Source organism: Cryptomeria japonica, chromosome 3 (assembly GCF_030272615.1).
Source record: "Cryptomeria japonica chromosome 3, Sugi_1.0, whole genome shotgun sequence".
Lineage (NCBI taxonomy): Eukaryota > Viridiplantae > Streptophyta > Pinopsida > Cupressales > Cupressaceae > Cryptomeria > Cryptomeria japonica.
Window position 1 is genome coordinate 986145537 of NC_081407.1, and position 144179 is coordinate 986289715.

A 144179-nucleotide genomic window follows, 5' to 3' on the forward strand; every position below is an offset into this window, starting at 1 on the left:
TTTTTCCTCTGAAATACTTCTAAAAAAATTTACACGACATTTTATAGTAAAGGCCCAATCTAAAAGACAGATGTACAATCTTGCAATAGATCATCGCGATTACATTAGGGATATTGATAGCCGCTAATGATCACCAGTAAACTATATCCTTGATAATAATTTAGGGCGGCGGTGAAACACTGTTATTTACAACATGACTAAAATAAACATTGATTGCATTAAAAATATTGAAACATTGTTAGAGAAATCGGCTTAATGAATGAAGGCGGCAGGGTAGTTTCAGATACAAGACATTAACTTTACAAATATTGAGCCATTAAAGCTAGGAACTAAAAATTTATGTGCTTATCCCAACAGACTGGCCCTTGAAAAAAGCAGATTGTATTGTTCCTTTATCTGATTTGGAGAAACCCTAAACAACTGGGCAGTAATAAGAAAGGTTTACATTGGAAAAAACCCTAAACAATGTTCAGATTCTTGCAAGCTTTAAAGAAAGTATTAGCAGAAAGTTAAAAAAAAAATGAAAATGCTAATGTAATGCTTACATTTTGTATTTCCTGTAGAGGTTGATGTATGAAGCTTTCTGAATCGAATTCCATTCCAATAAGAAGTTTAAATAGGAAAATAAAACTCTGATTGTGAGGGGAAAAGATCATGCATGGCAGACAACAAAGCTTGGCGAGGAGGAGTGGCATCCACAAAACAGAACTGCTTCGGAAAATAACAGAGGTAACCTGAAAACCCGTGTATAACAAAGAAAACTTGTGATAAAAAACAAACATAAAAATCAATAGTCTATACCGAGTCATGTTTCTGAAAATCCGAAAAACCTGGCTATAAGTGCCAAAAGAATATTAGCCAATCATTTACAAGTAAAATAATTTTTGTAAATTATAAAGTTAAAAAACATGCATCTATATTATACAAAAAAGTTGAAAAATATAAAACAAAAGAAAATATTTTGTTTTCATTGGTCTAAATAATTTTATTTAATAATCATTTAAACATGACAAATAAATTTTCATTACAATAGTATTGCCTAACGGCAAGTACTAATAATAAACAAAATATAATAAATATAAACTTAGATATTAAAATTATTTTTTATTGATAAAACTTACATTTAAAAATCTTCATATATTATTCAAAGGAACGTGCTTTTTAAATTTTTTTCGCATAAAGCCACAACAAAATTTGAAGAATATGTTAGAAATTTTTATGGGTAATGGTTTTTTTCTTTTTTTCTGAGTTTTAGGGTTGAGATTTATTGTAATTATACTGCTGCAACCGAATAGCTGAAAGGCGGTGAGGGAAAAGGAAAAATCGTCGACAGCAGAAAATCATGGGAAATCGGCACCGGCAGAAAATCCCAGTGTGAATTCCCGGCATGTGGTTCCTACAAACATTTTAATATTTATAGAAGCTCAATATTGGACTGCAAGGGTCTCCTCCACTTGATTGATTGCTTCATGCAAGGCGGTGTTGCCTTCTCCTGCGAGTGAACGCCTGGAATGGAAAACTCTTAGACGGTGACCGGATGAGCGCGAGACAATTCCGGTAGACAAAAGCCCACCTTATAATAGCATATCGGTTAATAAACTGACAAAATTCAAATTTTTTTACAAAGTTAATTTAGAATTATATTTTCTTTCGGTTCACCCTCCTTTCTTTGATTTGTTGTTTTGATTCATAGCTGACTCTTGGATCGGTTCTGAACAAAGAATTTTTGAAATTACAAATTTGTGGGAATTGAAATGAAGGTATGTTTACAATGTGTGCAGGCACGGATAATGGGACATCGTGGAGTTCGGTCATGCTAGAACTCCGTATCTGGTTTTGCTGGATGACCAATGGAAAGCAGACGAAAGCTATGCTCTATACAAGGTGCTTCAGAATGTTTGATGGCTTCTCCTTCTGAAATTGGAAGCAACAAGAAAAGTGCAGAGTGGATTTTAGAGTACATTATCAGACACTGCAATGAGGATTGGATTATTTCCGGACTCATTAGAGCCCTTCCTATTTCAAATGAAAATTTTAAGCTCAAGAAAATGATGCTGCTGAAGAGTATTTCTTCAGACCTTTCGAAGGGCATCATTTCTGAGAAAACCCTAGAAACTCTTCAGTCGTTCAAGGATCTTAACAGACAAATATATAGAGATTCCAACAGCGAAAAATTAATACAGGAATTGTGTTGTAAAGTAGCTGTGGAGTGTACTGTGAAATTTTTGAGGGGGACCTGCAAAATCAACTGGGATGGTTATAATGATGCTTTATGTAAGCTATGGACTTATCGCGCCGAGGACACCGAAGATGTAGAAATGGACGGTGCATTTATTGACGTAAAGAAGGAGCTTCTTGCCGTTGCTTCTAATCCTAAGCTTCGGGAAAGGCTTCTCGAAAAATATAAGCAAGACGATGTTTTCAAGTGTTTGGATGCATTTTTAAAGGATTCGTGGGAAGAAATGGGTCCATCGTTCTTAGAAATTGTAGCTGAAGATGTGGTGCAGGGAAGGTATAATCCCATAGCTGGACAAGATTCAAATCGCGGTGTCATTACTGCAAGAATGGCAGTTCCTTCATGTGAAGCGGGGGGTCTTGCTTGTAGAGTGCCTGACAACAATGAGGAAATCACTTCAACGTTTCCTCCTCCTTGGGCTGGTATGCGATTTGATCCATTCACTATATTTTTGTGCTTTTGTTTCATGTAATTACTCTTGTGACAGAAGTGGTAGAGGTGGAAAGTATACTTGGAAATTGAATAGATATAATGATTTTTGTTTGACACTCGGGAGATCACTTATCGATAGATTGTACATTTTGGGGAATGTCTAGGTTCTTAATGACTATTCTATGCACGTTAAAAAGAATTCCATCCCTTAATTATTACGCATAACAGACTTTCTTTGAAGCAGATGTTAGGTTTGAGGGATTTGTATTTGGCCAATCTATGACCAAGATTGACCCAGAGCATTTAGTTTTAGAAATTTGCTTTTAACCTTCTTCTCTGAACAGGAAAAGTGCATTGACAGTGTTTGTGAGACATATGTTCTCTTTGCTTTCAGGTTCTGGACTTGTTAAGCTTCCAAAACCTCAATTATTTTCTGAAATTTTTCCTGATATTACACGCCTCTTATATTTGCCATTTCAAATTGTGATTTACAGGTTCCTTATATCTATACCTTTCGTGCTTTCATTGATTGAAAAATTCCATACAAAGGTTTGATTTTGTTGATTGCCAATGTTTCTGTATAGCTTTTATCTTTTTTGATTTCTCAATATTTCTTGAGGGTGTGGGTTGCATTCAAATAGTGTGGAATAAGCTTGGACTGTATTCTTGTGTGGGTCAGCTTTAGCCCATTCATAACATTTTTAAACATATGTTACACTCCGCTGTTCTTCATAAAAATAATGCTCTTGTATAGTATTCATTATGTGACCATCTTGTTAGATCTCCCTTGGGAGCTATGAGGGTCGTCTATGTCGCTGGTTTCGGTTTGGCAATTAGTTGATTTTTCACCCTGTTTGGAATTCATGCCGTATGATATATATTATTTAGTATAAAAAATATATGAAATAACCATAATTTGCACAAAAGGTACAGAATGAAATCTATAATGCAGTAATCTCATAATTCATTTGTCATATGTGAAAGAAAAATCTGAAGGGTTTATACTAGTGCAACTGCAAATAGAAAATCAATACTAATCATCATATTGCTTTTCATCGAGAGTGTCAATGTCATCACCTAGTTCTTTAGAACCACCGGCAGTGCCAGTGCCAGTGCCAGTGACATTCCCACTGGCTGCACCATGCGAGCCTTGTGTAGCATCTTTGTACTTCTCATCCTCAATTGAGACCACAGAAATCTTTTAGTTAATTTTTTTTATAAATTTTTGGCATTTCAAATTTTTTTTTTGTGGGGTGTTTGAGGTGGGTTCTTGTTGGATTTGACCTGGGTTTGCCCAGGGCTAGGCCAGTGGATCTAACCACTTGATTTTGGATTTAGGTTGCCATAGGAAAGGTTAGCTCAATTCCTTGACCTAGGCTTGACATTGTTTTAATTTGTCTCTTGCAAGACAGCACAAATAGAATAGCGTGTATGATAATATCGTTCTTCAAATTGTGAGGGGAAGCTCTTTGAGATCTAACTAGGCCTAAAACTAACCCTAGACTAAAACTATAGACAAAATCTACAAGTATGCACACTGTACAAGATTTCATGCGGGGTGCATAAATGAAAATTACTAAATCTCCATGTTTTTGACTTGGATGCATGCCTTGGACTGTTAATAGCGGAGATTTGTAGATACTAAGGAAATCAAACTATTTAAGCACAAATAAATAGAACTACTTCTTACTAGCTAAATCAGAAACCAATATTCTGCTGCAACAAGATTTTAAGGAATAACACCACATGATTTCAAGAAGTACATGGCTAAACGACATTCAAAGCTACAAATTAGGATGGATAGCTATTGACATAAAGCTCGATATAAGTATAATCTACTTTCAATCTACTTCATGAAATTACAATCATAGTAACACATTAAGTTACTGAATTGGGTTTGGGTACAATACAACAATACGGCAAAATCTTGAGGATGGGTTGGATACGTTTGGGTATGTTCATACAAAAACTATACACACACACACCTATTTATTTATATTTATATTTATACATCTGCAGTCTAAAAATAAAAGTCAAATTCAAAATATTCGCTAAACAAAATTAGTAATTACAATAATATAATACAGACTAATGTATTTAAAAAATGCATAAAATTAAAATGTAAGCTTAGCTTCAACTAAGTGATGATCTTTGCAGCGTAAGCTTAGCTTTACTTATCATTAAGACTTAATATGTTTAAAGCAAGGTTATGCTGGGTTTCTGAGATAGGGGAATGCATTTTTGTGTCCTCGATTTTTCGAGCCAATTTTGGGGACGGCTAGGGGATGGCTAGGGGAAATATAGGGAAAATTTAAAATATATAGGGAAATGTTAAATATTGATATGAAAACATGGATAAAACATGCACGTATACATTATATTCATATGAAAACATGGATAAAGCATGCATATACACATTTTCCTTAACATATAACATTTGTGTTCAATTGAGACGTCAATTCCAAATTTCAAACATTACTACTTAATTCAATGTATTAATGTATATATTTGCTTTGATATGCTGCAGAGTTCATGTAATTACTTCAAATTGTCTTGAATGGAGTCCCTAAAACCTTTATGCTAATGCCTTTACTGAAACTATACCAAATCACAGATTTTGGAGTTCGTGTTCATGTAAAACAACATAATAATTAAAATAGAGCTAGTGACAGCTGAGGACTGCTATTCTGGAAGTGCTATACCTGTGAACTATATATGACACTTTTGGTACAATTGCAGAAAAACTTATGTGGAGGCTTCAGCAAATGTTTTAGTAGTGCCAGTTAACTCTTTGATCTGTTGAAATTTGTTGCCAATTGTGAGGTTCACATTGATGTGGTTGCCTAGAAATTTATTGATATTTTTCATAACAGAAAATATTTTCATCCCTAGCATTCAAAATATTTTTTTTTTGGCAATATAAATTTTATAAAGTTCATGAATGTTGCAGCAACTGTGGATGTTTTAGCAGCTGAACTTCAAAAACTATGCATGCTCAGAAAATCTGTAGTGCTGAAAAAATTGCTTCGTATGTGGTGGTTTCCAGAATATAAAGCTGTCAATGGAAATGGTTAGCCATTTTATACAGGTTAATGGCAGTAATTATAGTACTTCCCAGAGTTTGACATTTCTGGTTTCAACTTTACTTTTGGAAGAAGTGACCCCATCCCAAAATTTTGTTCTTTCTTTTAATTTTTTAATTTTAATTTTAAATATTGATAAATTCTAAGAAATATGTGAGGACTGCTGCCGGGGATGCCTGACCATCCCCAGGACGGTCGGGGGATGTCCCAGACGTCTCTTGCCATCCTTGAGATGGCCGAACATTCCCAATGGCAGACCTTGACGTCCCCTAGTTTCGGGGATGTTTCCCCTGAGTTTTTGCAAATTGGGGACGACCCGAGGACATCCCCAATGTGTCCCCAGGACAGGGATGGGTTTTAAGAATAATGTGAGGACTGTGACCGGGGACATTTGACTGCCCCTGGGATAGTCAGGGGGTGTCCTAGATGTCTCTTGCCGTGCTTGGGATGGCCAGACGTCCCTAGTGGTAGTCCTCAGCGTCCCCTGGTTCTAGGGACGTCCTCAAGGCATCCCCATGTCCCCAGGGTAGGGATGGGGTTTTTAGGCCCAGGAACGCATCCTTGGGTAATACTAGTTCAAAGCAATTGTTTATAGGTTACAATGAAGATCCTTTAGGGATTTAAGAAATAATAAAATATTCCAAAAATACCACTTTAAAGCGAACCTATTTACAACTACAGGAAAAATGGAAGATAACAATTTTAAGGCAATCTTATCCAAAGACAAGTAATAAAATACAAATGGCTTAGAATAGGCTCTCATCTATTGCCTAAAAAATAAAACACCCAAAAATAGCTATCGTTGGATGTTGCTGCTGCTAAAAATATATATTTGGATATAAGTGACCTCATGGGAGTTTGAAGCAACTTGCACATTGAAACTTGATGAATCCCTCTGATAAGCATTGAAATCCTCACCACCATGAACTTAATGACTACCTCATGAATATCAATTGGGTGCCTTGAACTAAAATCTTGTCATAGTTCAGTTACTCCATTTCATCAAGTTCGGCGCAACTTCTTAGTGGCATAACCTTCTTAAATCTGCACCTAGAACATAAGACTGTCGCAAAAATTTAATCAAATCTGCTCAATATTTAAAATTTAAATCAAAAGTTAGGCACATTTTGGAGAGGACAAAACCATTTGATGGTGGTTGAATGTTGTGAATGGGGCAAAGTTTATTGACACTAATCTATTTATCCATCATAATAACAAGGGAAGGTTTCAGCATTAGGCTTTAGTGGCAATGGAGTGGATTAGAACCTGCAATGATATATAAGCTGCAATGAATGGTTATTTACTTCACCACAAGGCAATCTAAGCCATTCGTGTCTTTCATACTGGACAATCTAGTAGTTGATAGTCCATTGTGGCTGATGAAACTGAAACATAACTCATCGAGTCCGAGTCTTCTCCATCAGGACAAATTTGTGTATGAGCAATTTTTTTAAATTTTGTATTGATTAAGATTTAAGTTTTAAAAATAATGTTAGTATCACATCCCTTGCTAGTCACATCAATGTTGGACGCTGCATGTGGGAGAAGCAATAAAAAAGAGGAAAAGGGGTTGTGAGAATGATCATTTTGACCCAGGGACACCTAAGAAACATTTATGAGACAAAATTTATCTATAATACAAAATAGGAGACAAAACATTAATCAAAGGAATGGTGGCTAGGAGGGAAGTGGTGCCATGCCATTAATAAGGCATGAACACCATGCGAAGAGTATGGTTGTCAATGAAAGGATATGGAGAGAAATTTTGTCAAAAAGGGTTTAGAAACTTGAAGCAAACACAATTGGCAGGTGTAAAAATCAAACTTCACAACCTTTGTTAGCATCCTCCTTGCTTGTGCTAAATGAGGCTTTCAAATAGGCTATGGACGGCCTTCAAGCTTAAAGGATGGAGAAACTTTGTGATGCAAGGGAGGATTGTTTCTATCATGCGCAACAACCATGCCAAGTGTGGTGAAAAAGAGCCAAAGAAGATAACCCATAACTTGGAGTGCCCATGAAAGGAAATTTATATCAATGGCATTATTATCTACTAGATCTTTCAGGCATTCAAACAGTCATTCAAAGAAGAATATATTCTAGTATTTGTATTTCTATTGGAGATTTAAGATGGCTAAGCCATATATCGGTTTTGTGAGTGTGCTATTGTTTTACGAGGCTTGTGGGGATTTAGAGAGCAATGAACAAGATTGTGATCTGGGGCCTTATATTGGATTCGTGGAAGGAATTGAGAAATAACCTACAAATGGTTGTTTTACCAACATTAAGTAAGTTTGTGAATTCAAGATGTTTGTGTCCTTTAATCCTTTTGGAGGGCTTTCTCTTAACCTGATTAGGCTTATTTAGATGCCCACTCTGTGTAAAGTAATAGGAAAACTTTGACTACATAGGTATGGACGTCCATCAAAGTGTAGGGGATAGAGGAATTTATAGTGACTCTTGGGATATGACCGTGTGTATGGGATAGGGCTTCTCTGAAATGATTGAATATTTTGAAGCATGGAAATTGGAGGTGGTCATTTGTTTCTAGAGGCCCAAATGTTGTGTGTACAATAAGTATTAATATGTACACGCTGATGGATGGAGGCAGAGAAGAAACAAAGAGAATAAACAGAGATAAAACAAAGCTACTTGATAATGTTATATTTTCATATATGGAATCATATAAATTTCTGATTTCTTATAACTCAAAATACAAGACTGCAGAAAATGTTTGATTTCAAATATTTTTGAGAACATAGAGCTGCTGCTTTTTACAATTTTATATACTGAAAAAGAACAAATGTTCCCCTGTCCTTGGCTGCGTTTTTCCTGCTGTTGCTACAGCAATACTTTTTCCTGTCCTCTGTTTTTCTCTCCACATTAACCCAGAAAACTACCCCTGTTCGTATGCCCAACAAAAGATAATAAAAAACACAAAATATTTAATTACATTTAATTCTGATTCTTCTTCCAACGAGGGAAAATCTCAAAATGAAAATTTGACAATTAATTTTTAATTGTTAAACTGTCCTAATATAGTGAATGAGGGAATAAGAAAAATGGTGCAGAGCTGGAGAAGTGAAGTCTTGTACGTGTGAGAGATTGGAATGAGTTGTCAACAGCAGGAGAGGAAGATGAGTATACGGAGAGTGGTAATGAGAGGTAGTTGGGATTAATCCCAACACACACATGATGTTGAAAATGGACAACAACTCATAGTGAGACTAAACGTCCATGTTAGACATGCTACGCTTTGAAATGACGTTGTTCTGGTCAATTGCTTTTCACTAGAGGGGAATGCTTTATGTTCCCTTCAAGTTCATAGATGAAATTATAGTCATAGCTAGAGGGAGGTAGATTTGTGCTGGTGTTACAAGATGTTTTCATTGTGGAAGTAGGATACCTTGATTTTGGCGGAACTATTTGAGGCATACCTTGTAGGGCCTTGTTTCACATTTTAGGTATGGATTTTTTTTTCTTTAAACATGTAGTTTTAAATGTTGTATTTAGAATTATAAAAGTCTCACCCTGCTCTCTTTGGTCTCTTATATGGGCTTGGCTTTGATTTATAAAAAAGAGCCAAGGCTCATAACAAATCAATAGATGTTATTGACTAGATTCTAAGTTGATGCTTTTGTGTGTGAGACATATTGGATATCCTTGCCCTAAAATGAACATGAGTGAATATCATTTTCATGTGTATGGATATAGGTCTATTGTCATGCTTGGAAACATACAAATTGCTCAAACTCTAGAACACAAAATTAATCTAATCCTATTATTATGGAACTTTGATTTGTTTCTAATGACATTGAGGTAGTAAGTGACATGATGCCATGACATTGATTTGTAAGATCAATGTTGCTCCAATGCTAAATGGAATAATATGCTGACAATAGTATGATGTGTCTACTTTTGACAAAACAACAATGTTAAATGAGTGCAAATAGGACATTAGTTGGAACATATATTCAAGCTATATCTTTGCTAGGACTATTAGAAGATTGCCTAGAATACCCTTGGGAAACTGAACCTTGTGCATTCTGTTCATATGAGCAACACGTTAAGTTTAAGTGGAATATAAAGTATTTTGATACTGTAGTTATTCATGGAAACATAGTAAGAGTTATCTTGATTAGCACAATTGTCGAGACACCATATTATCACACCTATTATAGTAGATAGTCATAATGACATCGAGGCTATATTCTCATGTAATATTGTTAGTTATGATGAGTCGAGAGTAGTAACAGTAAATATGGTGGAGTGAGTCTCATTATTGGACTATTATAGGATTTTTTCATGATATTACATTGCATGTGAATGATAAATGCAAATGGATGTGTATGTCAAACATAAATTTTATTAGATCGAGCAACATAATTGTACATGTCATTGCTCCTTGAAAATGTTGCAAGCACATGTGACTCTAGTATTAGTAATCCAATTACCTTTCCTTATAATAAGTTACACGAGAACAATGCATTGGCTAGGCCATTTGATTACATAGCCCTCTTCTAGTGGGATTCATGAGGTCTTCTTCATTTGGGTGCAAGTGATAAATGTGTATGGTGTTATGACCAAGGAATCTAAATAATGATATCCTTGTATATAGGATGATGTTATTATTAGTATTGGTCAAGTATGTTGATCATGGTGTTTTTGTAATTTATGGCTAACTGTTTAGGATACGGTTAATTATAGATAGCATTATTGAGCTAACACCCGTTGACCTTAGTTGTATGAATGACACATTAAGAATTCCATTGGAATCATGAGTAGACACATGTTATGATGGCATTGGACTAATAGTTATTATAAAATGGCAAGACATTGATATGTCATTATTGATCTAGATGATTAATATCCATTGGAGAGATGTAGTATAATGTTCATAGTGTACAATGGTGGTAAACTAGAAGTATGGATATGTATGTTAAATACACATTTAGGATTGTGTGAATGTTTAAATTGAGAGAAATGACTATGTATCCTTTGAGAACCCTAAATCAAAATTTGAGCATTGAATTCTTGATATTGGTAGACCAACAAATATAACTTATAAAATCATATGCCATATCAAGATCACGATGTTATAAACTTAATAATTTTCCCTTTGTCCTTGTTACATATATAACAACATCTATGTTGTTGTTTGGTATTTGATTTACATAAAGATAAGGGGGATAAATAAAGATTGGTAGGCAGTTTTTGTTGTCTCATTGTTAGAATCAAAGTATTAGTGCCAAAAGCCAATAATAATGTTTCAGGATGATATTCTTTGTGTGGTTTTGGTTACTCTATTTTCATGCAATGCTACTATGTGAGGATACTTATTCTTGGGCTAAGTTACAGAGAAATGAAATTGTACTTGGTAATGGAAACTATGTATGGTCGTGCCACTACACTTGTTGAGTATATGATGTTGGACAAGTTATAATTATTAGTGGCCTAGGTTAATTGTGAGATACTGACTTAATAATTGAAGTTTTTGTTAGCTATCTTGGGTATGACTAGAATACTATTCATTGCTAAGGAAAAGATATGCCTATGTGTAAGACCTAAAAGGTTACATGTACTTCCTCGATGGCTTGTTGATGTCAATGATTGAGCTATATGATAATTGTCAAAGTGTGTCCTTGCAAACAAAGAACCTCTAGTTGGTAAGTAATCACCCTAGCCTCTGTGTCATTGAGATAAACCTATAAGAGATTTTTGGGATGTTCATGTTGAATTATGAATAATAGAGGTGGCGAGGTCTAATTTGAGCTCTTGATGTCCTTAGATGGAAGTGTTATAGTACGAGGTGCTGAATTGGGAACTTGGTTGGATTTTCCTACTTAGTGTTAGGCGTTATTATTGTTGGGAATCATTTAAAGGAACTTTGTCGGGATATGAAATAGTAATAAATAAAACTCTATGATCTATGTCCTTGGAATGGGTATTGGTAAATATTGGTTTTATTGTTGTTTGGTCTTAAACCTTTTTTTGGTTTTCTTGCTGTAGTGTTCATTCTAGTTGATTTGCTTGAGTATTAGTACTTGGGTGGTTATGAAAATTTGGGTATGGGAAGCAATAAGAATTTTTCTTGAGATATCATTGTGAGAAGTGCATGATACTTCAATTTTATTTGGTATGTAGGCAATCGTTGGGCGAAGGATGCCCTTGTGACTCAAGTTCGTAGGGGAGGGTTTAGGGGATAACTCCAAGGTTTGGGACTGTTCCTAAACGTAATTATCTCCCCCTCTTTAGTATGCTTAAAAATTGAGGCTGAAATTCACATTAGATGGTGGTGAACTCATTCTTTCAATTAATATACCCCAACTATATAGGCTTGAGCTAATAAAAAGGCAGTCCATCATCATCGAACTTATCTACTTGAAGGTTTTGTGGTATTTGGCTTTCAAAATTATACCCCAACCTTGGATGAATTTTTAGAGTCATTGTCGTTGTAGTTTGTATTGAGGTGAATGTAGGAATTTGCCTCTAATCTTATTTGAATGAAAACAATTATTGTTAGTGTATTGAATCCTATGGCCTCGTGTCTTGGATCAGTGAGGAATGTGGGAAGGTATAGGTTAGCCTCTAGACCTAGTGAGGTCTATTCCTTCAAGAAATAAGGACAAGATAAACTTGGCCATGATTTGGCTATGAATGAGTTATGGAAACCTGCTAACTTGCATTTGATGATTATGTTAATTTAAGCCATTATGATTTGATGGTCTGGCCAACTCTTAATGTGTATGGATGGTTTGCTTGCTCTAGGTATGTACCTAGATTTCTGTTGAATTTAGTATTGACTCCTTAGGATGGCCTTTGTTGACTATGCACATTCAATGGCAAGTATTGCCAATATGGTATGGTGTTTTGCCTTAATGTCTGTTAGGTGGATAATTTGGTGCTAAGCCTTATGCTTGTAATATAATAAAAATGCCTATACTCAAAAGTAGACTTATGTATAATATTACATTTCTGGATTTATTTATTTTTCTATTAAAGAATGATAGTAAATAACGTGTTTCCAAAAATAATTCAATGCTGTAAATAGCCTTTGAGACTACTTTATGAGTTTGTTATTTTGCATGTGTCTAGATAGAGGGCACTCGTGGGGGTTCAACATGTTATTTTTAGGTTGGATTTTGATCCATTATCTATACGACCATTACATAGTTTAATGGATTCCTTTGGGGTAATGTAATCAGATTAACTAACCTACAATTGTAAACTCTTAAGATAACACATTTTAGATCAATGATTTGTTCCCACTAACGTCACAATGCTTAATTGAGATCAATATAGGGTCTAACTTTTTGGCATCACAACTAGAGTTTAGCAAAGGACTCCACGAGGGCACTGGTAGAGGATAATTGTCCTTTAAACGTAGCTTGTCCTTCTCATCCTAAGATGATCCCCAAAATTGTAAAACCTATAATCTACTTATAGATAAACTTATTATTGCTCTAGCATGATAGGAATTAGGGAGCATGCTTTGCCAAAAGAAGTATTTGGCTTTATCATAGGGTTAGCTAGCCCGCATTAGTAGCATGTAGGTGATAGATGCCAAGAGCTACTTGATTTCATAGGGTTTGCCAATGGCATGCAGGTAGTGGATGCCAAGATCTACCCATCTTAGGACTTGAATATTGACATCGATCTATTAAAATAAATGTGCACACCTCTTATTTTGTTTTTGCTTAAGGTATGGTTATCACGGTTTTGATTGCTAATTAAGTCTAGGTGATTGTTAGTATAGGCACTAGTCTTGTGTTTATAGTAGGACTAGAAGACACCTTGACAATGTAACTTGTACAGTTGTATGATGATATAGATGATTAGTGGGCAATGGAAATCTTATTAATGGTCTTATGCGAGGTTTGTTGTTGCAGTTACTCCTTATTTTAATATTTGGTGATGATCACAAATAGTATGGAATGCTTGCACATCATCACAATCGATGCAAAGAGTTAGGGAAAATGGATGGGGGCCATGATGCAATATGGGATGCATTTACATTTCTTTTTTGGATGGAATGTACTTACAAGCTTATGTGTTAGTGAGTTAGGAGAAGGAAATGATGTTTGCTGTAAAGTGCAACTACTTCCTTTTGCTAGCTGGTCACTATGTGTACTTGTGAGGTTGCTAAGTTATTTACATTGCGTATATGCATTGGGTTTTGGAGCTAGTCACCTTGTGTATAAGTGATATATGCTTGAGCTAGCCACGTTGTGTATAGAGGATGTATGCTTGAGCCAGCCACATTGTGTATAGATTATGTATTCTTGAGCCACTCATTGTGAGAACAGGTGATGTTGGAATGGTATGGCCCGTACGTGGTTTTGTATTTGTTTGCACACAAATGATTGGCATGGAACTAGCACTTGATTTGAATGTGTATTTAATCATTCTATGGTGATTGGATTAAATTGAAAGCAAAAGATTAATGAATAGTTGTGTTTTAAAAGTGAGATAAGGGATTTCAAATTGGAGTAGAGGATGAATTCTCCCTATCATTGGCGTACAAACTTTAGAGCCTCTGATTTCCAAAAAGGGATATGTAGGCATGGTCATCACCAATGAATCCTCAAGAGTTAAGTCTGGATCTTGGTGTGACCTTACATTGGGGGAGCTTACCACTTTCTAGTTTGAGTACTTGAGGGGTGGTGTAGAGTTGTTGCCACAAGGATGGTTGGAAGAGCTATGAAGTTGCCACTTCTAATTTAGATGGAAGATGCATGGTAATTTAAGTTAGTACTTGTAAAAACTATAAAATAAAAAAGTGGTAGTAACCAAGGGTGGTTATTACAATTAGATTTATTATTTACAAATTATTATTAAGATTAACATTTTTAATAGTTTATAATGTTTTTTTTTAAACTGTGCTTGGTAAACTTTTTAATGTGACCGGTGATGTTGGCACGAAACGCCCTCCAGCTCCACATGAAATGCTTTTGACCCGGAGCTATGAATCGGTGAGGCCACAAATAGGGGAGCTCATCCCCACACTTGATCAAACTCGTGAGCACAATGGCCTAGCGAAAGCACAAGGCATGCGAGCTCAATGGCCCAACGGGAATTTGAACCTTGGTGGCCGCTTCACCAATGAAGTGTTTAAACCGCCGACACTACATTTCTGAAGACAGTTTATAATGTGTTATTAATTTTTATGATAAATTTAATTTTATGAGATTTTATAGTAAATTTTGTAATTAATCTAAAATTATTTATATTTAATTTTAATCAGAATTTTAGTTTTTATTAGATTTTAGTAAAGTTATTAAGAAAATAAAAAATAAATATTTATAATATTCAACTTTAATCACAATTTTTTTTCCTGAATTCAATCAGTCAACGAATTTGTTCTAAATTATTTCTTTACCAAATACAAACCTTGTCACATAGGCTATACCTGGAATCGTTGCTAAAGAGATTACTTAGAAGTAACTCAGTGTTAGTAAGTAGTCCTTACAATTAGTTCTCAGTTTGTAAGTAATCCCTCGTTTACATTTTTGATATTTAGTGATGGAAATACTGGTGGATGTTTAGTATATTATATTCTTTGTCATATGATTCTATATTTAAAATTATTGTTGGTTACTGTTCTATGATACTTAATCCTCTTGCAAACTCCTTTGGTGGGATAAAGCATGTGTAATTGGACAGATTCATCTAAAAATTATTTCGACTATTAAAATTTGAAATAATAATGTTTTATGTAACATCCAAACAAGTATTTTGTTGTCTATGTGTTCTTCATGCAGATTTCCATCCCTGTGCAGGGCCTGATATGAGCAAGGACAAGAAGAATACGGCATGCAACTTAAAAGAGAACCAAGCAATCTCGTCAAAAACAAGAGAAGCAAGCAATTCCAGTGGTCAACCTTTATCTGATAGAACGTTTTCTGATCACGAACCCATTAGCATTAATTTAGAAAAAACTCAAATACCCAGACAAGATGATCCAGTGAGAAAGGAAGCAACAGCCGCTCAAGAGAGGGGGAAAGAAAGTGTGCCTGATCTTGATGATGTAAATGCCCATAAGAGGCCTAGATTGGGGACGGATAATATTTCTAACAGCAAACAGTTACTTACTCCTGATGGAAAGTTTCCTGATTGCCAACCCATTATTAATAATTTAGAAAAAACTCAAATACTCAGTCAAGATGATCCAGTGAGAAAGGAAGCAACAGCTGCTCAAGAGAGGGGGAAAGAAAGTGTGCCTGATCTTGATGATGTAAATGCCTGTAAGAGGCCTAGATTGGGGACAGTTAATATTTCTAACTATAAACAGTTACTTACTCCTGAATATGTCCGAGTAAAAGAGGATCTAAGAAGAAGTACTTCAGAATTGCATGCACTGGTGGAAGATCCATTGCCCAATGCAGTGCAAGTTGCTGAAAGTTGTGCAGCAAGGGAAGAAGGTTTTCGTAGTGCTGTCCATTTAGATGGGAAAAGGCAATTAGAAAAGCAAATCAACGAAGTTGAAAAAACCATATTGCCAGAAAACAATACGGGTTTGGATAATGAGGCTCAACATCTGGAGGAAAAAGAGAATAGAAATCAAAGTGGAAAGTCTGGTGGTGGACCAGTAAAAGTCAACATAATGGATCGAAACCCAACAGCTCGCACCTTTGAGGTAACTTTCAAAACTTTTGTCATTTTTGGACATCTTTACAGTTTCTTAGCAAGTGGTTTTTGGTTAACAAAACTACTATATAAGAGTTCTTTTTATTGCAGTTTGTATTGCATATGATGGGACTGAATTTTGGGATAATGGATCATTTTGAGTTGTAGAGTGTTAATTTCCTCTTAATAAAATTTAAAAGAGGATATTGTTGTTATGACATCACTACTGTTGTATTGAAGAAGAAGGTACATAAGAAGAACAAAAGGTGGCTGTGCACTGGAAAACTGGAAATAATCTTGGGAATCTATAGTTGGTAGCTTGTGTGTCAATTCCATAGCATGTTTTCATAATAAATTAATGGAAGCCTGTAAAATCCTGTCTAATTTTTTTTCTGAAGTTAAGTATTCTTTCCCATGTTCATTTTTGTCAAACAGTTGGTAAATATCTGAGAATGTGAGAGTTTGTCCTTGCAGGCTATTTTTATATTAAGTTGATAGAACATAAAATGCAATGGATTGCAATATTCTATGCCAATTGTTTTTACCAAACTTCTTATTATGAACTGATAGTAAACAGAAATATATTCCTTTGATTATCTAGATCAGAAATACAGTTTTGCAAGCTACAGATCTGCAACTAATGGCAGATTATAAGGAACAGATGATAAATCTCTCACCTGAAGTTTATATCAGAAATGACCACTCAGGATGAACAGAAGCTCCAATGATAGATGCTCAGATACATAATCTTTCGCCAAGCACTATGGTGTACACTTCTGCCTTTGGGTGGAAATGATGAAGATCGTCCAGGTACTCTTCACTTTTGTCTGCAAATGAGCATCCCAACCTGGTCACTTACGTAATCGGATATCTACGCTCGGTACTGGGGCCTCAAACTTCAATTAAAACCCTCTGCACAAACTGCTCAACCCTCTCACTAATTCCCATGCCATGCCAGGAAGCCACGGTTAGCATAAAGAAATATAGTTTAATACCAACCAGCAACCAGGTATATTATTAATCACCCAAGCGTCAAGACAAATCATAATTCCCAATGCTCAGCAAGGTTGAGTTTGATCACCTTCATTTAGGATTCCTGCATTTCTTGCTTTAGACAATAGCTAGTACCTCCATTTAGCATAATATTATTATCGATTCTCACCCAAATAGTAAATTGTTACCTTTGTTTTTCATTTTTATTTTTGATGTGGCCAAGCGGGATAGTTTTAATTCAGCATTTGATTGAAGGAAGATCTCCCACAATAACACTAGGAAAAGTCGATCATGCATATCCTTTAGAATCCACAACACAATAAGAGTTAAGGATTGCCACAATAAGACTTTATTGCCCCAAACTTTAGTCACAATCGCTATTTACTTCTCACGCCAATGTGTATGGTGTGGTCCTCAGATTTGAATATAATTATTTACCAAAATATTAAATTATTTGCCCAGAACCATAGCTTTATTCCCTAGCATTAAAATAATTATTTTCCAGCCATAATAACTTTATTCTGAACATTACCAAATGCATCTGAAATTTGTCATCAAATAAGATTTCACAAATTTTGCAAATGAAGCCCAAGCGTGATTCCTGAAGTGAATCCACCCACGGATGGAGTGGGTTTTTGTCCTAGGACACGTTGAACCTGCAGATACAAGCTTTCCAATAAATCTGAAAACATAACAAGTCAAGACACCATGATGCAGATACAAGCTCTCCAATAAAGGCTTAGCTAAGTCTTCTAGAAGAATCTGAATTAACCTCCTCAAGGCTTTTAGAAGAACACTTTATGTAATAAAGTGACTTTTTAATATTTATTTATTTTTTATTTGAGTCAATTTAATTAAATTAATTAAATAAAGTTAATCCTTATGATTTAATTAATTGGGGAAACTTGAAAATTATTAATTTAATTAATTTATTCCCTTATTTCTCATCATAATCCAATGGGAATAAAAATATGCCAAGCGTCTTTGCTGAAGAATCACTCGGAAAAAGGGGACATGACAAAGTCTTACATTTCATATCCGCCTTCTTGCTTTGTTTTACTTTTAACTTATCATTTAGTATCAAAGCCAATCCTTCCAAGCTTGTGGTTAAAGCTTGGACACCATGGGGTGAGTGCTGAAGTGATAAGCTGAACCTCTGTATGGTTTGTTTTCTCTCTGTGCAGCTGTAGTGTTTTGTTTATAGATTTCAGATTTAGTTTATGATACATAAAAGGTTTAAGGTCATAACCAGTGTTCCACGGAAACACGTTTCCCCCATCCAGGCCCAAGTTCCCCCGTCCCCGAAACCCGTCCCCAAAACTTTTTCCCTTTGTCCCCCCGTCCCCAAAGCCCGTCCCCGCGTCCCCCTTTCTCCGTCCCCAACGGCCGTGGAACACTGGTCATAACATGAATACGTACAATTTAATGGAAATCTTAAGAAGGTGTTCTTGATGCTGAGGCAGTCATTGGAGTTGTATGTTCTACAAAACATTTTGTTTACTTCAAGTAACTTTGTTACAGAAAACAGAAAACAGAAATGTATTCATGCAGAAGGTTTTTATTGTGTACCAATGCAAATGTTCTTTGGTCTGTGTATGAATTTTGCACATTGTCCCAAGGTGTGTGGCAGACATTGGATGCAGTGCTAGTAATCAGGCCTTCTTGATATGCAGTCCTTAGGATTTTTTCAAAGTTGCATGGACATGGATACAGATACAGTCATTTTTTGAAGATCCCTAATATGGATATGGCTGGATATGACATTCATAGAAAAAGACATACACGTGTATTTAACACAATTTTTTAAGTTACTAGAGGGGATTTATATTACTTTAAAAGCAACATAGACACGTAATTGGCACATAAATAATTATAAGTTGATTTAATGATTTACAATATTTAAAAAATAATACAAACCAAGACCTATAATTAAATTAACAATGATGTCATTTAAATCTAAATTTATATTAATTAAAAAAAGAAAATATCGAAACATATTGAAAAATTGAAAATTGAAATATAAAGAACTAGATAAACAATAATAATCTAAACTTTAAATGCAAAATTTCACAAAAAAAAAGAAAAAAAAAAAAAAAATTGCACGAATGAAGTTTTTTAAATTAAGTTTAGGAAGGTTCATGTCAAACTTTTTAAAATCAAATCACACAGTATCTGACACGGCTGGCAAATTAGTGATTTTTGGGCATGTGTGGATATGGTATCTGATGCATATCCGAGCTGTATCTGTATTGGATACGGCAGTACGTGACCCTGGGGAGGGGCATGGGTGTATCCGGCTAATTTGGATTTTTTAATTATGTAGATGCTTTATCTGAATATTGCATACATTGAAGATATCCGTTAAATTAATGAGAAATCGTCTAGTAATGTTTGGCATATTTATCCTCCTTCCTAGGCATCTCTCCATTTGGTGCAAAAAAGATTGTGTATCATAGAGTGGATAACTCATCTTGGTGGGTACCATTAAGTTCACAATACTAGTGCTATACACTCGGTGAATATTTTCACTACACTTGAATTTTAATTAAAGTTCCATTTATTAAAATTCTGCGGATCACATAGTTTGTTGAGTGGGAGTAATTTGTGGTGGCCTCTTTAAACAAATGTAATACTCTAGTCCCCCAATTGAGGAGTGTGGGTCAAGTCATCTGATAAGAGCCTTCCCTTCCTAAATGTATGCAAAAGCGGGCAATGGTTATATATAGCATGCTTTTCAAATCTCAACCACTTTGATTGCCCATTTTTTTTAGGACGAGCTACAAATAAGGAGGCCTGTTTATTTTTTAAGTGGGGCTGGGTGGAAGTGGTGTTGCAGGGAAGTTCGTTGAAGGAAAATGGTGGCATTTATGAATTTCTCTGCAGATTTTTGTCCCAAACTGATTGCTGGCAATGAGTGAACCTTGTGGGCATTTGATGCTACTATTAGAGTCCTTGCATCTCCTCCTTACTCTTAGCTGTAAGAGTTTCCCTCCCATCCATGAGTTTCATGCTGCGATTAAGTGGATTCTGTGGTGTGTAATGTTTACATCAGAGGGTTTGGAACTCCTAAGTCTTTGCAATATGACACGAGTGTATATTTTTTGCGTAATCTGCTGGTTGTGTTCTTCTGTGTTTGGGATTTCTTTGTAGGGTATAGAGGGTTGCAGCCTAACTACATTCACAACTGGGATGAGTTGGGAGAGAAGTTATGTGAACAATTTGAAGACAAAAGTGAATTTATGAGAGGCTTCAACTTTAGGTTCCAAAAGACATGGGATAGAATCTGTGCTCTAGTAAAGCCATCTCCCATTCATGCCTTCTATTATCTAAGAGCTCTCAACAGTGATGTAGCTGTCTTGATACAATCAATGGGCAAAATTTCTCTACAAGGTGCATATGACATAGCCATAAGGGCAAAAAATTGTTTGAACTTCAGATTCCAAAAGACATGGGATAGAATCCCTTCTCTACTAAAGCCATCTCCCAATCATGTTTTCTTGTATTATTTAAGAGCTCTCAATAGTGATGTAGCTGTCATGATACAATCGATAGGCGGAATTTCTCTACTAGATGCGTATGACATAGCCATAAGGGCAGAAATTATTTGATACAAGCTGGGAAGATAGCTCCAAGGCAGTCAATTCCTCTATTCCTAGCAGCTCCTACCCAACAACCCGCTTTGGCTCCTATTCCCATGGCACCTACAAGTCAGCCATTTACATCCACTTCATCCTCAAACGAGCTCCATGAGGTCAAGACTTTATTGCAGAACTTTGGTAACAAGTTGGTGACACTAAAGAGGCAACAGGCTCAGCATAGTAGGCCTTATCAAGCACAAAATCAGAATTACCAGCAGAATAGGCCACCTTTTCAAGAGCAAAACCAATGGAGTCATGCTAAGCCTTTGAATAGTGCGAACCCTACAACTGCAAGTAACTCCAAGGCAATAGTTCCAATGCGTAACAATCTTGCCCAAGAGTAAGATTCGTGTCAACAATGCAATAAGCCACATAGTCAAAGTGCATGCCAAAACAAAGAGTCTGTCCAAGCTCTAGTAGTGCAGAATGAGCCAACCACCTCCGGCCAACATTATGATCCAAATCAGCCAAATGTCGGCAATCAAGCTCATATACTAGGAGATTCTACTTTTGTCAATTGGCAGGAAGTAGAACTCTGTGGTATAAACCAGATAAGTGGTGATGCTATGGTAGAATACACAAGGTCAAAAAGGAGAGCGGTAGAAGGTGCCACACCTTCAATATCAGCCCAAGCTCCAATGGCCAAAGTAGCTGTCCTGGATACAAGTCAAAATACTATTCAAGGGAGTAGGAGGCAGGAGCCTCAAGTCGCCCCAAGAACAAGGATAGACCTCGTTCCAAAGCGGCCTTCAAAGTCAGTTCGTGTTCTGTTCAACATAGTTGACCAAATGAAGAAGGTTAACCTCAATTTCACTATGTGCGAAGCCTTTTCTATCCCATCTCAGAGGGATTTGCCTAAGGAGGCATTGAAGGACATCAACCAATCAAATGACGAGGCAACGGTCAACAAGAAGACAATTCCAACTAGTTTGGTACAACCCAAGAAGGTAGCTGATCTTCTTGGCATAAATAATGAACTTGTGACTAAGGGGGTTGTCCTATTGGATGGTACCTCTATTAGGATGGTAGGAGTTGTTAAAAATTTGAAGTTAACCTTTGTATGCATGCCTTGGTTGCATTGTCTTGTAAGACATACTAGTCAATTGACCTTGTTGCCTTCTTTGCCATTTGTTTGTCTAGAGACTTCACTGCAAAGGCAGATGGATCTTTGTCTTCTGATTGGTCCCCCATGCTATTACGAACAAGGTATGGTACCAAGGTTACCATAAAAGCAGAACCCATTGCACAAAACCACATTGAGCCCTACACCCTCAACCCCATAAACAAGAGTTGCACTTTGCATGAAGAAGGGGAGGATTGTATTGTTTGTGAATCTGCTACTCTTCTAGAGGAGATCCTTGATTGCTTACTAGATGAATGGGCCAATGCTTTTTGGTTTGATTCATTAGTTGAGACCGAGGAGACTGGGCTTGGCACCTATTGCATTTACAAGGTGGATACTCATATTCCTAACCTCATCAAGACACAAGAAGATCCAAAGGGGTTATGGAGCATGTTTTTTTTATGTTTCAAGAAACAAGAATGCTACGGGTGCTGTTATTACGCTTGTTTCTCTTGAGCAGGAGAAATACTACTCTTTTAGGCTTCATTTTGGCTGCACCAACTACGTGGCTGAGTATGAAGCTTTGATCCAAGGTCTCCAACTTGCACAAAAAAGAAAGATCAAATCTTTGCAAGTATTTGAGGATAGCGAGTTAGTTGTTAGTCATATCAGATCTCAGAGCATAACAAAGAACAACTTACTCAAATCATACAAACACAGGGTTTGCAACTTGATTGAAGGATTTGAGGCCTTCAACATCCAAAGCATTCCTAGGAGTCAAAATAGACATGTTGATAGGCTTGCAATAGTTGGTGCTCAGTTTGACTATCCAATGCATGTTGCAAGCAAGAAGGAACAACACATCAGGCTTGTTGTGAAGCCTGTCGTCCCAAACAATCAAGCAAATTGGCAAGTGTTCGAAAGTGATAAACAAATAGTCAATTTCTTGCAAAATAAAGCAGAATTTTCTGCTAAAAATCAGTCTATGCTGCAAGACCAATATGGAGATCAAATCATGTAGCTCAACTCTAACAAGTTGCCTAAAGGTCTAGTTACCTTGGAGAGCATTTTTAACTCAGATGATCAACTGAAGAAGAAGATGAACCTGGCTGCAAAGAAAGGTGATTATAAGTCGATTGCCATTACCGAGGGTAGGTCACTAAATTAGGGAATGGTATGTTCTTTAACCGAGCAAGAAGCCTTTGTTAGGCTTTGTCAAAGATATGATGACATAGTTGCTTGGACCTATGAAAATTTGAAGGGTTTTGACCCTATCTTAGCCCAACATACTATAGAACTAGACCCAAATTCTAAAACAGTTTGATAAAAGAGAAGGCTGATAAACCCCAAAATCGAGCCACTAATGAGGAAGGAGCTAACCAAACTCATAGAAGCCAATATCATCTTCCCTATGAAACACTCCTCTTGGGTGGCTAACCTTGTCCTTGTAAGAAAGAATAATTGAGAAATCAGATTATGTTTAGACTTTAGAGACCTCAATAGATCCTCCCTTAAGGATCATTATCCCCTTCCCTCCATGGAACAAATTCTATAGAAAGTCAGTGGCTCATAAATACTTTCATTCTTGGATGGGTACTTAGGCTACAATCAGATTTTGGTCCAAGAGTCAGACCAATATAAGACTGCATTTACTACTAAGTGGGGGTGCCTACGTTTATTGTAAGATGCCTTTTGGGCTAACCAATGTAGGTGCCACCTTTCAAAGAGTAATGGACATGGCTTTCGAGGGTGTATTAGCAGAATTTGTGCTTATTTACTTTGATGATATAATTGTCTATTCAAAGTATGCAGTTTATCATTTTGATCATCTTGAGAAGGTGTTCATGAAATGTAGGGAATATGGTGTTGCATTGAACCCATGCAAATGTTTATTTACCATTGATCAAGGGAGATTGTTAGGACACATTTTATCTAAAGAAGGATTAGCCATTGATCCAGAGCAGGTGGAGGCCATTCTTTCTGTTTCACTCCCCAGTCACAAGAAAGGATTACAGAGTTTTCTTTGTAGGATCAACTTTGTGAGGAGGTTCATTCCCAACCTTGCCACAATGGTAAAACCTATCACCTACATGCTAAAGAAAAATTTAGCTTTCAGTTGGACCAAGGGAGGGAAGGCTAGTTTTGAAGAAATTAGGCAAGCAATTGCTCAGGCTCCCACCCTTGTCAATCCTAACTATGAAAAGGATTTTATCCTCTATACCTTTGGAGGAGAATCCAACATCTTAGCTATCCTAAGACAACTGAACAACAATAATTTGGTGCAACCCATTGCCTTCTTCAATCAGGGGTTAAAGGATTATGATCTTAGGTATAGCTCTATAGAGAAGGAGGTTCTCATTATTGTAAGAGCATTGAAGAAGTTTAGACACATGCTGTCTAACAACAAGATCTAGCTCTTAGTTCAACATGCAAGTGTCAAGGATTTCCTTCTAAACAAGGACATCAGTGAGAAGAGGGTTGGGTGGATAACCAAAGTCATGGAATATGACATCCAGATTAAGATCACCAAGTTTGTAAGAGGCAAGGGCCTATGTGAATAGCGTGTATAATCTTTTGAGACTCCTTTAGAGGTTGCCCTTGTATTACAAGAAGATCAACTAGCTAACAATGACACTCAGATCAGTTGGGTGAGCGACATGACCACCTTCTTAATAGAAGGAAGATATCCCCAAGGCCTAGATAGGACCAAAAGAAGACATTTCAGGTTGGAGTCATGTTAAGATGTGTTGAGCACAATCAGGTCTGCTCGCACTTTCAAGTCAACCTCTTCCTGTAGGGTCTTTGCTGAAGAAGCATCAACAAGTCGTTTTGAACATAGTATTAACATAGCCGTATACCAAGATATGCTCTTCAGCGTGAGAGGACAAGCCTAATTTCATGATGGCTCCTCAGGAGGTCATTTCTCTGCAAGGACTACAACTATCAAAATAATGAGGACTAGTTGTTACTAGCCAACCTTATTAAGTGACTCACACAAATTGGTGAAGAAGTGTAAGAAATGCGCCTTCTTTTTAGGAAGGCAAAGGCTAGCTACCCTTCCCATTCAACCTGTTCAAGCAGACCAGCCATTTACACATTGGGGTTTAGACTTCATTGGCATGATAAATCTACCTTCTAGTGTTGGTCACAAGTGGATCTTGATCACTACAGACTACTTCACTAGGTGGACAGATTCAGTCATGATTTGATTGGTGGATGAAGGTGAATTGTCGCCACCTCAGCATGCATCTCTTTTGAACTTTCATCCTTAGCAATATCTCTTGATACTCAACATTACTGAATTGCTTGATGTGTTTGTGATGGTTCATATTCCCAAATTGCATCATTTTGATGATCAAGTTTCTAACTTTGATTAACTCTTTTGAAACTATCTTTCATTCTTGATCATGTTTAACTTTTCCATCTTCACTTTCGAGAATTCTTCTTCTTGTGATGCATTTCCACTTTCAACCTTTGAATCCTGAAACATTTCTTCGCTTTGGAATGTATACCTTATCTAGAAATTTCCTTGATGTAGAGTTCCGTCCGTTGAATTGTTGAGTTCCGTGGTGTAATTCTTGACTTGTGGAACATTTCCTTGATATGATTGATCTCCTTGTAGTAGTATCATCATAATGATATTTTGAATTTGTTTGACATTGATCTTGGGATCTTGGATTTCCAAAGGAAATACAAGATTGTTGTAGTTATTGATGAGTCTTCTTCCATGATAGAGCAAGCTTGCATTGTTGAATCATCCATGTTGTGATTTCATCTCTTGTTCATCCTTTTGCATATGTGGATGTTTGTCTTTCTTTATGTTGTAATACTCATTCATAGTGCAAAGCAATGCCTGACTTCTTCTTTGCATCATTCCTTTATGTTGACCTTGAAACTCCTTTCCTTCAGAATGTTGGAGGCCGACCTAGCTTCTTAGAAGGGCGCATTTGGGACACTAAGAGGAAATTTCCTCCAAGAAAGTGCAATTGCATCATATAGGTGGATTAGCGCCCTTGCAAAGTGAGATGGACAGAATTGCAAAGGGGAGAGCAAATTGCACCTTGTCTCATGACTTAGCTATTTCACCACCATCCTTGCATGACTTGATTCTCTTGAATGTCTTGATCTTGGATTCCTTTCTTGAAGTGTGGATATTGATATGTAAGTCCTCCATGATGTTGAGTTCTCCTTGTTGTTGAATCTTCCATCTGCATGGTTGAGCCCTCTTCATCCTTTTGTTCGCTTCCTTGCAATCATTCCTACAAAACAAAGAGGATTCCTTGAATTAAAGTTATGAATAAAACCCTAGGATAAGTGCAATGCAAGAAATTAGGATAATAAAGTGAAAACTTAAGCCCTTGCATCATCAATTCATGTTTGAGTGGAAATTCACAATGGTCATGCATAAAATGTTGAAAGTGGACTTTTCATGTGCAATTCTCTCATGCATTGAATGCCAAGGTCAAAATTTGCAAGTGGTTGTGCATTGCAATGTGGATATGCAATTTGTAAGGTGAATAGGAATTTTGCTAGATGGACATGCAATTTGCAAGGTGAATAGGAAATTTGTAAGGTGGATAGGAAATCGCAAGGTGTGAATGCAATTTGCAAGGTGGATAAGATATTGCAAGGTGAAAACCAACTTGACATTACTTGTTTTCAATGTTTTCAACACACCCCTTGAGCACGATTTAGAAAGGAGGAAGAAATCATTTTAGAGTGCAATTGCTATATGGAGATGCAATACCGGCCTCCACACTTGACTTCTAATGTTTCTCCTTCTTACCTTAGGTGCATTTGCTATAGTATCAAGGAACTTCACAATTTGGAGATGAGCGTATTTGAGACAAGGAGAGTAAATTTCCGAGTTGGAGTGCATTGGAGACCTTATAATGCAATTTCTTCTTGGAGCGCATTTGAGAGGTTGATTTACAATTTCTACTACATGGGTGCAAATTAGAGGGGCCCTTGCATTCCTTGAGTGCACTTTGAAGATGCAACTATGTCTTTCAATTTTGGGCACCATTTCATTATCTCTTTGCAATTTTGGGAATGATTTTCAATATTGCCTCACAACATTTTGTGGTGGAGTTGCAAAGGTAATCAACATTTTGAATGAAAAGTGCAGAGTCAACTTCAACATTTTGTCACCAAAGTGCAACATTTGCAACTTTGTAGAGTGAAATTTTGTCTGAGTGAGTTCAATACCAACTTGCAACTCCAAGAAAATTTTGAACAATTTTTGTCAAGGTTGCATGTATTACTTGCAATTCCTAACAGAATCGATTTTTTTTTTCGTTTCAATGTAAAACCTGACCCTGCATTTGCAGTTTAGAAAATTGTTTACACTATTGAATAGACTTTGAAGTTCAATGCAAACATAAAATATTCATTCTCCTTACCTTACATCACCTTCACACCTTCATACAAGTCAAGATTTCACGCTTTCATCACTCAATCACCTTGAAGACTTGACACAATGAACCTTCATTCTAAAGCCAGAGACTACGAAATATTGCCAAACTAAACTAAGAAAGCAAAGCACCAAATGCTAACTAGCAAAAAGTGGGGATCCCCATTTGCAATGGGGTGATGTGTGAAAATGTCACTTCAGTTTGCAAACTATGGCTAAAGCTATTAAGTTTTTATAGTTATGCACACTCTACAAGATTATCAATTGGACCTATCTTTTTGATTTGGAGTTTAGGCACAAAACTTGAAATGTATTTATCTCATGAATGAGATTTTTTATGTATAAAGGCTTGCAACTAATTTTTTTTTGAAATACTAATGTTTACTAACTGGCTAAAGAAAACACTAGTAGATCCTTGTTCACAAGCAAGGATTAAACAAAACTAATTCTACTATATGAATTGTCAATGTAAGGTTCAAGGAAAGTAAACCCTAAGAAATACACAAAGTTACTTGTCAAGTCAAAAGATAGGTGCTAACACAACCCTTTTCTATAATCCACTTATTCAAACCTTACACAAGAGCACTATAACCCAAATCGGATGCATGAACGACAATTTTGTAGTATAAGCTTTACTTCAACTATCATTAAGAGTTATGTGCTGAAGAGGTTACAAATAATAGGTTTTAGGGATTTACTAACAATAATAAATTATCCCAAAAGTAATTGGTTGAATTGAACCTGTCCATAATCAGCAAAAAAATAGAAATATAGGAACTTTAAAGCAAATCTTATTTTAAAACTTTTAAAATACAAATGACCTAAACTAGATTCTTATCCCTAGCTTTGAGTAGAACATTGAAAACAACTACTACTGAATATGATCACTATTAAAAGTAGCAAGTTACACAAGAATATCCTTTTGAGAGGTTGAAGTTATTTCCACAAAGTAGTGAATCGTCCAATGAATACTAAAACCCCAACATGATGGTATGCCAAACACATGAATTTGAAATCAGCAACTTCAGAAGCTTTGAAAAACATGCTTAGACCTTATTTGTAATGCTACTTTTCTCGAGTGTAGAAAGTTGGATAGGTTTAATCTTAAAAATTTGTATGAGAGCCATAGTTCCATGGAGTTTCTTGATGGGGGGGCGTGGGGATGTGGAGACGGGTTTCAGGGATGGGGGGACCAAGGTCCTTAGTTTGGGGACGGCTAGGGGATGGCAGGGGTACGACAACAAAGCAGCGGTGGGGTTGGGGTGCTAATATACAAATTGAGTTGACTTGAAGTCTTCAAGGCAAAATCTGCAATGTAACATTTGTATGTGTGCCCCATGAAAGGCAATATAGTTATCAAGAAGTTAAAGGTTACAGTTAGTATGTAATGGCTTTTTCCATATAGAAAGAGACCTGGCGGCATCCTTGGGGAGGTGGCAGAGGTGGTGGTGCTGTTGGGGGACGTGTCCCCCAAGTCTCAGAGTTGTCCCTACTAGGGACACAATTTTTTTTTGGGGGGACACGTTTCCGTGGAACACTGAATTATTAATAGCAGATTTATTAGTGGTGTTATCTAGGTTTAAAGATTATAAAGTATATCCCTAATTTAGATTAAATGCATAAAATGCTTTCTTATCAATATTAACTACCTTAAGATGTAAGTAGATTATGATCACCATCATTAGTATATAAATTGACATCCAACAATTGTTGGAATTGTTTGCCATTGCGCCAAAAGCTCGAACTAGCAACGCTCGATACAAATGCCAGATTTAACCCTATCCACGGGAGGCGGTTAAGCCATGTCACGAGTCCCCAAGGAGGTGCTGATCACCAAGTCAACAATCTCCCCTCTAACACCAACTGAGCCTTCAGCACCCACTGAAGGGAGACTTGAACCTGTGACCCAAGGCTTTGATATCAATTGCTGGAATCGTTTGCCGTTGCGCCAAAAGATCGAACTATCAATGCCCGATACAAACACCAGATTTAACTCGATCCACGGGAGGCGGTTAAGCCACGTCACGAGTCACCAAGGAGGTGCTGACGACCAAGTCAACAACGGTATGATCATTATCGAAAGGGAACAAATAATATCTTTAGAGAATTTATGTAAATTAACTCCGTCCCATTTATATATAATTTTGAATATCTTTGAATAATGATAAGTTCAATACTTATCTGAATTAGATTACTTGGAAATGTCACTTTCACTCTAGGATGATTTTAGTGGTTTTGTTCCTGATAACTGTGGTACACTATAGGAGGAAACATTTCTTATTCAAAATATAACATGCTCTAGAGAAATTACTCAACATGCACAACACAATATGCTCTAGAGTAATCACTCACATGAACAACAAAGCAATCGCTTAACAAGCCTTGGTCGGGACAATCCTTAGTGTACTCTCTACCCTGAGTTGGGTACTTGCTGTGTGCCTCTTTTCCAATGACCATGGCCCACCAAAACTACCTTGTTCTTTGAGTGATCTCCATGTCCCCTTTCAAATCACACATAACTACTCTATATAAATTTTATGAGGTGGTTTCCAAATCATCAGACACTTTAATGTTTAGTCGCAAACTACATAGTGCACTCTTATACAATTGATCTAATGCATGATGAACACTTGTAGTGATAATCATGTCATCAAGTCGGAAGAGACCTGTTTAAAGCCTGTTTATCATACAATTCCTCCCTAGGATGTCAATAAAAGTTGTTACAAACATTTCTAATAGAACTATAGCATGGGAGTGTCAAGCCTCCAGTGAATTCGTTCTAATTGTTGCTTTAAAACTGCTGCTTCTGTTCCATTTCCAATAGAACTGTAGCATGGGAGTGTCAAGCCTCCAGTGAATTCCTTCCAATTGTTGCTTTAAAACTGCTGCTTCTGTTACTTGAATGACAATGTTGAAAAGCCTTCTTAACTGTACAAATAACTCTTCATTTTAATAACTGCACTAGTTCTCTTTAATAAAAATCCTTTCCTCCATTGCCTAATTATGGTGAGTGAGCATTCACCCATGTTTAAAACACATTGTCCCCTTGTCAGAGAAGATTTTGCGACCTTATTCAGACTGCTAGAGATAAGATTAACTCGCCTTGGAGTAGCCATGATTACAGGAAACTCCAAAATTAAATTGCTAGACTTGGACCAACATAATGATCCAGATCAAGAATATTTTAAAAATCTGGCCACTTGTTGCATTGATTTGTCACAACTATCCCTTTCCGTATTCAATAGCATGGTTGGCTAATAAATCTGATACCATGTTCGATTGTTGGATCAAAAAATTCATCCTTTATATCAGAGGGCTGATCACATCAATCCACTTCCAAAGATTCCAGTAGTGCGCTTTACATGACTTGATTGTATTGATACAAATCATCGAATTTCCTTTGATATACACACTCCATAGGTTCTATTTGTCACTAAGCTTTAAACCTTGAAGCAGACTTCCAAACTTAGCTTCATTGTTGGTTCCATATGATAGATTCTTCAAAACTGCCTTATTAGAGCTTCAACCCAATTTTTGATGATGCAATTGGCACCTGAAGCTCCAGGATTACCAGTTGACTTAGAAAATCATTCTAAAATTTGGTGTTGGACAATTGCTTGAGCTACATTTTATAACCCTTAAACGTTGTGATAAAGATCATAAATTGTATTATCAATGACTCTATGAACTGAGACAATTGTCAATTGAAGCTCCTTGTTTTAGACATTATCTGATTTTTTGCACAGTTCGTCTGATATATCCACAACATAAATTTCTGTACTACTTGTTGATGTGTGTTTTGTACACGACCAAACACAGGATAAAATACCTAAAGGTACCTTATCCTCTCTTGAACAAAGTTTCCCGACTGCTGAAGATCTCGCCGAAGGATCAGTCAGAGTAACTCCAAGATTCTGATATGTAGGTTCTCTACTTGTGGATAAGCTCTTTGTGGTACGATGTGATTTTGCTGGAATCACAAGGGGACTTACATTCGATGACTTGAACATCTGATTTGCTGGAATCACAAGTCCTATTTTACTAATTGGAAGATAAAGAAATGGCAAAAGATACAGGGTTCAGGAAGTCTACTCTAAGACCTAGAATGCGAGAAGATGGATGAATGACTAGGTGGAGTCCTTGATGATGCTGGACTGGAAGAGGTCGTCCTTGCCCTAGCCTGATTTTCTCCATCTGCAAAATAAACCAAAAGGTGATTAAGTACATATGACATGTTCATTTCAACAAAGCATTTTCCACCTTAAATCATCAACAAGAAGACTTCAAAATAAAGTTCGCTCAAAATCCTTCCTAAGGACAGGCCTTATAAGAATTTCGCCCTGGACCCTTTGGAAGGGTCAGGAGCGAAATTTGGTATTTTGCCCAATTTAGACCTCTTTTCAACATTATCTCACAATTAGCTCTTCGCTTGGCCCAAACAAGGTGAAAAATAGGAGTTTCAAAAGATTTCGCCCTGGACCCTCTGGAAGGGTCAGGAGCGAATTTTGCATTCCAAGATAATTCTATCACTTGTTTACTCCAAAATTCCTCCCAAGGCAAACATATGATAACTTTCCTTCCTCCAAAGCCTAGGGATCCATGCTTTGACCTTTATCATGAGCAAGTTAGGTGAAATTGAAGATTTTGCCCTGGACCCTTTGGAAGGGTCAGGAGCGAATTTCTTGATCATGGACAAAACACTCACTTCTTTCACTCACAACCCCTCTTAAGACATGCTTGTGGCAATCTTTAAGCCCAATCTACCTTGATCACTGTCTTGGTCTAGCACAAATTTGGAAGAAAAAGGACATTTGGTGAATTTCGCCCTGGACCCTTTGGAAGGGTCAGGAGCGAAATTCATGATTTGCTTGTTTTCCTTCACCAAGCTCTATCTTTTTCACTTTCTATACTTGGACTCTTATCCTTGGATCCTTCTCCCATGTTTGCAACATTTTGTTTGACTTCAAAATGACCAGAAAAGAGAATTTCGCCCTGGACCCTTTGGAAGGGTCAAGAGCGAATTTCTTCCTCTAGCCCAAAATCATCATTTTTGGAGACAACAATCCATTCAAGGGCAACCTCAAGGGCTTCTATCACCTTGGTCTAGGCTTGGCTTGGCACAAACATGAAAGGAATAGGTGGTTTTTAGGAATTTCACTCTGGACCCTTTGGAAGGGTCAGGAGCGAAATTCATGATTTGAGCTTATTTTCTCATTCTCTCAACTCAAATCCACCTCCAAGACCAAGGATACATCGCCTCACTCCTATCTAGGCCATAAAATCCAAAAACTTAACTTGATTTGCAAGGAAAATAGGTAATCCTAGGAATTTTACTCTGGACCCTTTGGAAGGGTCAGGAGCGAAATTCTTGATTTGGCTCAATTCCTTCATGTTCACGGATCACTAGCAACTCAAAGTTTTGCTCAAGGACTTCTCCAATCTCACCCCATCCTGACCCACACTTGACTTAGCATAAAATTGAGAAAAAAGGGTGGTTTTGGTGAATTTCGCTCTGGACCCTCTGGAAGGGTCAGGAGTGAAATTCAAGATTAGGACACAATTCCATCTCCTTCCCTTGCTATGCCATGATTCTCACCTTTGGACTCCTTCCTCATGAAGACAACACTTGTTTGACCCCCAAGAAGGCTTGAAAGGAGAAATTCGCTCAAGACCATGGCCAAGGACAAAACCCATTTGGATTTCGCTCTGGACCCTTTGGAAGGGTCAGGAGCGAAATTCATATCCTAGCTCAAAATCATCATTGTTGATGGCAAAAAATCAACTCCAAGGCATGCCTAGGGATCCTTCTAAGCTCTATTCATCTTTATCCATGCTTAGCTTGACACAAAATGAAAGGAAAAGGTGGATTTTAGGAATTTCGCTCTGGACCCTCTGGAAGGGTCAGGAGCGAAATTCTTGTTTTTAGCATATTCCTTCATTCTTTCAACTCCAATTCACCTCCAAGACTAAGGAACAAGGTTTTAAGCCCAAACAAGGTAAAAAATAAGGCTAATAAAGAATTTCGCTCTGGACCCTTTGGAAGGGTCAGGAGCGAAATTTCATTCTTGGACAAAAACCCTCACATTTCAATGCTTTCAATCACTTCCTTAGGCAAGAACATGTCCAAACTTTCACAACATGCCTTAGAAACTAAGATCCTGGTCTAAACAAGGAAGAAATGGGTGCCATCTAGGAATTTCGCTTTGGACCCTTTGGAAGGGTTAGGAGTGAAATTTCCAATTTAGGTTGATTTCACATTCCATTGTCTCAATTCTCCTTCAAAATTGATTTATCCAACCTTGTTTCACCATAATCAAGGCAATCCACAACCAAATAAGCTCAAAACAAGGTCCTTCTAGTGCTCAAGGCAAACTAGAGGGTCAAAATAAGGATTTTGCTCTGGACCCTTTGGAAGGGTCAAGAGCGAAATTCATGATTTAGGCAAAAAATCTTCATTTTTTCATGTGTCCAACCACCTTTCAAGGGAAGAACACCAAAAGTTAACCAAACCAAGGAAGAAAATGAGGTTTACAAGGATTTTCGCTCTGGACCCTTTGGTAGGGTCAGGAGCAAAAATCATGTTCTAGGCCAAAATCCTTCACATTTTCACATTCCATCACTTCAAAACTAGAATGTTGGTCTAAACAAGGGAGAAAATGAGGTTTATAAGGATTTTCGCTCTGGACCCTTGGGAAGGGTCAGGAGCGAAAATCATGTTCTTGGACAAAATCCTCACCTCTCAGTGCCTTCATTCACTTCTCTTGGCAAGAGTACATCAATCTATCCCCACTATGTCCAAGGAACAAGGTTCGTAGTGCAAAAAAGGAAGAAAAAAGGTGTTTATTAAGGATTTCGCTCTGGACCCTTTGGAAGGGTCAGGAGCGAAAATCATCCTTGGGCTCAAATCCTGACTTCATTTTCACATTTCTTCACTCGAAATAAGTGTTTTGCCTTCACAAATGCCTGGAAATGAGCTAGTTCATGACTTTGGGCAATGTAGAATGTTAGGAGCGAAATTCGCTTTGGACTCTTTGGAAGGGCCAGGAGCGAAATTTGACATTTTGGTCTCTCCGTCAGGATTCATGTATGGAATTTAACATTTAAGTATAAGTGTTATACTTCAAGTTATATTCCATATATACTGTCAGGATGTTTGAGAGTGGTTTTGGACCTCCAGGAGTTATAATGCAAAATCTAGTTTTTGGAGGATTCTTCAATTTTCCAGACTTAGTCAAATTTCAGGATCAGGATGACATTCCAGACTTAGCCAAATTTCAGGACATTTGAAGATCAGGATGACATTCCAGACTTCATCACTCACCAATTTGACTTAACTCAGACCTTCAAGGATGATATTCACTCACCAAGCTTCATTGACCTCCTCAAACTCAAACAAGACACAATTAGCAACAAGAGAAAACCTTGTCCTAAGGAAGACTTTCAAAGAAACCCTAACCTGGAGCACCTGCTGACTCTTCCTGGCTCAAGCAGAGCCTGCCATCCTAGTGATCCCTTTGGCAACACTCAGCATGCAAAGGCTAACAAACAAACCCTAAAAACCTAGAAAGCAAACCCCAGAAAGCAAAAAAGTAGGGGTCCCCATTTGCAATGGGGCGATGTGTGAATACGTCACAACACTACTATAAGAACTCTTATTGTTTTTTTCCTCAAAAATAAAATTTTGCACAAACAATTGGCATAAAAGATAGTGACCAAGTTTTCAATAATTCTTGCAGATAGAAATAATAAAGATCTCCAATTGGTGCCACAACTAAAAGTAAATTGATATTTAAGAATAACAACAAAACTACAGAGAATAGATTTGATTTGAATTTACTAGTTTAACATTCAGCTAAACTCATCTTCGAACTGCGCCTTCTGTCACATATCCATCTTTCAATGATGGATATGGGCCTACTATGCAATGAAGGTATCCAACTTTTCTTATTCCATATTATGTCAAAAGGATTCCAGGGAAGTGTGGGCGACATATAGGAAATTTTATGATGGCAAAAATTTCCCAAAGACAATTGACAACAATGTAAGATGGCAATGAAGGATGTCTAGTTGATGCAGTTTGAATGTGCATCCTTGAAGGAAGGTTGTTGGTGAATTACTACTTCTATGTCAATGATCAAGATATCAACCTATGGGTAGGAATGGAACAAACAGAGATGGAGACTTATTTCAGCGTAATAGAACTCAAAAGTTATAAGTTTTAAGTTGTCTTTTTGTAAAAGTGACTTGTGTCACTTATTGTGACTAAAGGGAGGAAAGGAACCTAATTTCTAGAAAAGTGATGTTAGTCCTAACTAGTTAAGACTTGTGCTTCAAAAGATAGTTATTGGGTAGTTGCTGGGTAGTTAGGAAGTAGTTATTGAGGTGGTTACAGGTTAGTTATCAGAGAGAGCCTTTCGACAAAGTTGAAACTCCGGATAAATTTCTAGAGAGACTTTTATGTTCACACTTGGTACCTGTTGTGAGGTATTCACACATCGGCCCATTGCAAATGGGGACCCCCACTTTTCGCTTTCTAGGATTAGTCCTTTCTGCTCAGTCCTAAGTTGTCTTAGAGTCCTTGCTATTAATCTTTGTGTTGAAGGGATATAATTTCTTGAGTAGCCAGAGAATTCATCAATTCAGGTGGAAAGGGATCGAATGAGGAGTCTTCCCTAGGGTCACTTTTGAAGATTAATTTGACATGGACATTGAAGTGACTTAAGAATTGGAAGTTTGGATGAATAAAGTATAGGCAAGGGGAGAGATTGAACGAAGTGTCTACATAGGGTCATGTCCCTTGTTGGAGCCAACTTGCCTTAGACCCGTCCTTTGCCTCAAGATTAGAGCGGATTCCTTCCTTGAGCGTTTTTGAAGGGTAAAAGTTAACAACACGTTTCATGAAGATTTGGGATATGATCTAGTAGAGTGAAGGAAAGTGAAGGATTGAGTTTAAGGTTGTTTGAGATCATGTACCTCTCTAAGGACTTAGGGCGAAATTTTACATTTAGCTCCAGTACCTTGCCAAGGGTCAAGAGCGAATTTCTTACTTGACCTTTTCCTTCCAAAGGACGGTGAGCAAATTCCATTTTAAGTCTTGTCCTTAGAAGGGTCTTAGAGCGAAATTCTTATCAAGGACATTGAGCGAAATACCTATGTTGACCTTGTCCTTCCAAAGGACATTGAGCGAACTTTTTCACTTAACCATGTACCTTGCCTCAACTTGGAACTAATCTTTTAGACCTTGTCCTTGGAGACAACATGAAGTGAGTTTTGTTATACGGCCTGTCCTTCCAAGCGACATAGAGCGAATTCCATTTTAAGTCTTGTCCTTAGAAGGGTCTTGGAGCGAAAATTGCCATATAGGTCCTGTCCTTCCAAAGGACGTGGATCGAAATTATCACCATGCCTTGTCCTTGCTGAGGGTCCAGAGCGAACCTGAATATGTCTTAAAACACCTGAAAGAACATTTCTAACTTAAAGTGAGAATCGTCATACATTTATAAATATAATTTCATTAATCTGGGAAGACATTTTACTATAATATTTATTTCATAATGCTAAGAATAGCTTTTGGAAGAAAGAACTTATCTTGATAAGTTCCCAAAATCCCCTCTAAACCATGTGTTGACTTTTGTTGTTGACAATGTTTTACTGCAGCCTTTATCTGGTTGATATCTCATAATTAGTAGAGAATGAGTAAAAAACACAAATAATTTTCCCAAACAAAAATCTTCAATCTTCAACATGTTGTTGACTCCTCTTAGACCATCATTGACCTTTTGGTAATGCTGATTATTCAAATCACAATCAATAATCTGCAAGGCTTAGGTGAAGCTGAAAATAAAAAAAACCACAACCAATATTCTCAAGCCTTCCAAATGAGTCCCATTCCTTTTAGTGGAGCTGCTGCTAAAAACACAACAATAATATTGAAATCTCCAAAACCTTTTCTAACTGCTGCAAACACTGTTTTAGGATTCTTTTATTATAGGAATCTGAATCATTATTGAGTGGGGCAAATACTAATAAATCTGAATTTTCTATTGGACTCCCGTTACAATAATTCTGATATCTATGCCAGATCAGATGGTGTTCTCCCCACGTGGTATAGGCCATTCTTTTGCTCCATTGCAATCAATAGTGTTATCTCTAATTTTAACTAATGTGCTGGCAGTTGGTAAGCCAAGTGGATCATTGTTCACCACAGCAGATCCAATTAAAGAATTAAAAGTAAAGAAGTTTCTAAGTTCCATATTCACGTATCCTTGCAACCTATAAATGCCAAATGGCAAAGGCTTGATTTGAGCAGATCCAGAAATGAATATAAGAAAATAAACAATACTGTATTCCCCACCTTTTCCAAATAGATGGGTTGTCTTTATATATGGTGGGAAAGAATGCTCCAAGAGACATGTCTTTTGTCTCTTGGTAATTGTTTATTATTAGCCCCTTAAATTGTTGCCTTGTCACACCTTTTCATAACTTATTGTTAATTTCCTCCAAATCGCTCCTTTATGATAATCACTTATTATCATTGGCTATGGGATTTAAGATAAATATAATTCCTTTGACCTCTGGCTTATTTATTTGCTGGCAGTAGTAATTTATTCCAAATCGGGTCTATACACATGTTATGATTGCTGTCTTCGTTTTCATTAACATGTTTCAACAAATCCCTTGTTCATCGATTATTATCAAAGTCATTAATCTCTTCACATGTATATGTCTTAGTCTGTCTGTTTAACACTCACTGATCTGCCTACCATATCCTCAAAGTTTAATAATCTCTATCCATTGTCGATTCTAATGATGATATATTCATTCTGATCGGATGCTTATCAGCCTGGAGTATTTGGCACATAGATAAATTATTACTTACTTTATTTCATCTTTGCTGATCTTCCTCATGCATTGATATGATAACTCGATCTGGTCAAAAGATATTGGATTGATATGCTGATAAGGATATCGTTCTGATTATCATCATGCTGATTGTTGTTATATTCATTCAGATTGAATGTTGAGTATTGCATAGTTTTGAGTCACGCTCTGATCTTCTTGGATACTTCATCTGCTGGCAGAGGTTACGAGGAATGGATATATATATATATATATATATAAAATCTTTTAGATGAAGAGCGATTGATCTCAACTGTATAGTCACTGCTTCAATATGTATTGTCTCCATGTTGACTCGGTGATTATGCATCCATATTGGTTATATATATATATATATATATATAGTTTTATATTTCAATTGTATTAGTATTTATTTTTACATTCTATTTTAGAGTGACATTATCATGTTTTGATTGTTTAGATGGGGACATCACAAAGAGCAAACTTTATCATTTGAAGCTGTCCTTCCAACGGACATTGAGCGAACAGCATTATAGGTCCTGTCCTTGTCAAGGACATAGAGCGAATTTTCGATTTAGGGCCTGTCCTTCCAAAGGACAGAGGGCGAGGTTTGTCTTAGGACTTGTCCACCCAAAGGATAGAGAGCGAACCTCATTTTGAGTCTTGTCCTTTTCAAGGTCATAGAGCGAAATTGTCATATAGGGCATGTCCTTGGAAAGGACATAGAGCGAAACGCCTACCTTGAACTTGTCCGTACAAAGGACATAAAGCGAATTGATGTGAAGATGGCGTACCTCTGAAAGGTCATCAAGCGAATTTTTGATATAGGTCCTGTCCTTACAAAGGACATAGAGCGAAATTATCACCTCGGTCTTGTCCTCCTTAAGGTCCTTGAGCGAATTGTATGTACCTTGCAAGGGACCTAAAGCGAAATTCAATAAGACAAGCAATTTTTTGACGCCTAAACTCATTCAAAATTTGAATTGCAAAGAAGATGAAGAGAGTTTGTGTTGAGTCGGCCAGCACGAGGAAGGCGATTTATTGTTTTAGCAAGTCGGTCTTATACCCAAAAGACATGATCTTTACCTTAAGCGCCTATAAAGGAGAAGTTAAAACATTCATTTCAACCATTAATTCAAGTATATTCTTCTCTCCAAGTGCGAATTTGAGAGTAAACCTACTGAATCTGACCAACAAGACAACGAATTTCTCCATCTAGACATCAAATTTTGTCAGGGCATAAGCGAATTTTATCAGAATATAGGTGAGTTGCTGCGGCACAAGGGTGCAATTAGACATTGAAGGTGTGGACTTGATGATCAAGGAAGACAAATTCGAGCATTGAAGATTTGGATCTGATGTTTAGGGGGAGCGAATTTATCAAAATGGAAGTGATTTTCACTATTGAGCAACCCAAATTCATCTAAAGAGCAACAAATTCATCTTCCACAAGGCGAAATCCCTTTAGCTACAACGAGTTCCTTGATTATTATCAATACTCTTTTGATCATATAAAGAGAATATCACATAAGGTCAGAATGAGGAATTAAGTCAAAATGATAGTATGTAAAGGTTATATACCATGTATGTTTGATGCCCGATTGTTTATTTTGCAGAGGTAAGGAAAGAGATCAAAAGGATCAGGTTGGAAGAAGATTGGAGTGAGGATCTTAAGGAAAAGTCATACAATCACTCCAAGGCAAGCAAGCAAGGATGTAAGGACCCAGCTACATCAATAATTCTCATGACCACTACTTTGAGCGAGCTAGAGAATGTTGAGTATCAAGAGATATCTCTTGATATCCCTTCATGATGATGAATCAAATCAAGTCTACAAAGTGCAAGATTGAGGTGGCATCCCAGTCGCTGCTCCATCAATTAGAGAGGTCCACATCGGCACGCTTTGATTCAATGACCCAAGCTCACCCATGAATGTACAAACTCCGATGTACCTACTACCCTTGTTATCCATTGGTCCAAGCTCACTAAATGTAATTTTCTGATTAGCTAAGGAGAGTTTCAAACCCTAATTAAGATTTCATTGTAAAATCTTAGCCGTTGATAGAGATTTGATCTTGGCCGTTCATTGTAAATGAGCTCTCTATATAAGGCTCAAACTCTTTATTTGTAAAGTTTAATAGTGAATAGTGGAATAAATAGTTAATGAATAGAATAGCAATTAGAATAGAAGTTTGAGTAGGCGAAGGCAAAGATTGTTGCCAAAACTTGTTGTAAAGAACAATTGATTTCATTGAAGTTATGGTGAATTTGATTTGTTACTTCAACAACTCGCATGGTCTTTGCTTTTCAGTTTTGCTTTTATGTTGATTAGATTGAGTGGAAGAGTATGTTGAATGTATTTGTGTGGAATCCGTTTAGTCCATACCACTAGCCTCTTACTGATTGCAAGTGTGCCTTGTGTGGTCCATTGGAATGATATGAGCTTAACTTCGAATCATTATCTATCCATTGCTTATGCATTAACTTGAATGGTGATCAATGTTTGATGGTATGGGGTTGAACAACTTTGAAATGTCCTTAGAAGATTGCACTAAGCTTTTGTCAAATTGTTCAAGTTGATGGTGAGACCTCACCCAGTAGGATTCCATCTAATCTTTCACTCATCTTCTTACATTCTAGGCCTTAGAATAGACCTTCTCAACCCTTTACCTTTTGCCATTTTTTCAAAATCAAGCTAGTTTAGGACAAAGAGCATCACCATACATCAGATGATTGAGTTCCAGCAAATCAAGCATTTAGGCATTCAAATGTAAGTCCCCTTGTGATTCCAGCATAATCACATCAACCAACAAAGCTTATCCACACGTAGTGACCCTACATTCATGAACCTTGGAGTCGTCTCGAATGATCCTTAAGCTAATCTTCAGCCTTAGAGAGATTTTGTTCAAGAGAGGATAAGATACTTAAGGTATTTTATTTTGTGTTTGCATGTGCCTAAAAACACATCAACAATACCTAAGCGTTTTTTAACTTGTGTTATTTCAAAATGATAATGAAGAATGCATTTGGTTTATATGTTTGAATGTGTTATTGAATTATTATTATTGATTTCTTGATGTTAAGTTGGTAATCCCTTTGTGTATTTATGGAACCCATTAGTTTCTAATTTAAATGATATATGTAATCAATGAAACACAATCATACCCTCATATGTTGAGATTCGTTATCCTTATTTCGTTCTTGCGTATCAAAACTTATCCTGTGCTAAAACCCCTTGTAATCTGTTATCAATTGTGAAGTCCTATTTGGTATTTGTATGAATTCCAATAGGCTTTCTGTTATTCCTTTTCCTTTAGTTTTGTCCTTTCTCCTTTTTGCACTTTCAAGTTAAAAGTAGACAAAAACTACAAAAACCCCCATCATATAAGGGAGCTCCCCCTCTCAAACGTAGAGGAAGGTTCTCCAATTGCTGGGACATTTCTCACTTCTTGTTGGGCGAGTCACTTCAAAATCTGCAGTGACAAATCTATTTACCAATAGAACCCAATGTACTCTAAGCCATTATTAAAACTCCTTGATTGCTTGTACCTTTTTCAGTCGATAGCCATTATATGTGGGCATTCATGCCCCAAATTAAGTAGTCTCATGTTGGATTATTTGATTTTGGCAAAATTTGCCTCACAACTTGTCAAAGAGGAATTAAGTGGTCGCATGGAATCAAGCGAAACATTCCTTGATAGTTTCACTTCCTTGTACCTTGCACCAACAAAGAAGAATAACCACAAAACCTGCATTCGCAATTGCTTGTGCACTGTGTTTGCTTTCAATTCGACTTTAGGGACCTTGCAAATTTTGCTCTAAAGAGACGCTTAACATGCACAATTCTCCACAAAAAACAAAATTGAAAAATCTTTGTTTGCATAAATGAAAAACATGCGGACCACCTGTATGTTTTTTTTTGTTCAACTCAAATTCTTCCAATGGGACACAATAGGAGACCATTATGAAATATCCTAGACTCAGATATTGCTTCAAATCTGATATGGGTTTTCGTTTTTGCTCATATTTTGTTTCATCATAATGTAATATTGTGACATGCAAACATGCAAGATGAACAATATAGATTTTCAAGGAAATCAATCAATGAAATATAGAGAATCTAAATAAGCCAATGGAATTCTTTTTGGTATAGAAATGTATTACTGTTTACAAACACATGTTGCTGTTACAAATCAAAAGATGCCTAATGCCATCAAGTAACACATACTCGAAATGCCTCCATACATAAAATAACAAACCCTTTGAAATCGGCAAGATAGATCATCGAATCTCCATGAAAACTGATCAATGATGTGCTACTGTGAATCTTGAGATGAATTCACCAAGTGGGCTGATCTGGGTTTCCATCCAAATAGCCAAAACTGATCAATGATGTGCAACTGTGAATCCTGAGATGAATTCACCAAGTGGGCTGATCTGGGTATCTGTCCAAATAGCCAAAATCTCTAGGGTTTCTGTCCTAGGGTTTACCGAACCTGCAAGCTAAAGCTCTCAAGCTCTCAAGGAAAAGTTTCTTTGAATATAACAACTCAAGAATGAATCTTCATTGCACTTTTTCCTCCTTTTATAATACTTTTCTTTTTCGAAAGTAATACTTCATTTTATTTCTCTTTTAATTTACTTTTCTCCTCAAAAGTGACTCTACTTTATAATTTGTAATTGACATCATTATAAAGTCACTTTATAAAATAAAGTATGTTCAGCTGCTAATTAATTAAATTTAAATAATCCCATAGGACTTAGGACTATTTAACATTTAATTAATTAATTATCACTTGAAGAAAAGGGGACATTACAGTCCTCTCACCCCAAGATTGCTTGTCCTCAAACAATCACATGTATCAAATCTGCGTTAAGCTCAAATGTTCCAGCCAATACCTGGATCCCAAATTAATCTAGGACCTTGGTATGTCTTCCCATGTGTATCTCCTTCAAGCTTCCGCTGCTCAACTCTAATATAAACATCATTATGGCCAAAGTTGTGCTGCAACTCATCATGATCCCAATGAAGTAGTGCACCAAACATGCCAATGCCAGGATCCCAATTCAGCACGCTCTCACACCAACGAAAAGTGGAGGAATAGATGTCTCTTATCATGCCACCAATGCCAAATGTCCATCTTAATCTGAATGAGTTCCCATGGATGTGAGAAATTATCATTACAAGTGCACAATCAATCATTTCAATCCACCATATGCCGCTGGAAATTCCACTCAAAATGACGCCGCAAGTACCTCTAATGAGAAACGATGATGGAATCTCATCACTATACCAACCTCCAACAAAGGAAGAATGATCCCAATCATTCCAAATCCTCCAACCACCTTCTGTCCTAAAGAACCAATTTGAAGTCTTTGTGATCAATAGTGTGAAACAACCATCTATCACCATTGTGAGAATTCTAACCCATTGAACTATGGCTGAAAATTCCCTGCTCAGAAATGTAGAACAACCCTCTATCCTTGTGATGCAACTCAAAACCCAAAGGTTCGAACATGAAGTGCTACTGTCCTCTACATGCTCCATGATGTCTTCATTTACCACATATACTCTCCAAGTGTGATCAAGGAATGATATTGTTACGTAACAAAGGTATAATGTAAAACCTTGTATGCAATGTGGTTCTTCAATTCTTATCGCATGTTCTTGCATAACAACAAGATGAATGTAACCATGTAAAGATGGGAGATGGCTGATCATCAACGTGAGACTCACCTTTATTTTGTATCTTCCAAGTTTGCCATCATATATGCTATCATAGGCTGCTGTCCCAGGTGTGTGACAAACTGAGAACTCCTCTCAAGAGCTGTCAGACTTTCCACCTCAAGGCTGCTGTTATAAATCAAACCAGCAACTAAAGTGAAGGCAATGATGTCTGCATAACCATGCATGAGAAAGAAACCCATCTCATACACCTTATCTATCAAGTGAACGTGTCTCCATAAACTCCAATCCAACCCGAAAACTGATGTAGACCTAGATAAATCTAAAAATGCAATGTACAACCATGTAGGACAGCCACATGTCAACCATGAATCCATGAAAATTATGTCACAACCCAACCAATAAACAACTGCATAAGCATATGAAATAGATGACAATTCCATAGTTGTATTGTAGTTGTCTCCATTAATACCCAAAGTCAAAGCATGAATGGTTGATCCACTAAACATATAACCCATAAAATCATGATACACCTCAATGAAATTGTCAACATCATGAATTTGTTCATGCCCTTCTTCAACCGCTAGTAAAAAAACAGATTGTTAGCAAATTGAGGTTTCAACCTTTACCTCATACTTATCTATCCACTCATGAATGTCTACCATGCTACACTTCTTGTCACCACTATCCTTCTTGGATTTGTGCACATGTGGCATCACAAGATTGCTGTCCCAACTCAAAAAACCAGAACCTTTCCAAGGTGTCTTCATTGCTCTTTCTTGTATCTTTTCTGAGGGAAGATTGTTCCTCCATGAGTGCTGGTCTATGAGGTGTCTCCTGCTGCAATAACATAAATTCCTAGCTGCTAAAGCTGATCTGTTTTTCATTACTAACCAACTCCATGGTGTAGTATGTAAAACAAATCAAACATTATCTAATTGTAAGATCTTCCTATTAGGTAATCTCTTAGTCTCTATAATTAGCTCTCTAAGACAATATGCCTCATGTGATCTTAACAAGTGTTCCTCCAATGTAATCATGTGTACAAAACAAGGAATATCAAACTTACTAAGGACAGTCATACCTTTCAAGCAACTTACTTCTACGAGCTCCTTCTTATGCACCTCATTGTTGATTGATCCCAAAGTTGTAGCACCTATCTCATGACTGAAATTTGCATCTTCATGTGAAAGTTGCCCCACAAGTGTGGCTGCCTTAGAGAATTGTTTTCCTGATTTGCACATGCCTCTCAAAATCAGATACCTCCTTGACTCATCTTCACCAAATTCCTCTTTTGAAGCTGCAGTGTCATAAAATTGCGACCCTTGCAATTTTCGACCACATTAGGGTCTTCACGTTGGCGAATTGAACCCCCCAAGCCTGATCAGAGACCCAAGACTTGCTTAATCCCCAAAACTGCACTTTTTCTGCCCCTCACACTACTTGAACCTGCTTCCTGTCCTGAGATAAGGGCAGGACAGGGGTGTGGTGCCCCTGTCCCTACCCTATTTCAGGGCTTCTTCATTCAAACTATGCATTGGTCTTTGCATTTTCAGTGGGAAAACTTTCCCTCTGTCGGCCTTTGACGAAAAATCAATCCAATAACTCTGATTGACGAATATATAAGTTGCATTTACCTTCCCATTTGCATAAGTGAGGAGGTTGGAAGTTTCATCGATCACAAGTTCAGACAATCAAGCATTCAAGAGCATTCAAGCATTCAAGCATCCCTTTCAAGCATTGAGCATTCTCAAGTCTCCCTTCAAGGCTAGGTGTTGCATTCAAGTCAAGGATTCAACCATTGAAGAGGAGATCCCTTTCAACATTCAATTTCACACAAGCAATTCTATCTACAACCTCCCTTGAGGTGAATTACATTTTAGTCTTTCATTTACATTTACTTGCAAGTACTTTCTGTCATCATTTGGTTAATTCTAAAACTGGGGTTTGACCTGAAGGGAAACCCCCAATCCCAACCCCTTTTCCTCGCTTTTCTGTGTGTAGGTTGCAGGTGTGCAGTTGTATTTGCAGATTTAGACTCCATTCACAGAGGCAGAAAAACCCTTTTCGTTTCGTGCATTTTTTCGGAGGACCGTGTGCACTTTCAACACGGTCTTGACAACTTTTCCTCAAATTCGCAGGGCGGCTTCGTCTCGACATATTATAGCCAGATCTAGGTGCACAGTTTCATCCCACGCATCTATTTAAAGTTATAATCAGTTCTTTGCTACTTTTACACTTAGTCTCAAAACACATAATTCAATCATTTTCCATTCTAAAAGAGGGATTAGCTTGTCATTTCCACACCATTATCAATTCATTTAGTATTCAATTTCTTTCCTAAGAGATTGGATCTAGTGAATTTCCCCCCCTCTTTTAAATATAATGTGGATAAAGTGTTTGAAGGGAAATCCGCAGTGAAACTTTCATCTCTCCTCGGAGGGAAGAAAAGCTTTCCTCTTGATCTCTCCATCATTCTCTGTCCACCCCATTACAAAAGTGTTATGCCCCACCCAAGAGTCACGATGGCGTGATGCTGAAACATAGGTGGATTCCTTGAGTTCTTCATGATGGGTTAGGTCTTTCCAATCTGAAATAATGTTCTTTTCCACACACTTTTCCACATATTCTTCCTCAACCATAGATTGATCATTTAAATCATGCTGTGCTAGAAGTCTTTGATCCACAAAACCTTCATATGTATGAACAATGTCTCTTTCAAAATTGCTTAAATCTGAATTTGTACCCGTGGCTACTATTTTGTCATCCTTATTAGTCACAACATCCACATTTGTAGATGCATGTTCAAGTAACTGTTCTTGGAAAATTAATGTAGCGGTATTATTATGCATAACCGAATCAGAATTAGCTTCCTCCCTTTTAGCAAAATTACCATAGCTGCCACAAGTTTCATGTGCCTCTTCTTCAAGTGAATTCCCAGCATTGGAATGATCTATATGCTCATCTTTAGTGACTTCAATGTGTTCATCGTTGTTATGCCTCTTATTCATCTTCTTAGCTTCTTCCTCCAAAAGCAATTTCTTAAACAATAATAACATATCTGATTGATATTTTTGAAATGCTTGAAAGAAGTCATTCATATCATTCATAAGCTTGTCCATATGTCGATCACTTCTTTATGGATTTATACTATTCCTTCTATCCATCCTTGATGGACTTGATCCGCCTTTATCCATTATTGCAACTTTTTTTACACCTGTTGTATGTGACGTTGATTTCAAAAGGAAAGTAGGTGGCAATCTTCCATCTATAATTCTACCCATTGTTGTGACATTTTATAAACTTGTTGTATGTGGTTGAAACAATTGATCTCAAACTGACATGCAACTGATTAGAAGCAACATGCAACCATAACTTTTGACATGCAGCTAATTAGAAGCAACACGCAACCATAAATTATGACATGCAACTGATTAGAAGCAACATGCAACTATCTGGGCAGTCGCCAAACTGACATGCAAGATTTGGGTAGTCGCCAAAACTAACATGCAAGTTTAGTAAACTGACTTGCAAGATCTGGGTAGTTTCCAAACTGGCATGTAAGTTCACCAAATTGACATGCACTAATCTGGGTATTCACCAAATTGACATGCAATGCTGAAACTCCAACGGGCTGGCAAGATCACCAGCTCTGATACCACTGAAATATCCCAGACTTGGATATTGCTTCAAATCTGATATGGGTTTTCGTTTTTGCTTGTATTTTGTTTCATCATAATGTAATATTGTGACATGCAAACATGCAAGATGAACATTATAGATTTTCAAGGAAATCAATCAATGAAATATAGATAATCTAAATAAGCCAATGAAATTCTTTTGATATAGAAATGTATTACTGTTTACAAACACATGTTGCTGTTACAAATTAAAAGATGCCTAATGCCATCAAGTAACACATACTCGGAATGCCTCCATACAAAAAATAACAAACCCTTTGAAAATCTGCAAGATAGATCATCAAATCTCCATTAAAACTGATCAATGATGTGCAACTGTGAATCCTGAGATGAGTTCACCAAGTGGGCTGATCTAGGTTTCCGTCCAAATAGCCAAAACCTCTAGGGTGTCCGTCCGTCCTAGAGTTTTCTGAACCTGCAAGCTAAAGCTCTCAAGCTCTCAAGGAAAAGTTTCTTTGAAAATAACAACTCAAGAATGAATCCTCATTGCACTTTTTCCTCTTTTTATAATACTTTTCCTTTTCGAAAGTAATACTTCATTTTATTTCTCTTTTAATTTACTTTTCTCCTCAAAAGTGACTTTACTTTATAATTTGTAATTGACATCATTATAAAGTCACTTTATAAAATAAAGTATGTCCAGCTGCTAATTAATTAAATTTAAATAATCCCAAAGGACATAGGACTATTTAACATTTAATTAATTAATTATCACTTGAAGAAAAGGGGACATTACACGTTATCTGCAAATGAATGGGAGTTGTTTTCATATTAAATTAAAAACTATACGTCAAATAAACCTCTTTACTCTGTTGCATCTACCATTGCTATTGGCTGAAAGAAAATCCACACATTGAAGATGCTTTGCACTCATTGCTTTTGACTTCACCCATCTCTGCCTTGGTTACAGATTTCTTCTGTGCCAGCTTGCTGCATGTTAGCACCAAGCTGAACTTGCCAACTTATTTATTTGTTCCATTCTTGACTTCTTTTTGTTTTTCTGAAGATGCATCTTCCAACACTTGTCCTAGAAATTGATGTGCCAGGTAAATATCCTTTTTTGAAGTGGACATATTAGGACTTCTGCTGATTCCAGCCAGGGATTTTCCCACTCTACCATCACACACTTTGACAAAGGTTGTCTTCAATTGTCATTTAATAAACACAATTATTCTTTCCTTTAATTGATAAATATTCTTTGTCAATCTCCCTTTTAACCAAAGTATCATATTATCCTTTATTTCCAATCTCTCTTTAATACAAAAGGGTTATTTCATAACTTTCTTTTCACTGTGGAGAAAATGTCCCATAATTACCACCCACATCCTTCATTAGGTGAGATATGTGATCAAATAGGTTACTCCATGCATCATGTAAATTGTTCAACAATCCTGTTTGGGTTCTATCACAAGCTGGTTCAGCTTCAATGCTGATGTACTGTCTCCTCTTTGCTGTCTCTGCACTTTGGTACACAGAAATTTGATCAACCACCCTGTTGGAAATGAAGATTTGGCGTAGGATTGTGTTATGGCAGAGAAGAGACCAGAAGGAAGGAATATGAAGGGATGCTGATGATACTTTTTTAAACACTACTGCTCCATTAGAAAGCCCTTCATTGATGGCAATGAAAACCTCTTCACAGACCTGCATACATAAGAACATAAACCTTTTTTCTGCTGTGAATGGTGGAGATGAAGTGTCTTAAGTTTGAAGTGTGACTAGCATGCACATATGGGCTTTGGAGCTTTCCTTTGCATACTTCTTCACTGTTCCTTTATGTTTTAAAGCTGTGATTGGAATCATTAAGGCTTTGAAAGTCTTAGACACGCACCACTAACGGCTTTGCCCCTGAAAAAATGCATCAGTGTCTGATTTTAGTCCTTTATATCCTTGCAGAGATTGCTTAAACATTTGCCACTTTTTACATAACTTGGGCAGAGAAAATTAGTGGCAATGCCACCCAAAATACTTTAGTGTAAAAAAACTGTCCTTTTGCGTTTTGGTGTCAATTACTAACAGATTGATTTGATGGGGTTTTACCTTGGCTTAACCCACGAGAAAGTGTGCCTTTTCGGATTTCACTTGCTCTTAGGTGCTGATGGAATTCCATAAGTGTTTTGCCTACTTTTCCATGACAGGCAGAGTTCACTTAGACTTTGGCCATGCTTCTAATGTTTGGGAGAATAAAGTTTTGGTTGAGCCATTCAATATGTTTGCCTTCCATAAGTGTTTTGCCTACTTTTCCATGATAAGACAGAGTTACTTAGACTTTAGCCATGCTTCTAATGTTTGGGAGAGTAAACTTTTGGCTGGGCCATTGAATGCGTGTCTAGAAGGAGATTGACAAGACTTATCCGAAAGTGTTGATTTGGGCAGACAATGTCAACAACTTAACCTTGAAAACAAAATTTTATGATGGTTTGGCCAAAGAAAAAGTGCACCACCTTTGTATTTGTGTGCTAGGTAGAGAATGCCATTGGTTTAACAATTCAAAATATTTGCTGGTGAAAATAGCCTATGGTCTTGCCACCAAAAGTGTGTGCTAACTCTGCTTGGGCCATATTGCATGATTTGGAGGAATTGCTAAGTAAGCTATTGGAAAAGTGTGCCAATTTATCCTTCACACTTAGGGAAAATTCCAACTCATTTTGCCATGTTTACCCAGCTGATCTGCTGCATCATCCCTCGCTCTTCTGCTTGTAATGTCCCTTACTTAGACATTCCACTTTTCAGCATGAGTTAGCCTATAATTAGGGTTCTCGTGGGCTAACGTGGTAGATAGGGAGCCCATTTGGGGGTTTGGTGATCTTCTGAGGAGTATTGGAGACGTTTTGGGTGTTCTGAGGTAGTTTTCTATTTTTAGGAGGGTTCCTATTTATTAGGAGGAGACTGCCAGTTGACTGTTTGACGAGCAGAGGACCGAGGAGCATAGTAGAGTGTCTTAGGAGTGTTTATCATCGATTTGCACTGCCACATCCAGTCATCTTCCTTGGATAGGTGAAAGTGTTCAGTTTTTAGTTGGAGTCCACGTGATAGATTTATGAATAAATCTAGATTAAATAAACTATTGTCTAAAGTTTGATTTAAATAAAATTAAAGTGATTTAATTCACATTATATTATAGTAAAGCGGCCCCCCCCCCCTTGTGCTATGATGCCTAGGAGTCATGAGTTAAGTTTTTTTTTTGTTTTTTTGCTCGGTAATAATTTATATTTTATTGAAATTCAAAATAAAGTCCACATAGTAAAGTTTAAACAAACGCGGAATCCAAAAAATCTAGTACCGTAATAAAAAAACCAACCCACCAAAACGATTTTAAACAGTCAGCTACCCATCCATCTAGAAACACCCAAAGATACTAAAACCAGACTAAAAACCACCATACAAAACAAGGTACATTGCCCGTAAAAGCAAAAAATGACAACTCACCGGACTTTCCTCCGGCGGTTGCCTCTTGCCACCTTGGCTCCATTGCTCTCCAGCAACCTTACCGGCCTTGGCCGTAGTATCAGTCTCGGCTGCTGCTCCACTTCTGCCTTCACCTGCGTAATGACATCTTCCAGGTTTTTGATTTCCACTTACAATTTGATGGCGTCCCAACCCCTTCTGGCCTCTTGAGAGCGGTGATATCTGCACATACCTTTCGCCCACCTGAGGAATGAGAATAAACCTGCATTGCCACCTTGCACTCTGTCCTCTACACCTTCGTGGGCATCAAAACCCACTCCCGGTTCCGCCCATTCCAAGAAGGAATCCAGACCTATCAGATAATCCTCGTGAATGATTGTCTGCATAACTTTCTTCACCATTGTTGTATCCTCGCCCAATTCCAGCCCCCAAGCCATAATAAGGGCATAAATATCCATTTTGGTTTTAAAACGGAATTTAAGCTAGCCAAAAGCCCCCCCAACCACATAAGCTACGCTTTGCACAAGCAATTCATCATGAAATTTGAAAAACTTCTGAAACTGGCCATTGTTAATGTCTCCAAAAAAAGCAAAAATCCGTCGCCTACTTCTTAGGGAGAAATTGGCCTCCATGACAGCTTCAGGACCACAACCCTACTGAGCAAATTGGAGTACGAGATCTTCACAAAAATCTGTTTCTGGAGTAAAAGCCTTCATACCAATACTAAAAAGAAAATGAAATTGAAATAAATGACTAATGCAATAATAAAGGCATCAATAACAAGACTCCTCGCTACAACTTAATTCTTTAATAAATGGAATCTAAGGGGGTCGTACATCTTGAGGGAGACATAAGGGAATACAATAAAGTTAATAAGTAGATGAAATAAAGTTTAATAAACTTTATTTAAATAAAGTCTTGCAACCCTAAAATCGAATTAGGGTTTGGAGCTGTTTAAAGACATGAGGAGATATCATTCATTCATTTTTCAATCGTTTTTACAATTAGCTTTTTGGGTATTGTGCTCTGCAACACATTTCAGCACCATAGCAACTTTGAGGAATGAAAACTCCTTGAAGATAGGTGGATTTGGACGATACCCCAATTCACAGTATGGAGGTTTTCATTCAGGATTCTTAATTGTGCTCCAATTTAGACTTGTTACAGCAGTTTCAGAGGATTAATTGCAGATTGGAGAGGGTTTGGAGACTTTAGAAGGCAGCCATACCTTCATTTGCAGCAGTCCTACCCTCCCATAGCAGGCCGTACCATCCTACAGACCCCATATTGTCTAGAACAGCCGTACACCATAGAAAAGGGTTTGAATTTGGTCCTTTCTCCATCGTCCACACCTATCAGCATGAATCTGATAATTCCTTCAGGCTACATGAGGCATATGTGGACCAGATCAGTGTCTCATTGAGGAAAACTTGGCTATTTCAATAATACTGCCTGCAGGCCAGGCACAATTCTTAGCAGTTTCAGTATATTTGTTTTATTTAATTATGGTTGATGCCAAAAAACTTATTTGGAGTCACTGAACTTCCCTGGAAGCTTATGTACTGCGATCTATTTGAGAATTTCAATAATACTAGCCTGGTTGAGCGCTGGACTCCTGGTATGCGATCATGTCTTGTTTCAAATTAATTCTAGAAAGTTGCTACCTTGCTGTTTTAGAAATCAGAATTCAGAAAATAAAAATCAGAACTTTATATTTCTGCAGATTGAATTCCAAAGTATTATATCTCTGGTGTATAAATCCATTCCAAGAGTTGTTCTATCATTGGCATCCTAAAACGCATCAAAACCACTTGAAAACTATCCTAAAACCTCAAACCAGCAGCATTAAAATTCAGAAAATTTGTATCAAAATTGGCTGGGGACCTTTCACTGCTGCCCTTGATATTTCATTATTTCTTAATCCTTATTGGGCTTGTGATGATCACTTCACCTTGCAAAGTTGTTAGAAGAAAAGACCATAATAGGATGACATTGTATATTGATAGGGAAGATTACAGTTGACTAAGGTTATCCCACAAAGGACGATCAACTAATGGCAGACCTGACAAAAGATGTATGGAAATTGAGTTTCGAATGAGTACAACATACCTGAATAAAATAGTTAATGTGTATCTGCTTTCAGTTTACCTCTTTTTAGCTATTTGTTAATTTTTCAGCTTCTAGGGACCTTTCTTCCCATTTACTTTTTATTGTAGTCAAATGTTTTGAATCCCATTGACCTACTTTAGTAATTTGGGGACATTAAAGTAATTCATCATAGTTTCTTCAACATAGCATGATAGATATTGAATTTGATAGGCCATATAAAAAGGTGTAATCATGCTGTCAGATCTGCTCACTTCATTTTATTCTCATGTCATATTTTCATTTTCATTTATCTTTGATTGGATGTGTTCTTCACTGAACACAAAAAATGCTTAGGAGTAATTTTTAATACATAACACGACTTTCATAGAGTTTAGAGATTCATCATTGTTTTTCTTGGAGTCTTACTTTAAATGCTACAAGCCTAGAAGCATGTTATCAACAAGTATTTTTCTCTCTCTTGAAATTGGAACGATATTAAGGTTGTTATGTAGTGCACACATTCTTTACATACATGCTATGTACTTTGAAATCTATCTTTGATGGGTTAAGTGTATAGCGTCTGATAATGTTGTTTTCAACTCAATCTATGCCTTTTCTTTGATGATTTTTTTTTGGCAAGACATTTAACTATAGGTTTTGGTTTTTCCATGGGCGAAGGTTCACCATATAACCTGCCCACATGTCCTCTTTTCCTGATCTTGGAACCATATTAAGGTTGTTATGTAGTGTACACATTCTTTTCATATATACTATGTACTTTGAAATCTATCTTTGATGGGTTAAGTGTATAGTGTCTGATAATGTTGTTTCTAACTCAATCTATGGCTTTTCTTTGTTGATTTTTTTTGACAAGACATTTAACTGTAGGTTTTGGTTTTTCCATGGTTGAAGGTTCACTATGCAACCTGTCCACATGTCCCCTTTTCCTGATCTTGGAACCATATTAAGGTTGTTATGTAGTGCACACATTCTTTACATATATACTATGTACTTTGAAATCTATCTTTGATGGGTTAAGTGTATAGCGTCTGATAATGTTGTTTTTAACTCAATCTATGGCTTTTCTTTGTTAATTTTTTTTGACAAGACATTTAACTGTAGGTTTTGGTTTTTCCATGGTTGAAGGTTCACCATGCATCCTGTCCACATGTCCCCTTTTCCTGATCTTGGAACCATATTAAGGTTGTTATGTAGTGCACACATTCTTTACATATATACTATGTACTTTGAAATCTATCTTTGATGGGTTAAGTGTATAGCGTCTGATAATGTTGTTTTTAACTCAATCTATGGCTTTTCTTTGTTAATTTTTTTTGACAAGACATTTAACTGTAGGTTTTGGTTTTTCCATGGTTGAAGGTTCACCATGCATCCTGTCCACATGTCCCCTTTTCCTGATCTTGGAACCATATTAAGGTTGTTATGTAGTGCACACATTCTTTACATATATACTATGTACTTTGAAATCTATCTTTGATGGGTTAAGTGTATAGCGTCTGATAATGTTGTTTTCAACTCAATCTATGGCTTTTCTTTGTTGATTTTTTTTGACAAGACATTTAACTGTAGGTTTGGTTTTTCCATGGTTGAAGGTTCACCATGCAACCTGTCCACATGTCCCCTTTTCCTGATCTTGGAACCATATTAAGGTTGTTATGTAGTGCACACATTCTTTACATATATACTATGTACTTTGAAATCTATCTTTGATGGGTTAAGTGTATAGCGTCTGATAATGTTGTTTTCAACTCAATCTATGGCTTTTCTTTGTTGATTTTTTTTGACAAGACATTTAACTGTAGGTTTTGGTTTTTCCATGGGTGAAGGTTCATTATGCAACCTGTCCACATGTCCCCTTAACCTGATCTTCTGAAACTTAGAAAAACAGTGCCTAAAACATTTATTCATTTATTTAGATTCTTGTATCAGTTCATATACTTAGATAATGATGTTTGGCTGAATTTGTTATGCTATTTTGATTGCCTTACATTTTATGTTGGATCACAGTGGGACGAGCAAGACACAATTGATAGTGAACAGGATAAATCTCCGTCTGCTTCAAGGAAACTTCGTTTGCCTACTCCTGTTAGAAAACATGTTTCTCCATTGAAGCGCTCTCACACATCAGCTTATATTTCTTTTAGGAGAAAACCCACCAAATGGAGTTTGGTTGAAGAAGAAACTTTGAAAAAGGAAGTAGCAAAGTAAGTATTTATATTTTTGCATCCTTATTGATTGGGTCATTAGAAGTTGTATGGTTGAATTTTGGATATAAAGCTTCTGCTCAGGCTGTAAAGCCTATGTTTCTATCTAAATCACAATATTTGGATTCTAGTTCGAGTTGGACAAATAGCTTCTTCATTATTTATGAAATATGAAGGAAATGTTAAACATGTTCATATTATGATGTCATATTTGTGTCAAGAAAATAAGTTAACTAAAATGAAGAAGCATTTGAATTTGTCAATGTGTTTGAAGTTTTGTAAAGGCGACTTTCAAAACTTTGAGGTGGACCTAGGGAAGCATTATTTATAATTATAGATTTATTTTTGGTGGGCATTCATATGTAGATGACAGAGAACATATTCTAAATAGTTTAAGGGTATGATGGTTGCTAAATTTTTTAGATAATATATGGAGATCTATCAATGTGGCCCCTCCCAATAATGACTAACGGGAAGCCATACATCAATAGCATGACAACAATAACAACTTGTCTGCACAATATTGCGAAGAATGTATGTATGTATAAGGCTACAAAACAAACCATGAACCTATTGTTACCAGCAAAAAAAAAACTGAAACTTCGAAAACAACAGAAACTAGTCATTTTGGCGATTCACATTTAATCACAATTAATTGTTATTTTTTGCCGGTTTCTGCTTCCACGGATCTTGAAGCTTTTCACAAAAACATAAAACTGCACAAATAAAAAATAAATCATATCTGTTTGGTCTAGATACCAAGGTTTGCACAACTGAATTAAATCTAAATCCCAAATGAAAAACTAAGAATGCTTTAGATTTAAATAGGCTAGGGATTGCATTTTTGTCAAACATAATTTCTTTGGAAAGTTTAGAAGGGCTTGGGTGCAATTGTACATTTTTTTCAAACCAAAAACCCCAATCTAAAGTCTACACAACAATATGAAATCTATTTCCATTTTAAAATCTTAACAAACCCATTTGCACAATGAGATCAAGAAAGCATTTAACAACATCATTTCTATTTTTCCTTAAAACTTAAATCACTTGAAAACAAAAACAAAGTAAACGCAAGTCAAATGACCTACAGGAAAGAAGTCATTTAATATGGATGATGATGCTGATATTTTTTATGACCCATGTGATGTTTGCTCAATGATCAATGATGGCTGATTTTTGACACTTGACATTATTATTTTTAACTTTAAAGTTTAATATATATCATGACATTCAAGTTTGACTAATATTTGGTTATCAATATGGTGGCGTATTTTGAGCTTAATTACTGCTGCAAATATGTATATATTTCTGATTTTTATATGTTTTTGTATGGACGTATCCAAAACAAACCCAACCCCAAAATGTTTTTTTGCCTGAACCCGCAAACCAAACCCTCAAACCCAAAGCCAAGCCCGAACTGGAACTGGCAACTTATTTTTTCATGTAAAATTCTAATACAATTTTTAACCAATTATTAACTCAGACATTAAGGAGTTTCAATATGATGCAATGTTGGAAAAGCCCTGATCTAGATAAGTTTCACCTAAACTTATGGTTAATAACTTAATTCTAATCAAATTGCAAGTCAATGTTGAAAGTTGAAACAATGCCTTCTCACATCAAATCTACACCACTCCTTCCATCCTGGTCATGTCATTTGTCCTTTTCTGACAGCAGCAATAAGGTTCCATCCGGTGAGTTTGATGTAATTCTAGCTGCTTAATCTTAAACTCTATCCTATGTTAGGAAGCTGGTCATAAATGCTTATTTAAACACCCTGCCCATGACGAACTCGACCATTTGAAGGGAAAAATGCTAGATGGAACTGTTGTCCTTGTCCTTGTCTAATTCTCAAACTATTGTCCAAAGAAAACAAAAATGCTGCCTAAGGATATCAATACTCTTAAGTAGGCAATAGATAGAACAGTTGCAAGCTGGAAAGCAGCTTAGCTGGCTTGAAAATTTGTAAAAGAGAAAGTTAAAAACCATCACCATCCTCATTGGGAATAATGGGTTGGCTCCCAAAGCAACTCACCCATATCAGCAACCTTCTCACTTTGTAGACCTGGCTTCACCATTTTCCAAGTAAGCTGCCCTTGTATCCCAAGCAGTCCAGGCCCAAACCTCTGTGACCATCTCAGTCACTTTATAGAAAATTCCCTCTATGCGCACATAGCAACTACTCAGTCCACCCAAGGCATCAATGTCACTCCCAATCAGCTATCTCATCTTCATTGGACTCTGGGGTTGCCTCAGCAAAACAAAATCTCATATCACCATCATTTTATGACAGGAGAGTCCCTGAGGTCTCTCTCCCCATAAAGAACAAGAGGGATAATGTAAATGCCATTATGGAACTTTGAGTACCATTGTTAGCACCATAAGGTTCCTTAACAACTTGGTAGTGTGTGTTAACATCAACCGCAACCTTGAAAAGCTGATGATGTCTATGGAGAAGTGCATTTCTTTTCTGAGTGTTGTTTTCCAGTAGCAGAACCACTGGATTGAACTGCTGGAAAATGTGGTCTTTGAGGAAATGGGTAGCCAGTATTAGTACCATCCACTGGCAAAATGCCAAGCTGTTTTGGGAAGAGTTCTCTGGAGGATCAGGGGGTCAGTGTCACAAACTGGAAGATGGCTGAAAAGACCTCCTGAGAAAAAAAAAAGGGCTTTCTCAGCCCAAGGAGAGAGGGTCACCATCCAGGGCAGACCTTGTCAATGCTCGGCTCGTAAAATAATTCTACTGTGTTCTAGATTAATGCTCCTTAATCTATATGCTTATATTTTTGTTTATATCTGTTGCAGCATTTAGGTCAATTGGCTGTGTCTGTTATCTAATGATAGGGATATTAGTTACTCTTATCTGTTCTCTCTTTGAAGTCCTACTTCTATATTTGATCTTCTAAATCTTAAGCTAGACCTGGGTTTGTTTTTTCAAACGCTTTATGGTAATTATTCTAATATGATTACTCTTTTACAAGAAAAGCTCTGTTTCTGAACATTTGAAATATTTGAAATATTTACATGATTTTTCTGGGTCTACATGGGATATATACACATCTGGTTTTTTTAGATGGACTGTTATATTTTTATCCTCTAGCTATATTTATGGTACTCTGTAAAGTTCAAAGCTAAATCTGTTATCATTTATGGACTCTAATGATGTTTCTAATTACTTATGGGCCAATAATGAGACTAATTATTTAGGGGCTCTGTTATGGTTTTCTCATTACCTTAGTAATATATCAATTTAGGTAGATGAGAAATGTCTCTTGTTTGCTTTTATGGAAGGTTTCAATACACTTGCCACTAAGAATGATTTAAAGTGTTTGTGCTTATCAGAACCATGTTTATTCCTGCAGGTATGGTAAGCGTTGGAAATATATTCTTGAAAACAATCGGGATATTTTTGAAGAGAGGACTGAGGTAAATGGGAAAAATCATTTGCCATGGTAAAAAAATTGAATGTTTGATTGTTGGTGATTGTATCTGCAGTGTCGCCATTGGGCTATCTGTGCTTTGATACGAATTATTCTGGTTACTCTTATTTAAAAGATAATTCAATGAATTAATATGCCTATGAAATGCCTTTCTAGGTTGATCTTAAAGACAAGTGGCGAAATATTGAAAGACGAGATGGACTTCATGCTTCTTAAGGTTATTTCTATTTATGCTCTTATATAATTCGAACTCTGAATTCATAGTCAATAGGAATGATGAAATTACTGATCAACTTCCATTTTCAATCTTTTTGATATGATCAAAGACTTGATTTGCATTTCTAGATGATTTGTCTTGAATAGTCATTTTTAGTCACTGAGTCATTGTATTTTCAAGTGAGGATCAATGCTTATATCTTTTACTCCTTTTTTGGATGATTTTGTTAGATCTGTATATGCATCGTTAGCTTTTTGGTGTTTATTTCTATTAATAAATTACTGATCAACTTCCATTTTGAATCTTTTTGACATAATCATAGACTTGGTTTCCATTTCTAGATGATCTGTGTTGAATAGTCTTTTTTAGTCTCTGATTCATTGTATTTTCAAGTTAAGATCAATACTTATATCTTTTACTCCTTTTTTAGATGTTTTGGTTAGGTCTGTACATGCATCATTAGCTTCTTTGTGTTTATTTTCCTTGATAAATTGTGAGCCAAAATAAACAAAAACTGTATAACCAAATAATATCATGGTAGATCAAAAACCATTTTATCAGTGTTCCACGGGCGTTTCCGGGACGGGGGGACGGGGGGACGAGGGGGACGCGTTTCCGGGACGGGGGGACCAAGGGCCTAAATTTGGGGACGGCGGTGGGGGGGGTGGCGGGGTGGTGGTGCTCATATATATACATATAGTACTTGAAAAACTAGTTTTGAAAAGATGTATAACAGTGTAACAGTATAAGAATTAGATTTCAAATAAAACTATAGGAAATACCAAGATTACTTAGATTAGTGATACGTAACTAATTGCTAAAAGTAAATAAAATTTGACAAATGAAATTGTCAAATTGGAGATTTCTCATTTCTATCATATGAATATCGAAAAAGGAAAACGAAAAATATGAATATCTGATGCCATTGCAAAGTCTATAATAATAAAGATGATTACATGATTCATCATTACAATGAGTAGCCAAATACAAATACATGTAGCAATAGCATTACAAAAGAGACGAGTCAAATACAAAATGACAAAACTGAAAAGTGAAAACTCAAACTGTAGCTAATGGAGGCCTCTAATCATCTGCGAACTCCTCCTCACTGGAACTGCTGGACTCCTCAGGATCAAGGTCCCTCAAGCTCACACCAACTAGCCCTGCATCTGAAGTGGTAGGATCATCCTCATCAATCTGTATCCCATCGTGCCGCTGGACTCTCCTTGTACATAAGTGTCTTGCGGTCAATGAGACGCAAAGCACTGTGTACAACCACAAGCTTCTCTGCTCTCTTAGAGGTAAGTCTGTTCCTCTTAAGAGAGTGGATGAAGCTATATGTAGACCAGTTCCTCTTAGCAGCTGAAGAACTGGAAACCTGGGATAGCAGACGGATGGCTAGAGTGGTGGTCAAAGATTTCGGGCCATGACAAGTCCACCACAAAAGTGGGTCCTCCTGTGCCATAGTGTCTATATCCATCTTTGCCGCATCTGAATAACCTCTAAGAGTGGCAAATCTTCCCCACTCAGTGCGCATTGTGCCGGCATCTCTGGAATCAAACATCTTCTCTATGCACCTAAAGAAACCCGCCTTCACCTCATCATCCTCAATCGGTGTCATTCTACCCGGTCTAGCCTTGTACCACTTAGGATTCAAGGCAAAGGCAGCCATATGCAAAGGAGTGTTCAACTTGTCCCATCTACTCTGAATGATAGGCCGGATTTGCTCATTGTAGAATGCTAGAGAGGGGTCCTTCACTCACACAGCAGCCCTCATCTGGTCAAGCATAGAGTCAATGCACTCATACACCTCTCCAAGGTTAGGTGCATCCCCATCCCCATATCTGATCACCTGGAATACTGGAGAATTGATGGAGACAATGTATTTCGCATTAGTCCAAAACACATCACTCTTCACTATCTCCTTCACCCTTCTCCCCTGCTCTGTCCTGGCCTCAGCCCACCTATTCCACTCATTAGTCATAACCATGAGTTGCAATGCCTCTTGCAACTCAATCATTCTCTCCAAGAGAATGAAATAGGATGCATATCTAGTCTCAACTGGTTTCAAGAACTCCTTCTTCGCGAAGGTCCTGAAGAGTGCATGTGAAGTGTGGTGGTTGCAGATAAACATCTGCACATCTCTCGCATCGGTGACCACTCCTCTAATCCAGTCAATCTTCCCCATGTCCTTGAGTGCATTGTTCATGGCATGCACACAACATGGGGTCCACCAAATGTGTCTATAGGCTGCCTCAACGAGTCTCCCTGTTGCTCTACACACATAGGCTGCATCCGTCACTACTTGGACCACATTTTGTGGCCCAACCTCCTCAATAGCCTCCTTGAGGACCTGAAACTGGAAATCAGCATCTTTACGATGCCCTGTACAATCAACTGCTCTAAGGAAGTATGGGCCCTCTGCACATGTGACCATGATGTTGATGAGTGGACGATGGCTAATGTTCGTCCACCCATCCATAACTATGCTGCACCCCGATGCCGCCCAACATGCCTTCATCTTCTCCATCAAAATATTGATCTTGGAATAGCTTTTATCCAAGATCGAGGTCCTCATTTTCGTCTCCCCTGGTGGCACATAAGATGGTCCTCCCTTGGCCACCATATCCATCATCTTCCTATAATAAGGAGACCGTGTAACATGAAATGGAATGCCATTGGCAAAGAAGAAATTGCCAATGGATTCATCTATCTCATCTCTCAGCTGCACATTAAACATATCAGCAATGGGGTTGCTCTGTGGTGTATGCAACCTACGTTTCCCAGCCCTGGCAGCAGTAGAAGTGGAAGTAGATGGAGATCCAAACACCATTCCTCCCGCCTGCGAAGCATGAGAAGTATGTGGCACTGGCACATTCTGGTTGTCGTGAAGTGATGCCCTAGCAGACAAAGTAGTAGGCATTGAAATATTTGTGTCATCTGGAACCCCCCAAAGCCTGTTAAACTCAATTCTGTACTGTATATTTTTGGGTTCCTCCAAAAACTTACAATGTTTCACACCTTTTCCTCTCCAAAACAGAAAGTGTGCATTCACCCTGCTAATGCTACCGAACCATTCTCTGTCACAAATATTGCACTTCCACTTCCTTGTTCCCCCACTTGAATGTGATGCAGTGCCTTGTACTGATATTTGTGAAGCAAACTGTTTTAGAGGAGACTTAGGATCAAAATGACCCCTAGCATATGGTGCCAACAACTTTGAAGGGCAACCTGTACTAGCTGGTGCACTTGCCATAGAACTAGATTGGGCTCCAGGATCAGCCCCATGGTCACCCCCCTCATTTTCAGGTTCATATTCTGAATCATTCTCACTATGAGATTGGATTTCCATGTCATCTTCACTCGTGCCTTGGGAGCTCATTGTGAAATTGACACTGCATTTCACAAAATAAAAATAAAAATAAAATCAGCCTTGTTTAACAATATATTTTTAAATTTTTTTCCTATTCATCTCAAAATGAGATTTAATGTTGAATCTTGAGGGCAAAATGATTTGATGTTGAATCTTGAATCATTTTGCCCTCAAGATTCAACATCAAATCTCATTTTGAGTCTTGAGATGAATAGGGAAAAAAACCAAAAATGACATAGAACAATGAAAATCGGAAAGTAAAACAAAAAAAAACAAGAAGTTGAAAAACCCTACCTTGTGTTTGAAAAATCTCTCCAAAATGTAGAAGAATCTTCTTCTTCCTCTTCTTCTTGCTTCTTCTAGCTCCTATCACGCTTGCAGTCACTTTTCTCACCCCTTCAATCAATCTTCTTCAAGTATTTCCTCTTCTTCAAGTTGCTGGAAAAAAAATCCGTTTTCCAAAATGAGAGTGAAATCCAAAATAAACATGTTTTTGTGTTGTTTTGGGGGGTAGGGTGGGGCCCACGTCCAATTAGGGTTACCTCTTAACCCCCCCCAAAAGGCACATGTTATAAAAAAACTTAAAAAAATAAAAAACTGTCTTTTTTCACGTGGGAACGCGGGAGACGCCTGGGCGTCTCCCCGTCCCTTGAGAGATGCCTGGACGTCTCTTGAGGGACGGGGAGACGCCCAGACGTCTCCACGTCTCCCTGGGAGACGCGGAGATGCGGGGACGTCTCCACGTCCCGGTGGCGTTTGGGTGGCGGTGGCGGGGGACGTCGTGTCCCTGTCCCCCCGTCCCCGAGATGTCTCTGACGGGGGGACGCACCCAAAAAGGGGGGGGGACGCGTCCCTGTGGAACACTGCATTTTATGAGTTTTTGTATTTGATTATTGGTGGTTAGATGAAATCACTACAATTTTTTTTGATTTTCCTAAGCCTTTTGAATGGGCTAACACCATCTAGGGCCAGAGTTTCCTTTCCATTCTAATCTAATTTAGTGTCTCATGAACTTATGTTTTTGCTAGTTTTCTAATACCTAGTTAATGTTCTTATCAATGATTTCTGATCATCTAGATATTTAAAAGCAAGTTTCTCTAGATGTTCTTAGAGGTTTCTCTGAGGGCATAGTGAATTACCCTTGGTTCCCAATTCATTGTATGGCAGAGTTGTTTGATGTTAGAATAATAATTCTTTATAATATTAATGGTCAATTTTGTAATTAGGTGTCTACAGTAGTCAGTAGTTAGAGGTAGTTAGAGTCTTAGACATCATTAATATCTACAGTATTTTGTAACTTCTATATATTGTAATCTTTTCCTAGTTAATGTATGGAATATTTTTACCTGTGAATCTCTCTAATTCACATGGTATTAGAGTCACAAGTAAAGAAATTTTTCGAAAATATTATTCAGCCTATTTTTTTGAAAATTTTCCAAGTCTAAAAAAAAAAACCGAATAGGGTTTTTCATGGCTCGTGACTTCCATCCAAACTCATCTAGGGTTTTTTTGTTTTTCTGACCTTTGTTCACGGGTGCAAAAATATGATCGTTTCTTTTGCGTTTTTTGTTTTTCTCTTTTGCAAATCGTCGGGACTTATATCTCCTAGCCACGATTCTTCTTCTGTCTTTTTCGTGGATTATTTGTTGCATCTCACACCGCATTTCATTTTCGCACCCTCTATGCTTCATTTTTTTTAACGCGCGATTATATTTTCGCGTCAGTATTGTGATCGCGACGTTCATTTTCGCACCCGTATTTCGGCCTACGTGATTATTTTCCCGCCTGCATGCATGCACGACCTGTGTTTCGTGACGAAAAATTGTGATTTCTGCGGACTGTCCGAGCGGTGTTTTTTTAAAAAAAAAGCGATTTTCACGTTTTTTTGTGCAGTCATGACTTGCGCAATTTTATTGGCAGTCATTAGACACGATTTTTTTTTTGCGTTTTTAATTGAGCGGCGGTGTTTTGTGAGCAGCCTGTTTTTCAAGGGTTTCGTGATTTCTCTGCTCGCCTAGGCTTTTTCACGAACCCTCTATATTGTTTTTGCTACTAGGGTTTTCTGCAATTTTTTTGAGCTTTTTTTGCCGCCTAGGGTTTTCGCACATTCACCTAGGGTTTTGACGTCTGTTTCAAGGTGAAATTTTATTATGATTGCAGATTCTTGGTTGGTTTTTTGAGAGTTTTTCTGGGTCGTCGTTCGATTTTTTTGGGTCTTCTAGAATTTTTTGCCTCGAAAACCGTGCTAGGGTTTCAGTTTTTGCCTCAGAATCCGACTTGCAGAACTTGTTTTCATTTGCTGTTTTTGTGCCTTGGAATTCGTGCCTTCACTAGTTCGACCTCAGGGTACGTGATGGCATCTCTGACAAATATAATGCTCAAAAGCAGCCAAAAGTTCAACAGCCACAACTACAACACCTGGAGTAGCTCATGCTTACGATCTTTGAATATCGTTGCCTCGATCAAGTTGTTTTGGGAACTGTGTCTTGTCCTACTACAATTGGCAAGGATCAGGACAAATGGGATGAGCGCAACCGCGAAGCTGTCATGCTCATCAAACTCTCCGTCACCGATGAGCAGCTACCTTAGGTACCATTCGACAAAACTGCGAAGGAGATATGGGATCATTTGAAGAGTCTCCATGAAACCTCTGACAAGAGTAGAGCATTCTTTTTGAAGAATATGCTCTTTTCGATTATGATGGACGAGAGGACACCTCTGCAGGATCACTTGACCAAGATCAAGGACATCTGTGACCAACTTGAGGTGATTGGTTGCACAATGGAGGAAGAGGACATGGTCGTCATCACACTGAAGAGTTTGTCCAAATCTTATGAGCATTTCATTGAAACACTCGATATCACTTCCACTAACGTCAATTTGAAGTTTCCAGATCTTTGTAACAAGCTTTTACAACAAGATTGGTTGCGCCAACAGTTTGGAAGCAGTTTCAGTTCCACCTCCATCGAGCAAGCGTTCTCTGCCAAATCTTTTGCGAAGAATAAAGGGAAGGCCCCATCTTTTCAGTCGAAAGGCTCTGGTTCTTCTCAAGACAGTAAGAAGAAGAAGAACGTTCAGTGCAATTATTGTCATAAGTTTGGTCACATGAAGGTTGAGTGACGTATTCGATTGGCTTTTGAACAAAAGAAGCAGGGAGGGTCTCAACAAAAGGCAAATGTCATCGGACACTCTGAGCAGAAAGAATTTGCCTTTATTCTTTTATGGCCAAGAGATCAACAAATCCAATACACTCTTCTGCCTGGTATATTGATTTAGGGGCTTCGCGGGATTTTACTCATCGTCGGGATTGGTTCATGAAATTGGAACCATTCTTAGATTCAAAATCTTCGGAGGAGGAGAAGAGTACACAGTTGCTGGTAAGGGCACTGTCCAGATTCACTCAGGAGGTAGAGGGTTTAATTTTTCTTGATGTCTACTATGTTCCAGGCATGGAACATAATCTCCTCTTCGTCAGTCAAATCATGAGACATTCTCCTTAATTAGATGTTGTCTTCAGCTAGTCCATTTGCAACATTGTTGATAGGGAGACTTGCACTACAATTGCTATGGGACTTGAGGATCATGGTTTGTATAGACTTGCTGATTCCGACGATTCTCAAGAGCACGCTCTGGTTGCTAGGAGTACATCCATCAGAACACTTTGGCATCAACGTTATGGGCACTTAAATGTGCACTATCTCTCTCAGTTATCTTGGGAGGGTTTGGTTGCTTGTCTTCCTGAGATCCAACCTCAAAATCATGGAGTTTGTGCAACCTGTCAAGTTGGGAAGCAGCATCGGACACCATTCTCAGATGGTGATTCTTGGCGAACCTCCAGGGTCCTTCAATTAGTTCACGCTGATGTATGTGGGCCAATGAACACTCCGTCTGTTACTGGTTGCAGGTACTTGTTATTTGTTGACGATTTCAGTTGTAAAATGTGGGTGTATTTTTTGAAAAATAAATCAGATGTGTTCAGTACATTTCAGTAGTTTAAGGCCTTAGTTGAGAAAGAATCCACTTCTTAGATTGTCACTCTAAGGTCAGATAATGTGGGGGAGTTTTGTTCCAATGATTTCTCTACATTTTGTGCTACACATGGCATTAAGCGCCAACTCACCACACCATACACCCCTCAACAAAATGGTGTTGTTGAACATAGAAATCGCACCATTATTGAAATGGCTCGCTCTGTGATAGAGCATAGAAATATTCCTAAGAAATACTAGGCTGAAGTAGTTTACACTGCAATCTATCTCCTGAATTGGTCACCTACACATGCAGTTAAGAAGATGACTCCCGAAGAAGCTTGGTCAGGACACAAGCCTAAAGTGGGCCATTTGAAAGTCTTTGGTTCTACTGCTCATGTATGGATTCTAGACGGCAAGCGTTCTAAGTTGGATTGAAAGAGCCAAACACTTATGTTTATTGGTTACAACGACAACCACAAGACCTACAGGTTGATTGATGTGGAGACAGATCGTCTCATTTTCAGTCGTGATGTTGTGGTTGATGAGACTACTGGTCCATTGATGCCCTCTACTACACCTACTTCTGCGACTCAGTCTGTGAAGACTTCGGATGTTGGTGTTCGCCTTCCTCTTGGTTCCCATGATGGGAGGGCTTCAGAGCATTCTGACTCTGAAGATGAGGAATCTACTGATCCAACACCACCTGATTTTTCATAGGATTTGCATCCAGATGACTTGTTCCGGAAACTCCAGGGGATGTTGTTCCTCCAATGCCAAATGTTAGTACTTCTACCCTCTGACCTAAATGGTGGATCAAGACAATATATCTGTAGAACACAAGATACCACTGTGAGGGGGGTGAATCAGTGGCTATCAACAACCTTAAGCCTTTTAAACTTGACTATGTGTACTGGTTAGCAATTTCAAGACTAAGGAAGTATAACGGTGAGATAAAGGAAATGATCAATAAGCAAGCACACACAATGACACATCACATAACACTGAATATACGAGGAAAACCCAATGTGGGAAAAACCTCGGTGAGAAATTCTGCTGGAGTCTACTGCTCCAATCCAGCCTCACAATAAACAACTGTATTACACCGTTTAGGGCACCAACCCCTGCCGATTTAGGGCACCAACCCAAGGAGCACCAACCCTTGCTGATTTTGGGCACTAATCCAAGGAGCACCAACCCCTACTGATTTAGGGCACCAACCCAAGGAGCACCAACCCAATGATTACAATGAATTATAAATTCAATACAAAGTAAGCACTTTGTTACAAATGAGTTTTGTAACCCCTGCAAATAATCTCTCTGTTATCATTTTATAATGTGTGCACCTCACTTTGTGTTTCTTGAGCCATGAGGAGATGCGTTTCCTCTTCATCATTGCTGCAGCAGCTGACTGATCTATCTTTATTATCTGTATATTCATGTGTTCCATTTCTCTTCTTGCTCACACAATCCGGTTCTGCAGTGCTAGGTTTATTTCCATAGAGCTTCTTCAATCTATCCCATATGCTCTTTGCAGATTTGCACCTATTGACTTCTGAAAAATATTGTATCAGATAATCCACTTAGGATAGCCTTCATTGCTTCAGCATTGCATTCGTATTTTCTCATAGCATTTGAATTGGTTGGAGGACATGCAGGGACAAAGTATCGATTCTTGACAGACATCCAAACATTATAGCCTAAAGAGCACAGGTAGACTTCCATTCTACAACCCCAAATAGAATAGTTTGAACCATCAAACACTAGAATAGGGATTGACTCAAAATTAACCATTGTATTCAAACTCTAGAATCTACCCAATCTAGAGAAAGCTTATCTAATAGGGAATTTTGGCTTTGATACCAATTGCATATACCCATCTGATACCAATTGTAGATTCTCCCTTGTGCAGGTAACTCTCCTGGTACACCAGACTAGTGTTCCTTACACTCGGTGGTCCAATTGTGATTTCAATTAAGTACAAATTGAATAGACACTGAAAGAAATCACAAATAGGGACTGATGAGCACTTCCCAATATCTCAAAATTATCGGTACAACAACATAGACACTTGATCTCCCCCCTGTGTCAAGCATATGGTTCAAAAATCAAGGGATGTAAAGCTATGAACTCCCCCTGAACCATAGATCTCTGGTCTTCTTTGCTTGTCAAGTCCTAAAGGGGGACTCCAATCTGAGCTTTATATTGGTAGGGTTGAGCATATATGATTTGCAGATGGTCTTCCACTTCCATGATATCCATCACAACTTGTGACATGATCTTACATGACCACAATGCCAAACTACATCACCATCAAACTGGTTAAATCAAAATGATGCATGCATATAAGGTCAACTACCAGACCACTACATTTTCACTTTAAACTTCTCCAATATTGCCCAAGGTATAATTTCCTCAAACTAAGCCATAGTAGTCATTGCAATGATCCTGGAACACATTGACTCACATAATCTGCAATACCGGTTAATATCCATACCAGTAACATACTATACATACCAGTTTACTATACCGGACAAATATCTCTACTGAAACACCTTCCTCTAACCTCTGTCTTCTTGAGTCAAATGCCTTTGATCCCAATTTGCTGTTTGAACCATCCATTGACACATGCAATAGTAATCCATCTCACATATGTAGATGTGTAGCCAAGGCACTAACTACACACACTGTCATTTCATCTTCTTCCTTGTGTCGGCAGCAAACAGTCCTTTCATTAGTCCATTCCAACTATGGGGGTGAATGATGTGATCAATATGTAGCTTCCCCTACAATTGTGCATCTCCTTTAAGCCTTAGGAGATATGACCCGTTCATTGAATGCACAGTGCCTGCATGGATGTGTTCTCTTGCTTCTTTCTCCATACCTACTTGATCTCCCTCCTTTTCTCATTTGCTGTCTCTGGAGCAGTGGTGATTTTCTTTTGCTGATTGGTCCTTGCTCTACAAGATTCTGCAGTATCACCAGAAACATTGCTATAGTAAAATACTGTGTTCATGCCAAACAAATGGTTGGAGGACCTTCTATCAATCCGGTTTGAGCTTCTCCTAATCATGCTATTGTAGCCAACCACCGGTTTCAATAGACTTCTTGATCTTGCAAGAGTATTTCTCCTTTTGTGCCATGCAGGTCTTTGTCTCCTATACATTCTGTCATCTCTTCCATGCTGACCATAGTTGCTATATCTTGCAATTTTGTTGGAAGAGAAAGTGGAAGGGCTGCCATATGTCTAAGGCTTCTTCTTTCTGCATTCATGGTTTTTATGGCCAAATCTATTACCTTCATGACTTTCTTGGAATAGCTATAATTTTTGTTACCACAACCGGGAGTGGGCATATGCATAATAACTAAACTGCTATTCCTGGGAAAAACACCTTGTCTCTTCCTGGACCTCTTTTTACAATCATCTACCCTATGAGCATAATATTTGCATGAAAAACAATAATCGGAGAAAGAGGGCTTATAACTTACAAATTTGTTTTGCCCAACATGAGGTGATCTTGCTGATTTGGATTCTCCATTTCTACTTCTGTGGGGATTGTTCTTGAGTTGTCTAGTCTCTATAGTCCTTTCATCTGATCACTTCCTTTTCCACACTTGTCTTGTGAGCAACAACTTTTTGTCTTCTACTGGCTGAGGGTCTTCTAGGCTGTTTTCGCATGTTCTTATTTCTGATGAAGCCATCTTCTCTCAGCTTCCCTTTCCCTTTTGGATCAACATTATTCCTTCTTGCAGCAGTAGTCTTCATTTTCATGTCTTCATCGGTTGTAGTTAGGTCAACCTTCTTCCCTGGAGCATTTCTGACTGTGATGGTCTGACTTTTGTCATTTGCACTTTTGGAGACAAACTGAATTTCTTTGTTGGAGATATCCTTGCTTGTGGAGCATTCACTGGTATCATATCCTATTCCGCCAGTATCCTTGGAGTGTTTTTGTTTATTCAACATTTTGTCCAAGGCATTAGTGCTGCCATCATACCGGATCCTCACTTTGAGCTCATCTCGGTACTTCTCAAGGTCTTTTATGAGATTCTCCATTTCACCTTTTTGCCTCTAACACCCTTTATCTTTTGTCTCCACTTCTACCTCCAACTCCTCACATCTTCCCTTCTTGGCATCAAAGACTGATTTTAATTCATCAGTCATTCCTTTGGCTTCTTCTAGTTGAGTTGTCAGTATGCATATTTTTTATTTGACTCTTCAAGACATGTTCTCAACTGGCTGCATTCTTCATGAACTGATTTTTTGTAATTCTTAAATTCATTCCTAACATTTTTCAGCTCTTCTAGGGCACTTACTAGCTCCCTTTCAAGATCAACTTGAGCCTCAACTTCATCTTCATCTTCTTCATCATTACCAAACACATCTTGCCTGTAGGATTGATCTGTGTTATCAAATCAAACTGCATACCGGTTGCCTGTCCTTCATTAGTTCAACCTCGCTTTCTTACTGGTCACATGCTTACTGGTTGGCAACAACACACTGCAAACACATCACTCACTAGTTGACATTGCCATAATGCCGACTGTCTCCAATGCCAACTCACCGGTTAACACCAACTTATATAATAGGTACCGGTTTCTTCTCCCCAACGCTAACTTGTATACCAGTGACACTAACTTGCATATCGGTTGACTCCAATGACCACAAAGCCGATTGACATCAATGACATCAATACCGGTTGACATCAATGACATCAATACCGATTGAGATCAATGACAACACAATGCCAATAATCTCCCCTTTTGGCATTGATGTCAACACATGTAGTATCCGGTATACTATTGGTTTCCTCTCCCCCTTTGACAACAATGACAAAGGGTACTGACAAAACTTTCTACCGATTGTTTCTCCCCTTTTGACCATTTCTTCATAATGATGAGCTTCTTGAGGATAGACCAGTTCGCCGCAAGCGAAAGCAACATAATACAATCAACTTTGCACTTATGGCCAACATCCATGAGCCCCAGACGTATTCCGAGGCTAAAGGCATTCTTGAGTGGGAAAAGGCTATGGAGACAAAATACCATAGTCTTCTGACGAATGACACTTGGGTTCTTTCTGATCAGCCTCCTGGAAAGAAACCTATCAGCTGTAAATGGGTTTATAAAGTCAAGTATCATGCAGATGGTACTTTGGATAAGTACAAGGCCAGATTGGTTGCTCGGGGTTTTATACAGCGGGAGGGCATTGACTACGAGGAGACTTTTGCTCCTACTGCCAAGATGAGCACAATTCATCGTCTTCTCGCCATTGCAGCTCAGTTTGGATGGAAACTTCACCAGATGGATGTTAAGAGTGCATTCCTCAATGGTGAGTTGCAAGAAGAAGTTTATATGACTCAACCTCTTGGCTTCAAGGTTCTTGGTAAGGAACATTAGGTTTGCAGATTGGTAAACGCCCTCAATGGCTTGAAGCAAGTCCCTCGGGCTTGGTTCAAGATTGATCAGTATTTGGTTGAACATGGTTTTCAGCGCAATCCCTCTGACACTAATCTGTTGTCTACGTGGATGACTTGATCATCACTGGCAATTCAACACATTTGATTGTAGCCATCAAAAAGGACTTGTGCCAAGCTTTTGACATGACAGATTTGGGTTTTCTCTATTATTGCTTAGGTGTTGAAGTGTGGCAGACCGATGACAGTATCTTTATTTCACAATCCAAGTATGCTCGCAGTTTGCTTGACAAGTTTCAAATGCAGGATTGTAAACCTGCTTCCACACCTATGGAGAAAGGGCTGAAGTTATCAGCCAAGTCTGATTCACATGCAGTAGACGAAACCGAATTCAGGGAACTAGGAGGCAGCCTCATCTACCTCACTGCCACTAGATTTGACATCTGTTTTGCTGTCAGCTACATCTCTCGCTTCATGATAGCTCCAAATCATTGGATTGTAGCGAAGCAAGTGCTACGATATGTGAAAGGCACTTCAGACTATGACTTTCTGTATAGCAAGTGCAACGATCCAAAGCTGATTGGTTATACTGACTCAGATTGGGCAAGATCAGTGGATGATAGAAAATCCATTTCTGGGTACAGGTGCCGTTACTTGGAGCAGCAAGAAGCAACATGCCGTGGCTCTTTCCTTGACTGAAGCCTAATACTGGGAAACAGTCAAGGCCGCATGTGAGGTAGTTTGGCTCCGAAGGATGCTTTCTGACATGTAGATGCCGCAAGCAGGTCCTTCTCCCTTGTATACTGATAATCAAGGGGTGCTCAAACTGGATAAAAATCCAATCTTCCATGAACGTACCAAGCATGTCGAACTTCATTGTCACTACATCTGCAAGCTGGTAGAAGATAGATCGGTTCAATTGCAGTATGTTTCGACAACGGATCAGACTGTGGATATTCTCACCAAGTCTTTGAGCTCGGATAAGTTTGTAAAATTCAGGGCACAACTTGGTGTTTTTGATAGATTGACCATTAAGGGAGGGTGTTAGAATAATAATTCGTTATAATGGTAATGGTCAATATTGTAATTAGGTGTCTACAATAGTCAGTAGTTAGAGGTAGTTAGACATCATTAATATCTACAATATTTTGTAACTTCTATATATTGTAATCTTTTTCTAGTTAATGTATGGAATATTTTTACCTGTGAATCTCGCTAATTCACATTTGATACATTCCCTCCCCTATTTGGATATACCTAACCATGTATCGGATATTGGATATAGATATCATACTCTTGGATATGACATGGACATTGTATCTGGACTTGGCCATGTGCGAGCCTATATTTGGGCCATATAAGGCACTACAAAGTCTGGTGTAATATCCAATTTAGAGTCAATGAAAAATATTTAGAAATTGCAAAAAAAGATAAAATATAAAAAAATACTATGTATCATACACATGCACAAATATAAACTAATAAAACTCATTCATCTTATGACTGTTGCCTTAATAATTTGGAATAATGGATATAACAGAATAAAATAGTTTTAAAAGGTAAACTTGCGCACAAATTGAGGTCATCTGAATCATCAAAAGTCAGTTGAAAATGACAACTACATGAAGCTTAATAAGTGATCATTTAGTTTTGACTCCACAAACATGCAAGACATAACATGTGCCAAGAATTGGGATCTTCTGTTCCATTATGGTTTCCCCCCCTCAAGTCAAGGACCATGCAAGATCCTACCTGAGCACAGATGGTATAAATTAAACATCGAAGCAGATACCAAAGGAAATTCATGGACAACAGGCCTGGGGAGGTATGACAGGAATTTCTTTTGGAGAACAAATTATTTCATACCAGCAATACTTGGAAAATAAATGCACAATAAATCTCTCTTCCATCTGAAAAGAGAGGTTTCATAGTAGCAATTGGGTTGATGGGATTCACAATTAATTATCCAAATTGTTGATTGTCATATGGCAAATATAATTTCTTCGCACTTGGCTAATGTCTTGTAGTCTAGACTCTAGACATGAGACTTCTCAAATTTTCCTAGTCACAAAGCCCAAGACACAAGGCTCATATTTGTGTTTGGCAACGATATATTTCAAAATAATTTCCACAGTTGATAAAATCTGGAAAAAAGTTCTTGACTAAGTTCAAAAGTATAATGTTTTTTAATAATTTTTATTTTCCAACTAATAAATAAAAGAAATAAATATAAAACTATATATATTACTATTTATAAAATGAGATTTGTATGTATTAGTTATCTGTTATGATTAAGCGATTATTTATTAATGTTCAGGAAGATATTCATACACATACTTTTATTAATATTTAGTTTTACCAAATTAACATTTTCAAATTGAGGCTAACAAATTAAAATAAAACCTAATTAAAAGCCAAAGCCTAAATATCTATCCAATGGTGGCACAACACTTGTTGATAGTTTAGCCATTGGACTCAAATTTTATTGTTGCTTTTGCAATGGTTTCATTTTATGTTGGTTCCTTAGATGTCTTTTTCATTTTCAAAATTGTAACCATCTTTTTCCCCTGTATCAAATCATTATCAAACACCTATTGTATCTGTTCTGAATCGTCCTTGTGAATCAGATTTAGTCACACATTTTATTCTTTTTGAATTAGACTCGATGCCCATTTTATCTGTTCAAAATCTTCAGATACATCTTTGAGCTGGTTAACAAACCATCCACACAAACAGCATAAACATGCTAAAATATTAAAATGGAAAAAATCGTAGTGGATGCCCACGAAGTTAACTTTTTATGTGATTTCCAAGATTTTAAAGGTTTTTGATTAAATTCGAGATAATTTGTTTCCTATGAAATCTAGAGTTGCTTTAGCATGAATTTTAAGGGTGAGTTTGAACATATTATTTAGTCTCTGAATAAGTTCACTGTATTTTTTATTTTTTCTATTGCAACTTGGAGAATTCAACAACTTTTCTTAAAACTATGCTACATTCCGTGCAAATGTAACAATGCTGCTGATCTTATGGCAAAAACAGCAACTACCATACAAGACAAGGGAAAGATCTAATTCTGTTGTTGATTTTTTAATGGTTTTGTTTTATGGTCATTCCCTAGATGCCAATTTGAAAAATTGTAACCTTGTTTTCTTCCTGTTTCTAATCGGTGTCAAATACCTATTATATCCAACCAATTCATTTTGAGTTAGACTCAGACAGATCTCTTTGAGCTGCTTAATAAACCATCCACACAAATGGCATACACATGCTAAAAAATAAAAATGTAAAAAATCCTAGTGGATGCCCATGAAGTTAATTTTATTAGGTGATTTTCAGTGTTTTAAAGGTTTTTGATTCAATTTGAAAGTATTAGTTTAGTATTAAGGGTGAATTTAAACATATTTTGTAATCTCTGATTAAGTTTACTGAATATTGAATTTTTAATTGAAACTTGGAGGATTTTACAACTTTGCATAAAGCTATTCTACATTCCATGCAAATGTAACTCTGCTGCATATCTTATGGCAAAAACAGCAACTATCATGCAAAGGAAACATTGTTTATGCAAAGGAAACATTGTTTATGAGCTGATGCAAATGGCTAAGGTGATTAAGGAAGAGCTAATCAATATATCATTCCAAAGACAAATGTTCTTTTTTTGCAATTCCAAATTCAAACCTCTATATTTTTTTTCATTTGTGCCTTGCCAGCCAAGTCCATTTCCTTTAATTGATTGTGCTTTATTTTTTTCCACTGAAGGTCCTTCTTATACCTTCCTATTCTCTCTCTAAACATCCAAACTCTTACCAACACCTCGCTAGTCTAGTTTTATCAACCCTCTATTGTTTAATATGCCTTATCTCATTTTTTATGGGTATTCTAGCCCTCACTTTCCAACCGTTATGCACACGCAAATCCTAGTTGCCTCTGGGATTGCTCTACCTCCAGTTTTCACTATCAACCCAGTTGCCTATAGGATTTCTCTACTTGCAGCTCTTGCCAAACTTCACAATGTATTTCTCCCATTAGAGTTTTCATGTTAAGTGATACAGTATAAAAAACCTTTGCGCCACCAAAACTTTGGCTAGTCTTTGGGTCATGCATAGTTAGGAGGAGTCTATAGTTGTGTGACTGACTAGAACTGTGCAGGATGCAACTCTAGGTTCAGATGGCAACGTTGACTCATTCTTGTGTCTGTAACCTCATAAAGTGTAGGGCCACTTCCAGAAGGAAGGTGTGCGTGTAATGTCCCGTTCCCGAGCCACTCCTGAGCTAAGATGGGATCATCAGTGGTAACGATATTTCAGATGACGAATATGATCATACTCGGCTTAGGCATGAATCAATAGCGATTGGAAGAATGATTAAATAAGTTTAAATTAAAGATTTAAACTTTTTATTAATAGAAACAAGGATACAATGATCGATTATATTAACTATGGATCATAAAGCTGATATATGGATGACTCGCTATCACTTCATGAAATTAGTGATTTATTGATTGAAGGATAAAGGCCTCAGCAAAGGTAATCCACGTGGAATCTGCATACACTCAACAAGTCTATTGCAAGCATCATATCTAAATGTCATCAACATAGCGGTGAACAACATGAGACATTGATTAGGTGAAAGATATCGATTGGAGGCAAACTTATAATGGACGACCATGAAAGTCATCGTGGGAGCATGGGAACATCGATACTTGAAGAACATAATCAGGTTTTGTTTCCACTACTAATCATCAGCTAAGAGGGGATCGATAACAATGACTGGGAGGTAGCAATAACAAATATAGATATGATTAAGCTAAGGGGAGTGTAATCTACAGAATGAATCATGGTGGTATCAATGAGTAAGAAGACCAATCGTATGTGGGTAAGGGGACAACAATTAATAGATAACGTAAATATTATCAGTGATATAATCAATGATCAGCGAGTGTGAGAAGACACGGAACTGTTTAGCAAGCACCGACTATTAAGAAGATTAATTATGAGACATAAAGTGACATTCAATTACAAACAACCAGATCACTTATTGGGCGCTGATTAGGAAATCTAATCGATAAGTTTAATCATCTTGAAGAGGTATGATTAGTATGAGTAAGGGAGGCAATGATGAAGGGACATGACTTGTCATTCCAATTGCAACATATAAGAAGATATTCAAACTCATTTCAATGGGCAATAATGGAATACTTAGTTATTTTCTATATTTTTTATAGGGCTCTCAAGAGCCAAGGGACGACTGAATAAGAGGATGGTAATACTCACCCCATTGCAAGGGTAAAGGACGCATGGTTGAAAGAAATTATAGCAGTGACAATGTCATAGTTGAATAAACATAATTCTATATTAGGAAAAGCAACCAAATAATATTTATTCGGATCAGGTTTATGAGGCAAACTATCAGACACAACAGAGACAGCGATATCTATATCTAAAATTATAACTTTGTAACATCAAGACAATCAGAATTTCCTGTGAATATAGATCCCTTTGCATATTGAATACTATATCAGACAAGGAGGTTTCATTTTTACATTCTATATTCACATCTATAAATATATCGAACTAGTCCTCTTTAATCTTAATGTTCTATAACAATAAGCCTACAAAGTGTTTGAATCAAGTCATAAGTATAATAATTTGAGGAAATCTAAAAGGGGACATTACAGTGCGGGGGATTGCTAGGTCAGTGGTTGGAGGAAAAGTGCTCGAGTGATGCTCTTCCTCTATAGATTCATGTTGAAACTTGTGTTACATCTTAGTCTTTTAGTATTAAAGTAGATTCTAAACTCTCTTTCTACATGCTATGTAATTTCATTTCTTAATAGGAATATATGTTGATATTTAGAGAAATGTTCATGTTAGAAGCTTATTGAAATTTACCTTAGCATTTCAAAGTAATTCATGTGTACCATATTGTAAGGCTATTTCAAACACAAAAAAATTTCATATGCAAATTTACTAGCAACTTTTGTTTTACGTTATGCTAAATTTAGTTACTTTTCTTGTATAAAGAATTGAGTATGTTACATATGGTATCAGAGCTAGGGGGTTCAGTATTGGACCGACAAGCTTGCCACCTGAAACGGTACAACTTAAGTGTAGCTAATGTCAACATTGTTCTTGTTTGGTGGACAGGATGAGGATTTGTTAGACATCAAGGAATAATGTTCGCATGCTATGACCTAATTTCCTCAAGAAATACAAAGCCAAATATGAAAACTCTGAGTGTTCACTACTGACAGATGATGAAACCTTGGCCAATGTCATAAAAAGACTACAGAAAGGAGAGGAAAAAGTGGCCTATAGAGAACAAATTAACTCCAGTCCCTTCATCTATAAATCTAAATGTAAACCAAGACACACCACAAGAGCATACTCATGAAACCCCATGTAAGGGGAAGAATGTAGAGGAGGAAGAGGGGAACCTACATGTCTGCCCCACCTCCTATATCATATCTTCTGATTTCGAAGGGCAGCAATTGCCCATTGAAACATCCCGCACTAGTGGTGATAGTAGTTCCTAAACTTATTGAACTATGTACACAAATAACAGTACTGTGATTATGTAAATGATGTATATACTTTCAAATGAATAAAAAGAGATCCATTTTTGTTGTGTTGTAAATGTTTTGTTGATGTTTCAAATTTAAAGTTAGAAATGGAAACACTAGTTGTTCATATTAATTGATAAACACCAAATTGCAAATATTCATGTACAATCGTAAATACATGAATCATTCTAGGGATAATCTTGGAGGACCACAGGAGGAGTCTAATCCCTCTGAAAACGCTATGGCAAAACTAGATCAGATTTTGTCAATTTTGAACAACACTAGGACTAGATTGAGTAACCTAGAACAAGAAGTTATGGACCAGAGAAGAATAGATGACAATGATCAGGAAACCCAAGAAAGGGGAAACCTTAATAGGCATGAGCAGAGCACTCAAAGTGAGTGTAGAGAAGAACACTTAGATGCTAGAGCTCAATCTGAGTTGAAAAATCAATTGGCTATTGAACTTTCACATGACACGAAAAATATCACTTGTAAGTTTGAGGGCTCAATGTCAGGCGACACTGTGGAGGCCTGGCTTACGAAAATGGAAAAGTATTTTGAAATCTGAAATTACTCTTAAATAACCAAAGTCATTTGGGGAGCTTATCAATTGTTTGGGGAAGCTTCCACATGGTGGGAAAGTAAGAGGGCTGAAATTGGCCTAAAATCCACAAGTCTTACATGGGATCAGTTTGTAGTTATTTTCAGGCAGAGATGGCTGCATGAACTTTTATTTGACCAAAAACTGATGGACTTCCAAAACCTTCATCAAGGAGACTCCACTGTTAACAAATACTAAGAGAAATTCATGCAACTCCTATAATATGTACCCCAATATCAAGCAGATGAAAGCTTTAGGATTAGGAAGTTCATCATGGGTTTGAACAACCGAATCAGTGGTGCGGTCGATGTTCTTGGACCAACCACTATGGATCAGGTCTATGAGAAAGCAGTTCCTAATTTCTTATTTTTAGAAGATGTTCAAACGGAGACCCCCTTTCATGCAATTTGCTAGAAAGTAACAGTTTTTGAAATACAAGACCTTGCCTTTTTCTGAGATTTGATATTTCTTTCTCAAACTATCTCACAAGTTATGTGCAATGATAGTGCTTCACGCAGCAGCAAAAATCATTTTGGAAAAATTGGCAAACCAACACTATAATTTGTTTTTTTCAAAAATTCATGATTTAATTAGGCAAAAAATGGATTTTCAGAAAAGTAGAAAAATACTGATGTTTGAATTTAAAAGCATTTTAATAGCATATAGATACAGGGAGCAAATTAAAAATGAGAGTTTAGCCCATGGATTGTGGAATATAATTTTTTTCGTTGATTTTCATATCACTGATTGCGTTGCATTGCACAATGTACACTTCATATCATATAAATGATAACTCAATACTAATAGTTTTCAAATTTTTAAATACAATCTACTCTGTCAGATGTGATAGAGGATGACAAAGATTGACTCTTATAAAATGTGAAACTTTGCTTTAGGTCTTATCTTTGAGGATGAGTGGTTGTTTTTCCACATTAACATGGGACATGAAGTTTAGTCTGTAGAAAAATTGTCAATGCTGTGTGTTAAGTAGAATGAGAGTTATGGTCTATTCCAAAATCTAGTAGTGATTAATGTTATGTAAGACCTCATGCTAGTTTTTGTTTTGATCGGTAAAGTTGGGTCAAATCGCTACGATTTTTAGCCTGGCCCTAGCTCCAGGTGAGGCCACAAACAGGGGGCCACATCCTCGACACTAACGCCTGGACATCCATTTCTCCTCGTCTCTGCTCCACCACCGACACTTCCTCCAACAGGATCTCCTCCTCCTACATGTCCACCTTATATCTCTTGTCACCAAAAACACGTCCGCAATGATAGCCCATAACCAACATGATCTCCGTGTGAGCCAAGCAGGAATTTGAGCCTTAGTTGCAATATTAACAATGCAACCACTTAACCATCACACTACAGCATGAACCCCAAGATCTTATGCTAGTTAATGCATATGATTTTACTAATATTTTTAGTTGGATCAAACAACTCTTAGTGTTTCCTTTATTAAATGTTCAATTAATAGAGATGTATGGATGGATAAGAACACTGCATGGACATGGATATGTAATTACATATATCATAAAATAAAATAGAATGAATGCAAATTAAAAATTATTAAAATATATTAAAAACAAATTAGAAAATGTATTGTTATATGTTATTATATTAAATTTAATTCTATTATTTTATACCTAAATATTCTAATTTTATTAGTAATAAATATTAAACTTATTAAATTTGAATACTACTAAAAATTACTAAATACTCCTAATTATAACAATTAATATTAAATTATATTAAACTTAGTAAATAACACATTTATTAGAGAAATTAAGACTTATATTGATATATATTAAAAAAACCATAAAACTATAAAATTAAACTTTACAAAGGTAACATATCCTAGATCGAGAGCAGAGGTCGGAGTTTCTCAGCTCATTGCTTCCGGTCCCTTGGGTTCCAAAGCTCGTCACCTTCAGTCTGGCGGCCACAATGGCTCGTCTCGTTCCTAGGAGTGTTTGCTGTTGTCTATTTAGCTCTGTACATTTACAGTCACTATCAAATATTGCTTTGGCTATCTCATTGTGGTGGACTAAACTATCATGTCTTTTAATGTAAATTTTGCTACAGAAGTATGATTTTCAGCCTTGGTCTTGGGATTTGATTTTTATTAGCTTCTCATTGCATTCAGGGATTATATGCACTGGAAAATTTTCACTTTGCAATGCCACAATCATGTTTGTTGATGATCTCAGCCCTCTCTATTTCTTAAATCGTTTTAATTTTGGACCTTATACATGTATTGGATAGCTCCTTGTATCTTATTCTTTTCTCTCAACTACGAAAGTCAGTTTAGCCAACTTGACTATCATGGGGAAATGAATATTTGAGAGGTCATTAGTTTGTCATTCAGACTTCATTTGGCACAGTTTTGGACGTGTTAAAAACACAGTTTTTGTGAAACTGTTTTTAGTTGTCCAGCCCTACAAATTAGCAGTTGTGTTACTACCCACAAATAGACTGTCTTGTAGAGTTTACAACTTTGTCAGATGAACTCTGTTTGTCCTCGATTACAATATGATTGAAAGATATTTAAGATACCTACATAATAAATGTTTAAGGACTGCCCCTAGTGATTCTGCTCTACAAACAGTAAGTTCTGCGATTGCCCCTGAAAATTGTTCAGCTACATGTTGTACTTGTGCCTTGCAAGCTGGAAATTGTGCTTTATGTGAATAAAAACTACTGACTATTGAATGAAAGTTAAGGATCATGCGCATCTATTGAGGGTTGTTTCCCTCCCTTATCCCTTAAAAATTTCCACGACTAGTTCTATTCCAACCTAGGTCTATAAATACAAGTATTTAGAGACCACGAAAGATGGCAAAAAGTTCGTTGGTAGTTAGTTATTTAACATTGTTGTCTTCCTGTAGGTCCGCTTATCTGTTGTATTAGATTCTTTATTGCAACATCAGTCATTTGGTTTCTAGGCTAAATGAGGGTGATTTCATCATATAGGTTCTCTGAATGATGGATTACATGAGGCTCACCCTTTGAGAGGTCACATTTTAATGATATTTCACTTTGGCTTCAACGTTTCATATGCCTCAGTTTGTCATCTGCATGTTTGACAGGTTAGGGGCTTTATTTTGTTTTTGTTTACTCTCCAGAATTCTACTTATAGAAGTAGCTGCATTTCATTTACTTTTCATAGCTCTTATTGTTCAATTTGGAAGGAGACTTTAGTAGGTCCAGGTATTATCCTTGTAGATACCTCAATTTATCCGTAACTGACCACAGTTGACTTTAGCCCATCTTAGCCAATAAAATAAATATTAATTTAATTCATCCTTTACATTTATACCCTAAATTTATTTAATTAGTTCTAAACCTTATCACCCAAATCCTCCAACTAAATCAATTAATTAATACCTACTTAATTGATTGATTTAGGCCAGTTAACTTTCATTACTATTTCTTTCAATATTTAATTTCCATTTGATTTAGAAGATATTCGATTTTATTTCTTTGAGGTCATGTATAAGTTGTATTTGATTCTTAGCTTCTTTAAAGTCTGTTTTTCTCTTTCTACTTGTTTGCATTGATATATTTTTAGCCTAATTTAAGCCTACATCAGTTTTACACATGCTTATTTGTGTATGCATTTAGTCATCATCATATTTGTTTCCTCTGCATTATTTCACCCTCAGCATCACTTGCATATAGGAAACATTCTTCTTCTATACAGTTCAGTTGGTTTCTTTGGCTCTTGACACATCTCATTATTTGTCTTGTTTCCTTGGGTCTTCACCTTGTGTTGAAGTGAGCAAACAGTTATATTGGGGTAGGGGGTTTTGGGCAGTGAATCAGTATAATAAAATTCTTTTTAACCTTTTCAAAACTTATTCAATTCAGTTATGCTTTGATTCTAAATTAACAAATATGAGAAAACAATGCACAGCAACAGCAACAACTTTTATGTGGAAACCCTTGTGGGAGAGAACCACGGCAAAAATACTAGTATTAAATTGCTTGTTACAAATTTTAGAGGTACCAACCCCTCATTCACTTCGTGAGCACCAACTCACTAGAGGCACCGACACCTCATTCACTTAGAGGCACCGACACCTCTTATTCAGATTGATCTCCTCCTCAAATCTGCCATAAATTGATCATAAATCTTCCACAAAATGATCACAATCTCCTCTTCAAAATCTACTATGAACTCCTCATATTCTTATCAAATCTGAAATAATCTTCTCATATATTGCTCTCTCTAGATCTGGTGTATATGCTAGATCTATTTGCTTTGTTCACTCGCAACACACACATGTCCTTTCATGAAAGGATGCATTCGTTAGGATAGAAGATAACCTTACAAAGACATGTCTCTTGATTTACACTCGTAATAATCAACTAATAAATCGCACCTTTTGAAGAATATCTTAACAAAATATCTCTCTTAATGAATCCTTTGTCATAGTAAACGGCTGCAAATTTGCTTGAATAAGACACAGTAAATTTGTCTTTTTTCTAAATAAAACATAGTTTTGTCTTTAAAAAGGACTGCTGCCTTTATTTCTGGTGAAAAAGACAAGGTGAATAAGACAAATTTGTCTTATTTGATTTTTTGTTTTGTTTGACTTTGTATTATGTAATATTGCTGCACTTCATAATACAAATAAAATCGTTGTATTTATAAACTGTAATCTGCTCTTTTTAATATATTTGCTGCTCCTCATTATAGTGCTCACTTTAATCTTTGTTACCTTATTTTATCGCCGCATATACTAATCACTGTCTCAAGTTGCTGCATAGCTGTAGCTTAATGTGGCAAATATATGATAGATTAATATGCCTCAAACATAATATGACTATAGTCTTAAACTTGTTCATTAATGACATGACATCAATGACGACTTTCAACACCTTGCATGTGCAAGTGCATTCTCAGATTGTCTCAAGTTTGTAAATGTCTGCAAAGGTTTCGTAGCTTTACCTTCATCTTCCTTTTGATTGTTTGAGCACATTTTGTCATTCATTATTCATCTTTGTTTTCATTGCTTATTCAACATTTCAGATTTTAACATTATTTGGAAACATAAAATTAACTCTTGATTCATTGGCAATTAGTGGCACCTTCATATCATTCTTTCTTGCTATCCTCTTCACTTTTTAACCTGATTCCGAGTCCCTTTCTTTTCCCTGGATCATTACTCAACGAGTACATCATTGACACAACATTCTAATGTTGATGGTTCTCTCTTGTTTCTTGTTCCTATGCATTCTATAAGGCATTTCAAGATAGTTTTTGCATTAGGGAATTTTTGAAAACCTGATTTTGGTTATTTTCTTTGATTTCCATTGATCTGTAATCTTGCTTCATTGCTTGTTGGAACATTTCGTCTGTTTATATTATCCTACTTGAATTAACTTCAAACTTATGGAGATCAGAATGTGAATGGTGTTGGAATTAGTGTACTTATGATGCTGGAAATGAAACAGCTCAAGTAGTTGTATGTATCAGCATGAATCAACCATATAACAGTAAAGAACAATTACCACAACAAACATGACACGTAAATTTAACTTGGAAACCCGAGTCTGAGTAAAATCGTATAGAAGTAAAAATGTTAAGATTCCTCTCGTTCGTTTGGCCAAAAGTAGTTACAAAAAACCTGGATATAAATAGACAGCAATCTTTTTACTGTTACATTACCTAGCTATCCTTTGTACAAATAAAATCTTACTCTTACAAATAACCCAAACTCTCCAGTTCTCACTCCTACACTCTTTTCATTTATCTGTGCATGCTTGATTTAGATATCTTATTTTAGAAGTTCCTTTCATGTACTAAAGGGCTTCCAAGTGTCAAGGCACATAAAAAGTCCGCTTCTCTGATGTTACTCTGCCTTTTCATGTGAAACAGGTCAAATCACTACGTGCATCCAGACGAACTTTCTACTTCACATGCATAATTGCCTTGGCACATGCACGACTATTGTCACATGCAAAACTGCTTGACAATAACACGATATGTTTATTCTTGAAGGTTTTTCATTGTACAAAATGATGTTTGTTTTAAGGGATTTCTTATTTTCTTCATGAAGTAGTTTATTTTCTAGATCTTTATGGATCATACCTTCCTTTTTTTGGAGGCTCTTCTTCCCATGAAAGCCTAGTGGCTTAGAAGATGTGTGAAAATTCCCCTTCTTTCTCCATGAGTATCATCTTTCTTTTCTCGTCAACTTTCTCCAAGATGGTGAAAAGTCGATATCTTAAAGGTTTGAACTTTTTTTGTCTTGTCCTGGGAAGTTCCTTTGCTCCAATATATCCTTGAGGGAATGAGAAGGGAGGGAAAGTGTAATAGAGCTAAAACGGAAAATTGTAATTTGAGTTCAGATAAATAAGCTACTTACTCAAAAGGGGTGCTAATATTTAGCTATAGCTGTTGTATAATTAAACAAGTTTTTGCTTACACAAAACAAGTAAGAATAGCTTCCCTATGATTTTATGATATGTTATGTACATAGGACATACATAATGCTAGATCACCCAAAAAAATGAATGAATGAATGAAGGAATTTAAATAAAATCCACGAGACCCAATGATCTAAGGGATCCAAATGCTCCAAATTAGCCCAATTTCAAGTTCTTTTCCATGTTGGTTCTTCTCTTATGTATCTTGAGTAAGAGACTCGCCGTTTTGTGAAGCATTGACTCCTCAAAAAGCTTGTTCAAATTGTCCACCTTTAATTTGTTATCAAACTACCTGAAAATATCTTCATACGCTACAAACTCCATAATGAAATGCCATTCTGTTTCTATTGCCCTCTTGCTGCAAAAATTGCATGTCCTTTCTTCCTAGTCTTCTTTGGATGTTGTCCATCTACCTGTTTCACATCTCAAATTATAAGATCCAGTCCTTAACTATGCAATTATAATTTTGGCCTTTCCATTGATTGTGGATCTCAAGTAAACTTTTTCATCATGCTCCCAAATAGGATTGAATTCTTTAATATAGTACGCTTTTTTCTTGCCTAGTTGTTTTGTCCACATGGCATTCTTGTATTTCTCTAACACCCACTTTTTTATCTCCTATTTGCTATTGGGTCAGTTATGTAAATTTATGCCCCACTTGTTCATCCACTTGCTATTTTGTTTCTTCCAAGTCTTTGTCCTACGACTTAAGTCATCTTCAATAATCAAGTTGGGCCAACAATGTTTATCCATACTTTCTACCTTTTTTAAGTAGCATAGCAATTGAATGACTGCTAAAGCCTCAATTGGGTACATACTAGCTTCAGCTAAAAGAACTTCATAAGGTATTGTTGATTTGATTTTGAGGTTGCTAGTGATTAGATGTTTTAGAATTCTCTCTTATTATCTCCATTTGAGGTTTGACATGTTATTCTCCCAACCTTTGTACCCACAAAGGATAACTGACACCACAAACAAACTGAAAAGGGTTCTCTTGGTCTTTTAATCCCACAACTCTGCTTTCCTACACTTGTTTTGAATAAGGTATAAAGCTTTCCAATCCCCTTGGATCCTCTTTGATCTACATGTCTCCTAGCCGAGCCTGGTGTGAAAATCAATTCCTAAGTACTTATATTCCACCACTAATTCCAAGGGGCTGCCCTCGAAGATAAAATCAACCCGCTTATTATTTTTCAAACAAAAGATCATGACTTTGGTCTTGTTGGTATTCACTTGCATCGCAACCTCCTGACAAAATAACTCAAGTATCTTCAAATGCTCTCTCTGTTGGATATTGCTATTGCTAGGATATGCTGTTGTCATTGATGTCAACATATTTCTGTGTTTTAGTGATCCAGTATTGTAGAGAGTTATGTTGGTGTTTGATCTGTTCAGCTCCGGTATGATCATATCTTTGGTTGTGGATTTGGGAGAGTGTTTGGGATGTTTGTGTGTATCTTCAATTTAGATGGTTCGTGATTTGGTGCTCCACAAGTTATCTTTCTTGTCTGAGTTGTTGCTGTTGAGTGTTAGCATGTTGATCGATGAAGATTTGATTAAGTGGTGTTGGTACAACTATTGCGGATGGTGTTTCCTAATCGTGTCCTATTTGTTTTGGTGGTCCACATTGATCTTATGGGTTCGGTGATATTCTTCGTTTTATGTGACATTTTTTGTGGTGTAGCGTGTTGCGAGATTTCCGGCGGTGTAGCGTATTGCGAGATTTTCGGTGGTGTTGCGTGTTTGAGGATTTGATTTGAGTACATGCTATGTCATCTATGGCATTGTATTGGTCCGGTGGTTTATTTAAGTGTCATGTGATGTAATTTTGTAATTAGGTGTTAAGGGTTTAGCCGACCTTGTAGTCAAGGTTGATGGTCTGTATAAATGAGTGTATATTCATGTAATTTGGGTATGAGTGTTGTGTCTACATTATTAGAGAGTGGTGTATGTGCGAATAAGTGAATTCATCTGTTGGTGTGGTGTGTTGAGCAGAGATTGCTGCAGGGCAGACAAATGAGCTTAACCATAATTGTCATCAGGCATTGAGAGATGCTATTCTTTCAGTTCATCCCAATTGGATTGTAGTCCGAATGTTAATATAAGGTAGTGAACCTTCTCTGAGGGTTGTAGCCTTCCAGGTCATTATATTTTGAGCAATGAGCTCTAAGCTGTGTGCCTGAATGCATGTGCATTCACCATTGTAATATTTACACATACTACTGCATAGTATCATTTTATTGTGGGTAGTTTCCCATTTTCCCCTTAATCGGGTTTTCCACATCAAAATCTTGGTGTTATGTGTGTTGCTGTTATTGTGTTCATTTTTGTTCTTATTGTTGTTAATTTGAATTGAGATTGTGCTTAAATTGTTTAATCCGGTGCAAACTGTTTCACCTCCCCTTCAGTTGTTTCACCTCCCCTTCAGTTTTCCTTCATTGTTGTTGCCAACACTCTCAAACCTAGTGCAAATTTTGCAATAAGAATAAGATCATCTGCATATAAAAGCAATTTCACCATGTATCTTGCTAGTTGGATACCTTCCTCATTAGTATTGTTTAACTACTCTTCAAGTTTATCAATATATACGCTGCACAATGTGTGAGATAAAGGACACCCCTGTTTGACCTCGATGTCACTACTGAAGCATTCAAACATCCCATCTTTAGTTCCGATTTTAACCCTAACTTGTTCATAGAGTTTTTGGACAACGACTCTAAACTCTTTTGGAACCCCAAATTCTTCAGTATTGTGCCAAAGCTTATCCCTAGGGATGGTGTCATAAACTTTTTTGAAATTCATGATGTAGGAAGAGGCTTCTTCATGTTGGCTGTCCTAAACTTTTTCAATGAAATGCCTAAGTAATGCATTGGTCAATGGTGGAGTGTTTAGGCCAGAAACCAACCTACCCTCTAGCCCTTTTTCCCTCTCTTTCTACCCATTTACTGATTCTACGCTCTAGCATACTCTCAAAAAGATTTCCAAAGAGAGGGTTGACCATAATAGTACGGTAATTAGAAGGGCAACACTAGTTGTCCATTCAAAAGAAAAGATGTTTTGGGTAACTTTGTTAAAGGTTTTCTTGATATGTGGAGCTAGGAGGTCAAGTTCCCACTTTAAAATTGTGCCTGTAGACCATCAATGTCTTGTGCTTTACCACTCACCGAATTCTTTATACCTTGTTTGATGCCTATGATTGAAAAAAGCTTAGCTGAAGTGTCAATTGTGGGTGGATCATTTTCTTATGTGTTCATTCATAGAAGAGCTTCACATATTCCAATCACTGGTCTATTTGTTTTTTGTTTTCTTGTAGCTCCCTCCAAAATCCTTTGGGATTGTGTTTCCCCAAGGCAACTAGTTCCTTCGTTATTGAAATTACACACCTTTCTTTTTTTGATTACCAATTGTTTGTACATTAACTTTTTTCTTTGTTTGAGTCATCCCTTTAAGAGATTTTTTAGCAGCCTTGCACTCTTTGTCATACCAAGGATTAGCTGGAAAGGTGTTTGACACCACCTTCATAGGTTTAGAATGCTTATACACCTTCAAAGCTTTGTGTATTAAATGGATCAGCATGCTATTGTGAACATACTCTTTTCCCCTCTTGTTTCCCTTGTTCTCTATACTATTTTTGCCAATTGTAAGTGTTTTTCTAGAGTTGCCTTGAAGTGCTCATGGTTTTCCTAATTTATAAGGATTTTACCTTGTGTGCTGACCTTCCTGTAGGAGTGTTGATTTTGCTCTTCCTGTAGGCCTGTAGTGTTTATGCCAAACTTAATACAAAGAGGCATATGATCAGAATTCAACTCTACCTGACAACCTTCAATAGTGAAGTCTAACAAGTTTGAAATAGAGCTCCGAGAACAAATTACATAGTGTACCACATTTTGTCCATTGTAAGTTTTGCAAGTGATACTATTGGATCTCGGCCAATTCTACATGCCATTACATATGACCATTCCGTATAAGCTACAAAGGCGTAATAACTGAACTCTAAAGTGTGATACATTCTCATTCCTATCTTGCGAAGTCCTTTTCCAAAGATGATCCTCATTTTCCCCTAGCCATAAGGGGTTGCTATTGTAGACACCTAAAAATCTTGAAAAAGACAGTCGATGATGCTGGCCGCAATTGGCATATCCAACTTAATCTCGCACTTTGGGCTTACCGCACAAGCGTTCGAACACCTACAAGAGCTACACCCTATTCACTTGTCTACAACACTGAAGCTATCTTGCCTATTGAGGCCGAGTTACCCTCTTTACAAGTCTCTTTGCAAAACATTATCAGTGATGAAGACTATAGGGTCTCTCGCTTACAAGAATTTGAACTATTGGATGAACGAAGACAGATTGCTTTTAATCATCTCAAGGCTTATCAACAAGGAATGAGTCGCAGCTACAATCATAAAGTCAAGCCTCACACATTTGAGGTAGGCGACTAAGTTCTCAGAGAAAATCCTAAAAATCAGCAAGACAGAGAGAAGAAGGGCAAATTCGAACCAAACTGGCTTGGTCCTTACATCATCACAACAACATATGGATCTGGTGCATATCAGCTCTCAACTACAGAGGGCGAACCTTTGGATGATCCTATCAACAACATGCACCTTCGCAGGTTTTACACATAGCTCTTCAGAGTATCCCAATTCAAAAATACAAAATAAAAATAAAAATCATAAAACATAAAAATCGTTACTTGGTGAAAACCTAGCAAACAAGCGCCTTGTGACACAAAAAAAAAAAAAAATCATAAAACATAAAAATCGTTACTTGGCGAAAACCTGGCAAACAGGCACGCCTTGTGACAAAAAAAAAAAAAGAAAAAAAAGTAAAGAGAAATAAATTTGTCCAATGGTGAAAACCACTTCGGTCGTGCCCTAGGCAAGTAACATGGTGAAAACTGGGTCACCAGCGCCATGCGTAGAGACATTGCTCCTCCCTCCTTCAGGATTCACTTTCATCCTTTCACTTTTTGCACACACTCACGACCTATCCATCCATAATAAATCTTAATTTCCATCCCTTTCCATTCATAATAAATCAGATCCTATCTGTGGCCAAGGCTAATCCTAAGTCTAGTAATGGGTGTGGAACTAAGAGCATCACATGTTTCGAGGAGTACAGTTTCTTCTACTTTTCTTCAGTCTATCCACGCACAATCCACAATAAAGCAACATTTGCATCATAGATCTGCAATAAAGTTTCACTTTCTCCGCAATAAAGTATCAGTTTCATGGAGTCAGTCAGTTTCAGGTGAGACGCGGCAGCAACAATAGGTTTCAACAAATCAAATCTTTTAACAGACTCAGACAACATTATGGTTTAGTGCTATCTATCCTTTTTGTGAAAGTAAACATTGTGACCACAATCAAATAGACTTATACAAGTGACAAGAGACACTAAACTTGAGGACTACAGTGGATGTTGGTGTGGAGTCTTGGTTTTTTTTTTTTGATTTTATCTTTTGGTGACATGTCTTTTGGCTTTTCCAAGATGTCTCTGACTAGGGATTCTATCTCCAGGATGTCTTTGACTAGAAAGGCGAGGATGGGGTATCATCACCTATTTTTTTTTTGCTGTCTGTGGATTGTCTCTTAGTAATGCTATGACTTGTCCAAGGATATGAGGACACTGAGAGTCTAGTGTGAACTGGGGCATTCTTTGTTTGAGACTGTCTTATCTCCATGCAAACAGGTACAATGACTTTCTGGTTCGAACATATGCCTCGATTGTCATAACCTACTTGCCATAAAAAAGCTCAATGATGATAACGCACAAGAAGCTCTTTCACTTTCATATCTTCTGTCTTCCATTCCCTGTTCTTGATTGACTTTCATCGTCCTTCTTGAGTCCGTGTAGCCTTCTCTCACACGACTGAGTATAATGACACGCCAAAAACATTTGCATTTCATGTAGTCTGCCCCTGTATTACCACATATTAAACATTTCATACATACATATAGATATCACAATTGCATCACATCCTGCACACAATACATGTTAGCACATTTTACATTTTCATCATGTAAATAGTCATTTGCATTATCATATTCATCTGCATTTCATACATTTACATTCACATATGCATAACATATAAAACATAAAAGAACAAAAATATTGCATTTCCTCATGTACATATTTGCATCCATAACATAAACATCACATAGAAATATAAACATACATCATAAAACATCTCATCACATAGGTACACATGCATATAGCTGCCACAAAGATGAATCATCTCATATATATATAATCATAAGTGTCATGATACAATGATGTCAAAATCATATGGCTACAATCACCCGAATGTGTCTACATCATAATACAAAATGGTAGAAAACTGATACATAGGGAGCCCTCTAAGGCTATGATGAACTCCCTCCCTCGGAGCCGCCTGGCCTCGACGGAGTCTGAGCCCTAGAATGACTCGCCCCACGATCATCTCTCCTGTCCCCTTTATCTGGTGGTGGTGGAGGACCCATGACCCCACCACTAGACGCTTGTCTCCTGTGACTTCCTCCAGTGGCCGTTGCTGTCTATGATGGTCTGCGGAAGCTCCTAGCCCGCTGCTATGGTGGCACTGCCTCGTAGTATAGGTCTCGCCAATAACCTATCTCCTCCCTTGCCCGCAGAACATAGGCGTATCCAGCCCCTGTGTCCTTTGCTGCCTCCCACTCAGCCCTCAGTGCTGTCTCAGCCTCAGTGTAGCACTGGATAGCCTGATCTCGCTCCCGCTCAGTATCCCTCAGCTGTCTCCTGAGCCTAGCTGTCTCCCTCTCCAAATCCTGGATCTCATCTGTCTGTCCCTGACAGATCTCCCTCAGCTCTAATAGCTCATCCTCCTCCTCCTCGACCCCCTGTACCTGTGGCTCTACCTGTCCCTGCCCCTGTATTGGTGGCTGTGCCTGTGCCTATACCTATGGCTGTCCCTACCCCTGTCTAGGACCCTGTGCTGCTGGCACCTGTAATGGCAACCCACTGCGACCCCTCACCACCCGAGCCTATCTCTCCTCTCCACCCTCTCTCCGCGGAGCCACCCTCCTCTCTCCTCCTGCACCCCGCCTCCTCCGTCGGTCTCTACCCCCACCATCTCCATCATCATCCTCATCCCCTCCGCCATCTCCATCTATCAGATCTCCTGGATTCGTCAGGCGTGGAAATGGATGCTTTGCCCAATATGCAGTATACTCTGCATCCATCCCTGCATCCTCAATCTCAGGCCACATATCCCATGGCATGGACACCATCTCTACTAGTTGCATCACTGCCTGATCATACGATAACAGAGGCCCAAAGTGTGCCTGGTCTCGCACTGTCCGCGCATACATACCAGAACCCCGTGGCATCCGCTGGATCCTGCCAAACTGCCTGCATACCCTGTCAACCAACTGCCTCTCTAGTACATAGGGCGTCCGCCCAATCAGATATCTGCTCCTGAAGGTATAGGGTAGATGCACTGCGTCATCCTCCCACTGCTCGCACTCTCGGTACTGTCTCCATATCACAGTGTCAACCTCATCAAGGACTCGATGCCAGTGCTCCAACCTGCCAATCTGTGGTTGTGAGGTAATCATATCATACAAGTGCACGAAGCTGCGTCCATGACCCCTGCCTCTGAAATGTATCAGTCGTGTCACTGGCAAATGCTCATATGCCCACACCTGCAATAATGTCACTCCGCAGCCCAATCCTACAGATCTATGATATACAAACTGATGAAGCTCATAGTACAAGTGTGCCAACACACACGGTCCCCAGACATATCTGGTATGCTTTGTCACCAGCGTCTCCAAGGTGCTCCCCCAGCCCACAACCAACCCTCGTGTCGCCCTATCTGGACACAGGAACCCACTGATCACTCCTCCTAGCACTGCTGGTAGTGCTAGTCCTGTCGCTGTCATGGTGTCCCAGGCGACATGTCATGCCCTCATCTCCAGTCCCGGATCCCAGAACACTCATCTCAATGCCTCCCTGTCTCCATCTCGATCATAGGGTATCAACTCCCCATCGATCGGTATCCTCAGAATCCTATAAACATCCTCTAAGGTGACTGTCATCTCACCCATCGACAAATGGAATGTGCATGTCTCAGAATGCCATCTCTCAGCAAGTGCAGTCAACAACCCCATGTTCACCCGAAACTCAGGCACATACAGAATGTATCTTAGACCCATACCCTCAATGGCAACTCGGTCCTCAAATGTCAGCTCCGGTCGTAACCTCTGAGTCGACGGGAATCTCTCCCGTGACTCCAGCATAGATAGGTACTCCTGTAGTCAAGCAAATCAACTGTGTCAGTCAAAATGGTATTCCTTGTTCATCACAAAATGTTGCTTTTTATCCTAAGTGCTTATGATATTATATCCTAGTGACACTCACTGTTCATCACAAAGTGTTGCTATGGATCCTAGTGGTACTCACTGTTCATAAAAAAGTACTACGTGTTTTGCACTCCCTGTTCATCACAAAGTGCTGCTCATTTTTGCACTCCCTGTTCATCACAAAGTGCTGCTCATTTTTGGCGCTCCTTGTTCATCACAAAGTGCTGCTCATATTTTAGTACTCCCTGTTCATGACAAAGTACTATGTCTTGGTACTCACTGTTCATCACAAAGTGCCTCGATCTATCCTAGTCTTCCCTAGAGGACTTGTTGGAGTGTATCCTCTCAGCAGCTTATCCAATCGACAACGTATGTTCATCACAGAACTGCCGATTTGCCCTAGAAGACATAAATGCACATTTTTGACACAAACGCGCCTTCGTGACATAAACGCACCTTCGTGACATAAACGCGCTTACATACTGCATAGACGCGCCTGCTCTGTACAGACGCGCCTGAAATACACAGACGTGCCTATGATCTGCACAAACGCGCTTGCTCTGCACAAACGTGCCCACACAACACAGACGCGCCTGCACAATGCAGACACGCTCGCATTTGGCATAGACTCTTTTTTCGGCACAGACGCGCTTGGCACAAACACAGACGCACCTAGCTAACCTAGACGCGCCTGGCACCAATGCAGACACACCTCGACGTTTTTGACATTACCTAAAAGCGCATTTATTGCACTACCTAGCATGCATTAATGACAACATTTATTGCGACAAAGTACAAAGAGGTTTTGTGGTACTTACCGACTCTCCTGTGTCGGCTGGCCTCTGAAATCGGTGAACGTGATCGAATCTATGCACCAATGCCATCGCTACTGACTGCTGCTGTTCTATTCTTGCTCTGCACTCTGATCTCTTGGATGTGTGGATGACAATGAGGATGTGTTCCCTCATGGTCTATCTTATAGACTACCCTAGCCCTAGTCCTCATTTCCCGAGTTAGTCTTCATTATCCCGTGACTCTGTCACTCTATCCTATCCAGTCAGTCCATTCTAGCCTTTCTTTCTTATCGAGAGATTGTCTGCGATCTGTCCAAACATTTTCATCCAATCTCTCGAGGGGGCATATCATTCCCATCTTGGGGCAACTTTGTATCAGTTCATCTTATCTTCTTTGAAACAACGCGACAAACTGCATTGTCTCAAAGAGGGGCAAAATGTAGACACCTAAAATTGTCCAGTCTAATTAAATAAATATTTATTTATTTAATTATTTTAGCCTAATTCTTCTATTAATTAAATAAATCTTTATTTATTTATCCTCTTCTAGCTTTATTTCTCATTTAAATAAATACATTTATTTATTTAAATTATCCTTTTCCTTAAATTAAATAAATATTTTATTTATTTAATTATCCCACTTTCTCTATTAATTAAATAAATCTTTATTTATTTAATTAATTCATTAACATTTTCTACCTATGACACATGTCATTCATCTCTTAATTCATACACTACCTACCATCTCGTTATTTTATTATTTCCTTTACCTACCCTCTAATCATAGCCGATCATTTATCTTTTACACCTCTCAATCTTATCCCTCTATTTCTTATAGTGTCTTCTATATAAGGAGATGTTTTCTTCATTATCAACCCCCACTTACGACTCGACTACACTACGCTTTTGAACTTTCATATGCGATCCTACTTGCAACCACATTTCCGTTCTTTGTTGAGCTCTTGTGCACACATAAAATTTGAGAGCAAATATATCAAGCAAGATCAATGGAGATAGGAAGAATGAAGATCCAAACCTTATTGGACATGTGATGGTATAATCTTTGTGATTTCATTTGATTTGCATTGTCTTAGGTAATCTTTATTTGTTACGGTGGATCTTTGTTGTTGTTAGGCTAGGGTTTTGTGGTTGAATCTATTTAGTCTTTCAACATTGTTGTATCCATTTTCACCGTACACAGCTATCTTCCTCTATGTTGTTGCTCAATTGAATAGATTGATTGTTCATTGCTCTAGTGTTGAAGTCGGCAATTACGATAATATCACCTACAATGCTAAAAGCTAAGATATCTTTCTTTAGTGTAGCATAAGGGTCTTCATTATCCAAATTCCTCTTCTTATAGAATGTTGAACTTTTTGGAGCAAAATAAGAAACTACCATCGAAATTTTATCCTCATTATATGTTATTTTCAGCCATATAAACTGTTTATTTGGGTCGTCTTTCTCTAACTTCACAATACTAATCCATATTTCTTTGATTAAAACTGTTATCCCTCCATGCCCTTTACCTATCTTAATCTCTTCATTCCACATGGAAATTTTAATGTATCCTTCAAAGTTTGGGATCCTACATCCATCATGGTCATGGATTATCATAAGAAAAATAATGTTTTCTCCCTCTGCTATGGGCCCCAACCATGGTCCTCTTCTCCACATGTAACCTCTGCAATTCCAACTTGCCATGTTTATATACTCTCGTGGGGCTTCAAGTCCCTATTTGTTGTGTGTCCATTGCTCAGTGTTTTGAGCTTTCATAGTTTTCAGCCATGTGCATTTTCCTGCATCTCTTGCCAATTTCACTTTTTGGAGCAAATGCTAGTACAAACTATCATACAACTAAGAATCAATAAATATATATTGGGGTGTTAAATAAGTAAATCAAATATGTAAAATCCTAGTTCTGAACTCATAGGTAAAAATTTGAAACAAGCTACTTACTGTTGGACTTTTGGTTAGTGCTTGCTAAGTACATGCGCTGCACTTGTGGTGAGTGCTTGCTGAGTACAGGCATTGGACTTTCCCAAAGTGGCAAAATGCGCATGTGGTAAGAACGTGGCAAAATCATTGATTTTTTGCGTTTTGGTTTTTTGATGTCGATTTGCTCTCGCAGAACATTTGAAGTTAAATTGAGCAATATTAGGCAATTGAGGAAGAAAAAATGAAGTTTAAAGTTTTTTTTTCATTTTTTTTTCTTTTTCCCCAAGCTTTCCTAGAATTTTTAGTACATTATCTTATTTTACATGCATATTAGTGTTTTGCATGCATTCAATTTAGTGCCTATGTATCTGTAACATTAGTTTTAATTTCTGTTTAAACTACGTTTATATGTATTTGACATGCATTTGAATTAGTGTAGGGTTTATGCATTTAAAAATTAGAAAGCTAATAATTCATGATTCACATGCATGCAAATTAGTATAATTTTTTTTTTTTTAATTCTATTTTATTTAAATTTTATTCTTTTCAGTAGTTATATTGTAGCAATTTTTTTAATTTATAAAAAGCTAGATTTGTGGTAATTAAATATGTTTTTATATTTTTGTGCTCAACGATCTGGTTTTTGTTGACTTTTTTAAAGTGTTTATCCTTTAATTAGGAGCATAACATAGATTGTATTTCACAACTCTAAATAAAAAATTAGAGTTAATGGAGCTTAAACAAAGAATGTAAGAAGATAAAAGATAGAATAAAAGAATAATAATAACAAATATATAATGGGAAACCATTTCAGATATACAAATTCTAGCCTTAAAAGTACATCACTATATTGACCTTAAACAAGTCTAACTATACAATGAGAAGGTCCCAAAAATGAGGTAGTGATTGCAACACCATTTCAATATGATATTGATAGTTTTAGCAAGAAAAATGGGGAACATAGATTGAAGTTTTGAGCCCCAAGTACATCTTAAGTGTAGTTTATGCTTTAGACTCAGTTTTATAAAGGAAGCAATGAGTTTATTTGAACAAAGTACTAACTGGTTAATTGGACATAAACTATTATCACATATCACATTATATAGATAATTTCAGTATCTTTGTATTATCAAAAGATCATTCAAGTACATTCATTTATCGTTGTATCTCATTTTACATCATCTACATTCATTCATCTATTTATCTTTTTATGCTAGTTGCTAGGCTTCTTGAAGGATTCTAGTGATATGTGCTAGCCTTGAACTAACTACTTCTTAGAATTGATGGAATTTGTGCTTGTTCTTATTTCTTAGATCTCGAAGTTATTTAAATTGTACATCTAAGACTTCTATCTCCACCTGAGGTGGGCTATGTATATCTTGAAGAGTATCATATGTGGTGGTTGTTTTAAGTACAAGGTGATCAATCTAAGCTTTAATTGGAATTGTCATTGTTGGCCATTGTAAGCGAAATTGGTAGAGGGTATTAATATCACCCTTAATATTCTTCAAGGTGTTGATACGTGTCTTTAAATTTGAATGAGCAGTGACACACCTCTTCCATTCTTTCTCTAGTCTTGTTTTATGTAGCTCAGCTTGAATTTGCTGTTGTATGGCCTTCTTTTGCAATTTTGTATATTTAATAAATCCATCTATCAAGAACTTTAGTTTTACTAACAAAGTGTTGAGCGAAATCCCCTTGTAGTTGAGGAAAATTATTTTAAATTTCCTTTGCCATATCCTCAAGTGACCCGAGCTCTCTAAATGTTCCAAAATCTCCTCCCTTGCTGTTTGATAAATCCCTTAGTTGAAATTTGTGGAGGGGTGAGATGCTACCAATGTCTACCTGTGATCCTACTAATGAAAGTTGGAGTAGCTGTAGTGATGCAACTAGTTATCTGTACTTTTGTTTGGCCAAGTAATCTTTTATGGATTATATAGGAGAGGTTGTAGAATATGAGGGTTCTTTTGATTGCGAAGGATGGGAAGATGTCTGTTGCTGTAGATGGGTGAACTCCGAAGAATTTTCTTTATATTTTGGTTCTTCCTTGTGCAATTTTTGGTAAGTTGTTACTATTGCATCCCTTATCTTTGCTTGGATATTTTTTGTAACCTCTAGCTTGTTTGTCATCAATTTGTTTAATTAATCTTTGTCTAGACCATAGTTTTTTGGTTTTTATCTCTACAATCGAGGTGTATTTGTAGGGTTATCTCCCCAATAATTATCTCCTTATCTCTTGATGCTTTCTCCCTTCCTATTTTCATTGTGGTATGCAAGGAGTCAATAAAGTAGTCTATTAGGTTCTCCATAGTTATGTTTAATGCTACCATATGTTGTATGAGAGTCCTTTTGGTGATCAATTTGGTCGGTCCTGCCATATTGGCGTACTTCTACAAAGTCATATCTAATACCTCTTTGTAGATTAGGCCACTGTATAGTTGGTCTTCATCTACCAATGGTGAATTGCTAAGAGGGAAGTGTCCTCCAATGCATCTTGTTCCTCTTGTACATCTATTGTCTGCGAAGAGATCTCTTTTCATGATTTTTCTTTCCCCTTTTTTCCCTTCCCACATTCATTTGAAGTAGCTTCAGATGCCTCATCTTTTGATTGCTCTTATGCAAAGGTGTAGTCTGTAGTCTTCTCTTCCTTGGTTTACTGCTTTTTATTTGTGTTGATTTGGTGGGGAGTGCCTATTGGGAGTCTTTTGGACCTCCTTAGGGTTGATGTGCTATGGTATTTTGTTTGCTTTGGTAAACACCATTTCTTGTTCATTTTTCCTAGTTCTTCTCCAAAGGCTCCACAAATTTCATTTTCACTAGATTGTCCATGTATTCTTGGTATGACGTAAACTTTTCTACTTGTGGATCCTTGGGAAAATTGAGAAGTGTGGCGGCATAAGAATCTATCTTCACATCTTTTACTTCGTTTTATACTTGTAGGATCCAGGAAGTTCAGGGCTCAATTCCCTCCATAAAGATGTTGTCGTCATCTATGAGGAAGACGATGTCCTTTATGTATCTGCGAACCATATCATAGGAGAGTCATTCTCTATGCTACAAAGTTTGTTGAAAGGATCTGAGGAATCACCAATATGTGGTTGTGTATGATGTGGCGTCTTGAAACTGTTTAACATGGTCTTCGATTTGGGCGGCAATCGATCGAGTGGTGGCACAAATTTGTTTCACAAAGGATGGTAGCTTATGCATATAATAGAATATAAGGCATATGAGTAGGGTCCTATTGTGAGGCATTCACACACACATCACCCCTTTGCAAATGGGGAACCCCACTTTTCGCTTTCTAGGGTTAGTCCTTTTTGCTTAGTCGTAGGTTGTCTTAGAGTCTTTTCTATTACTCTTTGCATTGAGGAGATAAATTTTCTTGAGTAGCCAGAGAATTCATCAATTCAGGTGGAAAGGGATTGAATGAGGAGTCTTCCCTAAGGTCACTTTTGAAGATTAATTTGACATGGACATTGAAGTGGCTTTTGAAAGGAAGTTTGGATGAATAAAGTATAGGCAAGAGGAGATATTGAATAAGTTTCTACATAGGGTCATGTCCCTTGCTAGAGAAAACTTTCCTTAGACATGTCCTTGGCCTCAAGATTAGAGCGAAATTCTTTGAACAACTCATGTACCTTACCAAGGTCATTGAGTGAATTTTCCATCTAATTCATGTCCTTGCCAAGGTCTTAGGGCAAAATTTTGCATTTAGCTCCTATACCTCATCAAGGTCCTAGAGCGAACTTGAGTCCCGTCCTTCTGAAGGTCACATAGCGAATTTCCTCTATAGATGTTCTTAAGGGCTGAATTGATGATGCTTTCATATGGAGAGGTTTGAAAACTTAAGATAACGTAAAAGGGAGTGGGGAGTTTCATGTCCTTGCAAAAGTCATAAGGTGAACCACCAAATCTTGTTATATAGGCCATGTCCTTAAGGAGGTTATAGAGCGAGTTTCATCTATCATACCTTGTCCTTACTAAGGACGGTGAGCGAAAATTTTCACATCTTGATTTTGTCCTTACCAAGGACGGTGAGCAAAATTCATTGCAAGTCTTGTCTTTAGGACGATCATAGAGCGAAATTCTCCTCAAGGACAGTGAGCGAGCTAATTCACTTAACTTGCATCAGCTCGGACCAAATGCATCTTTTAAGTCTTCTCCTTAGAATGTATCTTGCAACGATCGGTTTTAGGGTGTGTCCTCATCAAGGACTTAGAGTGAATTATGTTTTGAAGTTTTCCCTTACCATGGTCATAAAGAGAATTCACCTCTTTAAGCTTGTCCTTAAGGAGGTCTTAGAGTGAGAAATGCATTATAGGTCATGTCCTTCCAAAGGACATTAAGCAAAATCATTTGCTTACCTTGTCCTTGCTAATGGTTCAGAGCGATCTGCATGCCTTGTCTTTGCTGATGGTTGAGCGAACTAGAATGCGTTTTAATTTGAGCTTTGTTAGAATCAACTGCTTACTTGCTGATGGTAGAGCGAACATGAATGAGTCTAAGAGAAAACTTTATTTAGAATCATTGCATGTCCTTAGGATGGTCACAGAGCGAACTTGAACTTGTCCTTAGTAAGGTCAGGCAACGAATTTCAATATAGGTCTTGTCCTCATCAAGGACATAGAGTGAACTGTTATGTAAGTCTTGTCCTTAGGCCGATCATAGAGTGGACTTGTCATAATAGGGATCGTCCCTAGAGAGGATAGAGAGCGGACTGCTTTAGGAGGCTTGTTCTTAGAGATGACATAGAGCGAACTGCTAAATAGGCCATGTCCCTACCAAGGACAGAGAGTGAACCTTACTTTGACCTTGTCCTTATCAAGAACACAACGAATTTATCATTTTGGGCCTATCCTTAGAGAGGACATAGAGCGAAACACCTGCGTTGACCGCTTAAAGGATATGAAGTGAATTGGTTTGAAGAACATGTACCTTACAAGGGTCCTAGGGTGAATGTTCTCCTAAGTGTCCTAGAGCGAATTGTAGCATTTAGGCAAGAGGTGAAGTCAGCCAGCATGAGGAAGACCATTTATTATTGGTAAAGCGAGTCGACCTCATCGTAAAAGGACTCATCTCCTCATTAAGACACCTATATAAGGAGACTTAAAGCAATCATTTAGTCACCTATTCAAAGCGATCCTTTTTCCTAGAGTGAACTTGATCAACAGATCAACAGTCCCCATCAACTCCACTAGCGAATTCAATTAGTAGGGCAAGGACTCCAATAAATATCAACAAAAAATCTGATTCAGGAAACATATCATCAACGAATGTGATTACATCCACAGTGAGTTCAGTAAGCATCAACATCAAATATGATCCACAAGCAATAACTCCAATCATTGGTGACAACAAAAGTCACAAAAGAAGAAGCGAATTCATCAAGAAGACAACAAATTTGTTTCAACCAAGGAGTGGTCCTTTTATAAATGCTCTTATTAAACCTCCAAGTCACATGAAATCACATAATTACATCAAACTAAGAGGTTATAATATTAGGGATATCATTTGATGCTTGCTTATTTGTTTTGTAGGAGATGATGAAATAAATCAAGGAGATCATATTGAAGGAGGATTGAAACAAGCCGCTCCGGGATCAAATTTCAACATCAAGGTTGAAATACAAGAAAGATACACTTTGAGGGAACTTCATAAGATAGACATAAGAAGGTGATTATACAAGAAGCACTCACTTAGACAAAGACATGAACTACAACACCAACTCTTACAACACCAAGGAGTCAAAGAGAAGGAATGCCAAAGGAGAAACGTAGTGGTGACATCAAGAGTTCATTCTAAGGTACATCAATACTTCAAAACCAAGAAAGGTGGTGTCCTAATCAACATCACAGTCACCATTTGCTAATGAGGGAAGGTCTACCTCAACAAGTCTTGATTCAATGTACCAGACTCACCCATGGATGCACAAACTCCGATGTACTTACCCTTGACATCTATTGGTCCACGCTCATTGAATGTAATTTTCTCATTGGCTAAGGAGAGTTTGTTGTAACAAACCCTAATTAGGGTTTTCATTGTAAAATCTTAGCCGTTGATAGAGATTCAATCCTGGCCATTCATTGTAAATGAACTCTTTATATAAAGCTCAAATTTTTCATTTTTAAAAGCTAATAGTTGGGGAATAGTTAATAGTGAGTAGAATAGTGAATATAATAGCAATTATAATAGAAGTTAGAGTAGGAGAAGGTAAAGATTGTTGCCAAACATAGTTGTAAAGAACAATTGATTTCATTGAAGTTATGGTGAATTTGATTTGTTATTTCAATGACTTGCATAGTGTTTGCTTCTCAATTGGCTTTTATGTTGATTAGATTGAGTGGGAGAATTTGTTGAATGTATTGATGTGGGATTTTCCCAATCCATACCACTAGCCTCTTACTAATTGTAAGTGCACCTTATGTGGTCAGTTGGAATGATATGAGCTTAATTTCGAATCATTCTACACTCATTGTTTATGCATTAACTTGAATGGTGATCAATGTTTGATGGTATGGATTCGAACATCTTTGAAACATGCTTAGAAGATTGCATTGAGCTTGTGTCAAATTGTTCAAGTTGATAGTGAGACCTCGCTCAGTAGGGTTCCATATAGTCATTCATCTATGTTCTTACATTCTAGGTCTTAGATTAGGCTTTCTCAACCCTTAACCTTTTGCCATTTTTTCAAAATCAGGCTAGCTTAGGACAAAGAGCATCACCATATAGCAACATCAGATGATCGAGTTCCTGCAAATGAAGCATTTAAGCATTCAAATGCATGTCCCCTTGTGGTTCCAGCATAATCACATCAAACAAATGAGCTTATCCACACGTAGTGACCCTACATTAATGAACCTTGGAGTCGTCTCGAATGATCCCAAAACTAATCTTCAACATTTGAGAGATTTTGTTCAAGAGAGGATAAGATACTTTTGGGTATTTTATTATGTGTTCGCATGCTCTTGAAAAACACATCAATGGGTCCCATATCTAAACCAATACTGGGATTGCTGGATGCACTCAATGTTCTCCAATAGCTCTTGTGTTGGCAAGAGACACTATTCTGATGGAAGTTGATGCATGAGAAATGCTTAGGAGTTGTAATTGATGACAACTCAGTTCAGATATCATGTCCGGTGTACATAGATTTGATTTATTGGAAGTTGCATTAGGTCTGGAAGGTGGAATATAGTAACCGACAGAGTATGAGTTCACTGTGCATATCTTGGCTTTGGTTGCATAATTTTGGTTGCGGTAATAGAAGTAGATGATTTGAGGTTCGAAGTAGATTATTCTTTAATCCTGATATCCGTTGTTGATTCATGAGCAAGATTGAAGGTTCGGTATCCGGTAATTAAGTAAAAATAGAGTTATGTTGATGTAACGCGTGATTCATAATCTTTGGGATGATTTTGGTGATTGGTTCTGTGTTCAAGGAGATTGGGCTGACATATATGAAGCTTTTTATCATCTTGTTTAGGTTCGCATATGGATTTGTGGACGGATTGAGCCGACTCATTGGTTACATGTTTCATGTTGCGTGTTATGTGGTTTTTGGAAGCCGACATGATAAATGATTTATTTTATTGGTGCAGATATACAAGGTTGATTTGGTTAAGCATTTTGGATGAGAGCATGAGTGTGAAAAGTCTGTATGAGCGAATGTGCGAAGTTTGGTGAATGTGATTGAAGATTTTGGTGCTTTGGTATATGATAGAGTAGGAAAATAGAGCAGAGAGACAAAACAATTGTAAAAGGAAAATTGAGCTTAACCAAAACTGCTATTTGGCATTAGTAGATGCTATTCTTCAGTTCATTCATTATTGTAATCAATTGTAGGACAATGAGTCCTTTGGGTTGTAGCCCTTTTATGTATTTGAGCAGTGAGCTTGAATGCAAGTGCATTCCCCTTTTTCTATTATTAGTGTTTGCACAATTTGATCTAAAGTTTTAAAGATTTACTGATTCACTCCCTCCCTCTGAGTGACCTAATTATGTTCCTTCAATGGCTACTTCGTGCCAACCAAATGGTTACATGTCTACAATTATTGAACCAATTCCATTGTTATAAGCCGACTTTTTGATTAGATATTTTCACTTTGCTCTTGCTTTGGATACTATGATAATTCTTGTACTCTTTGCTATCTCTGCGATAAATTTTCTCACATTAGGGTTTCATTAAGGGTAAATGTTGTCCTTATCCTAGTGCTCTCATGCTTTTTTTTTTCATTCTTCACTTTGAATTTTTAATTGAGCACTGTTATACTCATTTCCTATTAATTGAGTACTGTTATACTAATTTCCGCCACTTATATTGAAAACCCTAATTATAGGTAATTATTCTCTATTTGTTAAAACCCTAGAAACAGTAATGACGAAGTTTTCCAGCCATGGTAAGAGGAAGTTTTTTAGATGAGATAATTTCTCAGCTTTGTGGATCAACAAACGCATAGAAAAGAGGTAAGGTCGGTACTAGGTCTGAATAATTTTTGATCGACTATTCATCTACATACAAAGATCCAACTATGGAGTCCTTAGGTTTTAGCCTTTGGAGAAGATGCTATAACAAGAAGGAATGAGTTCCAGTATATAACATTTGGAATTTGAACTTGGGAAGGCTAACTGTCCCTAATGTTTTTGTGAATATTGACCTACCACAACAATTGCAAACAATTATAGGCATGATGTAAGGGAAAATGTTCGTAAGGATGGAGCAAGATTAGTCGCTCTCAATAAGAAAACAATTGAGGATGTTTTTATGTTGGACAAGAGAGCAATCTGGTCTCTAAATAAGGATGAACTCACTAAGGAGTATAAGTCTCATGAGGGACTTTATAGAAGTAAAATCCCTGCTTTTAGAGCAACACATTTGAAGAGGGACGAGAGAGTCCTCACTGCAAAGATCAAGCACCTTGTAAAATTGATTTGTTCATTGGTTATTTCAAGTATATCTACTTTTCTCTATGCCAATTCTTTGGTATTGATGTTGGATTGTTCATTACTAATTGGATGCTGGGTTTGTGGATGGACATTCAAAACAATGATCATAGTAGGCTTTTCGATTATGCAAGTGTGCTAGCAAAAGTATTACACAAAGCACTCTGTAATTTGAAAGTTGGTCCCTCTCTATAATTTAAGTATTACACAAAGCACCTAGACCTAAGGGTTGGACCAGTGGTTAAGGGTGAGGCCATCCTTGTCCAAGAATGGACATATTTATGGGATAGGTATTCTGGACAATCAAATTATCTAGTATTTGAAAATCATTTTGTTAGAAAGTAAATGATTATTCTTCAAGGGAATGTGCCATGGGGCTTGAGTAAGAGGGTGAAGAAGTTTTTAAGGGCAAAGGACCATGGCCTACGAAAAAAGATCAGCCATAATTGGGGGTCATGGTTCTACTTTAAGGACCACACAATTATAAGCTTTTTTTGTAGCCCCATTGTTCGAAGACTTTTTCCCACTATTGTATCTAACAAGGTTGCTCTTTTGGGAATAATGCATTAGTTATCTAAAGCAATGAAGTCCCTAATTGGGGGAGTACATAAAAAGGGATCACTCCTTCCCTCTCAAGTAAGAGTAGGAATGTATCATTTTACAAATAGAAGAGATTATGATCTTTTGGATAGTATGTTAATAAGTACAATCTCCCCTGGGTCTCCTATAGATTCTATGATTCAGAGGGGTTAATACAAATCCTAAAAGAAAAGTGCCTTGAACACCAATGAAATGAGGAGGAGGACCCGATTAGAAATCCTTTAGACTATGGTGAGGTCCTCAAACAAAAGGAGAGGTGGTATACGATGTAGTACTTTGAGAATTTGAAGAAAAGAGCTGACAATTCTTATGTGCCATATTGGGAATGCAATTGTAATACCAAAGCAAACAATGAAGGAAATATTTAATGCCTATCTAGATGTTGACTAGATGCCATTGGCTCATGAGAGGGGAAGGGTAGTAGAACATGAGGCCCCTCAAGCACAAGATGAGTCCGACTCACCTCAATCCATTTTTTCCCCTATTGGACCAACTTCACCATCTCATTGCCCATCTCCACCATCACCCTCACCTAGCTATGAAGCCCCATCCTTGTTCCACCTATTTCTGATGTTTCATAGTTACCCTCAGTGACACCTCTACTACTACCAAGGTCATTTGACAAAGAAGCCTAAAAAAGGCCTATGGTTGCTTCTTGCTCATTAGGTGAGCAACGTTTCTTTGTCGCTGAGAGCCCAAGGGTAGTAACCCCATTGCATATTTTGTCTTTAGGTAGAGATATACCTTTCCAATCTTGTGAGGGCTTCAATGTCCAGGTTGAATCAACTATGCCTTCTTAGGGCCCTTGATGCTTTTAGATTGGGTGGAGATCTTACTGAAGATGTATGGCTCATTACTTGTGAAGAATTCATGTGGGATGATAGTTTCATCCATATAAGGGAATTCTAGTAGTTTGTACTTAGAAACATGGTGGAGGAAATGTAGAAGAAGGGAGCTATACCAGTTGATCAACTTAGTGAAGAAGAAAAATCAAGGATGAAGGATGAAATTATGAGGAATGTGATAGAACAATTGGCAAGTATGACTCCAAAGATGGGGAGGCAAATAGATAAAAAGAGGAATATTACTCTTGGAGGGTTGTGATATCTCCTCAAACTTTGATTTTGATAATTTGAGGAGGAGAAATGACATTGATTTAGATAATTTGGACCTTGATCATAGACAAGCTAAATTCTTTGGGACAATCTTTGATGACCAGATGTGCTTACCTTCTATGACAAGGAGACCAACAATGACTCAAGAACTGGGTAGAATCTATGAGAGTCTACCTGTTGAAAGGGTGGCAAATACATCGGCCACAAAGGGAAACAAACATGTTTGTAAATGTTGCTAAGTTTGCACATAAGGTTGCCATGACAACCGATGAAGAGAACAAATACCTAAAGGACAGAGTAAAGTAACTTGAATCATAATTGTGTTAGACACAATGCACCACTGAGAGGGGGGGGGAGTGAATCAGTGGATCTCAAACTTTTTCATTTAGCTTGTCCTATGTGAGCATATGGGTTATTAGATCTAACTTAATGCAGGCTTACCGGTTAGTAGGGAGACCAGCACAAATGCAATTACACATAATGGACAACACATAACACTAGTATGTATGAGGAAAACCCAAGATGGGAAAAACCTCGGTGAGAAATGCTGCTGGAGTCTATTGCTCCAATCCAACCTCACAATGAATCTCTATTATAATGTTTAGGGCACCAACCCAAGGAGCTACAACCCCTGATTTAGGGCACCAACACAAGGAGCACAACCCCTGATTTATGGGCTACAACCCAAAGGAGCTACAACCCCTGCACCGAGCTACAACTTAGTGTTCACAATGATAACTTCCAATACAAAATTATTACTACTGTCACAAGTGAGTCTTGCAACCATCTCATATACATCTCTCTGCCAGTGAGACGCCTTCTTAGCAAAACCGACTCATTCTTCTGCTGCTTTGTTTGTTGGTAGACTCTACCGGTTCACCTCTCCTCTGTTCTACTCTACTGAATCTCCTCTTCTCTGCTCTGCACTTTACCGATACTATACTCTGCCGGTTCTATGTCTGCCTTCACTGTAGCTTCCCTTTCTTCTACTCTGTCGGTATGGACGCTACCGGTTCTGCACAGCTACCGGTTGAACACTTCAACCTAGTTCTCCCTCACACTGCTCTGCTTTGCTCTCTCATGCAGAAGTAACACTTAGCCACTTCGTAACAACACTTTCTTTCTTTCTTCAACAACAACACATTCTCATCAATAACAACTCTCTTATTAGCAGCAACCTTTTCTGATTTTGGCTTGCATATTTATAGCCTGGTTTTCCCGCCAAGAGCCAATTCGAATCTCAGGCGGCTAGGGTTTCCTCATCAGCCTTGAGGCAGACCAAATCCAATAAGATCTTGTCTAATATGATCTCCAGGACAACCAACTGTTCATCTCCGCCATGGTTGCGCCTCTCAATACACTTTTTCCAAATATAGGAAACTCGCCTCTTCATCTCGACCTGCATCTATCAGACAACCATAAATACTTCTGCTATTTCCTCCAAGAAGTCTTCTCACAGACTGGCTTTCTTGCTTTGATCCAGGCTCCAACCACTTTCTGATTTGTCTCAGTCGCTCATTCTTCCTCGAGCTGCACTCTCTTGATCAGGTCCACAAATCACCAAATCCATACTGAATGTACAACAGTAGAGACATCTATCTTTACACGACACTCCATTGACCTCTGCATGCTTGCCACTTCATCTCCTCGTGGTATCCATGTCGACCACCAACTTGGATAGGTGTTCGGTTCAGGAATCACCAACCAAACCCTTAACCGATTCTTCTCTTTTGTTGGTTTACTAACCCTACCAGTATCTTACACTTTACCATTTGACCTTCATGTCTGCACTTTGCTGAACTGCCGATGGAACTTCTCAAACCGGTTTACTAGACATGTCTATCCATAGTATGTTCATCTCGATCAGATGGGAGTCATCTGCATCTGCACCTTGTCCATATTACTGGTGAACATTCATACCGGTAAAACCCTCTTGATGATACCATGTCATCAACCTTCAATAGACTTCATCGTCAATTAGGCCATTCTCCTCTGACTGCATCGGTTCTACCTTGCCTTCTTCCTGATCAGCTCTGACCATGTCCCAACTAGTTTGTCAAAGTGACAAACTCATCACCCATCATCTGTATCGGCATCTCAACATGCCTTCTTAGACATTCCAGTTCATAACACTGTTTTCATGCACTCAAGGCGTTCCTTTGATTCACCTGTAGATCCGGTGTGAGCATTCAAACGCTTGCCTTTGCCTCATCTCATGGAACTATGATGCATACTATGCATACTAGAAGATAAGTTCCACTTTACCGGTGAGAGTGAATCTTTGTAGTCTCACTAGTACATTCAGGGTTAATTTTCGACGACCGTTTGTCGGAATTGCAACTACTTTTCGTCGGACTATCGACAAAAGTAGTCGTCGAAAACTCATCGTTGGACTTTCCGCCGATGCCTTTGAACATCGACATTACGATGTCACCATGGACTCTGCCGACGACGAGCATGATAGCTCTTCCGGTCAAAAAAATCGTTGGACATACAACATCCTCGTGGGATGTTTTTTTAGATTGCGTCGGAATTTTGACGGAAGTCTGAAACTTTGCACTGACGAGAATGTTGTTGGTCCGACGGTTGTGTTGTCGGTCCACTAATATGCATCGACGATCGTCCGACAAGGAAGTGCCGTTAGACATACAACATCCTCGTCGGATGTTTGTTTAGTTGGGGTCTGAATTTCGATGGAATCCTGAAACTTTGCACCGATGAGAATACTGTTGGTTCGACGATTCCATCGTCGGTGCAAAGTTTAGTATCCATCGTAATTTCGATGGCTATTTATTTGAAATAAAATAAAATATTATTATCTATATGTAAAGCACACCTCATTGATATGTACAACGAATGATATTCTATCCCCATTGGCTACCAATAGAGGGCATAGGTTTCAAGCTAATATGAGGCGCATTGGTTTCAAGCTCATATGATCAGGCGCACCATGGTTGAGATGGTCCAACTCCTATGAGGACTGTATGAACCATTGAGTACTGGTAAACCTATTAAAAATGGTGCTGATAGGGAATTAGCTAACCCAAATACAAGAGCCTTTAAAGCCAATCAGGGAGATGAAATGACTTTATTTACCTTATCTAAGTTTGTTGTTCTTGGGAGCTACCAAAACTTATCTACTATATATATACATGAAATGAATTTATCTACTATATATACACATATTTCTTATAAGTATATCCCAAATTGACAATCTCATATAAAGTGTCATCTTATGTCAATACATGACATATACTTATTGAATTACATGTATATATCTCATACTAAGTAGTCACTCATTATTATATATTCAACATATATTCAAAGACGATAATCATGCATTCCGGACTACATGAATATCCTCTTGAATAAAATAAGTCACATGTACAAGGTTATTGGGTTGATCGAGTCCAATAGCAAAGTACAATAGGTAAAGATAGTACTAAAAATAATGTTACTAGCATCTTAAAAGTAAACAGAAATGGATTATGCCCACCCACAAAACACTTGATATAAAATAGTTCCAACCTTTCTTTTGTTTAAGTAACTAGGTTATTTGAATTTAAATTTTGGTATATAAAAATAAAATTTTAAAGGTCATCTCTCCCACTGTATAGTTCAACATGCCCACATGTTTACTCCTAAAAATTTTCAACTCATTTAGCTATCTTATTTTCTAGTTATGAAATTGATCTTGGGACCTATGGGTTATGGGCCCATAATATACTTAAGTGAAGTTAGCATAAACCATGTCAATTATGTTCAGTTACATCAATCTCCAAACACGAATGCCAAGCGTACCACTTTCAGACGAGGGACACGAGTGGGAGCCACTCCCTAGACTCACTCTAGGACTAAGCTCATGCCATATCTAAATGCAAGACATCTCAAATACATCAAATCGTCTCAATTGCAAAATGCCATTTTCATACATAAGCAAGACATAGTCAATTGGACACAACACCAAGAGAACGGATCCCAATTGATCCCTTATCAAAATTTACATATATGTTATCATGATTCCATAATAGAATATCATCTCAAAATCATCAAATACGACTTTTCAATAACTCCCAAGTTTGGACCAAAAACCAGTCATGAGGCCAATTACTATTGATGAATGAATGAATGAAGGATTTTAATGACGTCCACGAGACTAAATAGTCTATGGGACCAAGACAAACACCCTTAACTGATGGACCTCAAAAACCTTGAAATTTCAAAGTGCATAAAATGAAAATGCAAGAATAGCCTTTTGATTCTAGTCAACTCAACAATACAATACTCCCTCGATTTGTCATTTCAACATCCCAAATAGAATTGAACAACATAACCTTCATACAAATCATATAATCATCCAAATGGAGAGATTTATATTGGAAGAATACTTTAATTCACTCAACAATTCATTTGCAACAAACTAAAATCATTGGTCTGCAAATTTGCTGGGTTTTGGCCTTCCCTTCCAGACCTTCACCATTGGGTGAGTGTCTCTTGGAAGCCTTTAGTTGCTTATGGCATTGAGCTTTTCCCATGTGCTAAAGGTTTTTTCATTGCTTCTTTAACCTCTACTCTTGACCGTGATTTGGTGCTGGGAAAGTTGTGGTCTTGGGGGGATCACTCTCTCTCCATTAAGCCCTGGTCTCCTTCCTTCAGCTCCCTTACTGAATCTCTATCTATTCGTTCAGTTTGGGTTCGCCTCCCCAATCTCCCCCTCCATTTCTGGGAGCCTTCTTGTTTTGAGGCTATCGATAACTCCATTGGCAGTTCCCTGAAGGTTGACGAAGCAACGACCTCCATGGGTCACTCTACCTTTGCTCGCCTATTGATTGATATTGACACATCTCTAGCCCTCCCCAGGGATGTGGTGCTTATGGTTGGGGATAAGCCTTGGGCTCAATTGCTGAATTATGAGGGCCTCCCCTTTCGCTGTCGACGATGCTTCTCAACGGGACACTTGGCTTCAGCCTGCTCTCTCTCCCGCCGCAGAGGCACTGCTACTTGGTGGAAGGACGCTACTGAAGATCACTTGGCAATTAATGCTTCTGACTCTGTCTCGGTAGAATCCTCTCGAGATGAGGTGCCCCTTACTGCTGATGATGCCTTTGTTGAGGCTACTACTGTTGTAGACTCTTCCGTCCCCTTGGCTCCTACACCCGTTGCTCCTGATCCTCAGCTTCGCTCTTCCCCTGGCAATTCTGTCCTTCTCCAGCAACAATCTGCTGTGTTTCTGCAACATCAGGCTGCTGGTGTATTGTTGCAGCAGTCTGACAGTGTATCTGCGGGGTCTCCCCCGCCTGATTTGTCTTTGAATATTCCTAATGATAGTGTTGCCTGGACGGTTGTTTGTTGCAGGCGGAAAGGAAAATCTACCCCCCTTCCCCAACCCCCCCTTCGTCAAGGTGTGGACTCTCCCCACTCTTGAGTTGGGTTGGTTTGTCGATGGTTTGACAGTGGGTTTGTTTGCCCTGTCTAACTTTGTTTGTTTGGGGGTTTCACCCTTGGTTCATTTTTTTCAGTTAGCCGTTCAACTTTGTAAAGGGTCAACGCCCTTGTTATCGCTGCTTTATTTATAAAAAACAAACTAAAATCAATTCAATTGAAAAACAAAGGAGGAATTTGAGTTCCTACCTCAAACTTGACCAAATCTTCAAATTGACAATGTAATTGAACATAATTGAGATGAGACATGAGTTTCTTAAGTGAAGTTACCCATAAACTATGTACAATTGTTTGAATTCTTTTAGCATAAACCACAATGAATCTACACCTATAGTCCAAAATAATCTAGCGAGGAATGCTATCTAAAATCCAAAATCATGAGTATTGGATCCAAGAGTATAGCACAAAAATTCAGTTATAGCAATCTGTTATACATAATATATCAAAGCAATTTGCAACCAGAGCAATTTGTTATACATAATATATCAAAGCAATTTGAAAAATATGTTTTATGTTTATATGTATTTATTCAAATAATTGATCTTTTGTCATTGAAATATAAGGATATATACCACTTTATTACTATTGAAAATTACTCACTGAGAATTAAAACAAAATAAATCTAGGATATGGAACAAAATTTTCTTAAGGTTTGACAATGGATGTATCCCTCAAATCAATCACAAAATTAAATATATAGATCAATATCTTACTTGAAATCAAACAGAGAAAGCTTATTGATTGACTATGAACATGTTACCTTAGGGTGAGCTTATATATGAATTTGGAGTTATCAAAGCAATGTTAACAACATGTATCTGACCGTTGGGATAACAACATAGAGAAAGTGGAATATAAGATAGGTGATAGGTGAGAGTGAAGTGCCTTGGATGGAATGTTGGAAGAGATGTGTGGGACCCCTGCACACCCCATAGAAGCATTTAGAAGCCATAAAAAAGTGCCGTTCGACCAAATATTAATGATTGTCCCAAGGGTACCAATTGTGACAATCACAAGTTTACCAGTGATACTGCCTACTCAAACAAGTTGTGTTTGGAAACCCTGCTAGGTGTGTATATGTAATGGTAATGAAATGTCCTAAGAGTAGCCCTTACACCAGTATGCACAAACCTTGGTGTCACAACGGTGTTGGTGTGGCCTTGGGCCAATGGTGGTTGACTGTTACAATTAGGACAATGATCTCAAACACAATTTATGGTGTTTATAACTCTAATGTCCCAATCTACTTGTATATATTTTCACAAAACAATTAACAACCCAACCATAGCTATTAATAAGATTTCCCCATAAAATGCATGCAAAACATATCATCATTGATAGGATAACTGATTTGCATTTAGTAAGAGACCTCAATGAGTGGAGTTTCATGCTGAAAAGAGTACTTGCAATAAAGATATTGAAATCAACGAGACATTATGCATTCAAAAATTTACAAGGAATATCTAATATTTATGAATGAAATTGCAAATCAATTTAAGTTACATGTTTGATATCTTACTTATATCATGACAACATAAAATGTATATATGCACTCAACATACCTCTTTGCTTGTTTATTTGAGAATGTTGCTAGGAATTAATAGGTGAATGATACATTGATCTACACATGGATCACTTGTACTTTCCCGATACTTTCATCCCTTGGTCAAGGCCGCGTACCCCCTAACACTTGAAGATTGTTTCCACCCTCATGATTACTTGAAGTCCATGCTCAAATCACACTAAATGACAATAGTTAGTACAAAATAGTGACCATAGCCAAGGAAGCCCAAATTTACTCATACTCAACATAATAAGAAATAACTAAATCATCTAGACTATTATTCATAACATAACCTCTTTTTCACATCATGGAAGGCCAAAATTACAAGGATCATGCTTCTTCGAAGGAGCCATTGTTCAGAGCCACCAAACTATCAACAAGATTAGAAGCTATTAGGCTCATACAATTTTAGGACATACAAAGAGTTGAATCAGAAGCGAGAAAAAAAATAAAAAATTGTTGAAATATAATCTTCATAATTTTGTCATCACGAGTGCAAACAATCGAGTGAGGAGGACAAAGTTGAATAGTGTGATGAGGATGAGAGCCATCCAATCTAGGAGGCATAATATGAGACTCTTTTTGAACCAATGCTAAGGGCTATTATGATTTGAAGCTTCTCTTAAATCCTCACATTTTGTTGTCACATAATGAGGTAGAAGAGGTAGATTCAAAGTCTTAGAATGAGGTTGATATATATATGGATGGTAATATATGTAAGGATATATGAAAGATATATGAAGGATATATGAAAGATATATGTAAGGAGAATAATTATTTCACACTAAGTGAAGTTATGGAGGTACTTGCCATGGATGTAAAGTGGGGAGGGTAAAGGAGTCTTTGGATTCATGAAGAACATTAAGGAGAAAAGGTTAGTTATATCAAGGAAAAATAAAGAAAAAGGGAAGTGATAAAGAAGGGAGGAAGAAAATAGGGAAGAAAGTGAATAAATAAAGAGGGAGATCTAATTTATTTTGGTATGTAGCCTCTACTACTCTTTTTCTTGTTGAATGATTTTGGAATATTTTGTGAAGACTGCAAGGCATGGAGTAATGCTCGTAAGGCATGAAGGAGCTATGAAAAGCACAAACTATACATATGAATACATGCAAGGCATGAATCATACATGGAAACCATGAAGTAATACATAAATACACATAAGGTACAAGCATATATGAGAAAGGTTCTCATGGAGTGGACATGCTGAAGACACATCGATCATGAAGCATACAATAGAGAGGTATTCATGGAATATACATCTGAAAACATCTCATTCATGAAGTAACAAAATGCTAAAGAAAATGACAAGTAATAAAAAAACTTACAAGGATGAGGCATATTCATAACTTTTGCAGTCCCGCCATAAATATCAACACTAGAAGCAACTCATACTGTTAGTGTACATACAAGACAATATGAGAGTTCATTATACCCAACAACTTGTGGTGTTGTTGTTCGTGTTGGCTCTGTTGGACCCTGCAATTAAGATTCAGTATACATTATTCAATAAGATTATCTGTGCAACATAATGAAATATTGAAAAGTGTGTTATCTTGTTGAGCTTCGCTTGGTTTCGAGAATAGTTTAATATTCTCTACTTAACAGGGCCAACCACGTGAAGGTGGAAGCTCATTTGGCCCTCTCCCCCCCACCCCCCCAACATCACTCTAAATTCCTCGTTAACATCTTATAACATTCATTCATTCTTTCTACCATTAATAAAATATAACATTCATTCATTAATATCACATAACGTTCATTAACACATAACATTGCTAAACATTAATTAACACATAACATTCATCAATATTAATTAACACATATAATTCATAACCATTAATTAGCACATAATTACATTCATTAACACATAAAAATCAGTCATTATCAAATAAGGTAGATTACAATCATTTCTTTTTTTCTTTTTTCTTTGAAGCTATGAAAAGACTAAGTGGAACATCTGTTTCTTCATCATTTCCCCCCTGTGCAGTTGTTCCTCCCTCTGCTCGTGATCTCGATGTATGCCTAGTCCTATACTGAGGACGAGGACACTGAAGCGAAGGGGGGTCCTCTGCAATGACAAAGAAATGGGTTAAATTCAAAACTTTTTTTTATTATTGTTACAAGTATTTCATTAATTTAGAGAACATAACTGTTGCGTCGCTCTTTACCTAATGGGGCCACATCATTTTGTCTAGCCTCAACCTCAACATACTGAACACCCTCTAGATCATGTGGAGTTGAAATACTAAAGGTTACATTAATGCTGAACACCAATTGCAATTATATTTGTTTAAAAGAATAACAGTGGTCCTCTTTACCTAATTGGGGAACATCACGTTCCTGATGTTGTGTGCCCTGTCATGCTCCACTTGGTCATTATTGACTACATGCTCTAATATATTAACAAAAAAAGGCTACATTAATTATTACTCTAATACAAATGAAGATGTTTAATTGTATTAATAACTACATAAATAAATTTGAATAGCAAATGAATACCTCCACTACTGGGAAGCACATCTAAACCTTCATGTGCAGGTGCTATTTCACGATTAGCAGGCTGCATTCCAATGTCATGCACATTGTTATCATTGCTTGCTTATTTAAAACAAATATAGTCACTTTATGTTGGAACTCAACATCAATTAGATTATTGGTAAAGTATTCAATTTGAAACAATTTTCATTTAGCATATTTACCTGTGTGACGGATGCACTCGAATATTGTGTATGCCCACTCAAATTTCGTAGCCGATCAACCACGACTGTATAGCCTTGCTGGTAGGCAATTCTCTTGTCATCTTCTGTGGGTGCTCTATTGAATTCAGAGCCTTGCATTTTTGCTTGGTATCGTGAATTTTGCTGGCATTGTTTGTTAAAAAAAAAAATCGTTTGCAATTTATTAATATTTTGATGCAATATTTCATTTACATGAGATACTTACAATTCATGCAACAAGTTTCATATAAACATCAGAGTCGAGTTTGTGTTGCCCGTGCTTTTCTTGTCTTGCCTTGGTTGCCTTTGACATGTCACTCAGTCTATAAAAAGTTTGAAATATGTTAGATTATATAAATATAAAGAGTAAATAATTAGTACATAATTACATTCTTAATAGTATCTCGTACCTTCTTTTGGCGTCTGGTGGTGTATTTCCTTTTTTCCTTTCAATTCTCTCCTTGGCATCCAAAATCAGGGCCTTCCACTCCCTCTCTGGAATCATGGGGGGACGCTCGTACTTTAGGCTCTTCTCTAAATGGGTCCTGTATTGGTCCCCCACATACTTTAGATATGTGCCAGCTTTTTCAAGGAGCTTGGTTTTGTCAAAGTTGTCATTTCCAAACCACTCAACCATTTGATTTGTCAATTCATCTTTTAACCTTTTTTCTTGGTCATTCCACCTTTTAAAGAAAAAACAAACCTGTTAGATTTACAAATGAACTGAAGCTACATTTATTATAGTTCAAGAAATGGATCAAAGGAAAACTATTCTAGCAATGATATGAAATGAGAATAGTGGATTAGGGTTAGTTCACATATGATATACCACCTTTTACGTATGGTGGACCCAAATATCTACAATGCAATTTCACTAAGATGTTTATAGAAAATATCATTTCTTGCAAAAAATTCATGGGATCATTAGTCCAAAACAAGGGATCATAAAGTAAATTACAATTAGACTATATATAACAATAATTTTAAAGTACCTGGAACCTTTGTATCTTTAAGGGAATCATTTATTCGTCGCTCACCACCAATGCGACCTACAATGTTCCCTTACTAGCAATACGAGAAGATCTAGGAAATGATGGTATGTTATCAACAGTAGTCGCCTTTGACACATCCTCCTGTGCATCTCCTCCTGCAAAAAATGAATCCACTATGAAATGCCCCCAAGAAAGAACGCTTCAAGGGAAATAAACACATAACAAAAGATAGAGCAAAAGAGGGATCTACCAATAGTGCGTGGCCCAATATGACGTGCAGTAGAGGATGTCTGCATGCTACGTGTTACTGACATTGTAGTCGGCAATACAAGTGGGGCTAACCTCTGGTGAGGCGGTGACGACATTTGCACGGGAACATTGACAACACCTGAAGAATAATACATTAAATATATCAAACATTAAATATATGAAAAGTGCAATAATTGTAAACAAGGATGAACCTTTATTATGAATATTGATAATATCAAGTATGATGTGTTTTGGGTACTCAAAGTGATAAGCCAAGCAGGCGATTATCCAAGAAAATCGTCATCACCTTAAGTACATGGCCACCACTTTCATGAGGGCGCATAAATTGTTGTAAAAACAACACGTACATATTTTAGCTAAGGACATAAAAGAGAATAAAAGCTTTCATTACCACTTACTTGCAAGTTTTCTGCTATCCGAATCAATACTTGCACCCTCTCTCGTATGTTTGCAGTCATAGGATGCACGACTGCCAAATCAACAATCTCTTTCCTAATTTTTCTAAGAGGCTTTTTATGAATTCAATAGGGTGTGTCGAATTTTTCAGGGTCATGATCACTTAATCCTGTTGAGTCCACATCCCTAGAGAGGTGCTCAGGTACTGCAGCTCCTTTTCCCTTTCCCTGAACATCTGTCTGTGTCAAGAATATCATTAATAATTACAAAATTAGTCTAAATCACTCAAAAAAAGAACATAATAATGTAACAATTTGCTTCTATCTAATTTGTACAATTATAATGAGGTTTACCTGCTCGGTAGAAGTGTCACGACCTACATCCGTGTTTGCGCTATGTGATGGATCCATGTCGCCCTGTGACAAAAAAAAAACAGAAAAAATGTTAGTGAAATTAAACCAATAGACTTAGCAAAAAAAATTCATAATAAAATGGTATATTGGATTCATTAATTGGAGATTGGTTAATTTAAATGGTATATAGTACGTACCACCCCCATGATATTAACTTTGTTTGTATCTATACGATTCAAACTGTAATCGATTAGAAGCTCTTTGCCTGCACTTATTGATTTTATCGCACATACAAATACATGAGTTCCCTCGCGTGCCTCAAATATGCAATTGAGTTGTTTATTAGTTGACCCAGGTCGCGTACTATTTATAAAACTTGCAATATTCCTTGTTGCTTTTGGCCGACCATCAATGTATACAACCACTCATTTACTTTGATCATTATCTTTTTGTTGTATATAATTTGCTAGCAGTGCATACCTACACATACTTTTTTTATATCGAACAATCTGCATCGAATTATTGTAGTTGTAACAAGGTCCGACAAACTCCATCAATTCAACAACTTTGTTGTAACATACCTTTATGTTGTCCATGGAAAATAGACCGAAACCTTGTAACGACGAAGGTGCTATGCGATATATCTTATCATTAACATAAAAATCGGTGTTTATTGGAGGAAGTTCCTTGGGCACCCATTGTTTCTGTAGATGTTTGTACCTCAATGGCACCTCAATGTCGCGTTTGGTCTCATCATCATAAGAACATGACCCCCCTTGAGCAAGGAAAAATTTCATGTGTTTATTGAATTTTCTTCTAAGCTTTTGACCTCTTGTTGATCTCCCTATTGTAGACCTACTACATGTCTCACTTTCGTTTTCTATTCCTGCATTTCCCTCACTCGAGGAAGACACATTTGGCAAACACTTATTTGGGGTACCTGCACTCCATCAAATGAGAGAGTTAATTGGTAATGAGAGAGAAATTTGGCAAATGAGGGTAATGTTGATGAAGAAGTCGGCCCTAAAGTTGATTTTGGGATTAAAATTTGAATAAGTCCAACTGGGGCCTCAAGTGTACAAAAAATAAATAGACGTCTTACAATCGATTTATTTTGAAGATTAAGAATTAATTAACTACAATAACATCTTATAATTACCTCTCAGTTTCCTCAATCTACCTTTCCCCGTCAAGTACTCCCCTTCGAATTTGTTAATGGGGTTGGGATCCCAAATGCAATCCACGTGGATCTTTGCTACAAACTTAGGAAGATATTAAAAAATGTACACCATAGTCTGGTATATCATATATCCCTCCACCATAGAACCCTCAGGATGTACTCTTTGTCGAACCAAAACGTTCAAAAATTTCAAGTGTCTCTCAACCATCCACATTGACCTAGTGTGTACAAGTCCATACAATTCAATTTGCTCAACTTGGTGTATGAGGTAGTGTTCTTGTGCATTGAAAAAAACTGGAGGTAGACACTTTTGCATTTCCACACATTATATGAGGAAGTTTTCTCTTCCAATATTTTATATCTTCTTTATGGATTTATTTACATGACAACCACCTACAAGATATTCAAGACGCAAAAAAATATATTACATAACAAGTAAAAAAATCGCAAATATAATATCTATACAACGAACTGAACAAATACCACTACTTACCTTATGTATTTTCCAAGATCATATATGACTTGCTTGACATTATTGTTGAAGTCCTCTGGGAGAGATAGAGGTAGAACGTACTGCAACAATTATAAAATTATCTTTTCATTTTTTTCTAACATAATACAATGAAAAGTACATGTGCAGTACTTAAATACATAGTAAAAACACAAGAACATGAATTACCTTAATGAAGGTATGCCAATCATGCGTTTTCATCGTTGGCCCAAATTCACTTTTCTTTGATATGAGATTGTTTATGTTCGCAACAAATTCTATTGAAAATAGAATTTTTCGTATGACTTCTTTTATAGCATTGCTTTATTGGTCCGTTAATAACCAAGGAAGCTCATATTAATATGGTCTCAATGGCTATTTGATTGAATGACATTTATCATAGCATGATTGGAATCCTGAATGTCACTACATATTTTGAAATTTTTTTCTTTGTCACGCCTTCCATCCAATATTTTCCATAATGTCTCTGTTATATTCTTTCCAATATGCATAGTATCAAACAAATGCAAAATTTGTAACTGCTCATAGTAGGGCAACCTACTAAATTGTCGGGGATAACATTTTAGTCCCTTAGGAAGGTGGTCATTTATGCCTTCACAACCTTCATGATCATCAATCACATCATCAGTAAACAAAACAAAATAGAAAAGATGTTTTTTGACATAAACCATTAGATGGAATGACATTACCTTGACGATTAATTCTATTATATTCCAACTTCCACAGGTGAGGTATCATTCTTCGTGGCTTTGATGTATTCTCTTCTTTCCCATTGAAAATATGTTTTTCAGTATTTCGATACTTATGATTTTTGTGGAGAAAGTGCCTATACTCATCAAACCCCTGTTTTCCTAAACTTTTTGAATGACGAGATTTCATCTTTGGACCACAAACTGGACATGCAAATTTTCCCTTTGTTTGAAGACCTACAAGATAATGTATAATTGGATTAAATATGTTTATTTTTTGAATTATAATGTTCATGCACAACTTAAAACACTATAACATACCACAAAAATGTGTTAGCCATGAGGCATTGTGTATTGTCCATAGAAGCATCGCATGGAATTGAAATTGTCTTTGTCCTATTGGTCTAGAGACGTCATACATAGTGACACCATTCCATAACTCCAACAATTTGTCGATAAGAGGCTTGATATATACATTCATATCTTTAACTTAGTACTTACCTAATCAAATTAACAAAAACATTACATAATTATTATGACCATTTTACTGCAATATTTATAATTAAATGTAGACGGCTATATTTAAATGATAAAATACCTGGAACAATCATTGCCAACATTATGTGCTCCCTCTTTATTGACATCCATGGAGGAATGTTATTGTTGATAACAAAAACATGCCACACTGAGTAAACAGATCTCATCTCTCCAAATGGATTGACACCGTCCGCTGCCAATGAAAGCCTGAGATTATGAGGTTATTTTTTAAAGTGTGACCACTTTTCCTCTATCTCCATAAATGCTAGACCATCCATAGGCATTCGAATAATGCCATCTGGACTTCTATTGCGTGCATGGTAATCCATAAATTGTGCCAAGCTAGTGCACTTGAATAATCATTGCATACGTGGAATAATGAGAATATAGCGAAGAATCTTGCGAGGAACCCTTTTTGTTATTTGATATGTTCGATATCTATTGATATGACATTAAGGACATTCAGTTCGAAATTCATGTTGTTTAACATCTATTGTTTGATACTCCATTCCAATATCTTTTATAATGACAGATAATTCTCGGTATGAGCGAGGTAGAATATTTGATGGTGGTAACAAAAACTCACCTATCAATGTACAACAAAAAAATATAATTTGTTAATATAAAGAATATTAATGGTACAACATGATTCACCATTTATTATGACATATATGACATACCTTAACATACGTGAGATTGTTATGTTGGATAAACCATTCATAACCTTCAAGTTCACCAACAACAATACAACAGAGAGAAGAGTTGTCTACGAGCCTTTGTAAAGGGCCTCAGATGCCTTCTCAAGTAGAGGGTCATCATGAACAACATCAAGGTCATCTTCATCATCATGATCAACTGCGCGAGTACTAAATGTGTCATGGATCAATTTATTTGTACCATCATCTTCAATTGTGTTTTGTGGCTCATGATCATCATCTAACATGGGATCATTATCTTCAGGTTAGATATTCACACCTCCATGTTTGTCCACTTCGAAAACCATATTCTTCGGGTTATGTTGATCCATATCATGTGCTCTGAGGTGCTCGACCAATATCAAATTGATAAACATAAATAAACCATGATCATGATATCATCATCAAGTAATTTATTATGTATATAAATTGTTAAAACGATATAATGAAAAACTTACCAATGGATGATAATCATGTCCACCTTCAATGTGACCATGCAGCCTACAATGTTTCTTAGCTGTTTTGATTAGAAGTTTTCTAGTCTTTAACCCCTTAGAAATTTTGCAGGGACAATAACATTTTACATCACCTTTTCTTTTTAAGTTAGACCACAATCTAACAATTGTCTCCTTATTTTGTTGTTCGTTGATATTGTCTGACATGGTCTTTCTTCACAGGCAAGAAAATCGGGCTATAGAACTAGCTATATAGAAGTTGAAATGTTAGTTATGAAATCACATTTCAGTATAATATACCAAATTAAATTACTTGAACTTAGAAATTATCATCATTGAACCAAAACCATTTAACTTTTCTTTTTCATCTCAAAACATATCTAATGGCTTTGTGGTATGCAATCCTTGTATCATATCTTAAGTTGACTAATGTCTAATTGGGGTAATCCATGAGTGTCTAATGTGAATTCATTATCAATGTTGTGAAGTCATCGAGAGTATGGTGATAGTCATTCCTTATAGGATCCTCTCAATATTGTCCAAATCAGTCTAAAAGGAAAGCAACTATCCATTCCCATGCTCATGCATACTTACATGACTAATGCTGCCCTTGTGTATCCTAAACATTGGAGAGACCTTATTTGACTTGCCTAATCAATGTGGTTGCTGTCCTAATATGAAATATTGAGTTCTACCCTTGCCTTTGCATCAAAATTCTCACATCACGTTTCTTCAACAAAACACACTAATATGAATTGAGCCAACACCATGAGGATAGGGTCAAGTATCATGGCAACTAAGCATAATACGTGAAGATGGGGTTCACACATAAGTGTTGGCTCTCAACAATGGCACACTTCCAAAATTGTCAGTCTCAAGACTTCTTCTATTGGGTCAACACTCATTGATGGCCACAAGGCCAAATCAATGTATCTAGGCTTCAAACTCCTTACTCTAGGCTTGGAGGACCCTACACAAGGTCTATGAACACTCACTTGGTATTACAATAGAAAGAGCCTTCCTCTAGAACTTTGTTTGCAACACACACATCATTGGTAATCATTGTTATGATGGATGGTCTATTAGGACAATAAATAAAATGCTTATTGTTTTTCCACCCTTTGAAACTACAACAAGGCATTTGACTTGGTAGGGTCCCCACACATCACTTCAACAACAAACATTAGACAATTCAACCTTTTGCCTTCTCAATGCATTTTTTTTTGTCTTTCACTAGTTTTCTCAGTCTGATACATAGGGATATCAGACCTTTCATGGCATCATCACACTCGCCTTCCAATATGTAGTCCGTTGATATTTTAGGTGCCTACACACTATGTTGTTGTTAAGTATTGATGTAGTCTTAAGACATCTCATGACTCCATTACATGTCCACACTTGGGTTTACAAACACAACTCTATCAAAACAAAAACAATATCACTATTAAAACTATGACTCTGACAATCAATACCCTTAGGACAATCATAGAAATTTAATCTATTTCATTTGGTTTTGATCTGCAAACCCTTCCGAAGGTTGTAGAGGGTTGCCTCACCCCTCTCTCTGTCATCAACCACTTCAAAATACCAATCTCTTGGTCTTCCCACCAAATTCTTCACTCTTAATGCCTTTTAGTGTCTGACATAGAGATATCAGACTGTCCTCATGCCTAAACACGTACCAAATCTAATTTGGATCCCTGCACATAACATAATATGATACATAGCATGTACAAAGGTCTTCCCACACATTTGGGTGAATTTATATGCATGGGAGACCAAACTATACATTATTTACTCCTCTCGGTAAACACTAGGCAGGGTTTTGACATTTTTTGGAAAAACTATGATATCTTCTTTAAAACACTATGAAATCCAATGCCACAAAAAGACAAAATGAAGTTAACTCTATAAACTGCAATCTTGTATTTATTTTTAATCGATGCTTTCCTACATTGTTTGATCTGCCATCTTGTTAGAAATCTCATCTCTATTATGCTTTGATGGATGTCGCATCCTGTTACAAACCTCACATTTTGGCACTGACAGAAAGGATTTTAGAAAAGGTTGTGGAATATGGCTATTACATCTGTAGACACCTAAAAATGGTCAACGCTTGCGGAGTCATACTTTAACATTTGCGCATTGCCTCATTTTAGGTTTTTGCGTCGCATTAACATTTCTCCTATGATTCGCACTTGGTCTTTATCATTTGCAAGCATCGAGTCTTTCTTTTGCATTCTTCATTCGTCTCGCTCTCAAATTTGGTCTTGTCGACAACACTATCCAGTTATGATTTTGATCGATCTTATCCTGTCGTATCAATGTGCGTAGTCATTTGTCATCATTTTGGACATCATCAATCCTAATTAGGGTTTTGTCCTCTATCAACCTTGTCATCATGCGATCGATTTGTCATTGATCGTTGTCATGTTCAATCTTGTCATTGTGTGATCTATTTTGTCATCGATTCTTGTCCTCTTGTCAATTTTGTCATTTTGCGATCGATTTGTCATCGATCGTTGTTTGTCTCAATTATGTCAATTTGGATCAATTAGTCATTGTTCCTCGTCAATTGGCGCATTTATCAATCAAATCATTTATCACATTGGTCCTTTGTTAATCAGAATCAAATCGATATCAATTATCCTTTGTCAAGACCTAATTGTCATCCTTGCATTTTCTAATTCATCTTCTAGGGTTTCGTGATTTAATCATTTAACCTTGTTTGTTTTATTTATCCTGAGTCTTCTCATCGCAATTAAATGTTCATTTAATTGGCTAATTATTCCTCTTTTTGTGAATTAATTAATAAATGACAAATTATTAATTAATTTATCTAATTCCTAATTTTCTATTTTTCTAATTCCTAATTTCAATTCTCTCCTATTTTTCTCCTAATTTCATGGGAATGACAAAGAAATTTGTCATAATTTGTCATAATTGACAATCAATCAATTCTTGACATAGAAATTTGTCATAAATCGTCATGAATTATCAATCAATCAAATTTTGCATAGAAAGTGCATAATTTGTCATAAATTGTCATAATTGACATTTTTGATTTGCAATTTCTATTTGAATTGAATCATGCTAATTTGATCCATCTCTCCAATTTGTCTATAAATTGTATGAATTTCTTCAATCTAATCCCTAATCAGATTATCGAATTTATAATCACTTTGTCAAATCACACTTCGAGTACTCTTGCGCCAATATCTTATTTACTTGCTTTCATATCATGATCATGCACTAGTAGGTGAGATCCACAACAAAGCTATTTGGAGAAGAAAGAAGGACAATGGAGCCGCATGAAGGAAGCATTTAGATCTACATTTGGTTTGCATAGTATTTTAGTTTTGAATGTTTCATTTTCATTTCTCTATTGAGTGTGTTAGGACAGATCATTGCAATTTTGCTTTTGTGATTGAGCTAGATTAGTATTTTGATTTGCTTGTGATGATTTCCGGTTTCCTAGCTACATTAATTGGTGAACCCAATGTGAACACTAACCATCTAACCCCTTAACTGTGTTTTTGAGTTGATTTGCAGGTCAAAAAACCCAAAAACAGGGTAGTGCAGGGTTTTCTGGGGGCTTCTGCGCCTGTGTAAGACAACTTGTGCCTGTGTTAAGCATTTTGCGCTTGTGTTAAAGACATTCTGTGCTTGTGTCATGAGTTCTGCGCCTGTGTCATGAGTTCTGCGCCTGTGTAAAGTCCAGAAACAGAGGTAAAAATGCAGTGTTTTACTTGAAAATTATTTGTTTTTGCATTTTGTTTTCTACTTTTTGGTTTTTGGTACTAATTCTCTGTGCAGAACCTTGGCATACGCATGGCAAAGACAAACAAATGAAACTACTAACACATTTTTGTGCAGGTTCGATAGTCAAAGACTAAACATTTCAAACTTCTGACTTGGGTTTTGCAGGTTGCCTTGGACTACAATTAAACTTTGTGTTTGCAATTAATATTTAGGCACCTAGTGATTTCTAAATAGGATGGAATGAATATATGTTTGATTTGATTGTTGAGTTTGACATTGGAGTAGGAGAGTATGCTCTCATCCTTCTTAGGATGATCAGAAATCTAGATCTTCAATACCATGCTCATGTCTTTGATTGTTTGTCACCTTTAGAGGGCCTACCTTCCCGACCATTTGCTTTTGCAAGCAAGTGATAATCGTGAGAAGGGAACGACCCAAAGTGAGTATGGCTAGAATACCTTGGCATTCTAACTCACTATAAACAAATACTCGATGGGCGAAAGCTTTGAAGGAAGGGTTACGTGGGAATTGCAGTTACTTGGGAAGTGATGACCCTTGAACTCTTTCTCATATCAACATCTAAGTAGGACCTCACGGTCTAAATCGTGCTTGCGCGACTACATTTGTTTGGTATCTTGATGGGCTTAATGTCTCAATCACAATTGCGTGACATCAAGGAGTAACGCTTAACAGAAATCCTTACTAAACACCTTGTTTTTAGAGGCCAAAAACCTTTCTAGTTGCTTGAGAAGGACAAGTTCGGATACTTGGAAGAGATACTAAGTTCGCCATGGGGACTGATGCTTGGCTGCCCTGAGAAGTGAGTGCCGTGGAGGGGAGCCCGTGGGGTCAAGCATCTATGTATTCTCCTTGAATCTCATAACGAGTCTACCTCTCAAGTACCTAATGTCCTTGCCTACCATAAGAAATGTGTGAATGAGCATGATTGTCTTGAGTCTATGTTAAAATATCTTGTCTTCTTTACTTGTCAAAAGTTGAATTGCATCTCATTTCAAAAACAAGGCAAATGGATTCAAAACAAGGTTAAACACAAGAACATTTCATCCAACAAAATTCAAAAACACCTTCAAACATGGTTGTCAAACATTGTTCAAAATCTTGTCTCAACATTCATGTCACTTAGATTTAGGTTCATCCTAGGTTGCATTTTGCAAAGTTCATTGTCAACTACCAAGGTTAGGTTTCACCTAAGTCATACTCCTTTGCATATCAATAAGGGTCATCCATTTGCATGTGTCCTCTTGCATTAGAGTAATACCATTGTCATACTTTGCATACCCTAAGTCTCTTCATTAAGTTTAGGTTATTATCATATCATATTAAGGTCACTTGCATATTAATTGTCCCTTTGCATATAGTCTCAAAAACTAGGTTTTGTCATACTTGAGTAATCCAAATCTTTGATAAACCCTAAGTCATTGTTAAGGAGTCTAGACCTTGTCAAACCTTTTCTTTTTATGTCATTATTGTCATTTGGTCAAACCTAGCTTAGTATCCAAGCATATAGGGGAGACTTTGTCATTTGTCCTTTTGTCACTTGGTCCTTTTATCCTTTGAGGTCTAGACATCATTTCAATTTCCTAAGGGTCTCTTTTAGATCTGCATTCCAAAAAGTTGGTCAAAATCTTGAAAAACAACCAAAAACATAGTTTGCATTCTTGCCATAGATTGCATTCTCATTCATTTAGTTTGCATCTAGTTGCATATCATATATTGTCCTTGAAAAATTCCAAATATATTGCATTTGCATAAGTGACATGCCTGTTGAAACAAGATCAAAATCTAAAAAGATGGGTGAACCAATGTATCAACCCATTGACAACATATCAAATTCACAATTTCAAACCAGTCAAACAATACAAATTGAAGGTTCATCAAACACATCACTACCACCATATGGAATGGTTCAACTTGGACCACCACCATTATATGAACCAGTGTTTGTACCTATGAAACCAGGACATGGGAGTGTTCCACCAACTCCAAGAGGAAATGCACCTTTCAATTGGAATCAACCAAACTTGCAACATGAAATACAAACATTGTATGAAGAACAAACTCTCTCACAAGGATTTGGTTCAGATCAAGGCATTCACCAAGAAACGAATCCAAATGTCCAACTAGATTCTTCATCCGATTCCGATGCTTCTAATGATGTTGACATGTTCCTTCAAGATCCAAAGATAACAAAAAAGATGGATAAGTTCTTGAACAAGGTCTTTAAGATGTTTCCACAAAAGTATCTTAACATGATGAGTAATGTGACCTCTTCAAGTGAGCAAATCAATGTGCAAGAACAACAAGGCGGTGAGTTGTTAAGTTTCTCTTCGCATCCAAATGAAGAAAATGCACAACAGGCAACTCAACCTACCTTGATGAGTAAACGTGCTTCAAAGGCATTGATAGTGACTATTCCTCAAAAGTCACCATTTGAGACAATAAATAATCCATTATTCAACACAACACCTGTAACACAAGATCAAATAAAGACCACGCAAATATTGACAACTATCCCTCAGCAAGAAGTAGTTCCTTATATGCATAAAATGGGATCAAAATCTAAAATGCAAGAGAGCTTCACAACTAGAATGCCTGATATCACCAATGTCCAAAACAATTCCACGATGCAACAAAGTTCTTATGTCCCGTTAAGTTCAATATATTTGCCAAACACTATTGCGACAAATCCTTCGATAATGGCGACACAATGAGCTACAGATAGTGGTTTGCACCAACAACAACTATTGCAACAATTGAGTAATACACAAAAGGTACAATCAAATGTGCAAACAAGCAATGTGCAACAACAACAATTTCGCATTCGACAACAAATTGCAATGCCTTCGGCACCATTACAAGTTAATGCAAACTTGCAACCATCACAATGGATTGGACAAACAACACAACAAGTTAATGCAAGTGCTATACCCCATCTTAAGGAGAAGCAACAAAAACCATCTAAACAAGTTTTTTGCAAATGATGGGATATACACCGCGACAACAATTGGCACAAAGTCAACAAATTCCGATTCGTCAGCTTCAACACCAACATGTGCCTCAATATCTGCCAAGGCAAACAAGCTATCCTACTCCACAACCGCAATTGGCGCCTGTGCAATATCAACAACATACTCAATTGCAATATCAACCTAGGCTACAAGAAGCACAACAACAAGGTCAATATCAAGGCATAGCACAACCACAACAACAAGAGAGGTACCAAGAACATTATATGCTGGAGACACCAAAAATGGCCATTTCAGAGTATCAACAACTGATCGGAAATACGATGTATCTGTAGACACCTAAAAATGGTCAACGCTTGCAGAGTCATACTTTAACATTTGTGCATTGCCTCATTTTAGGTTTTTGCATCGCATTAACATTTCTCCTATGATTCGCACTTGGTTTTTATCATTTGTGAACATCGAGTCATTCTTCTACATTCTTCAATTATCTCGTTCTCGAATTTGGTCTTGTCGACAACACTATCCAGTCATGATTTTAATCGATCTTATCCTATTGCATCAATGTGCGTGCTAATTTGTCATCATTTTGGACATCGTCAATCCTAATTAGGGTTTTGTCCTCCTGTCAATCTTGCAATATATTTTGTCATCGATCGTTGTCCTCTTATCAATCTTGTCATCTGGCGATCGATTTATCATCAATCCTTATCATTTTCAATCTTGTCGTTTTAACGATCGATTTTTCATCGATCGTTGTCATGATTCGATCTTGTCATTTTTGCAATCAATTCATCATTGATCATGGTCATTTTCAATCCTGTCATTTTGCAATCTATTTATCATCAACTCTTGTCATCTTGTTCGATCTTGTCATTTTGCAATCGATTTGTCATCGATCGTTGTCTGTCTCAAATATGTCAATTTGGATCAATTTGTCATTGTTCCTCGTCAATTGGCGCATCTATCAATCAAATCATTTATCACATTGGTCATTTATCAATTCAAAATCATGACATTAATTATCTTCAATCAAGACCTAATTGTCATTCTCGCATTGCTAATTCACCTTCTAGGGTTTTATGATTTAATCATTTAACCTTGTGTGTCATTTCTTCCTCTAGGGTTACTAAATTATTTATTAATCCTAAGTTACAATTAAATCTTTATTTAATTGGCTAATTATTCTTCCTCTTGTGAATTAATTAATAAATGAAAATTATTAATTAATTTACCTAATTTCTTCTAGTTCCTAATTTCCTATTTTTCCACCAATTTCTAATTCCTAATTGTCATCAATTTCAATTTTCTAATTTTCTTAATTTCCTAATTTCAAATTCCTCCTATTTCTCTCCTAATTCTATGGGAATGACATTTCAATTTGTCATAAATTGTCATAATTGATAATCAATCAATTTTGACATAGAATGTGTCATAATTTGTCATCAATTATCAATCAATCAAATTGTGCATGGAAAGTGCATAATTTGTCATAATTTGTCATATTGATTTGCAATTTCCATTTGAATTGCATCATGCTAATCTTGTCATTTATCCAATTCTTCTATAAATTGGATGATTTTCAATCAAAGCTAATCTTGAATCCCGAATCCCTAATCAAACTATCAAACTTATGCTTCTAGTACTCTTGATCAACAAACCAATATCAATCTTGCTTTCAATTGTATGTTGTGCACTTGTAGGTGAGATCCACAAATCCATTTGAAGAGGAAAGAAGAACAATGGAGCCGCATTGAAGAAGCATCCAAATCGTCATCTAGTTTGCATGATCTTTGCTTTTGAATGCTTTGTTTTTATGTCTCTATTGAGTGTGCTTAGGATTAGGTTCATTTGCAATGAGTGCTCTCATGATTGAGTTATCATGTCTTGTGTTTTGATTGATCTACTTATCTTGTGATGATTCCTAATTTCTATGCTACATTAATTGGTGAACCTGACGTGAATACTAACCTTCTAACCCTTTTACTGTGTTTTGGAGTGCTTTCAAGTTGATTTTGCAGGTCAAAAACCCAAAAACAGGGTCGTGCAGTGCATTCTGGACACTTCTGCGCTTGTGTGAAGCATTCTGCGCCTGTGTTGAGCATCTTGTGCCTGTGTATGCAACATTCTGCGCTTGTGTCAGACATCTTGCGCCTGTGTCATGAGTTCTGCGCTTGTGTAAAGTCCAGAACAGAGGTGAAAAATGCAGTGTTTACTTGAAGTTTTTGATGTTTTTGCATTCTGTTTTCTGTGTTTTGGATTTTGGTACTAATTATTTGTGCAGAATCTTGGCATACGCATGGCAAAGACTAAAAATCAAACTACTAACATGTTTTGTGCAGATTCGATGGTCAAAGACAACAAATCAAACCTCTAACTTGGGTTTTGCAGGTTGCCTTGGAGAAACAACCAAACTGTGTGTTTGAGATTTTTAATTAGGCACTTAGTGATTTATAAATAGGTGGGAATGAACATTTGCTTGCTTTGATTGTTAAGTGTGACATTGGAGTAGGAGAGTATGCTCTCATCCTTCTTAGGGTGATCAGAAATCTAGATCTTCGATACCATGCTTGTGTTGTTGATTGAGTGTCTCCATTAGAGGGCCTGCCTTCCCGACCACTTTGCTTTTGCAAGCAAGTGATAATCGTGAGAAGGGAACGACCCAAAGTGAGTACGGGTAGAATTCCTTGGCATTCTAACTCACTATAAAAAAATACCCGATGAGCGAAAGCTTTGAAGGAAGTGTTACGTGGGAATTGCAGTTACTTGGGAAGTGATGACCCTTGAACTCTTTCTCATATCAACATCTAAGTAGGGCCTCTTGGTCTAAATCGCGCTTGCGCGACTACATTTGTTTGGTATCTTGATGGGCTTAATGTCTCAATCATGCTCGCATGACATCAAGGAGTAATGCTTAACAGAAATCCTTACTACATACCTTGTTTTTAGAGGCCAAAAACCCTTCTAGTTGCTTGAGAAGGACAAATTCGGATACTTGGAAGAGACACTAAGTTCGCCATGGGGAGATTCCATGGGGACTGATGCTTGGCTGCCCTGAGAAGTGAGTGCCGTGGAGGGGAGCCTGTGGGGTGAAGCATCTATGTATTCTCCTTGAATCCCATAATGAGTCTACCTCTCAAGTACCTAATGTCTTTGCCTACCATAAGAAATGTGGAAATGAGCATGAGTGTCTTGAGTCTAAGTTGCAATATCTTGTATTCTTTGCTTGTCAAAAGTTGAATTGCATCCCATTTCAAAAGCAAAAACAAATTGATCCAACATAAGATTAAACACAAGAGACATTCATCCAACAAAGGTTCAACAAAGTTTAAAACTCATCTTCAAACATGGTTGTCAAATATTGTTCAAGATCTTGTCTCAAGAAGCATGTCACTTACATTTAGGTTCATCCTAGGTTGCATTTTGCAAAAGTCATTGTCAACTATCAAGGTTAAGTTTTACCTAAGTCATACTCCTTTGCATATCAATAAGAGTCATCCATTTACATGTGTCCTCTTGCATTTAAGTCATACCATTGTCATACATTGCTTACCCTAGGTCTCTTCATTAAGCTTAGGTCATTATCATATCATATTAGGGTCATTTGCATAGTAATTGTCCCTTTGCATATAGTGCTAAAACTAGGTTTTGTCATACTTGGGTAATCCAAATCTTTGATGCAACCCTAAGTCATTGTTAAGAAGTCTAGACCTTGTCAAGCCTTTTCTCTTTATGTCATTATTGTCATTTGGTCAAACCTAGCTTAGTATCCAAGCATATAGGGGAGACTTTGTCATTTGTCCTTTTGTCACTTAAGTCCTTTTGTCCTTTGAGGTCTAGACATCATTCCAATTTCCTAAGGGTCTCTTTTTAGATTTGCATTCTAAAAGTTTGTCAAAATCTTCAAAACAACCAAAAACATAGATTGCATTTTTGCCATAGATTGCATTCTCATTCATTTAGTTTGCATTTAGTTGCATATCATATATCATCCTTGAAAAATTCCAAAAATATTGCATTTGCATAGTGACATGTCTATTGAAACAAGGTTCCAAGCACCAATGATGCAACAATGTTTGACATATCAACGGACAATGCAATCACAATTCTATCCAACCCAACAACAAGGCAATATCGATCAAACTTTTTATGATGAAACAAGTCTCCAAATACAAAAACTAGAGGAGAAACTAGCTCAAGAAAATGAGATGTTGGAACAAAGAGTGAAAAACATTGTGAAGAATAGATCACAAATGTCCAAAGTGTTTCGAAAATTTCCAGGTCAAAATCCAAAGATTGAGCCAATTGATGTAAGATCTCTTCTTGAATGATCAGACATACTAGCTCTCCTCTCCCAAATAGAGACGATGAAACAATTTCAAGAAAGGAGACAACATCAATTTCAACATTATGTGCCTCCACAACAAGAACAAGAAGGTGTTTACTATCAATCTGATTTTCAACCAATACAACCAATGGTTCAACCAGTTGTCCAACATATTCAACCAACGCAACCAATGGTCCAATTTCAACAATATGTCCAACCAACTATACAATGTCAACAAATAGTTCAACCAATGGTGGAATATCAACAAGTTCAAGTTCAATCAACATGTCAATATCAACAACACCAACAAAACATTCAAAAACAAAGGTTGCAGCCCACACCAAGCCAAGTTTCAAACATGTCAGAACAATTGAACCAAGTCCAATATCAAAACATGAAATCAAACTAAATTCTTGCCAAACAAGTTCAAATTCCAGATACAACTATGTCAAAACCTCGAAAGAAAGGTGGCTTTATTGCAATGCTCTTAAGGAAGTTACCAAGTGAGTTCTTTGAGGAAGATCAAGATAATACAACTATGTCTAGCAATGCCTCATCCCCCCACAAGCAAATTGACTCTCCAGTGGCATCTATCCCTACACCTCTAGAAGTTTCACAAGAACCTTCCATATTGTCCTCATCAAACAATACACCCAAGGATGCAATTATCCAAGAGCTATCCATAATTGATTGCAATGATAATCCAGTTCATGATGCACATCCTTGTCACGTTTCAGAAATACAATACCCAATGCCACCATGCACTTTATTGCCATTACCTATTTTAGAGGACCCCATTCGAAGTCACTCTTCCTCATGTTCAAGCATTGATTCCTTGTCAGAATCCATCACAAATGTTCAAAGTGCATCCCCTTCGTGCCAAAGCATTGATACCTCGTCAGAATCCTCCATGCATATCCAAAGTCCAACCCCATGTCAAGAGGATAATTTAGAGCATGAAGAAACATGTCTTGAAATAGATCAAGATCAAGATCCTGAAACCTTATCATCCCATCCAATTGTTGACCAAGATCTCATTTTCCCAGACACTCATGATGATTCCCCTATTCTTGTCCATCCTATCCAAGATCCTATTGACACTCCATTCCCCGAGCAAGATCAAGATATCCCAGTCCATCCAATCCCAAACGATCCCCTTCCATTTCATGAAAAAAATGTCCTTTCAAATCCCATTGACATTCCAAATCTCCCTTCCATCCTTTCCGATGATCCCATTGAAAGTCAAGAGCAAAGCAATTTTAAAGAGGAATCCAATGATCTTCCTCCTTGTCAAGATCAAAGTATCCTTCCAAGTTCATTTCCAACACAAGACCCTATCATTCCTTCAGATCCTCCACAAGATCCACTTGTTCCTCCATGTCCTTGTCTTAATGCTCCATATACACTCCAAGATTGTATTCCTTTTGATGATCCCATTATTTCTCCCATTCCATCTCTTGAAGAGCCTATCATTGAACCATGTCCACAACACAATCCTAGTCCCCCTCATGATCCTGATACCCCTCATGGTTTTAACGTGTCAGTGCAAGATGTTCATGAACCCTCGACATGCATAATGGGTTCTTCCACTTTGGTGCAATCCAATCCACTTCAAGATCTCATTATTTCTCTCATATCACATCCACCTCATAATGGACTTGCGTCTTCTTCCCAAAGAAAAGAGTATCCAACAAGTCAAGATATTCATAAAGGCAAAGGAGTAGACCGTCATGAGCAAGAACCCCTTCATGTTAAAGAATATACTAATGGTCATGGCTATAGAGCTCACACTCAAGGCGTTGGTATCCCTTCAAAGTCAAAATCCAAATGTCCACCTTCCCCATCATCGCTTCCATCCATTCTAGGTCCCTATATCCCTCCATCTCCTATGCAACATCAGCAAAGGCACACATCTTGGAGAACCTTCCATCCATCCCACACGCCTCCATATCATTCCCATCCACATCGACATTCCTTTCCTCCTCCAAGCAATTTGGATGCCAAGTATAAAAGTCATAAGTCTAGCAATCCACATGTATTCAAGGATCAACATGTCCAATATAATCGACATGTCAAAACAAAGAACAATATGATTGATAAAGAAAAGGAAAAATCCAAAAGGCCACAAAGGCCCACTGAGCAAAATAAAGCAAAGTCAAAATATATATGGGTTCCTAAATCCCTTGTGCAAGCAATGCACTCCAAGGAACCACAAAAGCATGAAAAATCAAAAACCATGTGGATCCCTAAGAAGCTTCTTGAAGCACAAAAAGAAAAATCCAACTTGGCATCCAAAATTGCTATTCCTCCATCCAACCCTCTCAAATTTGTTCCTCCATCACCTTCTTCATCCATTTTGGGCCCTTATGTCCCAAAATCCCAAGCTATTCCTCCATCCAAATCTCACAATCTGAGATCCATTTTTCCTCCATCAGTCCATCACCCCTCAAGCTGTGTGCCAATGTCGATCTTGCCTTCATTTCCATCCACTCAAGCATAGTTCTTCCAATACCCTATCCATTATCCAATGCATATTTTCCATCCTTCGATCCCTTTGATCCCATCCTTTGCATAAATCCTTGCCTTAGTTTCATCTCTTTTTCCATGTCCTTATCCTACCAACGTCTTTGAGCATATTTTTAAAGGTCATGGTCCAATTTTTTTTAGGCTACTATCCAAAAAAAAAGACGCTTGAGTCCTTCTTCCATCCCCTATCATGTGTCCATCTTCTATTGAAAAGTGAAAAAAAGAAAAAAAAGAAGTGAGAAAAAAAAGACAAAAAAAAAAAAAAGAAGAGTAAAGCAAAAAAAATAATTTGTCCACTAGTGAAAACCTGGCAAACAGGCGCCTTGGGCAAGTACCATGATGAAAACCTGGCAAACAGGCGTCATGCGTAATCTATGAACTTCTTGCACACCACACTTGGGGGTAGGTTTCGTCCTTCATGTCATATTCCTCCATTGTCCTATCATCCCTTATGTCCATTTTCTCTTTCCACCTTTGATCTTGACAAGGCTAAGGATCATCATGAGCATCATGCATCTTGTTTGCAGCTTTTAGTCTATCATAGCTTTTGGTTATTTATCCATTTGCTTATTATAACCTTTCATCCATATTCCCTGGCTTATTGCAACTTTTTGTCACTATCCCATATCCTATCCCGACCTTCAGTCCATGTCCCTTATCCATTCTTGGTCTTTCTTATCCTATCCATATCTTATCACTATCCATACACTCATTTTCATTCCTTGATCTTGATCTGACATAAGGACGCAAAATTTAAACATGGTTTCAAAAAACCTCTTGACATGTCCCTCATGCCATGTTACTGATTTACATTGTCATGTCCAATCTCTTGTCCCATCACGCGATAGCCCTTGGAAATTGCATCCGTATTGTCTCCATGATAAAAGGCCTTTGTCTTCCCTCTATCCACCATCATTTCAGCAAGCCTATTTATTCACCTGTCATATTCCTTGCCTTGCTAGACATTGGGGGCAAAATCATAAAAATATTTAAAAATGTCCTGAAATAATCCTAAAAATTGAAAAATGTCCTGAAAAAATCTCTTAAAATTTTTAAAATGTCCTGAAAAAAATCCTTAAAACATTTAAAAATGTCCTGAAAAAATCTCAAAAACATTTAAAAATGTCCTGGAAAAAATCTTCAAAAAAATCGAATAATGTCCTGAAAAAATATCTAAAAAATGAAAAAAATGAAAATCCCTAAAAATCATAAAAAGTCCTGAAAAAATGAACAAAAACATTTCAAAAATTGTAAAATCTTGAAAAACAAGCATTTTGCAATAAATCATTCCTTTTGTGCATTAGACAGCTCACTGAGTATACATCCAACAACTCGCAATCCAACACTGCGCTTTAATGAAATTATGCTTTAACCAGATGAACTTTTTCAATCAAATCAAACATTCAAACTGATCAAAATTGTCTTATCAATCAAATATCAACATCAAAATCATTTTTCCTTGATACTGCTATCATGGGTCTTATACAGGGTGTGGTATACTCGAAACCAGACTGTGTCCTGTCTTAGACGGGGTACCGCATTTCCTGAAACCAGACAGCATGATCGTCCTATCAGCACTTTCAACTTTTGACAATGAAGATCAAGATGTTTGTCTGATTTGCTTGAATTTGTGCATCTTATCTTTTTATTGATTTATCTTTGGCTTCGGTCATGTTCCTATGTTGCTCAATGATGTCACTGAGTGATTTAGAGTGACCGGGATGGATCCTGATCCTTTTCTTTTTTGATTGTGATTATTGTTTGTCTATGATGTGTCTGTCTTTTGCAAAAAGGGTTGCATTTCAGCTCTGGCCTTCAATGCCATGATGCTACGCATCCATTTTGCTACATAAAAATAAAGGTTCTCACCTACAAAGTGCATTACTGAAAGCAAGTTTTTCTTCGTCTCTAACTATCCTCTGTCTAATTTCTTCTTACTAACATTTCTTCCATCAGTCTTGGCAGTCTGTTTGCTCCTATCATTTTCTATCATTTTTATCGATCAATTGGCCTCTTTTCTGCATGTTTCCGGCCAATTCCTCGAGGGGGCATGCATATGTCATTATTATTGTCTGGGGCATTTTCGTTATTGTTCTTTGAAACAACGCTTAAAATCGCATTGTCTCAAAGAGGGGCAAAATGTAGACACCTAAAAATGGTCAACGCTTGTGGAGTCATACTTTAACATTTGCGCATTGCCTCATTTTAGGTTTTTGCATCGCATTAACATTTCTCCTATGATTCGCACTTGGTTTTTATCATTTGTGAACATCGAGTCATTCTTCTACATTCTTCAATTATCTCGTTCTCGAATTTGGTCTTGTCGACAACACTATCCAGTCATGATTTTAATCGATCTTATCCTATTGCATCAATGTGCGTGCTAATTTGTCATCATTTTGGACATCGTCAATCCTAATTAGGGTTTTGTCCTCCTGTCAATCTTGCAATATATTTTGTCATCGATCGTTGTCCTCTTATCAATCTTGTCATCTGGCGATTGATTTATCATCAATCCTTATCATTTTCAATCTTGTCGTTTTAACGATCGATTTGTCATCGATCGTTGTCATGATTCGATCTTGTCATTTTTGCGATCAATTCATCATTGATCATGGTCATTTTCAATCCTGTCATTTTGCAATCTATTTATCATCAACTCTTGTCATCTTGTTTGATCTTGTCATTTTGCAATCGATTTGTCATCGATCGTTGTCTGTCTCAAATATGTCAATTTGGATCAATTTGTCATTGTTCCTCGTCAATTGGCGCATCTATCAATCAAATCATTTATCACATTGGTCATTTATCAATTCAAAATCATGACATTAATTATCTTCAATCAAGACCTAATTGTCATTCTCGCATTGCTAATTCACCTTCTAGGGTTTTATGATTTAATCATTTAACCTTGTGTGTCATTTCTTCCTCTAGGGTTACTAAATTATTTATTAATCCTAAGTTACAATTAAATCTTTATTTAATTGGCTAATTATTCTTCCTCTTGTGAATTAATTAATAAATGACAAATTATTAATTAATTTACCTAATTTCTTCTAGTTCCTAATTTCCTATTTTTCCACCAATTTCTAATTCCTAATTGTCATCAATTTCAATTTTCTAATTTTCTTAATTTCCTAATTTCAAATTCCTCCTATTTCTCTCCTAATTCTATGGGAATGACATTTCAATTTGTCATAAATTGTCATAATTGATAATCAATCAATTTTGACATAGAATGTGTCATAATTTGTCATCAATTATCAATCAATCAAATTGTGCATGGAAAGTGCATAATTTGTCATAATTTGTCATATTGATTTGCAATTTCCATTTGAATTGCATCATGCTAATCTTGTCATTTATCCAATTCTTCTATAAATTGGATGATTTTCAATCAAAGCTAATCTTGAATCTCGAATCTTGAATCCCAAATCTTGAATCCCGAATCTTGAATCCTGAATCCCTAATCAAACTATCGAACTTATGCTTCTAGTACTCTTGATCAACAAACCAATATCAATCTTGCTTTCAATTGTATGTTGTGCACTTGTAGGTGAGATCCACAAATCCATTTGAAGAGGAAAGAAGAACAATGGAGCCGCATGGAAGAAGCATCCAAATCGTCATCTGGTTTGCATGATCTTTGCTTTTGAATGCTTTGTTTTTATGTCTCTATTGAGTGTGCTTAGGATTAGGTTCATTTGCAATGAGTGCTCTCATGATTGAGTTATCATGTCTTGTGTTTTGATTGATCTACTTATCTTGTGATGATTCCTAATTTCTATGCTACAGTATCGACAAAGAGTATCCACTGGGCTTAATGATGGACCTCCAAAATCTGATACAATTGCACAACAACTTGAGAAGTTGCAACGAAAAGTTGACACATTAGAAACTAAAGGAACAAAGAAGTTGTATACAGATCAAGATTTATGTCCTAATCCATTTGACAAGAGTGTATACATGCCTCCATTCCCTAAGCATTTTGAGGCACCTAATTTTGAGAAATATAAAGGGAATGGCAATCCAAAAGATCACATTCGAGCATTTTTCGCGGCATGTACTGAAGTGAGTTATGAGGAGACATTTAATGCGCTTATTTGCATGAAGTCTCATAGGACAAGCCATGGATTGGTATTCACATCTGCCAGGAAATATAAAGACTTGGTCAGAATTGGCTCAAAAGTTTTTATCTCATTTCATGTTCAAGTTCGACAGTGATGTGACCATGTCAGATTTATGCAACACCAAGCAAAAGCAAGGTTAACCATTAGTGACTTTCTTGCAACGATGGCGAAGCTTGTATAGTTGTTCTTCCCTAGATATAACTGAAGAACAACAAGTGAATCTGTTTATCCAAAATTTGGTCCCAGAATGATGTATGAACTAAAACTGAAAAGTCCCAGTACTATTGAGAAACTCATTAAGAAAGGAATGAGCATTGAAACGGCTCTTGTAGCTAAAGGAATTATCAAGCTCAATAAAGATAGTGACAACACAAATTATTCAGGGGACAGAAACAGATTTTGGTATAAGAACAAGAATGTCACTAATGATGGAGTTGTTGATGCAAGAGCGGTGAATGCAAATCAACCCCCATTCATGATCAAGAAATTGAGTGTTCCTAATATGTCAACTATGGAACAAAATCAAGCACCAATGAGCAATGTTACTCAATAACATCATACTCAACAATATAATCAACAACAAGGCCAACTCCAAAGCCAGTAGCACAAACCTTTCCGATCAAGGGATGGGCCTCCTCGACAATTTACACCATTGGGAGAGCCTATTGAGTCGGTAATGAAGCAATTAATACAAGCAAAATTTATTAAGCTACTAGATATCAAGGCAGAACCAGTGGTAAAACCACATTGGTGGAATGATAATGCATACTGTGAGTATCATCGGTCCAAAGGACATAAAACCGCGTCATGTTTTCAATTGAAACATATGATTCAAGATTTATTAGAGCAAGGAGTAATTGAGGTAGATCCACCCCATGCGACCTCTAACACTGATTATACTATTTTCAAAACTCCTTTGCTTGATCATGACAAGGGTAAAGTGTCTTCTTCCAACTCTGCCGAAACAACAAATTATGCGAATACTGGTTATAACAATGTCATCAATTGTTTCAGAGCGTCAAATGAGTATGTTTCCACCCTAAGAATAAAGGGACAAGATCCCTCTTGCGCGGTCACCACTCGTCGATCTAAAAGAATCTTGAAAGGAGCTCCTACAGCTCCTTCCAAACCAACTCCTGCAAGCCAGTATAATCTCTTGGATCAGCTAGGAAAGACACCTGCACAAATATCAATCCTTGAGTTATTGAAAATGTCTCCCATGCATCATGCAGTCCTGGATAAAGCTTTAATTGAGTCCATTGTCTCGACAGATATTGATGTTGACCAATTTCAAGCCCGGATTGGACATCTAGCTGTTTCTCAAAATGTCGCATTTTCTGATAATGATATCTACCTGATAAGCTCCCTCATAATGATCCTTTACACCTTGAAGTCTTTGTCCATAATTGCAAAATCCGACGAGTCTTGATAGATGGCGGAGTGGGTCTTAATATTTGTACCTTGAGAGTGGTCATTGGCCTTGGATATACAGAAAATGATATTGATGCTTCCAGAAGAATAATAATAAAAGCATATGATGATGCTAAGCGCCCATCCAAAGGGATAATTACATTGCCTATCAGAGTCGATCCAGCGACAGAAAACACTTTCTTGCAGGTCTTGGACCTTGATCTCCCTTACAATATGATTCTTGGCCATCCATGGATCCATGCAATGAAAGCAGTTCCATCCACTTATCATCAATGTTTAAAATATCCTTACAATGGAACTGAGATAACAATTCCAGGAGATCCTAATCCATTTCAATTTTGTGCTACTCTAAAGGGTACCCCTCAGCAGCAAGTCCCAGTCAATAGAGAGGCCAATTCACATAGTTATGTGGATCCTAATGAATTGTTAGATGCTGTCAAAGGAAAATTGAAAATACAGGACCAAGGATGCGGAGAATATTCAATGGATCAAACATTCCTCATCGAGAATTTACCAATATCTCCAAAATCATATGGCAAACCGCATTTATTGCAAAAGGAACCTAAGGTCATTATTCAATATCAGCCTCCCACTACATTTACAAGATGGGGTGAACTTGACAAAGAAACTTTAGATGATGATGTCATAGATTGGCTTTACAAAGATCCAACTGAGACCCCACCTGTCAGGTTGCCAGTGGAACGATATGGCAAAGGATTTACTATGCTGCAAAAGAAAGGATATGACGGCTGCAGTGGCTTAGGCCTGAACAACAATGGAAGGCTAGAACCTGTTATACCCAAGATGCAACCTCCGACTTTAGGGTTAGGTTTTGTACCGTTGCGAATTGGACCCTCATCTTCCAAAGTGACCACGTGTAGAAAAGGGCGTGACTCTGATGATGAAATAACACCTGAGGATACCCAACTCGAAACTGATTCCAATGAATGGGAGTGGAGTTCTTTTTCTTCTAGCTCCTATGCCCTCGACAATATTTTCATTGACCTTGATAATTTGCCTATGGAAGACAAACATGAAATAACTCCTCTTCCTAAAACATGTCCTCATGCTTCGATAGAGTCATTCTGGGATCCCAGCTCTGAATCAGATACAAACGCTTCAGATAGTGACACCATAGATGTTTACATCTTTACCATATCAACCCTTTCTCTCCTTACAACCGATGATGACATGCCCCTCATCTATCCCCAGCTTAGCCAACATGACCAACAAGAACCACTCACATTGGACTATTTTCAAAATGACGAAGCAATTGCAAAATTCCTTGGACTACGGGAAGGCATGCCACAAGGTGATCATAAGGCATGATTTGCTATCGATTTGGATTCCACAACATATTTTGGGGAGTCAACTCCCTCTTCTAGTCATCAAAATGAAAAAAGAAAAGAAACAGTAAAAAATCAAAAGAATAGATCTTTGAGTGAAAACCATAAGGCACTCTCTGATCATGCAAAAGTAAAAACAAAAGACGTACCTGCGAGTGAAAACCTCTCTGAGGCGCCCAAAGGTGGAAGAGTGGACATACCCCTATCAAGTCAGGACAAATCAACATTGCTTGTGGAAATGACCGAGGAAATCAATTTGGGTACACCTGACAACCCTAAGGTCATTCATTTTGCTGCTTCTCTATCAAAACAAGAAAAGATAGATTTTGTCAATTTCTTTCTTGAGAAAAAGATCACCTTTGCATGGTCCTATGCAGATATGCCTGGCCTCGATCCAGAATTAGTCCTTCATCATTTGCCATTGAAAGCCGATGCCAAGCCTATCAAATAGAAACTTCGAAAGATACATCCCCAGGTGGCTCTTTTGGTCAAGGTGGAACTGAAAAAATTACTGGATGTGGGCTTTATCAAACCCATCGATTATGCAGACTGAATTTCAAATTTAGTACCAGTTAGCAAAGTAACTGGGGGCATCAGAATCTATACACATTTTAGGGATCTCAATAAAGTATGCCCTAAGGATGATTTTCCATTGCCAAATATCGACATCATAGTGGACATGACTGCT

At 37.3% G+C, this 144179-nt stretch overlaps 1 protein-coding gene across 4 annotated transcripts; it reads left to right on the forward strand.

Annotated features, from left to right (window-relative positions):
- Positions 1-1177: 1177 nt before the first annotated feature.
- On the forward strand, positions 1178-85432 carry LOC131071698 (uncharacterized). Of its 4 annotated transcripts, none has more exons than XM_058007646.2 (7): positions 1178-1557; positions 1782-2658; positions 15510-16384; positions 55253-55449; positions 58812-58875; positions 59046-59106; positions 84915-85432. In XM_058007646.2, the coding sequence occupies exons 2-6, from the start codon at positions 1851-1853 to the stop codon at positions 59103-59105; spliced, it is 2004 nt and encodes a 667-aa protein (XP_057863629.1). In that variant the 5' UTR covers positions 1178-1557; positions 1782-1850; the 3' UTR covers position 59106; positions 84915-85432. The 4 variants fall into 4 exon arrangements, 3 of the variants coding, with proteins under 3 accessions (XP_057863629.1, XP_057863631.1, XP_057863630.1); XM_058007648.2 differs by having other exon boundaries at positions 15528-16384; XM_058007647.2 differs by lacking the exon at positions 84915-85432 and adding an exon at positions 78011-78500.
- Positions 85433-144179: the final 58747 nt, after the last annotated feature.

Excerpts from the sequence above, each read along its gene's own strand:
- LOC131071698 (XM_058007646.2), top strand. The coding sequence starts at position 1,851 with ATGGAAAGCAGACGAAAGCTATGCTCTATACAAGGTGCTTCAGAATGT. Across the intron at positions 2,659-15,509 it reads GTTTCCTCCTCCTTGGGCTG|ATTTCCATCCCTGTGCAGGG; the intron begins GTATGCGATTTG and ends TTCTTCATGCAG. Across the intron at positions 16,385-55,252 it reads CAACAGCTCGCACCTTTGAG|TGGGACGAGCAAGACACAAT; the intron begins GTAACTTTCAAA and ends GTTGGATCACAG.